At 42.7% G+C, this 144,179-nt stretch overlaps 2 protein-coding genes across 2 annotated transcripts in view; both read right to left on the reverse strand.

The window, feature by feature from the left end:
* Positions 1 to 1,639, reverse strand: part of tbxa2r (thromboxane A2 receptor) — a 6,561-nt gene extending 4,922 nt beyond the window's left edge. Inside the window, exon 1 of the mRNA XM_068743794.1 lies at positions 1,591 to 1,639. The gene's annotated coding sequence lies outside the window, so the exon portion shown is untranslated. The remainder of the gene's footprint in view (positions 1 to 1,590) is intronic.
* Positions 1,640 to 9,846: 8,207 nt separating this feature from the next.
* On the reverse strand, positions 9,847 to 100,148 carry ptprsa (protein tyrosine phosphatase receptor type Sa). The gene is made up of 37 exons (XM_068743110.1): positions 100,022 to 100,148; positions 89,994 to 90,139; positions 88,246 to 88,387; positions 77,846 to 78,034; positions 75,476 to 75,484; positions 71,667 to 71,684; positions 66,838 to 66,948; positions 64,473 to 64,484; positions 56,905 to 57,174; positions 56,153 to 56,734; positions 55,372 to 55,508; positions 55,105 to 55,249; positions 48,639 to 48,959; positions 47,670 to 47,863; positions 46,441 to 46,467; positions 45,206 to 45,323; positions 39,674 to 40,267; positions 38,578 to 38,672; positions 37,985 to 38,235; positions 36,996 to 37,083; positions 36,058 to 36,270; positions 35,805 to 35,968; positions 33,858 to 33,869; positions 33,528 to 33,643; positions 31,076 to 31,123; positions 27,962 to 28,059; positions 25,580 to 25,703; positions 22,809 to 22,984; positions 21,588 to 21,707; positions 20,009 to 20,163; positions 18,897 to 19,182; positions 16,884 to 17,062; positions 15,637 to 15,763; positions 15,384 to 15,509; positions 13,130 to 13,284; positions 10,406 to 10,541; positions 9,847 to 9,915 (listed from the first exon to the last, which is right to left on the reverse strand). The coding sequence occupies exons 1-37, from the start codon at positions 100,116 to 100,118 to the stop codon at positions 9,847 to 9,849; spliced, it is 5,850 nt and encodes a 1,949-aa protein (XP_068599211.1). The 5' UTR covers positions 100,119 to 100,148.
* Between the last annotated feature and the right edge of the window lie 44,031 nt (positions 100,149 to 144,179).

The following is a 144,179-nucleotide window of genomic DNA, read 5'->3' on the forward strand; positions in this document are numbered from 1 at the left end:
CTCTATCCCATATCTCAACAAAGTAATGCACCGCTGAGAGACGCGTCACATTGGTGGTTGACCCGACGACCCCCTTAGATAACATATGGGCACATCAACTCCAGACTGGCTTGTAGAAAGCTTAAGGACGCTGAAGCGGTCCGAGATGAAAGAGGCAGCAGTAATGCAGCGCCTCGTAAAAGGCTTTCAGACAGTTGAGCCTGTGCAGCTCTGTTTTCTGAAGAGAAGCAATGGAAAGGCTATCTCACACTAAAACTCACACAGACAACGCCTACAATGTTAGTGTAAGGTTGCAGTTTATTTCACACATATTTGCGAAAGTTAAAGAGTAACTGTAATACATTAAAATAATATCAAAGCAAACTGTCCTCATTTTTTTGGACACCTTCTTGTGCAAGACGCATGGTAACCACATGCAGCGTGATGCACGGGTAAGCGAGTGCCACAGAGACCAAAATAGATGCTGTAGGCATATCTTGGCAGGAAATGCAGCCAAGTGACAACAGGAAATGAGTGCACGTTGTCACGATCAGCCTGCGATCGTTTCTACAATGGTCCGACCCTACACGCCACCCGACATCGTCCGACGGTTTGAGGTCAACGCCAAACAAAGTGGAGGTGCACTTTATGACGGGTAGAAAGTTAAATCAAACAAAACGCATGAGACTCCATCTCTGCTAACAGAAGGGTACAATGTGTTACCGTATTTTCCAGGCATTTATTAAAACCCAAATGAGTACATTACATGGGATACTCAGATTAATGCTGAAATTAGGAGAGACTTTCTTTGACTTTTTATTTTTGTGTGTGTATAAATAACTGAACACCACCATGTGACAGCGGTAGCATGCGATCTCATTCTTCTAACTGGCTTTTTAAATCTATTTTCGGCATTTCTGGGAGAGCTCCACTGACGGTAGAACGGTAAACTTTATTGAAATACATTGAAATTATCACAGCGTTTTAAAAAGGTGGAAAACACACTACCCCACCATTAGTGCTTCCATGGCTGATAGGATGGACCAGAAGAACTTGTCCATGAAGACCTCTTTAGTGTACCATTAGCCAGTGACCTTTGGTACCAAAAATCAATAGTCATACGCATAATTGGTTCACTGAGGCAGTCCAGTGGTTTCCTATTCCGACTATGACCACGTAATCACGAGGTACATACACACAACATGGATAATGATGAATGTGGTGAAAATGTCCTATGTTGAACAGGCCAGTTCCAAAAGACTCCATTAAACTGGACTTTAGTGCTTGGAATGAAAAGCTTGTGAAACATCTGGAACAGTCCCGGTGTCCGTCCAACACTTAACCCATTCCAGCACAATCACACAACGGGCTTTCCATTTTCACGTTGCAAACTTATGCAAAATATTATTTATTTCCAGTGACAATATATGAATTAAAATACACTTCGGATGATTCATCTATGGTACATCCTGTTAACTAACATATGGAACATAATGTTCCTACAGTATAAACCCATTCCTCCTTCTATTCTCTTAGGTTCAGCTATGGTTAAGATTTATTTTATTGTAAATGTTGCATTAGATTTTTTTTAGTCATTCAAATTTGTCTTACCATCATAGACGTTCTTTCGAGGGCTGAGATGACTGTTGTTGTTACTCCATCCAAGGCATCGCAATGTACTTTTAAGATTTAATGATGCTAAAACAAACAAACACAGGAAGAGGCGGGATAAGGAAACGTCTCTCGGTCACCCTGGGCATTACGTTGCGCAGCAGGCTGTTAACGGTAAGCATCACTCATCGCTGCTCCTCGCTCAAAGACTTTCTCACAGCATCTCTCCCACTCCAGCTTCTTAAACTCAATTTGCCCCTCCCCAGAAGAGGAAGGGCTGGGGGGGACGGCACCGCATGGTGTTTTAGGACAGAAGAATGATTAACAGAGAGAAGCCATGAATCATCAAACGGACTTTAATAAGTGGGGCATAACGGAGGAAAAAACAAGTCTCAGGTTCAGCAAACTGAAAACTCAAATTACTATTAACTAGTTCAATGGCACCGACATTACATTAAAACGAGTTTTGGAGCACAAAAAAAAAAATTGGACATGCTGTCAACATGTGCTTGGATTTTCTTTTTTTTTTTTTTTTTAATGTCCAAGTTGACTTTTACCTATTTACATAACTCAACTTGCAGTGCCAGATGTCAGCGTCTGCTAAAGACAATGAAGATAAGCAACTCACAAAAATGTAAAAACCTCTGTAAACTAATTGGGAGGATTGGAATTTATATGTACCAATAGTTTCCTTAACTTAAAATGAAATAAAAATGAACTGCCAACCAGGCTCCCATGGCTCCCAAATAATCCCATGTTCTCACAGTTCAAAGAAACCACTTACATGTGGTCTTTGACCTTCAAAGGTCAAAGGGGGCATGGCAATGTTTTTTAAATCTGGCTCTGCACATTTAATGTGACTAAACTTCCTGTCTCACAGTACCTTAGAAGACAAAGTGCATTGCTTTGATTACATTGGCTTCAAAGGTTAGCTACTGGGTTTCTCCAATGATGAACACTCTTGTTTTCACATGCAGAGATGTTATTGGTGGCATCACAGCTGGCCTCATGTTAGTTTGCACTTCCCAAACAAAGCGATGGCTCCTCCTAGAAACAATTTTGAATGTAGACAATCTGCATGCCTATCTTGGGCTGCTTACACTTATTTTTAGCGACTTGAAACTGCACTCGCAGTTGTTGCATTCTTAGATCTCATTCTTAGCTTGCAGGACTGAGCCACTAGAGGGACAGAGATTTTCCCTCACTAAACTAAAGCCACCTCAGCATGAACATATATATATATACTGTATATACATATATATATGCGCGGATGCATGGTACAGAATGGTAATCATAGCTCACAGCATCATAACATCGTACATAAATTTGAAGAATTATGGTATGTATTTCTGATTGACGTTACACAAATCTCCGTGTGTAGATCCATTTGGGGTTAGCACCTCGTCAAAGGGCCAAATGCGTTAGCTGAACTACAATTATGATACATCATCATCAATTTCTCTTCATATAAATTCAATTTCTGATGTTTCCACTTTGCTGGAGTGTTCCCAAATGGGAATGTTTACAGGGAGGCTTTTATGGTCTCACTGCTGATGCTTTGACGGACCCTTAATTGTTGCTGCAACATTCATTCAGGAGCATTCCAGAGCAGATGTGTGTTGTAGGGTTTGGTTGTTTGCCACCCTTTACTGTACCATTATCCACAGTAATGAATGCATTTTGAGGAGCTAAATGTTTCAGCTGACATTTGAGGCAAAAATCAAAGCTACCTTTTGTAAAAGAAACTATAGAGCAGCTTTCTTAAAATCTAATGATTTTATGCTGTCGTGGACTGCTGCTTTTGCAGTTTGAAGGTCATGAAAGATGACAGTAATTTAAAGCCAGGTTGTTATCTCAAGTAAAGGTATAGGCATGCTTTGTCTTTGTATGGACATATGCATTGTAAACGTTGTTTTCAGTCACAGACCTAAAATAAATCACACTTAATCATCATAACCTCCTATGAGCTCCTCCCTCTCCACCTGGTGATTCATATTTTAGAAATACATGTCACTAATTCCTCTCTTCCCCGTAGTCTTGTGCTCTCCCTCCCTTTGTTTGTCCCTCTGTCTGTCTCTGTCTGCAGGTTCTTCTGTCCGTGGCGCTGCAGAACCTGGACCTGTGGCTGTCAACTCTGATGTCCCTCTAAATATGCAGATTCTGTGTATTAAAACTGAACGTGAGTCACAGAAACATTCAATAAAACCTGGGGAAGGCAGCGCATCTCAACATCATCATCTTCTACATTCATCTTAAATATTATTGAGGCTGATTCTCAACGTGCTGATCAAAATGATGTGATGCCATAAGATGTCCTCTAGAGGGTAGCAACGCTCTTTGAGAGAATTTGTATCAGTTTTGCACAGGTCAGGAAGCAGGATGCAGCAAAATGCCCTTTAACGTTCAGCTGTTACTTTACTTCCATCCATCCATCCATCCATCCCTCCATCCATCCCACTTCAGTCTATTCTCACTCTGTGTTCAAGCCATATTAGCAACATTCCACAATTAGTTGGAGGAGATCCATAGCTTTAAACTCAGAATACCCCGAGGTAAGAAAAGATCCTGCAGTCTGTGCAGTTTATGTGTTTATTATGGCTCCTTGGCTGCTAATTAACATCATGGAGCTCTCAGCGCAGAGCTGCATTTGTCCTCTGTGAATAAGTGTGTATGTGACACGCTACCCCTCTGACACCTTTACTGTTCTGGCTGAAGTTCAGCTGTCAGTGAATCTCTTATTATAAAGGGTGGCCATAAATAGCTAATGGTCTGTCGTTAAAATTTCAGCGCTCTGGGAATAATCCAGAAATGACCTCTCGAACAGCACACCTTAACCAAGGAGCATGTCAGACAGCTGACCTCCACAGCCAGTGCAACAAAAAGCCTTTCACCCTGGTTCTTTTGACTCTTTTGGTGGCATGATTGGATGGATTTGCCATTTGCAAGAAAAAGAGCTCGGCCACGGGGCTGTGGATAATCCAATTTATTGCTTTGCCATTTATTGCAAATTTCTGTGGCTTTTGAGTCCACTGTCACATCAATTCGTTGATTGCTTGCTTAGCTGGGTCCTAATGAGCTGCTGCCTGAATCACTGAATAATCACCGCCCTAATTCCCTTCTTTGCCTGCCCTCACTCTCAGTCTGTTGGCTTGATGCTGCTAAAGAATGGACTAAAAGGACAAGTCATCACACAAAAATGAACTGTTATTCCATGTTTATTACCTTTAATGACGAACAATCCTCTTGAGACTTGACAAAAGGTTGACATCGGTTGCAGTTTCAGGAAAGTTCTGACCATACTTTCACTGTTTCACTGTTTACCGTCTTATAATTCCTTTTTTTGGACTGATTTCAGGAAATATTGTAATATTATATCGTAATATAATATTTTGACATATAAGCTTTAGCTTTTCATGAATAGAAATTCATAATTATTGAAAATAAAGCAAATTACAAAGAAATTATGGAAGTTCTCAGGTTCAAATCTGACTTGGAGCCTTTATGTGAGTAGTTTTAATTTAAATAGTTCAATAAAATTCAATGAAATCGCCTCCATGCAAAGGCACACATGTGAATTGTTGATCCCCTAAAAACAGGACGGCAATATTTTTCTTTGGTTTCCAGATGTTTTTACAAGTAATTTGAGCTCATCAGATATCTGAAGAACCTCAATCGAGGAGAGATGGGAGTGCATATTTATTTATTTATTTGAAAGGATAATATGCCACCGGGTGAAGGTTTACCTCGGCACCAATATCAGCCTGTCTGGAAAGTTTGAGAAGGGGCTTAAGGATTCTTCAAAATATATTTGTGAAGCAGCTGGTGGACAAATATAAGAGTGAGTTAATCAATCCCTCTGTCAACAAAGGACATACGCATTGTCCCACTAGCTCTGTTAGCACAGATCTAGTTGATGCATATTTTAAGTGCAATTCATGCCCTGGAAAGAGCATGTGGGCGTTATTGAAGTATTTATGTTAAATATTTTTTCTTTTTACCAGTTTATCATTTGCATACCAATCACAGACAGAGATATTATGTGGGAAGGCAGCTAATTGGACATAAGGAGCTATATGTACATACAGTACACATGGCATGATAATAGAATATGCACATTCTGCACATATTATACCATGCTGGCAAAAAGAATCACAGAAAATAGTTTTCAGACAACATTTCTTTAATACAAAGTCAACATATCTACATACACAGTGGCTTTAAACCAATTCTTGTTTCAGTTAGAAGTAACAGTTTGAAAGTAATAACTCTTGGCCCTCATATAAATGAACACTATCTTGCAGCTTGTGGTGTCCCCCCCCCCCCCCCCCCCCCTTCTCATCTGTATGTCCTGTACATGTTCTATTTAATTGACATATTTTGTTAGCATGTGTTTTTCTGTTTCCCTTCGCACAAATATTGTAGTGAATTTGGTGACTGTTCTCAAAACTGTAGTATCTTTACATGAAGCAAAATAGGAGCATGTTGCACTTGTAAGCTTCCGCTGTGTTCTGGACAAAGGACTTTATTTCACTGAGACGTCTCAGGTTTCCCACTGTTTAGAAAGTTTGTGTCAGAAATATTAATTAGCAGCTTTTGGTAATCTCTGTTCTCCCTTGGTTGCATCACACTGCTCTGCTTCTTTTAGTCCTGATTTATTTCTTCGTTCCACAATGAAACATGGGTGAAAGATGGCAACAAAAGTTATGGATGGTTGGTTCTGTACAATGTTTAAAAGGAGGAGAAAATAATAAAACATGTTGATGAGATGTTGCACTGGAACTATTTATGACCTTTCGCATAGTTAATAGCCAATTCCTTGCCATGTTAGGTGGTTGGACAGCTGGGGGGGGGGGGGCGTTTAGGAATTTGTGGGAAACCTTTAAGGAATGAATAAAACCTTTTTGTAATTCCTCCACCCTTTTAATTGGAGACTTTGCTAGTTAACGAAATATAATAATGTTAAGCTCCTTTAGGTGTTTCAGTTTGATAGTGTTTGAAGAGGAACTTTATCTTCAGTAGATCTGTGCTTATGCCAATGCAGAAACGTGTCTTGTCTACATGGACACTGAGAAGGTAACAGGACGTGGACTCAGAAGTTGATTTCCAAATTGCTAGTTGTTAGTTAGTGGACTGACTTGTTGTTCCCACCTACATTTTGCCAGCAGATCACTGGTGCTTATTCGGTTCCCTCATTGAGGCTATTGGTGTGAGAACAGAGGGTGGCTTGCTTCCCAGTTTCGCTGCTAGCAGATGAGTATAAAGGCAGAAAAAGAAGACGTTTTTTTTAATCAAAGACCAGGGAGCAGAGCTGGAAAAAGAATATTTCAGGAGAAGAGAAAACAGGCTTTAAGAACACCATAAAGTCAGATAGATGAGTGCAGAGTGTCCATCTTTGTAATTATATCCCCATTTAAAGTATTTTAGAGTCCTTGAGGGTCAAATGATACAAATACATATAATCTATATATCTGTTTATTTACAGGTTTATTAGTGGATATCTAACTAAATGAATGACCACAATATGTCAGAAAATAATAAAAGCAAAAAAAAAGAGAAAGAACTTAACTTTCTTAAACGCTGCGAGGGTCGGTCTGTACACAATCTCACAAGGGTACAGAATGTCAAGCTGGGCTTGAACATCTGACGATTCAAATGTTGATTGATTTGATATTTTGCAGACCAGTTCATCATTCAAGAAAAATACCAAATGTCTACATGTTATAGATAAAAAAAGAATGCCTGCAAGGTTTAAAAATGAGCACAGGTTAAAATGGTTGAGGTCTAGCAGAGGGGTCGGACGCAGACCGATGGCGCCTCGGCTAGTTCTCAAACGCACACAATGTCTCTATGATTACAAAAAAAATAAAAACAGACACAAGCAAAAGGAAGGCAATAAAAAGTCATCACGTTTTCAAACGTGGGCATTGGCTGGAATAAAAAAAGATGACGAGGAGAAAAGATTTATTAAAACTACGTGTTTGGATATATCTTTATATTCTGCATTTAAATATATATGCATGTGTGAGTGCGCAGTATATATATATATATATATATATATATATTGCGCACATACATACATACAGAGTACTTAATGTTTCTACAGTGAAAAAATAGAATGTCTTTAAACGTAATATGAACAAATAAGCATTTATCTTTTTCTCCTAATTTAAAAAAAAGGTGATACATCTGTTAAAAAAACTAAACCAAAAAAAGAAATCAAATGTAATAAGTAAACTATGTAATGTAAAATAAGTAATCGTAATACAACATTAATCATTTCATCATGTTACAGTAACAATAAGGCTTTTTTGGAAATAAGAAAAGATCACACACAGTTCTGTCCATCGCTCTGGTTTTGTGCACACTCATGCTCACAAAAATCCAAGTACTGATCGATACCAAAAAGACTGATCTCCAATGACAACTTGTTGATTTCAGAAGCTGTTTTCTTTTTTCTTTTTTTTTATTGGGCACTGACATTAGAGTCTTAAATCCAACCTATAGTTGTTTTTGGAGCACTGCATTTGATTCAAGTTCCTTTTCACTTTTACTTAAAAATGTGCAAGTAACTTGAATCAAGAATTTCATGACCCCATCATGACATTTCGATCGGACTCAGCTGTCTGGCCTGCCTCGAGCATCCACATAGACACGATCTGTACCAAAAAAGGAGGACGAAAGCCAAAGCGACGACTTTGTGCATCCATCTAGTGAAACACACATACAGTGGAGTTAAAGGCCAAATTTTCAACCACATGGACCTGAAGCTTCATAAATGCACCAGGCCTCTGCCACTCTTGAGTGTCTTGAGTGAGTAAAATGAAACTGTTGATTTTTATAAAGGAGGCTGGGGGGGGGAGCTGCCTTGTGGATGCTTTTTTGGCCACACATACCTGAGTGTGAGCAGTTAGCAGAGCAGGCATCTTTCGTTTGTCGGTTTTCTCGCCTCCGAGTGTCACATGTACAGCATAAACGAGATAAGCAGCATGTTTGGTTTTGACAGACAAAATGAATAGAAAGGAAAAGAAAGATAATTCCTCGTAAGACAAAGAAAGTCCAAACCGCCGTTGATGAGTGTTGGTCACTGTACATAAAAGCCCCACCTGCAGCAATCCTAGTTTGGTTGTTCCTTTAGATCCAAATCTTCTCACTCGTCTTGTTCAAACTGGTAGATGTTGACAGCAAAGCCTCGTAAATGTGACGTTTCCAAAGCGAAGAGTGATTGCAAGAAGATCGTGGGACGCGGTTGACATTTCTCCCAACTTGACCATCCACAAAATGTCCCAGCTGCAGCAGCCAAAGATTTCACCAATTCCTCTGGGGAGTGAGACCACAGGCCTTCTTGGGCACTTTTGAAATACACCATGGTACTTTTTCACATCACTGTAGTTACCTGACTGGGGATTACTGATTTTACACAAGTTCGCAACTCATGAAAGCAACTGATCTGAAGAAATGTCCTTCTGCCTTCTTCTTGGAGACGACTGACGATTTCTTCTGCAAGGTATTAGCACTCGGGAACATGTATATTTTGATAGCTGAGCTTTTCCACACCAAACTATGCATATGGTTAGAGGGACAGTGTGGAAAAAAACTCAAGGTTCATTTGATGCCAGATGTTTTCATCTCATTTTCGATATTCAAATCTTTCTTCTTAGTTTGAGGAAAACCGTGTATTTTTCTGGAGATCGCTCACAAAAAAAAAACGTGTTGATAAAAAAACTACACTTTGATACACCCTGGCGTATCAAAAGACGGGAAAGCCACCCAATCTCGGCTGCATCCATCTGCGTGTCATGGATTTAGCTGTTGCCTTTTCCTTTGCCATCTGTTGCTTCTTGCTGTCGTACCATGGAGATATTGTTGAGAAATGTCCACAAATGTTTACAGTGTCCCCCACATTGAAACACTTGAGGTAAAGCAAGCAGTCCGACAGTCCTTTGATCGATTCCCACCCCCACAGCTTGAGCCACAGGTTCCCCCCTCCTGGTGAGGATTTTCTCTTCTGGATGAAGGGCAATTTTTCAGATGAAGAAATCTCCACTCAAACTGGAATTAATTTGCACTGGTGGGTTGGGCGTCGTCTTCCGAAATCTACAAAGGGATTCCCATTTGGTGTGTCTGCATTAGCGAGGGTATTATCGTCATCTGCTGTCGTCTTTTCAAATTCAAAGTTTCTATGGCTCAGGAGACTGTTGGGGTTGGGGCTCGGGGAGGGGGAGGCTTTTTTGGAGGGGGGGAGAGAGAGATGGCTTTTTACGTTGCATAGTGATCAAAGCTTCCTAAATACTCCAGAGCTGCGTGATAGCAGAACTGGTACTCATCCTGTGGAGCAGAAACACAGAAAAAACACATCAGAAAATGAGCATACCAGGGGCTCCATTTCTGCTTGGTGCAAGGCAGTAATTGTCATCGCTAATCTCTGACTGATGCAGTCGTCGTGTTCATGCTGTTTTCCCATGCTGTGTAAGTAGCAATTGTGTTTGTGCCCATCTGTGGGGTGTGTTGAGATGCACTGTTGGTGCTTTGTCACCAGAAAACGACGGTACCATTGACCTGGTCAAAGGATAAAGGTGGCAGTGTTTTTACTGATATTTAAATGGCCCATCAGACATGCCTCCACACTGTAGGTTGGTTCACAATGTGCAAAGGTGATGGACGGCTTGTCTGAAAACCCACACGCCCGCCCACGTTCATCCAGACACCGCCCACTTGAATAACTTTCAGCACGGACATTTCTCTACACCTCTAATGCATGGTGCCTTGGGATTTATGTAAATGGTGTGCTTTTGTGTGTGTGTGCTTAACCTCTGACCTCAGTCTGGACCATTGCTGGCCTCTGTGTCCGGAGCATCTTCACTGTCTGGAAGATGTCAACCACGCCTTCGTAGCGCATTCGCTCCAGGACTATGCTGAGGGTGATGAAGACTCCAGTCCTGCCCACACCAGCACTAGAAACAGTGAATTCATAAGGATCATACAATGACTGAATGGTGAATCCATATTTGTCTGTAGTACTGAGGTCCTCTACATCTTTCCATCTATTATACTTTGTGGTTTTTCTTTAGTCTTAGCTAGCATCAAAATAAAAATTTGGATTTCCATAAAAAAATAAAATGCTGTATCCACACCAAAAAAAAATGCTGACCGACCACAGAAATCAGGTGTGATGATGGCAAGAACGCAACCTGTATGTGGGAACACTGAATGTGCATTTGCAACGTTCGTCCTCAAGGAAGAACACAAATCATGCACACAAAGAACCACACAGTTTGTCTCATTGAGCTCCTCCCTTGTGCTGAAAACATCCGCCCGCTGCTGCTGCTCTCCAGAAATACAGTCAGAGTCTTAACTCGGAGCCGGAAATACTTGAGAGCTCTGTCTCTAAGCTGCTTTGCTGTGAAATGACTTCCACTTCACCAATGGAACAATCATTGATATGACAACAGATTTATTTTGGCTACTTCAAGCCGAGTAGACGCAATGGGAGCTAAAAGACACCTCTGGTATATATGCGTGTGTGTGTGTGTGTGTGCGCCTGATGGGGGACAGAACCAGAATATGGACAAAAGAAGACTTGCGTCTTTTGAGAGTAGATTAAATTGTATCGAACACAGTCGTTATGGCCTATATTCATGCAGAACGTAGAGCCACCCACTACCAACCCACACGCCGTAGGATCGTTCAGCCGACCCAAAGCCTCTTCCTGGGAGTCAGTCAAAGCGTGTCACGTGGACTCTTAAACTCACTGAAGGGCTCATCTCTCTCTCTCTCTCTCTCTCTCTCTCTCTCTCAGGAAGATCAACTCTCAAATCTGAAAGCTCACCGAGCCACCGCAGACTGGGAGGATTTCCCATTCACAGGAAGTAATCAGGCAATTAATGACCAAACGCATGTGGGTCTATTAGAGAGCGGCTGAGGAGAAGAGGGTTTGCATGGAGGAAAAGAAGGATGGGAGAGAGGGAGGATTAAGCAATAGACAGAGGGATGGCAGATGAGGAAGACCAGGGACAGAAGACAACTCAGAAAATAAATACAAACGGAGGCATAAGCTCTCTGCCCGGTGTTTAAAAGCCAGAGAAAGGTGGAACGAGAAGGAGGTGGAGCGTCAGGGAGAGGCAAAGAAACCAATCAACTAAAAGCAGAATGATTTTTGCATTTCTACTCATGAGAAACTCATTTCCTGTATTTTGACAGAATAATTAAAACCAACATAAAAATTATACGATAAATAAAAAAGAAACATTGAAGAAGACTGCCGGTAATTTATGTACCCAGTTAACAGAATCACATTAGTATTATTTATTTATTTACTTATGTACTGTGCTAATCCTCTTATGACGCTGTAAAAAATCTAATCAAATTGTCAAGGATGCCCTCACTATATTTGGCAGCTGCACGCAACGTAGTCATAAGAGTTCCAGCCTGGCTTAACGGCCTGTGTGGCTCTTTGTTCATTACTCCAGCCTTGCGATTCCTGCCTGAACTGATCCTTTTGTGCTTTAAGGCATCTCTTTCTCCCGCTTCTATAATGGCCTCATAGGAGGGAGGAATAACTCAGTCTTATTGGCGCTTTCCTGACACCTTACAACTCCCCGGGGCCCATTTGCTGGCTGGTGACATCATTGCTTTTTAATAGAGGGGAGAGGATGTTATGTTTGATGATGTCATTGCGCCCGCGTGATAGAAATGTGGATACATGAGTGTCACCTACTCTTATCCGGAAATAAAAAAAAAAAAAATACAATTATGAGACAGGAAGTAAATGATTCAGTGTGTTAGCGCCTTTTTTAACACCCAGTTTCACATTCAGTTAGTGTGACATTTTTGTCCATTTTGGCCAATCAAACCGAAAACCAAAATGTACAATGAACAACAATGTCCACGTGTATCTGTTGAAAAAGATTCATACAGCTTCCTTTCTTTCTTCCTTTGGTGGACCTTGTAGTCAATTATCTTTCAACTAAAGGAAACAACCGGACTTCCCACCACAAAGGGGTTCATGAATAAATCTCTTAGCCGCGACCACTAAGAAATATCTGTTCCCAGCATGCCCGGCGTGTCACATGAACAATAAAGCTTACCTTGGAAGCTACATCCAATTTAATGAAAAATGCATAACTGAGCTATCATAAAAACCAAAAGAAGGGCTGTGTCATTTAATGTGTCTCCTCTTTGCAAATGCCAAGCCACATCTGGGTCTTATTAATTATGGAGGCGATGAGCCCGTGGAGGTGCAGAGGTAATGGAGTGCCTTGACAAAAAGAAGAGGGGGGATCGGATCTGATGATCCCGGCAAAGCTGCGCAGCAGGAGACGCTGTGCTGCAAAAACAATAACTGCCTTAGGAAGTGATTTAAACTTGTTCTGATGCTCAAAGCCTGATATCTCTTTCAAGGAGGAAAGCAAGGCAGCGAATGGAAATAATGCACTTCCCGCTCTTTCCAAGAAAACAGTTATTTTTGAAGAAAAGTGCCATGTACGCAAGTTCTGGGAAATGTAATGCTGCGTGGTATAACACAACCATCGCTTTACTTTACCTGCAGTGGACAGAGATAGGTCCGTCCTGTCCAAACTGCTCCTTGGTTTTATGCACCTGGCCAATAAAATCAATGAATCCCTCCCCAGATTTTGGCACGCCTTGCTCTGGCCAATCAGTAAACTGGAACTGCCTCACTGTCCTGGACTGACCATCCTGCAAATACAGAGACAAGAAAGTGAGATCAGAAGATTGAAGATTGTTCATTATATAAGCAAACAAAATAGGCAATCACACACACACGCCAGCAGAGAGAGAGATAGTGCCCTCTCATCTCGATTTCCCGCTGCAGAATTTTGCCTGTCAAGATAAGCAGTCCCTTGTTAAAGTTAATCAATAGTGTATGTGCTATGACAAGAGGGTTCTCCCAGACAGCATGCTGAATCAGATAATCCCACATTCTGATCATTGGAGCCACTTGACGGAGCGATGGAGACGGGGAGCACGAACAAGGGACTAATGGAGCAGGGGTTAAGACTCATTAGCAAGCCTCCCAAATGGAATTTCAATCTTGTATTACCTCCACATTTTTGTCCCATTTCTTCAGGCAAGCTAAACACCGCTGTTTACAGATAGCATGCATAAACTAATACAAATAGTGCCTGAATGCACAACGTACTTACTATAAGTCAGTAAGCGCTGTGTTATTGAAGATGCATTCAGGCACTATTGTACTTGACAAATACACTGATTTAGATGTGAATAAGTTAAGCTTCATGTCCCATCTCTCTTTGTGCAACATTACATGTCTCCTGCTGTTTTATGATACATTGCATGTTTTGCTTCCTTTGCTGCTTTTGATTTTTGATCTCAAAGATGGGTTTTTTCCTCAGGAGGGGGATTAAAAGCGAAAGAGGGGCAAAGACAACACAATAAACTGAGCCTGCATAAGAAAGAGAAGAAAGAGGGCAAAGAGGGAAATTTAACACACAACCCGAGGGCCCACGCACCGTGTCAAATTGTGTGATTAAATATGTGACTGGTTCCCTAGATGTGAGTGTTGAGGCGTGGAGTCTCTGCTATTACTGTGCAGAGGCGTGCAACAGATACACGCGCACACGTGCATGCACACACGCACACACACACACACACACATCTATGTAATCCATGGTATTTGGGTAAAAAGCCAGTTTGCATACATTCACATGCACGTACTTGAATCAGTTAATGGGGGGATAAAAATCCACACACAGCCACAGCCAGACCGAACCTCATCTTTCACACCTCCACACACCGTATCCATTCCATCATCCTGTCTCTCTCTGCTTCCTGAACTCTGATGAGGACCTGCGATGCTTTGCTCCCATTTAATAATTCTCTGAAACACTGACTGGTGAAAATGCAGGTCTGTGTGCTCACGGGGGTACAAACCAACAACAGCAACAACAAACCAAACAAACAAAATAAAATACATCAAAACAAAAAAATATATCAAAGGCGATGAATGCAAGGGCTCCGACCTAAAACACATTAAGGTGATGCAAACGTGATGTGCAAGTACGGATAGCATGTAAAAACCTCAAACGTGGGTCATTTCCTCATGATTCTATTCTACTGTGAATATCTTTAATGCATTTACTGATTATGGACATGCTGCTGCCTTGTCAGAGCTCAGATAATAGTCCACACACCCACTTTCTTGTTGGTACCTTTGCCAATTAGATCTAATCTGACTGCCAAGCTGCGGGATGCTCAAAGGCTTTTTGGTATCAAGGCAGTGTGGTATGATTATGGTTATGATTTACCGATCGAAAAAGCAAAGTCTAGCAAACCTTGCCAGGATTGATCTCTTGATTATTCCTTGATTCCAAAGAATAGCTGCTTTTCAACAGCGCTTCTTAGCCCATTTTTGGTCTGTCAAATACTCGCTCCATTTGACAGACTTTTTAGGAGAGAAAATAGGATCTGCTTTTGATCTTTCTGTAATTTTGTGACCTACATTTCCTGACCCTGCAATGTCCACCACATTTTTCACATTCCAGAGTGCAATATCAGTGCAATTGTGAATATTACGCAATCATTTGGTTTTGCACTTCCTGAGTCCAGATTGAACATTTAATATTTACTCCATTTGCGATTTGCTATGATTTCCTAGAAAAGGACTTCCAGCTGTGATGGGGAATAAGTAAATGTGAAGAAGTCAGCTGTTTGTAAAGTGTAATAACAATGTTCATGACAACATGGATTCTGGGTTGCATCTTAGTCTAGCTCACAGTGTACTCAACTCACACCCCATCTCTGCAGGTATGTCTTACCCTGGCGTCTGTGACCTTGAACTCTCGGAGGATGTACTGAGGCATGTTGTACTCCGCCATGGGATCCACCACAAAGTACTGGTACCTGGCAGAGCGCTCCGCCGGCCAGTACTGGTGACACTTTTCCTGTTAGATAAACGTATTTATAAAATGACATGTTTTTCCTTGTATTTTTATTTCTCTCTTTGAAACAGATTCAATTAAAAAAACAACACAGCTCAAATCTCTTTGTCCAAGTGCTTGCATGTCCTACCCGTCCCATCTCTCTCAGCTTGGTCAACATGACTACGATGGTAGAGTTGTTCTCCCAGAGCATTCTCCAGAAATCTTCCGTAGTCTCTGCCAGAGGCCCCTGTGTTGCGATGTAGGCCTTCTGTTGCCTGTATACGGATAGAACATTCAAAAAGCTCATCAACTTGTCACTACTCTAAGGACAGCAAGTGAAGGGTTTGTGTTAGGGTTAGGCTTGCCAGCGTACAAGTAAAATAAAATAAAAAATATCATATGAATCACATACAATCTAACCGAAATCTGAAAACATTGCACATTTGCACAAACATTGACTTGCATGCGTTTCCTGTGTTTGTGCATTAACCTTTCCAACTACCGGTACTCTGTTTCTTCCTACAACCCTGCGGTGCAAGTCAGACAAGTTTTTTTTCCTTTCCCTAATGCAACAGTAATCCGATTTTTTGTAGTGTTGCACAAACACAAAACTCTTGCTTCAGATTTAAGTCTCTTTCATATGTGCTCCATGATGGGATACTTAGATAGCTAGATCACTTTTAGTTATGAATATGAACCGAGAAGATAACCAAACCTGATCTTTAAATAAAAAGAATATGAACATAGCCGGGCGGCCCAGTGGCGCAGTGGTAAGCACTGTTGCCTCACAGCAAGATGGTCGCAGGTTCGTCTCGGACTTGTGGCCATTCTGTGAGGAGTATGCATGTTCTCCCCGTGCCTGCGTGGGTTCTCTCCGGGTTCTCCGGCTTCCTCCCCCCGACAAAAAGAATATGCAGCTTAGGCTGATTGGTGACACTAAATTGCCCATAGGTGTGAGTGTGTGTGGCTGGTTGTCTGTCTCTGTGTTGCCCTGCGACGAACTGGCGGCTTGTCCAGGGTGTAACCCGGCTCTCGCCCATTGACTGCTGGGATTGGCTCCAGCTTGGCCCGTGACCCGATGACGGAATAAGCGGTTGGATAATGGATGGATGGACGGATGAACATAGCCTTCGTTGTTTGAACACTTTCATCAGGCCTGTTGCAGCTCAAAGGACTAATCCAGATGTTGCTATTTATTTCTTATGTTGCCCTCTGTTGCTGCTTTCAGAATGTTGGTTACATGCCTGATCCCTCATTCATTTTGTCTCTGATTTGACATTACGCTCGATGTCCTTAGTCCGAGCTGAGTTAAGGGATTGTAACAATCATGTTTAATAAAGTTGTTTGTTCATCCAACGTTCTTGTCTTTTACTTAAAGTGATTGTTACATCCTACCTGTATCCATCAATGAAGCTGGAATTGATGTAGTCAGATCCTTCCAGGCCTCTGATTGGCTGCAGACAGACGCGTGTCGTCTCATAGGGCATGATGTTGACCAACCTATTCTTGAACTTGTTGCATGGGAGGTTGGCACTGATGAAGCGTGATGTGTGAGCTTTGGAGTTGGCCAAACGCTGAAAGAATTGGAGGAAAGAGAGAATGAAGTTAAAAAAATGTACAAATATATTTTCTTGCTCGGCGTTGGATGAATGGGGAGGGGAAGAGAGAACAAATTAGTGAAGCCAATGGTAGTTCAGAAGAGGACAGAAGAAGCAGGAACAGGAGAAGTGGGGAGATAAGGATGGAGGGGAGGACAGGTGGGAGAACAGATCAAAAGAAGAGTATATAACTGAGAGCAAAGCAATCTACCCTGCTTCACCAGAGAGGGGGAGATTCAAGGGGCATTGTTTATCAAGATAAACTCACTGGAGAGAGTGTGTGCATCCCCTTTTGCAACGTATGGTGTCAAGCAGGCCCATTTGCAACAATGGAAAACATGCAACACAACCAGAATAACAAGCCTCTGGATTTAGTCTGAGAGAAACAGAAAACTTGTCTAGAAGTGGGTCAGCAGCGCTTTGATAGCGTGGCACCAATGTGGTATATGTGTGCGTAACACATAGATCAGCATCATGAAAGGATGTTACGACACACACACACACACACACACACACACACACACAGCAGTGATCAAAACGAAACGCTGCACTGCTACATCATCATCATTGCCACTGGGACCTCAGAAGGAGTTTGTGGGTCACCAAATCTTATTATCGCTTCCTCTTGGCTTCAGTGTCTCAAAGCATTTGTGTGTGTTTGCTTGTTAGCATTTGTCTGCAACTTGTAGACACCCTAATCAGTCTGTTTACGGCCCCTTCCAGATAGAAAAAGTATTCTATCCATCTACACATACACAGTCTCTCTCTCCACCCACCTCCTGTGACCTCAGTCACAGCTTGCCTCTGCACGACACAGCTGCCTGCTTGTGAACGAGAGCTTCCTCCCGCCTGTCCCTGTAGGGCAGCGTTTTGTACAATCACTTCCTTAGTGCCAAGTTAGCATACAGCCATCCCTTTGTTCATTAGCCAAACGCTCTTCCATCCCCTTGCCCTGCCATCTACCTCCATTTGTCATCATCAAGTATTAATTGCTAAGCCCCCACCCTTATCCACAAGCACACCTCTCCTTTCTATCCTGACTATAGCGTGGATATTATTAATCCCTCTTTGACTCCTGACGCCAGCTCAGCATTATCCCTGTTAGCGATGGCGATTCCATCACTGTTGTGAGTCAGTGAGCGAATGAAAAGGTCGAAACGCGCCGGCACCGGTGATGGCGATGGGAAGATGATCGATGATTTAAGAGCGAGCAGTTGTGAAATTCAAGGTCAGCCGATGCTGACAAGAGCAGACAAAGCTCATGCGACTTTCCAAATTGATGATTGTTGAGATTTTTAACAGAGATCTATGTAAACACTTTGAATGGCTGTTTATCCTCATCTACTGCTTTGTCCTGATATTCTCCAAAAAAAAAAGAGCACACAGTCGTCCTTTGAACCCGAACCTAAATGCACAAGGCATTCGGCCAAAAGCTTCTGTCTGGTGCCTTGCTAGAATAAACCCAATTTCTTTGCTTAAGCCTATTTTTCTAAATCCTTCAAAATGAACAAAGCAGCTAAACAGCAAAGGATTTCAATACTTCAGTTTTCTAGCTTTGCATGAATCACAATAATAATGAAGACAGCAAGCTTTAATTAAAGGACTTGCAGCTGCTTAAGACAAGGTAGGAGAACCCACTAAGAATAGCACTTATGTTGCCATTATTCAAATATGATTAAGTGCAAAGAGTGTCACCTGGGAAAAATCGGTCATCTGACCATCTAGTTAATCTGAGGCAGTAGTATGTGTGTACAATAAATGGTTATGTTTAATTCATAAACAAATGAGAAAGTGTTTTCATATCCTGCACCTTGAACTCCAGCTCCATGCCAGTGACGTGCTCGCCGCTCTCCACCTGGGCCAGCTTCTGAATGTAGGAATAGAGGCTCCGGGCAGCCACTTCAGTGTTGCCACAGGCCACCGCCTCCAGCAGCGCATCATGAATGAAGCTGTATTGGTCCTCTGTCTGCACCATGTAGTTCCGTTGTGAGCGCATCAGCGTCACGTGGCCGTAAATGTCGACCGTCTTCTCGTGCTTGATACGCTCGAGCATGGCGTCGATGACGATGAAGCATCCTGTTCGGCCGACACCCGCGCTGAGGAAGAAGAAAGGAGAAAAAGAGAAGCCATCAACACAAATCCAGTCCTCCCTTTGCCTTATCTCCAGGGTCTCATCCTTGCAGGATGCTGTGCCTCTGAATCTTTGCTGTTGTGTCTTTATTGCGATGCTTATGGTTCTGTTGTTGTTCCATTTTAAATAATTGAGTAGGAGAGGAAAACAAAGAGATATGATGATAGCCAGAGAGGGAATACAGAAACAAGTAAATATGATAGAACAACGAGAAGAGGGCATTGATGGAGAATGAGTGCAGCGCTTTGGACTCACTGAAGTCTTTATATCTTGACAAAAAGCAAGGTTTCAATTTGAATAAGCCATCAGAGAAATATCAACCGTAAAAGGAGGACGGCTAAGGAGCAGAAAGGGAGAAGCAAGAAAGATGGGAAGGGATTACTGCGAGGGGAAAAAAGGAGACAGAGGTGCAGGGAATAGATGCACAGAACAAGCTTTGAAAATAAAGATGATGTGGCCAATGAAGCAAAGGAAGATGGAGGCCCTGAAAGAGAGCGACAGCATGCATTTGTGTAATGTGTGTTATGTAATATATAATAGTGGTCACAAAGGAACTACTTATTTTGCTCACGGACATACACGCACACACAAATTAAAAAAGAATACTTCTTTGAAGCGTAGGCTTGGGGTTCATTTCTCCTCCACAGTCACACTGGGGCGGTATTTGGCTGACCAAAGTAACAGAAACTGTCCCACTTTGGCGCAGATGCTCCAGTTTCATAAAGTTTTACAAACACTTTAGATCTCAGCGCTGTAAAACGAATACACGAGCAACACATTTCTCTGCTGACCTGCAGTGGGCGATGATGGGTCCGGCATCAGGCGGATTGCAGGTCTTCACCCTACGGAGAAAGGCCAGGAAGGGGGTCGGGTACTCAGGCACGCCATGGTCGGGCCAAGCCGTGAACTGGAACTGACGAACCTCCCGCTTCTCACTGGAGCCATTCTGGATGGAACAGAGGGATACACGTCAATGTGGGGGTGGTTTGTTGTGTTCTGAGTGGCCGGCCAACTGGTTTAACTCATGTCCAATAACAGATTAAAGCAAAGTTGGGTTTCTGTGGCAACCCCCCACGTGGCTGGCAGGTCATGACAAAGACTACATTTCAGTAGCTTGATGTGTCCCCACTATGATGCACAGCTGAGCAGTCCTATCATCTAATGAAAAGCGTCCTCCGGAAATGCACCTCGCACCAAAATCTGAGATAAGTCGAGTAGAGCTGGTGCCACGTAGCACAAAGGTGGGCTCATTTATATTTGCAAACATTTTCAGACAAGGACTCATCATCATAGATTATCTCAAAGGATTTTGTCTTCATGATCTCACTGACTGACATGAATTTGCAGGCATGTGCAACAAACACCCAAACCGCAGATCCATCTAACTCACTTCTAGACACTAGCTGGAATCCTTGGGAAGTTTTAAAGAAGGATAAAACAGAGCAAAATACAGTGTTTCTACTTCCCTGCTGAATAAATGAATAAATGCGTGTGGTAATTAAAAGCAAACTGACCTAAATCTTACTTTCCCTTTTTGGACATATCTTTATTCTGCAGATGAAGAAGGCTGCGTGGATGTGATTAGTGTTCGGATGCTGATTTTCTTTCTTGTTTTTAGTTTTTATTTTTGCTAAGGATTTATCAGCAGGCATGCAGAAATAATTCCAATACCTTCTCACAGGTGTTCTTGGATTTATGCAAACATATGGTATTTAAAAACACATCAGTGTGTTATTAATTCTGCAGGGTAATAACTGGCATCATATGTCTGAATGTTCCCAGGTATGAAAATACATGTATTTGGATTTTTTACATGCGATTCCATATGACCTTCAGTCCAGTATAGTGCGAGCTTGAATATCAGAATGCCTCATTTTAAGAATATTTTCATTTGCGAGGAGACTCTGTATCTTCTTGCATGTTTCAGTCTTGCACAAACAGAATGGAGCATGAGAGCAGTTTGCTTTTTATGTATACTGAGGTTCTGTGTTGCTCACTTTAGTTAAGTGCCTCAATTTGACAGAGATGTTACACTGAGAACAGAAAAAGAGAGTCAAACAAGGTGAAATGGTGGGGGGGATATCCTTACTGTATGTACTTATTGATCCCTTGTGGGTTCTATGTGTAACCACCTTTACAGCCAATAAATAAACAAACAGCACAAAGCTGAAGCCATCATTTATGCATTTTGTGCCTGCATTCTTATATTTGCCCCACAACTGATCACTTGTTTACTGAAGGACATTGAATAAGAATATTGTTATCTGTTGTAATCCATCTTGAAAATAAATGCATTTTATTTGCAGAAAAGATGTTGAGAGTGGCAGCATGCATACTTTAATTGTGTAATTATATGATGCATCCTCCTACCTTGTGCAAGGAAAAAGTGCGGACGCAGAAAGTGGCCAATTCTACGGTGTCCAACAGGGTAACCTGGGTCATACCATACGTTTCTGTAGCACGACTGGGCCAGTACTGGTCACACTTAATCTGGAAGAGAGGCAGAGATGCAAATTATCAGATAAAAAAAAAAAAAAAAATCAAAATGCAGGCAGAAAAATTATCGCAGTTAAAAACAACAGCAAACATAAACAAACAAAAAAAACCTGGGTCGATATCTCTACGTTGATCATTGGTTTTGCAGGAGACCCTAAATCACAACCACTGCGCACAGCCCACTTAGCAAAGAGTCATTCAATATGGGCTGTGATGCACCGGTGGGCAGCAGATGAGACGTGACAGCTAGTGAGGGAGATGCCACGCTCTCCAGCGCTCACTCCCGCTTTGTGCTCAAGCTGCCACTCAAATTCCACTGCCTGCTAATCACGATCACGTCTGACAGGAGTGGAACGTGGCACACGTCGGTAAGGAGGATCGATAAACCGCAGGAAGGGGAGAAAGAGAGGGACAATGAGTGGCGACACCTGGGCCAAGTGAGCCGATTGGAAGAAACATCACAGTTGACTTTTTTGACTTCAAGACAACTTCAGTCCTTGATAAAAAAAAAACAAACAAGCTTGATATCCACTCTAAAAAGACTCACCATTTTTATTTATATAGTTCACACATAATATAATATGTATCCAATCGTCAAATACTTTCGACAGTTCTTTAATATGATATTTGAGGATTTTATTGCTGCTGCAAAAGCTGAAATCGCTGCTGCTTCAAATGTAATTTTAGCTCCCTTGCACCGTGCCCTCTGCTGAAATTTGCAGAGCTCTCGGTGCTGCTGGAAGCATGCAAAAGCAGATGCAACCAAGCCGGGTGGGTGATACTCCCAGCGGACGACGCAGCCCGACAGGTACCACTGTCTTTGAGTCGACTGTTTTATCATCCTCTGCTGCTGCCTTTATCGACCCATCCGAAATTCTACACTTCTTAGAAGCAATCTATCTCATGAGGTGAAATCCGATTACCTACCAGTGGCGTTCAGGTGCAGCTGCTGTGCCGCTTTCAACAGCTCCGTCTAATACGTACGTCTTGTGAACCAGCGATTTCGTTTTGACATTGATTTCGAAAAACAACATTTGGAAGCGGTATAAAAACAGTACCTCGCATCAATCGTAAAAGCGGCTGGAGCGGACTCACCCGTGACTTTTCCTCCAGTCTGGTCATCATGACCACAGTGGCTGCTCTCTGCTCCCACACCATCCTCCAGAAGTCCCCAAACGTTTCTGGCAAAGGGCCCTGAGTAGCGATGTAGGCATTCTGCTTCCTGTAGCCATCGATGTAGTTGGCGTTTATATAGTCACTGCCTGTAATACCTGCACAAACACCACAGCAAAACAAACAGATTAGCATTTCAGCAAATCCAAAGATTTTCATGGCTTTGGCAACTTTTTGTTATCATACCTTTATCCTAAATTGCTGCTTTGTGCAATCTGCCTGGATGACTGTCAGTTTTCACAACACACTAAAACCTACTTCCCAATTAATGAAGGTATAAAGATTCTAGAGTGGAAACGAAGTAAATAACTTATGTAACGAGTTCTCACTGTTACTGCTGAAAAAGAAGCACAAACTGGTCAACATGATCGAATTCTTCAAAGGGAAGTGGAAGCGTCTTAATATACGACTGATCATGTCTGCTTTTGGAGCTTAACATATTCTAGGTATTATTCCTGCACAATAAATCTTGGCGCTTGTTTTTAGAACAATTCTTTGGCACAAATGCAAGATTATATAAGCTATATATATATATATATATATTCCTCTCCCTCAGCTGCAGCAGAGCTGGAGAAATCCTCAGTTGTTGTTCCATTTGAACGGATTAAAATGCACCAACTGCCTCACTGTCACAACTTCCCGCGCTGGTCTTTTATCATTTCCTTTGTCGACGTCTGGGGTTCTTCCTTGGCTTCTGAATATATGTGGCAGGAGTCTACATCAGATTTACCACCGCCGAGGATGGAGTGTGGTTGAAAATGGAAAATAGGAGGAGTAAATCTGCCATTCAGACAACACAGCCAGAGGGTAGATGCAGCTGCCATCCCGCTCAGACTGCTACCATGCTCTGCTGCACACCAGGCACACTATATCTTGCCACAAGGCACCCGTCCACACTGTTGGGCAGGCAAATGTGTACTGGCAATATTTAATGCAAGGATGGCATATTTAACTCTTGTAAGCTATATCGGATAATCCTGCTTCCACTCACTGAATGCGGCTATCAAAGCATGGCACCCTTTGAAGTGTCTGCAGTAGCGAGGCGTCACTGCATGGCTGAAATACGGGGATCTCCTAAAGAGGTCAAGATTGCAAGTATACAATCTATAACACAATCCTCCTGTAGGTAGGCTGATGCAAACCCGGCATCAAGCTCGGATCTGAGGCCTGATAGGGTTGGCTGCGATGTATTATATCTAGTTATTACAGGCTGAACAACTCTGTGGTTCTAGAAAAAAATAAAGTCTTAAAAAGAGTTAAATTGAAATGAGATAATCTGAAATCAGTGTATGTCTCACAGTGATCATCTGATGGTAATAAGAAAGAACTTCACCCATCTTCATTCAATCAACTTCTACAGTCCCGTCAGTCGGAACGAGACCCCGGCGTGGCAGAGAGCGTGTTTGGAAGGTGAAGCCTCTTTGACTGACGCCCCCTCGCTCAAGCAAGGCATACAAAGGAACACTTGACTGCGCTCATTTTGCAGGGGAGCGAATGTGATGACAACAAATAGGGCGGAGACAAGCAATAATTTTTATATTTGAAAAGCAAGAAGCCAGCGAATGGGCTTGCGGGGAGAACAAAAACGAAATGAAAGACAAAACGAACAGAAGAAAAAGAAAGAAAGAGAAAAACGTCATTAAAACGGTCACCGTGTCGCGCAATCTGATGGCGGTGCCGTGGATTTAGTCATAGCTAAATGAACACAGAATGGCAATGTGCCTGAATTGTTCTACTGCTCCGACTAATGGCAAAATCACTGCAGTGTAAAATAGAAATTTCAGACTTGATTAATTTATGCATTTATGGACCAGGCGTTTTATTTTCCCTGGGATAATTTGTTATGCATGTTGTCGCACCGTCAAATGGGCCTGATTACAGCAAAATGTTGAAATCTGTGGAGTTGGGAGTTTGGCACAACTGTGGGGCGCTGTAGAGCCCGTCTGATGATGCAACGCCAGAACAATGCCAGCGGGGAACGGTGACCACCGCTGACAATGTCGCTTGAGATTTCGGAGTCAGAGGGAGAGGCTTACTGGCTCAGAGATCCTCAGTACCGAGTTTCTGGGAAGTTAAAGAGAAGTCACGAGTTCGAGGCAGATCGGATGAGACAAATGGAACGAGGCAAACACTGGTTGAATTCATGGGTCTCTCTGACCGAGCGCTGAGTCCGAAGATGAGTTGAAGCAAGTCTTTGTCCTTCCCCCTCAAAAAAATGATTTCATTAAGCTTTGGGACCGAGCTGAAACAAGTCCTCCTTTCACTCTCCAACAAGATGTAGTGTGGTTCACTGGCTGTTGCTGCACCAAATCAGAACTTCATATAATTATTTCACTTCATGTTTTATTACTTTGTCTCTTACTCCTGTACTATCTCATACGTAATAGTGCAATCCTACCCAGTCAGGTGTATTTTTATTTATTATTTTCTTTCTGTAGGCACAGATTCGGCTAAAATCCCGTCATGTCGAAACAATATGTTACGGCACGATACAGAAGGTCGTGGCCTTTGTTGTATTTCATTCTACATTCTGATTCTACCTGCACCGTTCTAGTTCAGTCTTCACTATCTAGTCCCATTTGGGACTAGATACGTCTAGCCAGTACAAATTCCTAATTACTTCAATTGACTCTGTAATTATGTGAATTTCCTCCTCAGAGCTCCTCTTTGAGTGTGTTTGTGTTACGCCTTACCCTCGATGGGAGCCAGGATGACGCGAGAGTGGTCGTAGGCGATGACGTTGGCGTAGCGATTCTTGGGCTTGTTCACCTCCAGGTTGGAGTGTTCCCAGGTGAACTGCTGGCCCGGATCGACAGACTGATGGGAGAGCCGAGACACGCACGCAGAAAAAAGACGTGAGAAGAGTAGAGCGATAACGATACAACGCCAGTGTTATCATAGGACGATGAGGGATGACAGAAAGCACGGTGCTCGTCTTTATCTGCTCACAGCCCATGTTAAACGCTCTAAACAATTACTCACAGTATATCATCAAGATCATTTAGACATGATTTTTTTTTATGGATTGTCGCTTCAGCTTGCTCATTTGAAAGCAGGATCAGTCCAGATAAATATCCGGATGGCATGGGGAGGAGTGCTTGAGGGACATTCCAGCTTCCAGGGTGTAAAGCCTGAGAGCGAACTAAGTCCAACTGGAAATATTATCACTGCAGCAATCACGACTTCCTCCGTTTCCTCTCATGTCTCCTCCTTTGTTGCCGTTTTCCTTATCTGCAGTCCTCCATCTCAGAAGTCTCTCTCTTCCTTTTTTTGGGGCTGCATTTCTTTCTCTCATTATCTCCTGCCTCTGCTCTGATGTTTACTCTCTCTCTCTCTCTCTCTCTCTGGCAGTCACGCTTCTACTATTTTCTTTTTCTTTCAAGATTAGCTTAAAGCTGGCCATATTTGTGTGCGTGTGTCTGTGTGTGTGTGTTAAGTATTAGGGTCTTCTCTGAAATAGGTCGACTCACAAAGTGAAATCCACCACTGTGTTGTCCAAACTTAATTTAATTTGAAGGGATACTGCCACAAATTCATTAAAAAGGGGCTTCTTGATTTTTTAAACTTCTGCAGCAACTCATTCATCGGCGGTTCCATGTCAGATCATATCCTCTTCATCTCTGCTCTCCAGCTGAGGTGGCCCCACCTCTTTCTCTGCCCCGCCTCACTGAATCTCAATCATTAACCAAGCCTCCACACCTCATCTTTCTCCCCTCTCCCCTTCATCCCGCCTGGCAAAAAAACAATCAGTCAAAGCCCCGTAGAGCTTCGCTTGACAAGTCACTGCACCCAGACAAGCAGTCATTCATCAAGAAAATAACAAAATTAAAATTACACTTCTCTATTTAATTTGGTCATTTATTTTTCCTGAGGGGAGGGGTGGCAGAGAGAAAGAGAGAGAGAGAGAAAGAGAGGTAGGTAAAAGATGGGGAAGGAGAAGAGACGAGTGAGTGTTTAAATGCTCTCTGCAAGCCAAGTAATTAGAAGTCGTCGTTGCAGCGTCAACTTAGGCGTCCCGTCTCCCGTCTCTCTCTTCCCTTCGATTGGGACAGACGTCCAATTGGTCCACAGCCTGTGCGTGTGGATTTATGAATAATAGATACCAAAGAAATAGTGGATCACTATGAGAAGTCATTATCCGCCAACATTCACCGGCAGGCATGATGACAGCCATCTCTGCTGGCGGACCGACTTCCTGCGTCCTACTGGCGTTCTACGGGGGGACAGGCACAGTGATTTAAGGATGGCGAGTGGGGGGATATTGCTTGTATGCAAACGAGAGCTGATTCAGCATTCTTGATTTCTAATCAACTCTGGTGTCATTTATAACCGCCATGGTCTCAGAGCTCAGACAGCTCAGTTATAGCCCGACACGCACGCACACACACACACACACACACACACACACACACTATGATAAAGCTGGTGTGCTTTTTCACGAAACCGCTTTAATGGACTTCTGCTTGCACACGACTATATAAACATTTTGGAAGACAGAGCATCTTTACTCCAGGTTAATTGGAGTGTGTGATACCGAGTTTTAAAACACCTATTTATCCCTTTAATGAGCTGCTACATTCAATGAGCTATGTATTCTTAGTGTTGTAGAACGCTTTGGTCCGTCATGTCTGGTCCTTGATAAATTCCAAATAAGGACATGAAGCCTATTTTCCATGAGAAATAGCCTTGTTTTGACTCCTGTTTCCTGATTACTGGACCCATAACACGAGAATGATTCATTTACTTACACAAGAATCTGAAGAAATTGTATTTGAAGTCAAGGTGTTAGAGCCACCATTCAAGGGAAATTCTATATAATTGAAAGTGAGAACTGTCTTGCATTGCCAGGTTGAGACTGATAATATATCCGGGGAAGTGGCTGTGCACAGCTGATATTTCATAATTGCTCAGGCACTAGCAGATAGCAGCATTTTCAACAAGCTGAAGAAAAGACTCGGATGAAGAGGAAGAACCCCTTCCCTGGGATGATGTAGGGACTCGTGCGTCCTTCCAATGAAAACACAATCAGACAGAAATCAATAGTAAGAAGACACTCTGACCTTTGGCCCACTCACCTCATATTCCTGGGAGAGTTTAAGATTATCGTTGGCCTTGAGGAGCTCGGTGTGTTCAGCCAACTCCGAGATAGGGATGGGAGGATGATTCATCATGCCTGCTCGCCAGATAAATTGAGAAAGAAATTTGACACGGGAAGAGGGGAAAGAGAGTTCGTTAGTGCCGTACACGGGACACAAGTTCAATACTTCAAATGCACCTTTTATGGGTGACGGATTGTCGCTTACATAACAATGGAGTTTGGGGTTGTAGCAGTGAGGAAGCTTGTGCAAAACATGGTGAATAATCACAAAAAACAAAAATGCATTGTGATGTTATCGAGCCTTGATTGGACCAGGCCAGAGCTCAAACTGATTTGTTGCCAAAGGGACTGGTAGAAAACACCCACAGACTAAACTGTATCGATTCTCACAGTGGTCACGGCGCTGACAGATGGAGCGACCAGTAAGAGAAACGTGGCTGGATATAAGCAGGGAAAAAAGGCATTCAGAGGCGAAGATAACTTTAATAGCTTGGCTCAAGGTGAAGAACACAACATTCTAATGGCGAAATCACAGACAAGAAACATATTAGCTGAATCAATTGCTCGTGTTCTTTGAAATCTCTCATTTCTCTTCTAAGAGGAAAATCTTGTTTGATGCCAAACAAAATAATTTACAAATACTGTACATTAAGACTTTAATCGCTATTTTTAAGAAAACAACTTCATCAATTTCAGCACCATCCTTGATCAGAAAGAAAGATGAGGAAAAAGCCACTTTAATCAGTGGCGACTTATTCGCCTCTACCGTAGCCTCTATCGATAAAGCGCTTATTATGCTATGTTTTTGTTGTTGTTTTTAAAAAAAGGTACTAATTCAAGAATGGAGCCCTGACCTGGGGCTCAGGGGGAAGGGAGGCTGGGAGGGGAATAAAGGGTGTGAGTGATGCCGAGTGACACAGTGAGCTGCTCCATTCCAGTCAGTTCAAAGCAAGCGTGGCGCTGTTTCTACTCATTCCTTCAGCCGCCGTTTCCCTAACTCACTGAACACTGGCTGTTAGAGGAAAACTACACACACACACACACAAAGCATTATCTGTTGTATGTCCAATATATTTTTTTCCCAACTCTCTCAAATTGATCATTCCCAGAAAGAATGATCAATTTGGGAAAACTGTGGGCCGGCACCGATATCCACTAAATATTATGTTGCTGCTTCCACAACATTATCAGCACTGCTATGCACTTCAGTCACTAATCCATTTACGGACATAATGTGGAGGCCATGTAATGGAATATGAGTGCAGCCCTGTCCCTGCATGCAGACTGGAGACGCTTAACCCTTCAGCATCTGTAGAAAAAGGAGGAGATGCCACTGGGTGCCGTGACATCCACTGGAAAATGAATGGACACGCTGCAGGAACAGCCTACGTGACACCCATGCCCGTGTTATGCTGAATGTTTGTCTTTCAAATATCATAATATAAAATCAAAATTTAGCAGAAGGAGAACTCCAATTCTCATCATGTATTTGTGTCCTGTGTGTTCATATTTTGCTTTCGTTTAGAAGGTTATTTGTGATGACTATCACAAGAAAAAATAAATGCTGCAAATTGAATTTTTGCTTCCCTCATATTGAAAATGAAAAGGCATCAATAGCAAAGAGCACAATAAGTAAATCTGTATGTAAACGAGAGAACCTCACTTCATTGTTTATGTGCAACTGATTTATGTGCAATTGTGAAGTTGTGTATTTTAGTGCACCCACATTAGTGTCTGCATCTGCAACAGTTACAGAGAAATATATCAGGACAAAGTATTAATTTAAATGCAAATAAATTATGACCTATTGCTTTCAGATTATGCTTAAGGTTACATGTGTGTGTTTTTTGAACTCATATTTGGAAAAGTATGAAAATATTTAGACTATTTAATACAGGAAATCCATCATTGCAGATTAGTCAAACTTTCGATGTTGCCAGTATAACTAAAAGCTGTAAGACGCCATGTTTACACAGATGAAGCTCACGGCCAAACCGATCTGTTTTCTGTCTACTTTTCCACCTTCACCCATTTGTTTTGTTCCTCAGACAAGTGACATTGCGGCGATGCTGTTGTCATTTACACAATGCATATGAATATGTACTTAAAAACAGGACACGACCCATTGCTCGCATAGTTACCCAAGGATAAATCCTTATTATCGCCTATCCCCCATTGCAAAGCTCTACTTTTTCTTTTCAACACATCAGGACTTTTTCCACACATATACATATTCTCTTTTTTTCCACGGCAGTCAACAACATGATCAATGAACACAGAAAATCTAACAAGCATCTAATTACACGCCTCCGTTCTCCCATCCGCATGCAGTAGATGAGCCTGAAAGATACGACTCCTTTTGATCAACCAAAGCAGCCCCTCCAAAAGCGTATTTATGAGGCTGCATATTTTCATATAAAAAGGGAAGAAATCTGTTGTGGATACGAAAAGAAAACCATACCCCCACCCTAATTTCACTCATGGCGGGAAATAAAAAAAATAGAAAATAGGGAGACTGGACGAGAAACTCTGCTCTCAGATGATCTTTTCATAGTGAGAAGAGAGAGGGATTGATTAAATGTTGAGCCATTGTTTGCCACCGTTTTATAATTAAAACTGCTCGTTATCTCTGAGCACAGAAAAAAAGCAACTGTTATTTCAGAATGGAAATGGAGCAGTGGTGATGAAGGAGGAGGGAGGAAGGAGAAGGGAAAACAACAACAAGGAGGTGAGGAAGAGAACGAGGGATTGCAGAGACTGCACTCCTGTAAAAGATACACCTCTCCGCCATCTTGACGTCATAAGAAAGGATTGTGACAGGTTATTTATGCATGGTGGATTAATGCACAGCCAGCAGCCCAAGTGAATGCAGTGACAGACATCAAATTTAGAAAAACAAAACAAAACAAAACAGTCTGTTATGCCAAAAGGAACCAATATAAAATGAATTAGTGGTGGACTTTTCTGCATTGTGTGAAAAACAAAAAGGAACAAATGCAAATTATGTATTTATAGAAGAAGGCAAGCGGTGCTGGAAAAAAAAAAGATACAGGAAAGCTTGTATGCTAATGCTAAAAGCACAGAGACTAACTTTCATAGTCAAAATCTGCTTCACTCTGAGGACTGCTTAGACCAGAATCTGTAAAGAACAGCAAACAAAAGGGAAATAGTTTTGACAAGGCTGTAATGCAACAGAAAATGCAAAAAAGAAGGATAAAAATGTATAAAATGATAAAAGGCCACGGAACCCCCGCCCCAACATACACACACACACAAAGTCAGTTGTACATTTTTTCAACGTTCTCTTTGTGGCTGGAAGAACAGATGTGAAGCAGCCAGCCTTCTTATGTGAAATAAGGAGACACACAATCAAATCAAAGCAGCTGTAGTCATCCTCAGGAGTCACAAACATCAGCCTCCGATAACCCTGCTGAGAAAACCCATCTGCCAAGTGTTGTATGACGAGTCATAGATCAAGGATAACAAAATTGATTTGCTATCTAAGCTTTTATAGGCTCCAGTTAAAAAAGGCCCATTAAATGGAACGATAATGGAAAAAATCTGCTCATGTTTTCGGGTGTAAAAACCAACTCTGAAAGTTTCCCTTTGTCTGCAGCTTGATGCTGAGACATTGGGACTGAGAAGCGTCCACATTCTCTGCTGACAGCTGTAGAGCCGGAGACGATGGCAGTCAGAGCTCAGAGGAGTGTGCTGATGGTTCAAAGCATTTTCGGCCCCAGAAGAGACGTCTGGCCGAGGCTTCAGCCGGCAACGTTACGTCTGAGCAGAATCAGCTCTCCTTGACTTTTTGAAGCAGAAAGGAGCCATGTGGGACAACACTAACTGGACATGTGGCTAAAGAGATGCACTCTGATGGGATGCTGTAAGCCTGCCAATCAACTCAAGGGAAACAAATTTGGCTGGGGCTGAAAGCTGAAATCAAATCACGAGAGTCTCTCGGGGATAACAATGGATCATATCACCCGAAGATGGCAACTTTGAAAACAGATTATTTGTTCCAGACCATGTATGGGAAACCAGAAATGGAAGGCAATGAGATCTAACTTGTAGACAAAATGCATTGGCCAAGCTTGGCTTATGGGAAAGCAAATCATAAATCCCCCCCCCCCGAGCACACATTGTGACATATGGTCTGCTGGATCGGAGGGGGCTTGGATCAGTGCGCTGCAAGTATGCTTGCTTGAACAATGGCTGCTATTAGGTGATGTGGACGTTCACAAATGCTCACCGACCCACTTAATTGGGGTAAAATGTCCATTCAAATAAATTTCCCCGGGTGTGGATATAACAACGTCACCCAGAACAACAGCATCGTTATAGATAAAGAGGGTCTCAGCATTGGACGCCAGAGGCAAATAGCGGGAATGCCCATTATAACCTTGTCATTACGTAACGACTGATACGGCTTTGAATGCCAAGCAAGATAAGGACAGATGAGCACAGTAAATTGAACGACCACATTTCTGTGTATAAGTGAGTTTGTGCCTCTCCTTTCATCCTTCTATCTCTCCTCTCTGGTATGAAGAGCACACACACACACTCCTCCTTTTTTTTTTCAAAGTTCCAAAATCGTGAGGTATATCTGGGCTCCCAGAGAAACTGGAGAGAAGCGCCTCCATTTAGAAATCCAAGCCTTTTGATGGCGCAGAGACTGGCTGTCGATGACAGATGGATGGCTCACAGACAACTGGGTTAGGAGATGGAAACTCAGAAAGCCAAAAAAGAGTGAAGAGAATGCATAGAAAAAAGGTGGATGTGTTCTTTCTGCCTCTGGAGGATTTCCTACTTTTCTGTCATTTTCTTCAGCGGGTGAAAACAATGGGTTTAAAAGAGTGAAAGTTCCTGAAAATACATTTCCCAGTGCTCTGTCAAATAAACTGCTGGAAGAGAAAACATAATAAAAACATAGAGAGTCAAATTAAAGAAAATCTATGATGCTTAGCTACATATAACTACTATGGTGGCATCATTTCATATAATCTTTTTACATCTAATACAGCTTAATGAAAGGTCTCCCCCCCAAAAAAACCCAAATTATACCTGTACAGTGTGTGCCTTTTGATAAATTGTGACTCCCTTCTTGGACCTTAACTGAACCAAATACAACAACAGAAAGAAAATAACCAATAACAACAATTGCAAATTCCACTTTTGACTACATTACACCCAGAAGACAGGCCGCTAGATTGTGTGTCTGAAACAGAGGCCAGGGGGGGGGGCTAGAGAATAAGTAGGGGATCACATGAGCTCATTTGTTAACAACAGGCTTTGGCTCGGATGAAGTAGTAGTTTTTACCCCAACGTAAAAATATCGCGTTCCACCATGTTACATCATTTTTAAAATGTCTTGTTCATCTTGCACAGATTGGGACGTGGCAAATATACACATATATAGCTAACATGGCTTGCAGGTGATTATGAAAGCAACGAAATAATGAGGGAGAACTTCATGGAAACCATTTATGACGCATCAATAGTCAGTGTGTGTGTGTGGGAATTAAATCCTTCCAGCCTTCCCGTACCTGGAGTTTGGAAGTTGATGCGCCTCATCTCCACGGGGTCTGTCGGGTGGTGGGGTGTAATGTCGGCATTGTTCAGCAGGCATTTTGTGCGCGGCTCTGACTCTTTTCTTTTGCGACTGGGTAGTGAGACAAGCGGCATGTAGAGGGAGGGGTAGACACAAAAAAACAACGAAGAAACAGAAAATATTTTAGTGAGCAAGAACCTGGGAGTTCGGAATGCAGAACAAGAGTGCAACATTTTACTTGACTGTTAAAAGCATCTCTTATTTTTGCTGAAACAAACAACTTTCTCTTCCCCAGCACATGCAATTAGGTGTAGCTATCCCTTACCTGTCTGGTTTGCTGTTTCCAGAGAAAGCAAAAAGAGTCAAATAAATATATAAAGATGGCAAAAGCATAACACAAGGAGAAAGGGAGAAGGGGGGGAGGCAAGAAGAGAGATAAATCAATAGAGCGCAGTTTAAAATTCAAGGGGGGTCCCACTGCTGCCCTCACAAAATGTGAGATGAAGCTCGCCAGCATTTTGGGGACGCGTGCGCATGGATTTGCATGTGTGTGTATGCATATAGTTCTGCAATGAAATGCACAAATAAGCGCATACACTCGCATGTGTGTTAACTGACATGTGTGCTCATGTGTGTGCGTAAGGAAGTCGAGGGAAAGGCAATGTCAGGGCCAAGGGCAGAGCCGGGAAACACTGTTCACCAGGGAGAGATGGACGGGGGGAGAGCGAGGGGGTGAGAAAGAGAAGAGAGAAAAAAGAGAGAGATCCAAGGAGAGATGTTACTCTCCCTAACCACCAAGATGGAGATAAATCAAGGTCAGACAGTCAGGGATCATCTGACAGCAGCAAGCTGGATCAGTGCTTTTCACACCAGCCTTGCCCCCCGCCCCCGTGAAATGATTCAACACTGTTCGGTTGGGACGCGCAATCACCAACACTAAAAGTACAAGGGGGATTACTGAGTGCATCGTTATGATCAAAAGCTTCGGCACCCTGAGGACGAGTAAACGCGTTTAGACTTTTTAGAGGAAGAGAGCAATTTTTGTTGTTGTCAAAAGTTTCACATCCACCACCAAAAAAATGAATGGCTAATTATGGAAAACGTATTAGCAAAACTAGAAAACTATAATGGTACAGTATGAAGCATTAGGCTGCAGGAGGTTTTCACTATGCCCTCACAGTAATACAGGGAATCTGTTCTGAAATGCGACACCTGGAGCCCCATCTATAACTTGTAAGGACATTGGCAAAGAATCCACCATGTCTGAATTTGAACCACCAATCAGAGCAAGGAGGAGTGGTTTAGCAGAGGTTCAATCACTCTCATGGCCCGCCTCTTTCTGCTCGCGCTTCTCTTTCGGTTTTGCACTGCAGCTTCCTTTGAGGGGAGGGTTCTTGACTGCATTTGAACTCCTGCACACACTCCTCCTGGCTCTGATTGGTGGGTCAAATTTGGTCATAGAGGATTCTTGAAAATGGGATGAGGAGGGTTATATGTGACTGATTCTCTCCCCCCCCCCACAGATGATCTGCCTCACATACTACCATGAGAACACAGTGACAGTTTTAGATAAGACAGGAATATGTTTTTTTTTTATGAAAGTCACGCCACAGCTTTAAAAAAATAGTGACTAATGTTAGCAATAATGAAAAAAACACTTTCAGATGTCCAGTCTTATTAGAGTAGATGTCTGTTTAAACGCCTCTGTGAAGTCTCTTGGTTGGCAGATTATTGTATAATTTCTACTCTATTGAGTACCATCTCAAAGAATCTCCTCTTCTCTCCTTTCTTCAAACCCTCAATTCCCACAACCATCTTTTTCCCACACACACAAAAAAAAATCACTTTCTTCCATGCAGCAATAATCTTTCAGTCTTTCAATAGCATGCTGCAGGCCTTTTGTCTCCACATGCTCCCTAACATGCAATCATTTCCCTATAGCCCATATCCCCCAAAACACTGCAAATAATTGGTCCAACATCAAAGGACAAAAAATATTCATTGTGTGTTGCTGGTGGGAAAACTCCAGGAAATTTACAGCATCGGCGTCTGTCTCGTGTAGACCGTACAGTGGGTGGAACGAGGCACCATGCAAAGATAAATTACACTTTCATTGCCTGTTCTAATGACAGGATGACAGTTATATGGAAGGCAAGATGCTATTATTTAGGCCAGAATAAAACATTTTTCTATCATTTGAAGTTGAACAATTTTATCTTAAAGTCCAACTTGAGATATGACTGCATACATAAAACCACCCAAAACAACTCACTTTTTATACAGGAGAATGGCAATGACGATGCAGATGATGAAGACCACAGCCAGGACTGGCCCCACCACCCATATTAGCCCATCCCCAGTCTCCACTGGCAAGGGGTCCACCACCAGTTCGGGGTTCATGACTGTGTCAGTGTAAGGGCTGGTGGCAAACATTTTCTAAAAAGACCAAACGAGTTATCATCGCTCACGATACACAATCCAGGCTTCAGCCTTGGTGAAAGTAAGAGACTGATCTCGTAACTCACCCCGGCTGTTGCATTGAGTTCAGCCAGCAGGAAGAAGACATACTCATGGCCGGGTTCAAGAGGCTTGTTCTCACAGAAGCTGTGTCGATGGTCAGATCCCACCGTGAAGCTGGACGGCAGCTGCTTGAAGCATGCTGTGATGTAGGGCTTCCGTTGGTCCAGCTGAGCCAGCTGGCGGCGTGAACGGCGCTTTAGGGTCACATCCCGCAACAGCTGATTGATGTAAAATGGCATCAGGTTACTTCTTTTATTGCATGCTCCCTTTTTTTTATCCTCTTGTTCAAATGAGGTCTGAGCTAACAGTTGCTTTTGATGGTTTATTCTTAACCTGCACATTGAAAAAGGCCAAGAAAAGCAATATATATATATATATATACACAGTTTTTCAATATATTAGTTGTGGATATAAGTGATTGTTCTGTATGACAACGGGTCCTTTTCAGTGCGCTGTTGGAGACCAAGCTTTAACTGCAGGTTCAAAAAGGTGCCACATTCCGTGTTACCAGGCTTCAGCCACTCTGTCATTTATTTCAAACTGCAGACAGAGGCATGCAGTAACCAGAGGAAATGTGTGTAATCCCAAATCTAATAGGGATGGTTGCTCTTGATCTGGCTCTGAAGGTGACCCTGGGCTATTGGAGAAGAGGGAGGAAACTGCAATTTCCTTTTCTGCTCGCTGGGGGTTATAAATTAGCATTTCTGAGACGTACTTATGTGTGTGGTCATGGCTGGCACACGGTGAGCTCAATACAGATCGACTGTTGGTGTCCCTCCCTTAATATTTTTGCAAGAGAAAAAAAAAGCCCAGTTTTGTTAAAAGGAATGTTACTGTTTTAGAGTTGCTTCATACCACATGCAGTAATGCTTCATTCTCACCCGAGAGCACCGAATTAATTTGACTGATTTCTGGTGTACAACCCCACATCCTCATATCCTACCTCTTCCATGTCCATGTCATCAGGGTTCTTCAGGTTTTTGACATGTCCTGATGTCCTCTTAAGTGGCACCACAACTACATAGAAGTTCCTGGAAATACAGTGACAAAGTATATTACAGAACTAGAAAAAAAACATGTTAAAGTTGTATGCCTTTATATTGTTTTTGTTTTAAACCCATGGGGGTTACAAAGGATACATGGAGAACTAGAACTAGAAATATGATCAGATTATATCCTTATGTTTATAAATTATGGCTGGAAACGTGTTTTTTCATAACATTGTGATGTCACAGTGAAGTTGATTCTATCGTTTTTTGGCTCTGAAGTATACATTTTCCTATTAAACTCTGTGAAATATTGTCATGATCAGCACATGAATCACTGGACAATGGCGAACCACATTTTGTGAGGTCACAGTGACCTCTACTTCTGATCATAAATTTGTCATCCGTCCACAGTTAAATATCAAGTAATTTCTTCAAGCCATTCCTGAGATATTACATTCACAAGACTGGGGCAGACAGCCTGAATACGTAATGCATGAGGTCATGCTTATCGCCTGCATGGAGGCATAAAAATCTGATTCTTTACTGCCGGTGCAGGACAGTAATGGGCAACTAGTGGACCATAGACTGCAACAGGCCGATCAAAGCTCACCACGCAGCCCTAAAAATATGGATGAATTCAGAAAAATGTGCACATATAACCAGCCAGCTCCTTTGCTGGCCATCACCTGGGGTTTCCACCCAGAGGTAATTATTTTTCATGTTTTTAGGAGTCTGTTTAAACTGAAAATGCCTCGTAAAAATTACACCAATTTTGGAATTTGACGTGACAAAACTTGCAAAGGGTCCAGGAATCGCAAGCGTGGCAGAATGCCCAAGAGATGAGCCCTAATTTCAACACATCTCACGACTTCTTAATCCTTACCAAACCTCAAGCCTTCAAAGTCTTAAACCTGAATACCCCAGTACTTGAAGACATACTCACTTGACCTCCTTGTTATCGACCGGTGGAAAAGACATAGTGAGCATGTTGTCAGGCTCAGCGTAGATGTCCAGTTTGGGCTTCTTGACCAGTATGAGTGGTGCGGTCTTGGCCATCACACGATGTCTCGGCCCACCATCCATACTTTCTTGGCAAGTCACTCTGAACTCGTAAGAAGTGTTGTGTTTTAGCCCAGTGACGAGTGCTCGCATCTGTTTTGCATCCACATCCATCCTCTGACGGTTGTACTCAATCTAGAGTTCAACAGATAGTTCAACCTTTATTTGCTGCATGTCAGAAGATTTAGACATATCAACAATTGGGAAATTAAAGTGCAGTTAATGAGGTAGACAAGAAGAGATTATTATTATTTATTTATTGCATAAATAAGAGAATAGTTTAATTCGTATGAGGTGAAATATTGCACTGACAACCAAATTCAAACCAAATAGCAATGGTGTACAATAAAGAGATATTCAAGTTCAACAAATACAAGTTCTAAAAATCTAAAGCATGTTTATATGAAGATAAAATGTTATATTAAAAGATAATTCAGCTGACAATTTAAAGTGTTTTTTGGTCTTCATTAGACTCACTGTGCATTTGTATGGAGACCTGCTTTCAGAAAACTTCCAAGCGAGGAAAACTGTGGTCTTTGTGGCCCACCTGACAGTAAAGTTCTTTGGAACGTCTGTTGAGTGGACAAATGAAAGGAAAGAAAGAAAACCAACAACAACAAATTAGTGAATCGAACATGGTGAGAGGCCACGGAATGGGAATCACGAAGAAAAAGAAAAAGAAAAGTGTTCCCCTGCAACGTTCCTCTGGGTTGGAGAGTGAGTGGAACAGTGAGCTGTGATTGGGCTGTGAGAAGGTTAACGCGATTGGTTAAGACAGACAGCACGTAAGACTCATGGACAACAAACCCATGGAGCACGAGGGTGCATCCACTGGCTAGCCCTTGCGGAAAGTGCCAACCAGTCTCATCGTGGCCTTGAAACTCATTAAGACTTGAGGCATAATGACCGGCGCACCACGGCGCAACTGAGTCTGGGTTGGCACTGCCGATGGGCTGCCAGGTGGGCATAAAGACAGACCCAAAACATAGCATGCCAACAGTCCGCAGCAGTGCATCTGGGGGATGCTATGCCACAAGCTGTCCTCTTAAGGGACGGGGGGTGGGGTGGGGATAGGGAAAGAGAGGGGGGGGGGTTAAGAAAGGAGGCATATCTCAAAAGAAATCCAAAACCAAAGAATCAAAATCAGCTTTCCTGGCATCTTATTCTCAACATACTTTCGGAGTGACTCTGTTTGACTGATCCTCCCTTGTTTGAAAACTGGGGGTGTGTGAGAATGCATTGGCTGCGTGCGTGAGTGTGCTGGGCAAAGGGTCGTAAGGACGTCAGACACAAGTGACCAAACAGCACTTACCTTGAAAGTCTAGCCGCTCCCCTCCTTCTCAAAATGACTGACTAGAACTTATTGACTTAATAGTTTACCTTGTTTTCTTTAGTGAAGTAAGAATCCCATGGAAAAAAACATTAACATCAATCTTTTCTCTTTCTTGAGGAGTGAAGAAAGTTGAAGAAGGGGGTGGAGTAGATTCCATTTCTGATGTTTTTTTTTTTTTTTTTTTTGCCAATTTCCAACCCCCCTGCCAACCTGTGTGGGAAAGAAACAGGAAAGCCCTACCTGTTGGATCAAAGGCCACTGTCCGATACTGGATAGGTGGACTGTAGGGCCCTGGACCTACACTGGTATGTGCACGGATTTTCACGTCATATGCCGAGTTCGGTTTAAGGCTGTTGAGCACATAGCTGGACAGACCGGGGGGCAAGAGGAGCTCGTGTGGTGCTCCTCCTGTTCCAGCCTCCTTGTAGGCCAAAGTGTACTCCGTGATAACCCCATTCCTCTCAGCCAGCACTGGTGGAGCCCAGGACAGCTGCACCGAGCAGCATGTCACGTTGGAGCCCTCATTGATTTGAGGATAGCCCCCTGGAGTTTTCTCTGGGACACCAAGTTCTACCACAGCCTCTTCCCCAAAGCCTCCCTTGCTCTTGGCTGAGATTCTGAAGAGATACGTGGCCCCTCGGTGAATGTTGACCACAGAGTACTGTCGTTCTTGTGGGGCAAATTCCAAGATGGCCAACGGAGAGACATCTTTCCGGCCAAACTGGAGCCGGTAACCCTGCAGGTCCATGCCCTTTTTCAGTTCTGGAGGGTCCCAGCGAACCACAGCTGACGAGTCTGAGTCCTGTGTGACTGACAGATAGGGAGGACCAGGCACTGGAAAGACAAGTAGAACACATTACATCAAGTATATTCTCTACTTGGCAGCAAAATCTTTGTATAGGTGACACATTTACATATTTATTGAGCAAACTATATCTTCGCTGTAATTCCACATGATAGCAGAAGTTCACATTTAAACTATTCAGCAATGCTTGCATGCTGTCCTTTGTCAGAGAAATGGGCATGGCCTACCAAAAATGAGAATCAAGCCGTTTTAGTGGCTACGGTTTACATAAGCAGACTGCAGAAACCACACATGCTGTAATGATTTGAATTCCAGCCATCCATCAGATTGCACCCTCACAAATGAAGTCAGGTTGCATTGAATAGGAAAGCGGAAGCCTTGAAATTCTTGGGCAATGTAGCCATTACCCTTTCAGGATGGATGTAAGATCCCTTCAAAAATAATTTCTGTACTCCAAGCCATCTCTGAAATGTTAAGCAGAACATTGAACCACTCGCATGCAAGAGTCATCTCTCATTGTAAAGTGTATTGTCCATACTTGGGGTCTAGATTCTTCAGAATGGCCCAGTTTCCGTACTCTTAAGGATGATACACGACTCGCACAAACTCTACTTTTAAGGCTCCATCTGTTTGATTGAGCAACAGCAGTCACAGGAAGCCTTCAGGTCTCAAGATGCCATCAAGGCGCTTTGCGAGATGAGTGTGGATGATTTTCCGTTGAGACCCATCTCTCTGTAAATAGATCCATCCTTCCCCAACACAACCTGCCATGTCTGATCTATGTGCTTCCTTTCTTACAAATACTAGATAGTGGCACGTACAAGTGAGGTTTAAATTGCAGACAGACATTGTCAGTGATTTACATTATTGCAAATACGTGCTAATAATAGCATAAATCATTTAATAGTTATTATACATTGTATGGAAAACCTGATTATAATGTAAAATAGGTAAAGGATTACTGTCAGGTCATTTATTTACTTCTTAGGTGAAATTTTGAGACGATTTACAAAACAATTCCCAAGTTCTCTAGATTTCTGATTCAAAAAGCTTACCAATTCGGTCGGTGGTAAAATTGCTTGGTGATGGAAGCAATAGCTTTCTCAGCAAAAGAAAAAATGCTGATTATGCTGAATAAAAGATGAATTCTAGTTTGATGTGTGACATATATTTCATCATTATCTTAAGCAGCCAGAATTACAGTCTGTAAGCTGGCCTCTTTTTCTACATTGTTCCCAATATGAATGAGAGTGTTGCTCTTTGTGTGCCTAAAGAAAAACTGCTGCACCAGCACTTTTTTCCATCCAGACTGCTCTGCCTTTTTTTTTAACATTGCCTTATAAAGCACTTTGATATAAAAAATAACTTTTCAGAATGACACCTTGGTCATCACCATCGCTCAGTCGCTCAGGCAGCCATTATAGAGTCGGCGACGTGGAACTCATCACCATCAAAATAGGGGAGAAGCTTGTGTTGGCACGAACCTGCCATTATAACGAGAACAGGAAAATACATTTTGTGGGAGAAAATCAGCAAGACACTGGATTTTATTATGCCACAAATTTGTTATCAATACATTTTCAAGGCCGAACCTCAGAGATCAAAGCCTGTGTAGGTGAAAGATTCATATAACAAGAGAAAACTTCATTTTAGGGAAAAACAAAATGATAGATTTGTGGTTTCAGTCTGTTAGTTTCATTTTCTACTGCTGTTTTATATCACGATCTATGAAAAATGTTATTTGTTTTCCTCAAAGGGGTTTTGAAGCCTCTTTTAGCTGAATTTGTGTCTTGTGTGTGTGTCCATCTGCTTCTATGCGCATTTCTGCAAAGCGGACAGTGCATGCGTCTGTGCGTTTTTTTGTAAGACGTTAAATGCTGTGATTTGAAACCAGCTTCAGATCTTCTTCCATCATCGTTCCACCTGCACACAAAGCTGAATTTGGCTTGTTGCCCATTATGGACTTAAAGTAATTTGGAGAAACTACCATTAGTCTGAGGCAAAAGTACTCCCTCTCAGCGGAATAGGATTATCCTGTCTGTGTGTGTATGTGGATACATACAGTATATATATTTCTGATCAGTCCTAAAGTGCACATACAGAAAACACACACACACGCACACAAAGCAATCTACTCTGTGCAGTCTCCCTCCGCTCGTATTAGTCCTTCGCTGTTTGCTAATGGTCTCCATTCTGAGGGCTGTTGCTACAGGAAGGCGGCGATTGGTGGGTGGATGGCGGCTAGTCAGCTGAGCCTTTGCCGGTAATGGAAAAGCGGGGGCACGGAGTGCTGGATGAGACAAATGCTCCTAATACTCACTCCTCGGGTACACACCATATCTCAGCTTAGCGCCATTTAAAAGTACACAACGACTCAATGTTCACCGCAAATCAAGGTAGTAGATGTGAGATTTCTGTGATTCATTTCTTACCACCAAATGTTTCCACTGAAACCTTTGTGGTCTCTGTGCTATTTCATCGCTTGTACGTTTAAACAGCGGCCTATTGCACACAGGGGAGAAGGATCACGGGCAGAGCAGATTGGTGCTTGCTATGTGGAGTATTGTGCTTGTGTGTGTGCATGCCTGTGAGTGTTTGTGTGTAGCGCTATGAGTGAATGAGGGATGATGAAGGTGACTTGGGACATGGAGCAATCTGCTGCAGAGATGGTCCAGCAGGGATATAAAGAGGCAACAAATCTGTGTGTACATGAGATATTCTGGGGGTTCTTAGACAACATGATTGTTTCTCTCCTCCTCTCCACCCCCTCAAAGATCTTCCTCATCACCCCCCCCCCCTCCCTCCCCCCCTTTCCCCCATATCTCTTCTTCTACCTGTAAACACTGCTCAAGTCCTTTCATTTCAAAACCTCCTTCACATCGTCCAGCCCCCCCCCGCTCCATCCCACCGTTGCCTCTACGTCCAGTTCAGGGTGAACCCTGGTACAATCCCTCGTCATCGGTCTCCCGGCACGTTTCCCATCAGGCCATAGTATTAACATCCAGATGTTGACACTCACTCAGCCTGTTTGAGAAATGACTGATCGGGTTCCCTTCTCATTTCCTCTTCTCTTGTGCTTGCAAGACATGCACACACACACACACACGCACACCGGCACGCATGCACACGCTCACGTATGTATGTTTGTATGAACAAATATACTACCTCTGTAATACTCTGCAAATTAAATGAACACATGTGCGCATGTGTGCACACACACACACGCAATGCAAATTCCTCTGCCTTGGGCTGGGTTGCTTCATAATAGAAAAAGAATTCCCACTGATTAACCTTTGGCTACTGCCTGAATATGGAGACTTCACATATCTAAGGACATGTGGGGGGTAAGAGATTTGTATTTTTCTTTTACAACCTTAAAGGTTATGAAACATCCATCACTGTCTCATCGTTGGTTCGCTCTGCTTTCGTCAGCTTAATGAAGAAATAAAATAATGTAGGTTGCATACAAAGCGGGGGTGGTAACTGGTTGGAGTAAATGCCAATGAACTTCCCAAATACCTTTTAGAGAAGAAAGAAACAGAACAAGAAAAGAATGTGCCTTGGCCATTGAATTAATATTTCAAGCAAAAATGTGACAGAATTCCAATCACAAATCTTCAACAATTTGTATCCTCTTCCAAAATGCATACTTGAATGTCATTATAACAAAGGGGGATGTAACACTATCTCAACCTTTCTGAAACATGTTGCAGAATCCGTGTTGTGTCTTTGTGCTGTATGCAACTGTGTTTTTTGTGAAAAAGGATAGAGATGTATTTGCATTTAGTTTGTAGTAACATTTTGCCAAATGTTGAAACTTTTCAGGAATTGAGGTTGGAAGAGAGGACAATAAATATTTTAGATCAGCTCGAAGAAGCATGAATCGTGGAAATGGAATTTTTCATCCAGCACACAAAGAAAGTCACAAAATGAATGCTGTTTATCTACAACTGACAAAAAGGTGTGCAGCTTTACATGGTTTCCTGTCCTACAAAATGTTGAAATAGATTCTGTTGGACATTTTCTAGCAGACTGGACAACCAGAGGGGCTTCTCAGCATATGAAGCAATCAAAAACATCCTATTGTCATAATCTGTGCTGTTGTTATCGGGCATGTTTCCTAAAATAAAAACATGGCACCACAATTTCTGAATTTCATGACACAAGATATGAATATTTGATTATGTTTAAAAGTGTATACATGGAGTGGTGACTGTGGTAGAACATCCCTCTGGACTGCAATGACAACTACTCCACCTCAGGAAAGGCTTCTGAGGTTCGAAGCCTTTCGAAGATGGATCAATAGATGGATGGAGAAAGAGAGAGAGAGACCCTGTATATCTATCATCCAGAAGGATTGTCAATCTCTCACGCTGACTGGCACAAATGTTTGCACAAAAAGACATTCTTATTTTGGCTCATTGATTTCCATTCTCTAAAATAAGTCTTTCACACTCACATTCAATGTAATAGGTTTAGATGCTCATGGTGACTAAGCAAGCTCAAACAGCCCAGTTAAACCTATGTGCCTACTGGTGTTAACAAGGTACTAAATTGAAGAAGACAAGACTTTGTAGTGTGCAGGCATTAGCCTGTGGTATTTTATCCTCAAAGCTCAAACCAAAGAGCCAACAGGGGTTTTCAAGCTATCAAAATAACTGTCAAAAATCTTCAAAAGCCTCACATGACCTCCAAAAATCTGTGGATAATCTTCTGAACATGATCCAAATAATAAATGCTGCCCTGAGAGAAGCAACCATCAGCTCAAATAGCTTCCAGATCCATCAGATAAATACTCTGTGGTTAAAAGCAAAATAAAAACGTGCATTCATGAAGCAAACATTCAACCCTTGAGCAAGGCATCGTTCAGCCTGAAGCTTAGAGAGAACAGGCTTTTCAGGCATTGTTACACAAACAAAGACGCTGTAAATAAAAGGTACGGATAAATGATTCATCCATGTGCCCACCTGCCCCTTTAGTCACCACCAGCTTGGGTTTGCTTCGGGCTCCATCCCCCTTAGTGGTGTATGCAGCCACCGTGATGGAGTAAGTGGTGTCGGGCTTGAGTCCTCCAATGACCATTTCCTAAAGGAGACAGAGAAGAAACATGAAAACAACATTTTTTATCTTGAATATTTGATGATTTGACCCCCCCCCCCCACACACACATACACCCACACACACGCAGCTCAAACCGCCTGAATGTTAATCTTAGTGAACTGTCTCCCGGTCATCTTTATGACGTTTCATAGGGCATGCATTCAATGCAACATTTTCCTCCCCCTGTGTAATGGAAGACCATTCCATTAAGTATATCCTTAGAGTTGCCAAGATTGAGTGGGGGCATTACGCATGTAAATGGCAAATAGCCTCTCTTACTCCTTTAGCAGTATTACAATCAACAACTTAACTTGATGATAAATGCATGCTGAATACATCCTGCCCACTCACGGGCATTTTATGTATATAATTTTTACCAGGGCTATTTAGTTTCCTTGAGTCCTCTTCAAAGAGAGGCTTCCGATCAATTCTAATGAATCTTTCAGGGGAGCAGGTTTGAACAAATTCAGAATGAGGTTTTTAACAGGCTGGTTGGCAGAGGGATGGGATAGGTCAATAAAGGTAAATGAGCTATAAGCACTATCTTGCACTTGAGATGGCGTTCACGTAATGCAGATGGACTGGGGCTTCAGCTGCGGCTTCAAAATAAGGGAAGAATAAGTTTTATTTCTTGGGGGGGGGGGGGGGGGGGAATCTGCAGTTGAATGGTCGTCAAAGATGTGATGAAGATTTTATATTAAAAAAGAAAGTGCAAATACTGTAGTTCTAAATGCCCAAAGAGAAAATCAACATGATTTAAAAATCATGCACATAATAAAGAAAAAAATACACACACAGCAAAAGAACACAAGACAAGCACGGCATGACACAAGCAACTTTAGCATTCCAGGCACAGACGACAGCGGATATTGCATCAGTCACTTTTTAGTGGAAGCTACCAGGCATAGACCATTTTTTTCCCTTGGTGGCGAACAGATGTGGTCCAGATGCTGCCTGGTAGGCCGCTGAGGTCACACCTCTGAGCCATTTTGCTATTCAAACTGACAAAAGTTGCTGGAGCTGCATAAAACCTTCAGTCCACGCAGGTTGTTGCAATACCCGCTGTGTACACACAAGCACTCAGGCAAAACTTCGTACTCACATATTCAGCTGTATCGTCCGTTTCCCACTAAACCCCCCCCCGCCAAAGACGAGCAGGAGAGAAAGCAACATTTGACAAAAGAAGAGAAAGAAACAGGAAGGGAAGAAATAGGGTTGCGAGAGATAAAAGCATTAGAGGTGCAGGAGCAGAGAGTCCGAAATAGGCCACTGGCTTCGTGAGGTCAGTGGAGACAGAAGCTGTTTGAAGTCTGGCCTCGGAGTAACTGAAGCACGGCTGGCCTGGAGCTCTTTAAACAATGCAACTGCACTCGAACAGCAACATATGTCGCTGCAAAATCGTTCCGATGCATGGACGACGACATGCAGCTCTAAAAGGTTAACGTTTGAATACAAATAGATATTTTAGCCTGGTATTCCTTGATTACTCGTGAGTGCACACTTTTCTTGGATGGATTGGATAACTGGATTTATGGGTCAGTTTAATAAAAAAAAATGCTAATGTGCTGCTGATTACATTTAACCTGAGATGACCCTTCATTTACATGGGGGAAAAATATGTATTTGATTGTCATCCCAAAATATGTAGAATTGAAAACAGCTATTCTTTTCTGTGTTGTTTACACTATTGCTTCAAGGGTATAATCTCCATTTGGATGATTGCTACTGTGTACAAAAGTCTTGTTTTGGCAGGATTCCTCAAATATTGTGCTGACAACAGTTTTGTAAAAGCAAAAAACAGAAAAAAAGGCTTTTATACAAGACTCCTTTTACAATTCAAGCTGTCAGTAGGGGCTGATTTTTGGGAAAATGCTTTCACGCCAATCTTACTCTTTTTTCTCTCCTCCAGGCACAGAATAGTATAATCAGCATTTTCTTTCAGTCTTCACATTTGATAGAAGCACACATTTACACATTTCATGGCAGATGTTGCCACAAAGAAGGGGTCTAGACATTCCTAATAAAAGCCATGAAGGCAGAGGAGGGAAGACAAGTTGATTGAAGCTTTGATTACAGTTCCTCTTTCGGGGAAAAGAAAATTGCAGCAATATGAAACGAAACCCAAAGATGAAAAAGCAACCCACATCGCTTCCCATATGCAGCGAATGCAAAGTAAACAAGCTGTAAGAAAGAAAAGGTGTCCACTGAGATTTTCATCATTGCACAACGAGATTTCAGTTGTCGTAACACAACAAAACTAAGTAAACAAACGGACTTGGGGCGCATTTTCTGGGAAAAACAACAACTATTATTTGCATTAAGTAAACATACCTGGGCATCAGCCAACATGACATCCTTGATGAGGGGCAAGCCCCTTGACTCGCCGTTTTCCACGCGTACATAATGAACCTGGTAGCCACGGATCTGACCGTTCTGCCTGCCTGGGATCAGTGAGCGCCACATCACCCTTAGCGCTGTGGAGTTAAGCACTTCCACCTCCACCCGCCTCGGAGGAGCCCCGGGAACTGTGGACAATGATATGAAAGCCAAAATCATAAAATGTTTCTGTATGTGCATTGCTGAAATCCTGTGGTTGAGATCGGCCGTTTGAAAGATATCAGTGGGAACGTGAAAGCGTTTCTCACTCTAACAGCACAAGAAGCATTTACTCACACAAATTGCACAGCATCCTTCACGCCATTTACATCAACAACGCCGGATAATAGACATAAACCGTGTCATGAGTGATGATAATCACGACTCAGGAAGAAAACATTTAAAAACTACAAATATTGGCAGTGCCCTATTCTCTAAAATGCACAAAGGCATGATTATTTGTCACGAGTGGGTCTAGCTGCCATCAGTGGGGTGCTTACACTCATCGTGACAGGACTTTATGCTGTGGGGGGCCTTGCTTCCAGGCCTCTAGGCGTGCTGCTGGCCCTTCATGAAATTGATGTGCCATTGACAGAACTCTTGCACATTAACTGTTTCCACTTGCTCTTCCACAAACACTTCAAGTACCCCTTTTACACCCTATATCACAACCCCATTCTCCCTCATTTTCTCCAGGATCTTCCTCTAAAGGTATGCTAAAATATTTAAGCTTGCCATTGTTGTACATCAGTAACGGGATTTTTTTTGTAAAAATGTGGTGTGCTTTTCCAATATTTTAAAACTGAGATTTGGAGATTTAAGATAAAATAAAATAAACCACATGCATAAAGATTTCCACTTCCATGGTCACGCTTCAAACCCCAAAACAATGAAATTCTTTCTTCATTCTAGAAAGTCACTTACCGTCTTCATCGGTGCGACAGATAAGGGGCTCGCTCTCGGGGCCCGGCCCTATTTCAGTGAAGGCAGACACGGTGATGCGGTACTGGGTCCACTTCTCCAATTGCTGGAGCAGCGTCAGCACCTCAGGGGCAGGAATTGTGGGCTCCTCCATGAGATCCTCATCATCATTGCCCCCTTCTGACTGGCCTACCAGATGGTAGTGCACCCTATACCCCACCAGGACACCGTTCTGACTCTCCAAAGGTGGGGGGCGCCAACTTACCAGCAGGGTAGTGGAGCTGGTGCTTCTGCACTTAATGTCTTGAGGGGGGGCTGAGGGCTCTGGTAAGTTGGAAAGGGCAGGAAGGAAGGAAGGAAGGAAGGAGGTCGAAGATGAGGAGGATGGGGAAGGGGGAAAGGTAGGGGCGAAAAACAAAAAAATAAAAAGATGGGAGAGACAAAGAAAATGATAAAAGGATAAAAAAACAAAAAAACAAACTAGAACAATAATTCAAATGAAAAATTGCAAAAACAAAGATGGAGACAAAATATGCTTGAAACAGAAATAAAACCATCAAGCAAATGTCAACAAAAGAGGTATAAATGGATATTGGCAAATGCTTATGTAATAATGAATCAAGATGGCACGAGAGCTGGACGCGCAGATTGGGGGTAGAGTTTCATCATTTAGAGGAAGCGACTGCTCTCAGGTGCTGAATCTTTACATCTGCTGTGGTAACAATCAACTTGGATGAAACTCAGAGGCAGGTATCCCCAACATAATTCTCTCTTCTGCAATGTTATGATCTCCAGCCCAACTCACAGCAGACACTTGTCCTGTAATATATTAAAATACATGAGGTGGGGCACTTATTCTTTAATCCTCACCTCTATTATACTACACTAAACTACACTTAGACTCTGGTAAACAGTGCAGTTTCAAAGCAAGCAACACCGCAACAGTACACATTGAAGTACATGAGCAGTGAGCACTAAACTGCAACTTGTTTCTTCAGTCTACGCCATTACTGCCGTGACAAGCCACTAGACAATCCACGAGGATTTACAACATACACCCATGAGCCTAATGCCTGCATAAAAATCAGATGCACGTTTAAAAACAGGTTTATAGATAATGTGCATTGTTTAATAAAGTAAAGAATCAATAATACATCTGGTAACTAACATCTTGTCCTAACGGCTTGTACTCGTCCAGAGAGCGTACCGTTCAAGGAGTGATCAAACGCTTCACTTCCCATCTAGAGTTTGGTATTATGTGGACTAAAGTACATGCATGGAAATATTTATATCCCCCACAAGGGTTTCGTAATATAATGTATTCCTTCCATCTTGAGGTGAAGAAATCTAGTTCATTATTATATTATTGCCTGATATGTAATTAAAGTAATCGAAAACAACATAAAATACTGCCAAAAAGGGCTTTCTGTGTACAGCAACTTAGGAAAGGACAATTAAAAAAACAGTCAAATAAGAAAGCATGATAATCTCATTCCAAAACCATAAAGAATAAATCATGAACTGAACGAGGGTGATGGCTAAATAATTTCCAGGTGAACCACAATCACAGTTAACGTTCAAAATGACATGAAAAAACATGGGAAAAAATTTACAGAAAATAATGTTTATTTTTGAAAGAAACAAAAGCATGTCAACTAAAAGAAATCACAACCACTGTTTGCATCATACGTACCTGGCTCCCATAATTACTCAATCTTAAGGACTTTCTTACCACCAGCACGTGACTATAAAGAGGGCTTACTCTATAGTCAGTGAACTGCAACTCTTCCCCTCCCAGAGAAACATCCATCCCTGCAATATAGCTAGCCGATGAAACCTTTTGGAGCATTTGGACTCAGTAAGATTTGGTTTGGGACACATTTTGGATTTAATGGGAGGGGGGAGAGTTGGTTCTGTGCTGTAATCGTGTCTGTTTTAGTACTCATGTATCTTTAGGCCAGAGGGTCCACAAGACTGTGAGAGGGGGGGAGCCATAGGGTGGGTAACATTCAATCTCAAGATATTTTGATCTTTCGCACGTCTAGATAAAAATAAGTTCTTGTTACCAATTAACTAAAATAAATCCCATTTCATAGCCAAGTGGTGAAATACCTTTGTGAAACAGACACATTGAGAAATTCCAATAAAAGCTGAAAAGCTTGCATTGCTGAGTGTATAGAAGTTTAATCATAGTATTCTGACTGCAGTGTCATTTTGGGTGGAGAAAAAAAAAAAGGGTTAAGGGTTAAAAAAGGGTTTTAACTGTCAGAAAGACCTTCTCCCAGTAAAGTCTGAACGTTCCAGCACACACACACACACGTAGGACAGGACCTCGGCCCAAACCCTTCTCCTTGTCCAATGGGCTTATTTACTTACGGTCTTACGGGATTTTGAGCCTTTCAGCTTCTTTCCTCCGTTCATATTGTGTTTGCAAACTCTCCACGTCAGGAATGATTTTCAATCTTTGTGGTGTGGAAAAGGCTGTGAATCTGACAGGGCCAGGCTATCACGGCGCACAGGCATCCCCGAGCCTGATAAAGGATTAAGAGTGGCTGGGGCACAGCTTTAATAAAGTGCATATCCCATGAAGGCCACTGGTAGCATTAACGATAGTAGAATTATACCCCCACAAAAGAAGAAACTCAGCGAATGCTTCACTTGAGGTTCTTTTGAAGTTTCCTTGAAAGAGTTTCCTCAATGCTATTTGACAAATAATTAGTCATGTCTGCATTCACATGCTTCTTGTTGACTCATAAGTCTGTTGTGATGTGATGAAAAGCTGTATGCATTAAGTCTGCAATGGCAATGGTGTCGGTTGGCTTAATCACGATGACAACCTTCACATTGAATTTGTTTTAAGTGCGACGTTTTCAGGATATAAATTCCACACAATGAGGTGAACAGTTTAGCCACACGGTCCGTTGCTACATGTCTGATGTCAACTTTTCACATGACACAGATTCCCAAATGCCTTTGCTGTCAGAGTAAAAGCACATGCCTGCTCTTGAACTGCATTTTCACCACAAGCCTCAGATGACAGGATTTTCATATTTGCAGATCATTATGAAATTAATCTCCCAATGCCAAATGGCCCTGCTCACACAAATATTCCAATATATCTAAAAAGCTCCTGCAATTACACTAAGTGTGTGTGTGTGTGTGGGGGGGGGGGGGGGGGGGCGGTAAACTGCTTGTTTGGCTAAATACCGAGGATTTAGAATCTGCCACTTTAATTTGAGAGATAGCACTTGAGTGGCTACTGGCAGGTCCGAGGTATAATCTAAATGTGTAACAAAGCCTGACAATCCAGGGGCCTGGCTTATAGCTCATCGCAAAGCATGAAATTAATTCTGACGCTATGAAATGGGATTCTTATCTGCTACTCTGGGACCCTGTAGTCCCCTCACACCCACTCCCAGGGTCCGTCTTGGGCATTGTCAGGATGACTGCAAATGGAAAAACAGCTAGAGGAATGCTGGGAGACCCGTACCCTCTCAGGTTGTGAACCCACGTTGGCTATATCTGAAGAGTCTCATAAAAATGGACTTTCAAGCTGGTCTGACTCTGGCAACATACCCCAAGAGGCCTTGCTTCTGAATGGGGGCTACTGTTTTCAGTAACATATCATATATTCATTTCAATTACATGAACAGAGGATTCAGACTGTTGCAAATGAGGACTGTGATCCAAGATGCTTTTTTTCCCCTTCAATCAAAGGTTTTTTGCACAGTAGTCGCCATGACAAAAGCCTCTGGGTACTGCTGCTTGAACTGACCCCAAAGTTCTACAATTCTAATATTTTTTTTTTTACCACAGGTAATGGACAACAAAGAAAGCAGGAGAATCTTGCCGTCTGTCTTGTGTTTAGTGGAAAAGGGTTTCAGCTTGCCAGACAATGCTCTGTGTTCAATTTCAAAATAGAAAAATCTGACTAAGAAGCCTGACAACAACAACAAAATGTTTTGTCTGTCATGTCCAGATGAAAGTGCACCAAATACTGCAATCGGCATTCTTCCCAAAAATTGTGCCATTTTATTGTCAGTTTAAATTTTGTGTAACTATCGATGTTAAAGGTAAAAAAAAAAATAAAAAAAAAAGGTACTCCTAATCTCTTTGCATAGCCACTATGCAAAGACAATAAAGGCTTTCTATTCTATTCTATTCTACTTATTACAAGCAATTCATGTCAGATCATTCAAACTGCAGACACGTGTCATGAATACAGAATATTTATTCTGTATTTTCAAAAATATATTATTTGAGGTTATGGCAAACTGAATCCCGAAACCACTCATTCACTTACCTTGAACAATCCATATGTCAAGCTATTGATTATGACGTGTTGTAGTCTGACTTTGTCTGTAATTTTTCATCTTTGCGCAATGAGAGACCAATGAGAGTACTTCACACTCGCTTGAGAAAGTACTAATGATAAATGTATGGGAGAAAAAAATACACTTGCTCGCTACAGTTGGTATCAATGAGGTCTAACCATGGAGAAAGCGTAGAGGGGTTAAAGGCTATTAACTGGAACAATAGTATGTTGATTGCGGCTTCAAATACAACGTGGCACTTATTCCAGCACAGGGAGAGCTTGGTGGTGGGCGGGGATATGACTTTAACACTTATACCCAATATAATGTTATGGATGAGGCACTTGAAAGGAAGAATCCCTTGTCTCAAGCCGCAACTTGAGAAAATCCATCAGCTCGACTTACCCTGTGTTTAGACAGCATCCATCAGCATCACGCTCGTGTGATGACAGTGCTCGCGCGGCACTGAAGCATCTGTCAATACTGGTGTTGCAATTGTCCACAAATTTCAAAGAATCAGCAGCAAAGGAGAAGCTAAGCAGTCTGTGAATATGTCCAAGTGTTTGTGGACTACCTTCCATCAATACCGATGCCTATGATGGTTTTACTGCATTAACGTGGCTTGTAGTGTCTGTCTGTACTGGGCTGCTTGTGACTGTGGTAGAACTCAAACAGAAAAAAAAAATAATTGCAGCAAGCTGCTGTTTGAAGTCATGTCGAACTAATGTTCTTTTAGCTAACTAGAAAGCAACAGAAATGATTAAAAAAATAAACCTATAACCTATTTGGAAAAAAACAAATAAAATAAAAAATACTTCACAGAAAAGAAAGAGCACACAACGTGAACAAGGAGATGTTATGCCATTCCAAGGAGAGCTTTTTGTTCCACCACACAGGGGAACAAGTGGCAAAGAGAGAAACACAGCTGGAATAGGGTAACAAAAGAGGAGGAGTCTATTCAATCCCTTTAGCAGTGCATTGGACAAGAATAAATGTAAACGCAGAGTTAAGGAAATAACAAAGACACATACAGGTGAAAATGTGCACAGAAACATGACAGACGCCAAGACAGGAATGGGGCTGAGTGATCATTAAGCATTTCCATGCTTGGACTGAATAAACATCAACAATACAGTGAAATTCTCAACAGCACCCCCAATGGACAGGAATGAAAGTTGCATGCAACTGGTGCTTTCCTCAGTGACTGCAGTGTCTGTGCAGCTCTGTAAGCAGTGACAAAAACAACTGTGAAGTAGTTGTTCCAAAGCCCCCACAGTCCAGATGTGAGGGGTACAGCCAAAAAGTTGCACTGGTAGAAACAGAAAATGTGTTAAAAGTCTACTCCCACCACCATGGCTCTCGTATGTCCCAGTAAAAGTCATCTGGATTCATTCTGACAGAATTCTAGAAAGCAGAAGCAGTTTATTACAGTCATTGTGATATCTATAAGTTTCATTACTGTGAGCTATCATATCCCTCCTGCTATTTTTAGCTGGTTTGCTTGAAACATTTTTTCGTCTGTAGGTAACTGATATACTGGAATAAATTCAGGAGGGAGCACTTTTCGTGACCACAAATAAGGATTTTCTTTGATGACTTTACTCATATGAGAGCCTTGGAGGTCAGAGAGGGGAACTGACATTTTTTGTGTCTGTCACATGGAAGAAAGTGCACTTGCTGTCAAAAAAATGAAAAGCAAATAATAAAAAACAGAAAATAGAAAACTATATAAATATTTTACAGTGTTGGCACACTGATGTACATTTGGCACCAGAGTCACATTATAAAAAATGAAGTTAATCTAAAATGAATCATTTGTAAAGCCCCTGGTTTAACAAAATAACCAAATCCTCTACAAAACAAACTGTTCATAGCACATTTCCCTTTGCATAAGGTAGAAAATACAACACAACTTATGCTAAGGTTGATTGAATCAAGATAAAAAAAATAATCTCGTCAAAATTTTGAAAGAACTCAGCGACACACCAGACATGTTAGTTAGTATTTTTTATATGTAATGTATCATTCTTAATCAGTTTTTATGATTACGGAAACCGGTCACAGCATTTTAGGAAAAAGTAAGTTGATTACCGGTGAAAATGCATTTCTTAGCCACATCATAAACATAACAGGAGACTAAATAATGTGCTACTTACTGGCTTGCAAGGTCTTCTGTGATATGTCATTGGTGAAGGCTCCGATGCCTTTGCTGGAGACGGCTGCGAGTGAGAAGTGGTACTCTGTGTTCGGTCGGAGACCTTCCACAACATAGGAAGATGCTGGCCCAAATGACTTCTTCATCTGTCAATAAAGAGATGAGTTGTGGACCAATCCGATAAAACATGGGGTCGGAGGCTAATAATACGATTAATCATATTTTCTTCATTTTTGCAACATTTTAAATTAAATGCCAAAATTCTTGCCTGGGTGCCCAAACTGCGGTCCATGAAACGGAGCTCATAATTTATGATTCCTTCCTTCTCATAGGCAGATTCCCAGATCAGTTCAATGCTGGTGTCAGACACAGTACCAACCTGGAATTTGGATGGCTGACCTGGAACTGAAGAAAGTACAGGACATTGTTATAGTAGAATGCCAAAATAACAGTAAAGATGCTTATTGCATATATTGGAGGGGTTCCATTCAATTAACGTAATGAACCAGTGGAGCTCTTTTTCTTGTTCATCAAATTCTAAATAAAACAGCATATTTGTTATAAACCCACAAATGTGATGATGCTAATAATAGGATATGATGAGCAAGGATAGAAGGGAATTAAACTGAGAAATAAATTAAATGTAGAGATCAAGTTTGTGCTCCACTTATTGTGGAGTCTCAGAAGTTGGATGTTCCTCCTCGCCCTGGCATGGACTGAATCACATGTTGGTTCTTTCTAAAACAAAACGTTTTTTTCAGATTGCCATGATCAAACGCACTTTTGCCCTTTTCACTTTTCAGACACTGCAGATGTCTGAAAGAACCTTGAACAGCATGAAAGAGAATGCACATCAGATATTTGTGCTGCTGGATGCATTAAATGTGCTTCACTGGTTGTCAAAGTCTTCTTCTTATGGATGAAGAATAAATGTAGTGTCAGTGTGGCTCATTTAAACTTGAAGTTTCAATCACATTTGCATTACATGTAACTCAATAAAAGAATTGGAGAAAAATAACATCTTAATTTTTAACCACTCTTATCCTTACCTCCTTGCAGGACTTTGACATGGACTGGTTCTGAGAAGGGTCCGTCTCCTACTGAAGTGAATGCTAGGACTTTAATAGTATAAGTCTCTTGGGGAACGAGACTCTGGATGGTTGTTATTATACTGTCTTGGACATTATGAATCTGCCAGAGGCTCATGAGCTGGGAGTCATCCATGGTGTAATAAACACGGTATCCCTTGATCTGCCCATTAGGCTCCTCAGGCTCTTCCCAACGTACCATCATGGTGTTTTGAGATATAATCTGGGCCTGGATATTTCGTGGCGGACTGGCAGGGGCCTGCTCACCAGTCCGGGTTTCTACTGGCTCACTGGGAGGACCCTGGCCAATGGTGTTAACAGCTGAGACTCGGATTTCATACTCTGTGTTGGGGTAGAGGCCGCCAATGCTGTAACGTGTAGTGGTGATGTCATCCACAGTCTCGTATTTGCTGTCTGGTGACTTTGCTCTATACTGGATGATATAGTAAGTCACTGGGTCTGGGTTGCCTGAGTCCCAGGTGATGGTCACACTGGTGGCAGTGGTTTCAGTAACGACAGGGGTACCTGGAGGCTTGGGAAGAGCTGTTATGGTGAGAAGAACAGGAAGGAAAGAGATGGGAGTCATAAAAAAAAAAGTGAGGAATGAACTTTGTAGGACCAAAGGAGAACTTGCAAATTCCTTCACAGTGCTTTCAACGCTGAAGTTAATCGCTTTCATAATGACCCTCTTTCACAAGCAAGTTATCTCTTACATTTGACAGTGATCTGTGCAACAGCTTCAATGATTCCAAGGCTGCTCATGGCCACACAGGTGTAGTTGGCTGACTCGCGAACGCTGCTTAGTTCGAGAACATTCCTGCCCACTGGCATTTCATCTTCCGGTGTCAAGTCTTCTGAGTTCAGCATCCACTTGACATAAGGCATGGGTGACCCCACTGCCACACAGGTTATGTTCACGCTGCCACCGGGCATAATTTCTTGGCTCGTTGGTGGAATGGAGAAACGAGGAGGCACCCGCCGGACTGGTAGAAGGCATGAGGGAGGGGAGAAGATGACAAAAGAGGGCAAGGGAGTCAAACAAAAGAGAAAAAAGAGGCAACAAGAGAGGCCGATGTAAATTGATCCTTCTCAAGGAAAGAATTAACATAAAGGGTCTAACACGATTATGTAAACTCAAAGACAGTATAAAAGAAGTCAACTTTTCAAACATAAAAAAGATACAAATAATGAGAAGGAACTAAACTAACAGAACGGCTTCAACAACAACAATGTAGATTAACAATAAAGCAACGATTCATAGCAACAAGGTTCCATTGACCAATATTTGACCCATCACAGCACAGTTAAAGACACAAAAATCTATTACGAGTTTCTCATCTTTGGAACTGAACTGCTCATGTATGCGGGAACTACAATAACCAGATCACCAAGTATGTAGTACAGCCCATGTGATTATGCTATCACATAAGGCCAACATGGCAACCTGGAACTTCCTGCCCTCTCAGACACTCATGCCAAACAGGAAGGAGGCCATTACAGACTTCTCCCACAGCACAGGAAGTGTAGGGTCACTGGGCTATTGACAAGCTATGCTCGGTCTCTAAACACATTCTTGCGAATGTTTTCAACTGTCTCTTCCACCTAGATATCTTAAAGATGAGAAACTTTAATCAGATTTTTGTGGTTTTGGGTAGATCCACTGGACAAAGCCTTATTAAGATCTGACACGGTTCCATTGATAGATGCAGCTATCAGTTTCACAGACAGCATGCATAAATAGACCGAGATAAACTAAGGAGTAAATGATAACAAAATCAGATATAAAAATTGAGATAAAATGCATAGAGGAATATAACTGAAGGGTCGCTAGCATGCCCAGACAAAAGACGATTGGAGAGGAAAGAAGAAATACAAGATAGAAGATAAAGCATCTGAGGAGAGGACAGAGATAAAGGCAACAGAGGAACAAAGAGAGGTGAAGGTCTGGAGGAGGGTGAAGGTAACCCACTTCAATGCAGTGTAAACCTGTTTTTTCTTTTTTTTAAAGCAAATGTGACCAAATGTGATGGTGGCACATTGTCACATCGCAGTTACCCAGGTAACACAAATGAGTAGAGAGGAACAAAGTGTGTGCCTAGAAATACATAGAATAAGAGCTATAGTGGTTTTGGCTGGAGAGTTTAATATCATAGTGTGTTGGAATCAGGAAACAGAACTGGATCAACAGGGAAAAGAAATCCAGAGAAAAAGAAGGAAGGATAGAGAGGAAGTTACAGAGCAGCGTAGATGAATGAGGTCAAAGTCACAAAGGAAGGAAGACAGGAAGGAGCTCAAAGCTGATGAAGAGGTGAGGAGATCTAAGCTGATAATGAGATGCAGATGAAAGGCATGGATGGTACTGACCACTTGCATCGTTTGTGAATGTGTGTATTTATATACAAATATATATATATATATATATATATATACATAAAAATAAGTGTGTACAGTATGTACATCATGTATGTCAGTTGGCATGAAAATATGAGTAAGCAAAGTGTGAAGTAGAGGCATCCCACCAAGCACTTGACGGATAATCATGCAAGATGTGGCCAAGGTCAAAAATATACAAAATGGTATATTGATGACCGATCCAGGTGGATGTACTGTACAACTACAGCAACGTTCACATAAGCTTTGACCACACAAGCATTACATTTGCTGATTGGTAACTAGTTTAATGCCAGACTTTCAGAATATATAATCAGAGCCAGGAAACACCGTCTTCAGGTCCAGTGCAGAATAAATGTTAAGGTGGCTTTGATTTATTTTGGAAAAATAACAAAACAAAATTAAGCATAAAGGAAGGAACGGGGTACTGGAACTTTCATGTGCCACTGTGTTTTAATCTTGAAAGTAAATCAAAGTATCAAATTAAATGTCAATATATTTGTTGGGATGCAAAGAAGGTCAAAGAGAAATAAGCAAGTAGTGTAGATACAGAAGTAAAAAATGATGAATAATACAGCAGACTGAAAGACAGACAGATAGACAAGACTGGAAAGAAAGGGACAAGAGACAAGACAAGGCAGAACTAAACAGACTCAAGCAGCAAGACAGCAGACAAAAAGGCAGGAAGACGGAGACGAGCAGACAGTCCTTGATGGATGGGCAGACATATTGTACAGTACAAAAAGAGGAAAGGGGGATTGAGTTGTTGGAGGAAGGGAAGGAGGGGATAGAATAAGGAGACCGTGAATCTAAATAAAAGTAATAAAAAATAAACAAAGGCCATGGCTCAGAGTGGGTTTGGAGGTCTCACACACTGGGGCTTAAAATCAAGAATTAACTACACCTCCCCTCCTTTAACATTGCAACTTAATGAGGACACAACTTGGGGCATCTCGTATGTGGGTGGATATGAGGTGTTTTTGGGCGTGGGTGGGGACTACGCAGAAAATGGGGAGACAGACGTCAGGGATAGGTAGCATTCCAAAGTTCAGCGTGTTGATCCAAGTGGGATTCATATGATCGTCGCATGGGACAGTTCAACTTTTCCCAACAAACTAAGGGTACAAATACCACCTACACACACCAAGGGGATATTCACCAGAGAACTGACATTCTCTGACCTGAGCACAGAAATAACACAGAGGAAATCATTAAAATGCACATCCAGTGTGTTCAAATGAAGCTGGCTGGGAGCCTTTAATTTGTCCTCCATTTACCGAATGAATTCTCATTGTCCTATCAGTCAATGTCAATGCTACTCCCTGACCAAGACACAACCTCTCAAAAAAAAGGTTTATTAACTTTAATATTACTGTTACCTTGGAGGAAACACAAATTTTGTATAAAATATAGGCAATGTTTTTCTTCTAAACAATAGATAGCGAATTTTGGCTGAAAATATTGCTAATTTCTGATCAAATGGAATCATTAAAGACAAAAACATGGCTTTGTTAGAAAACAAATGCAGCAAAAATATATTTAAGAATTATCAAGTGCTCCGCCCTGAACATTCTATTAAAAAAAAACAATAAAGGAAGGATGCAAGACCATCTGGTTGAGATATCACACTATGTGTCATTATGTCTATTGTTGGATGGTTAGAAATTGTAAATGGGAGATAATCTATCCAATTAAAAAAAATAAAAAAATAAATGTTGCATGAAAAAAAAGCTTTAAAAAATGCAACCTTCATTTTAGGGAAGGAAAAATATGTCTGCATTCTGATTTTTCCAAAAATGCCCCATGAAACAGCAAAGGTGAAAGGGCAGCCCATTCCTCACACGGACATGCATGGGTGTGGCTATGGCATGAGTGACATATACAGGTGCACCCACATCCACTTGGGTAGACACCAAGGAGCTAATACAATCCAAAAAATGTCACCCAAGCCCATCCAAGCATGCCGTTCATTCCCAAATATAGCATTGTTCCAGACACACACACGCACAAAATCATATAAAAAAACAAAACAGCTCAACAATTCCACAAAAAATAACTAAGTCCGAACAGCATAGACAGTACAAGAGTACGGCTGTGTTAAACAAAGGTATGCATCAATACTATTAGATGTTTTTTCAGCTGAATTTGTCTCCGCTTAAATTTTGGATGGTGGTGGTGAAAACAAAATAATGAGAACAGGGTCACTTTTTTAGAGGAAAAGTCCAATTAAAGTTTCTCTCCCTGGTGAAGGGCTCAGGTCAGCCAATGGACCGGGAGCTGCAGCAGCCGAGCGAATGAGGCTTCCCCACAGGAAGAGATCTCTGTTACGCTTCGAGCACCGACACTCTCCGGGCAACTAAGTCACAACATATGCTTATAACTTTTGACTGTGGCTGCTCTGTGATTTCTGAAAACATGAATCCAGTCCGCAAGAACGCTGGGACGCTCTTTGATGAATGATAGGCGATCACACTTAACATGGCTGATGGAAAGCCAGGGGAGAGTCCACCTGTCAACAGCATGCTGATACATGAATCAAATTGGTTTCCAATTACAACAAAATGTCTGATCAGGTAATACTCAAAGTTCTTAACCTGACACGTTGAGGAACAACAGTCTGCCCAGCTGTGAGTAGCACATGCATGGGAGTCACGACACTACCATAAGTAAGACTGTGCTAAAACTGACGATGCCACTTGACTGGTCCCGATGCTACGCTACCTTTACATCGTAGGCCTAGGGAAGAAAAGAAAGCAAAGAATCCCAATTGCATGGACAGGCTCCTCCTTCACAGAGACCAGGAGCCCAGCCGGCCCATTTGAAATTGAGATAAAGTAAAACGACTATGTATACCTTTTATTCGCAGAGACTACTGTTTCAAGCCCCAATGTGGAGAGAAAGACAAAGAAGCCATAGAGTGGACGAGGTGAAAAGCAGTCGAGAGAGAACGCCAGAGTACTTCATAGCTCTAATAGTGGGCGGTGTTGTGGAGGAATTTGTGGCAAAAAACAGAGGTCAGAAGGTGGACATTATCGGCCATTTTGGTGAGGCAGTTTTTGCTGCCCCAAAATGAACGGGGAAGCCAAAATAATGTGCAGCCTTTAGTGTCACCTTGAAGCTGAGATTACACCCTCTTGCTGCCTGAGGACACAGGCGCAGCATGGACATCCTTTAGTCACACTATCTGGGCGAGGCCCACGGCATTTACATATAAGCCATGGGGGGTCGGACAGCATTAGCATACCTTGGCTGCACCAATGCTAATCAGTGGCTCATCCAAATGGAAATTATTACCTAAAGGAAACTGGGATACATCATGGCAGGGGTATCTAATAATAGAATGCATTGGATTTAGGGGATTTCATAGACCACGTTTGTTTTTTCCTCTATTGACTTACAGGTAGATGACGCTGCAAGAATCCCCTCACTGTGGTGTCGCTTCAGTCAATATTCTCAGTCAGATTGAGCGAGGAGACGTATTCATATGTTTATATTAGAATGAGGGCAAAGAGGATTGGTTCTGAATGGAAAATAAATGCACCTTTAACAGCAGCAGGATGTGTTTAATGGGCGGCTGTTAACTTGAGACAAACATCTAATAGAGATGGCAGGATTTTGCATTGGCCAGTGAGAACATAAGGTGTAATCTAGCTTTCTTCCCCAACGTTACACACAAATGTATAGCAGGACATGCAAGCACATTCCAGAATCAGGCAGGCATCAATGTAGGAGGGCAAACGTGCACATGCATGCGTCACAGCACAGTCTTTCTGCATCACTGTTATTCTTCGGCCCTATTATCGGAAGCTTTATTGGTGACGTTGTCAGGTGCCATTTCCTTGCAGTGGAATACCTTTTTCTCGACACTCGTATGTGAAGGGCAGCAATAACGGGTAGCATTCATACACTATCAGGCTTAAAATATTTTAAACCAAATGACCCATAGATGTCTGGATTTGAATTCCTACTTTGTGTCAGGATTTAACTGCTCGATAAAAAGGAATAATTAAATGTATGTCTACTGACTAAGATGATCTATTTAGGGCGAGGACCGTGACAATCTATACTTTGTGTCAATAGATGCTCACAGATAATGAGAAACAGTTGGTGGAGATAAAATCTGAATCTAATTCTCCCTCGTAACGGAGTAAATTTAAATGTCAAAGGATAGATATGATGCTTCTGCTAACAAATTCCAGGGATAAATTTGGTGCAACTGAACAAACATACTGGATGTACTCTTGTGAAGAAACTAACATTACTAAAGCATGTAAACAGCCACATTTTCCCTTTCAGTACAACATATTTAGGGTTTCAGTCACTTGACAGAAATCAGTCAAGTGACTGAATGGGATGTAAAATTAATTCTCCCACAATGAATGATATGCATGATCTGCTCAGGTAAAAGTCCTAGCCAAAAACTTCACCTCGTATTTCCAAAAAATATGTAAGTTGTGGATTCATCAGACTCGCGAAGCCGTAAAAATGACAGCAAAGCTCCCTACAGCAGGTGACATAAGATTAAAAATAGATCCAATTCACTTGGATACGTCTTTGAACACCTGGTGCGCATGCTGATGCTTCTCATTCAGGTGAAACTTCATAAGGGATGATGCACAGTTGGTACAAATCCAATTGCAATATAAACCCGCCTTCATTGATCTACAATTCATTTAGCACTTTAATCTCATAATTGTCAGACTACTGTATGAATGCTTCAATTTCTGCGCGCATCGCTGCAGTACAGCTTGAGAAACTTCATTACCGGTACTTTAGTCACATCAACCTGAAAATCAATTATTTTCTATGAACGTGTGTGTGTGTTTGTGTTTTTGAGTGTGCAAGGGATAGAAATCCTCTGAATAATAAATTATAATCTGATTGAGTGTCACGACTCTGAGGGAACGCAAACAGCAGTCACTCAACAAAACCAATCACATCTAGCTGCCGCCATTTGAAAGTAAAACTATCTTTGAGCACCCACTAAGCAACAGCAAATGCGATGTCCAAGTCATTATATTGTTATTGATCCACATGACACTGTAAATGGCATCCCATAATGGCTGCCTGGAATCACCGTAGAACCCAATCAGGGCTGATCTTTTCCACTAATGGGTTGCTACAAACAAGATGACAGAAACACTGGCTGTATACACACTGATTATTTCATTCGGCATTTGCACTCCGAGACTCAAGAAGCAGACAAGCATCACAGAAAAAGAAACACATGAACAAATGAATCACAAAGAGACAGGGTTTTTTTTTTAAGGAAAAATAAGTTTAGGAACAGAACAGAAACAAAAGGAAAACACAAACAAAACGCCATAATCACAACATAAAAACAAACAAAATGAAGGAAAACCAAAAAGGGATTGTAGAAACATTTGTAGAAAAACGAAAGAAAGAGAAGAAAACAATTGACCGAAACACAGAGAATGCAAAAAGAAAGAGACCAAAGAAACGGCCAAAAGGGATTTTGTACAGGCATGCAAGCGCAGTTACATTCTCTCCTCATGCAACAGGTCCTGTTATTCACACATGCTGGTTTTCCATAACAACACGTGCAAGAAAGCCTTTAGGTGCAGAAGCAATACCAAAGGATGCAAAACGCGAAAAAGGCCCCACAATGCAAACATAAAAGTAAATTAACAAGACCCGAGCTAATCGGGTTTGCTTTCATCATTTCTCCCTTGGAAATAAAGAAACATTTCTTTCATAATAATTTAGCATCTTGGATTAACTGATTAGTATTAATACAAATTAGTAATGAATAGAGCTCTGTAATAGGCAAATACAGCTAAAATTTTTCAACATGTAGAATTGTTTTTCTTTTCTTTTCTTTTTTCTCAAATGTGGGTTAAAAAAAGTAAAAAAGAAAAAACACACCAACCTTCTCGAAGCTCTGAGGGATGTAAAGGGGTTGATGCAGAACACAATGACATGAGGAGAAGAGAAAAATAGGGGAAACACAGAGAGAGTAAAAAAAGCCACCTCAAGGTGTTTAGCTGCAGCTACATTTCCCTTTATTTAATCTCTTTTTCTCCCTTTCCCTTTGTCACTGCTATCAGTGACACCCGTCTTGAATATACACTTCCCTGCCCCCCCCCCCCCTCCCCTTCAATAAACTTTAACCCAAAACAATCAGATTCACCCCAGTGGCCACACTGTCACTTGATAAGCAAAGAAATAGCGAGTCTCCACTGGAGCAAAATCAAACGTACCATTCTCATAATTCAAATTTTTGACAATCTCCTTAGCCACAAAGAGAGGCTCCTGTGGTGGCCATATTTTGCTTTTGTTAGAGAAGGAAACCAAATATAGAGGAAAATAAAGAAAAACTAATGAGATAGAAAATAAAAAAGACAGTTTGAGCTGAAATTAGCAGCTGCAGTTCAAGACGGTCACAGAAAATGCTGTTTGAAGCCAATCGGCAGCAATGCCATTGAGGTTTCTGCTCGGGCAGTAGTCAGAATTTGCATGTCAGGGATTGCTGTTTTGTGTTTTGCTGAAGATTTATCCACACCACAGCTGCTAATCTCAAGTGCATTTTGCTTTGTGAACAAAACATAGTCAACAACAGGTATCAGAATTGATTGACAAAAGTTAAATAAAAACAGACAGAGGTTGACACCATCAAGGCATAACAAGTGTGTTTACATAGTGTGGACGTTCCTGAGCAATTATGACCCTTGTGTAATCTAAAGCATGCTGATGGAGCCAGCGGTTCATGGAGATTGCATGAATTGTTGGAAATGATCAGGGTATCGCTGTGTGTGGTTTTGACCAATGCCACTACTTAACAGTCTAGTGCTGTGTCAGCAAAGCGTTCCCATTATTATTCTTATTCTATTAATTCATCCGGTAGAGCTCTTCAATGCAATTTGTCACGAGCCTTTTAATTCATCATCCTGGACATGAATGCAGTGTGAAGCTACTGCATCACAGCGGAGACAGCAAGAGCCTCCAGGATGAATGCAGGCGAGGACAGACTCTAATCTTGATGAACCATTTTTTTTCTACTTCTACTGTTTTCTACCTTCTACTGGATTTCTCCTCCCTACATTGCTACTTCACGGTATAACGATTGCAATAATAATGAAAAAGCAGCTCCCTGACCCATTTTATAATGTCAGAGTAGTGAATTATTTATTGGGAACAAAGTTATTTGGTACACAGCAGAGGGGAGAATAAAAAAAACAACCGAGTAGATACCAAAGCATCTTTATTTAATATGCGCATTATAAATAATGCATGTAGAAAATGCATCTGCTTCAGTTTATCAAAGCTCCCTCAACAGGGATTCGTTGTCGTTTAGCATTAGCGGCAAAGGGCCGGCTTTTGTCTTCATCGCCTCTTCCTATATGAAACTCAACATTCCCTGCGACTATTTGTTATTCATATCTTCACTTTGCTGGAACATGCCAGCCAAAATTACTACCGACTGTAAAAGGCTTTTTAAAGGATAATACCCCCAAAGCAGAAACTGGGGAATTCTATGGATTTATGCTGTGGAATACCGTGAAGAGAAAGTAGAAGAGATATAACCTACACCATAGAGTCAGTTTTATGTAATACAGCGCAGCTGACTGCGCTCAGTCCATTTCTATTTATTCACCAAAGGGACACTTTTTTTTTTTACCCCCAAATCTGGAGAAGGCAAAGGGATAGAGATTTTGATTGGTGGGTATTAACACCTCGCCACTCAATCAAAATCGAGACTTACCGTCGTGCTCCTGTACCTGAAAGGAAAACCTAATCAAAAAGAAGTCGTCCCCGACTCTTTGGGTCTCGTAGCTTATGACGGAGGGGAAACAGTTTATCGGGCACACCATTACAGATAGCAGGCTTCTGAGAACTGATAGAGTGAAGACATACGGCTTGTTGTGCTACACATTTCCTTCCAAGTGAGTAGGGGAGGGCATTCAAAGACAAAATGGAGCATAACATCATAACAGAGAACAGCATTAGTTGGTAAATTATCATTTTGCATTTGGAAGTTTCAGTGCATATGCAATGACATTCGCAGGCAGGCAAAATTATCAATGCTAAAATATTTATATTACTGGAGTGATGTTATTTTGCTAAATACATTTTGTGCAAATACAGCTGGGCTACAATGAAAGCACTATCATTTGTTAAGCTCAACATTAACGCCACTTTCTGCTGAGCTGCAGTGTGCAGGCATTTTAGTTAGAATGAGTGGATTTCTTTTTGTGTTTTTTTTGGCCTGGCTCTTTTGCCAGTTTGCTCCCTACCTCGCACATAAAGGTTAGCAGGGGACGAGTAGCGCACGCCTTCCACATTAGACGCCACGCACTCGTACTTCCCCTGGTCGGTTTCCTCGCTGTTCTCGATCTGCAAGGCACCTGGGAAGGGACGACATCAAACAAAGACAAGAAGGGAGGGGGGGGGGAAGACAGAGAAGAAGAAAAAGACAGCATGGAGGAAATAATTAATCGATTTTTCAGCGACAGCACATGAAGGAATCAAGACAATCTTCTTAATGGCAGGTGACTTGAGCTTCTCAGGACAATTTTGGGAAAAACTGCTCCTTGTTAAGCTGCAATGACAAACCGAGGCTCTCTCTAAAAGAAAGGGACTAAATCAGTCAAACTAATATGTTGGTGTAGCAAAGATGGTGCAAAATTGTACAAGAGAATAATATGGACCAAGTAATACTGTAGGTGTGATGAAAGGCCATGGAGAACTGCACTAAGGCTACTCTAGACTAAGCAAGAATAACAGATCATATTTTACATAGCACTGGAGGGAATGTCTTCTCTGCTTTCCACTGAATACGCAAAGATATCGACTCTTTATCGTCATTTGTTTCTACTTATTTTCTGGCATGAGCCATTGTAATAATCCCTTAAGGCTTATAGATTTCAAACAGACACAGTATTTCTTCATTTTCTTGCGTTATGAAATGAACTCATTCTTAAAGCTTGGCAGCAACAGTAGATACGGGGTGTTCGGGGGGGGTGAAACAGGGAGCGTCAGATCATTCCTCGTTAGAGCGCCGCTGATGGCACTTCCTGATGATATCATTACGGCTTCTGGCTGGCTCAGCAGACAGATTGGAGCCCAGGCTCCCCCCGACAAACACACTACCATCACTCATTAGCATCTAGCCAGGGAGCATCGCCACGGCAGCCGCTGCCCAGGATGCTTTGTACTATACCATAATCTACTCCATCACAACAGCAAGCCGAGGGAACACAATGTTGTACACAACTACCATTCTGGAACATTGCTCTAATAACACTTTTCAGCTGAGCCACAAATGAGACCATCGATCGTGCTTAATTACGAAAGATTAGTCACGCTTCCACCTTGGCCGCAGCTTTTACACCTTGCAGTCGCTATAACGATATCTACGCACATAAAAAAAAACAGCGAACCTGCGGCTTGAACAATCTATACTCTGTGTTTTGCTTCTCTCGGCCTCAGATCATCCCCATCCCCACGCGTTCCTTGCACATACCCAGTGAACCGAATGGAAGCGTCCACCTCAGGAGCGCAGGTGGCGGGGCCGCCACGTTTACGCCGGATTAATTCAGATGCATTTGATGTGAGTTTGGAACAGCAAATGCCAACCTGGTGGCAGGTGGGTTGGAATGTGCTCAGAGGCCTCTGGTGGCTCCAAACCGGGCGGACCGCAAAGCAAGGACTGTATGAAGTTCAATTTCAAGGGGACCATTCCAAAACATTCTGTCAGGAGCTCCTCAGCCTTGGTGCCCATGTGGAATTATAGCATTTTTGAAAGAGTGAAGTTGTGGATTCTCCGTAATAACTCACATATATGACTCTTAAAGTGCTCATTTTTGTTTAAAAAATAAGTTAAATCAGAGTAAATATTGTCTCGCACACTGTTTTCTTACGTATGGCAATTTGTGAAGGTCTAAAAGCTCACAACAAATCCCAAAATAATAATAATAATTAAAAAAACATCATCTGAAGGTCAACAAATGTAAATAAATATGCAAGAGTGTGACCGATGACAATCACCTTTCAATTAAAAAAAAAGTTAAGACCAACACTGGCTGATCTGAATTGTGCCTCCTGGCGCTGCTGAAGGGGAATGAGCCTAGGATTTGAGAAGTGAAGTATCTTAATCCATTTGCAGACCACACTGAGTATCTATAAACCACAGGAAGTGCTGCCCCTGCTAAGTAATATTTCATGTTGGTCTGGGTCAACGGGGAAAAAAAAGGCGCCTTTTGTTCCGTCGTAAATCATGACGTACGCGCCGCTATCCAAAAAGTCCAAAGGAAAACGAAGCAAAGCTACTATCCAGAAAAATACGGCTCCTGATAATCATGACATCACCTCCATGTGGACCAATCAGTCTCCATCGCGGTCAAAGTGACCCTTCCTTCCCACCAACACTCACGACCTCCATTCTCTATGACTAAGCACTCCTGTCTGGATGTTTACTGGCTCCATCCTTTCGATAAAGAAGACTGTAATGGCCAGTGGGTGTGGAACATTTGTCCCCAGCCATGACAGCTGCCCTGGTTAACAGCGCTGCATGCTACAGGCTGATCTGATGAGGAGCGATGAGGTGCCATGAAGGTGTGATAACAAAGAAGACTGGCCTGGCCAGTCTGAGCAGAGTTCAGCAAATACATGTTTTGAAGGACAAGTCAGAACTGTGCAATAAACATTCCTGCAAGCAAAAGCTGTTTATAGCTTAACATTGCACAGACTTTGAGAGTTAAAGAGGCAGACAAGCATAGGAGCAGACAGAAGGACAAATAACAGGATGGAAGAAAAAGTGAGGAGGAGCCAGCGTGGATGATTCATTTCAGAAAGTGCCTGAAGCAGTGGTCGGCCCGCCCCGTTGCTGCTTTGTAGCAGCTTTGCCCCCCCCCCCCCCCCCCTAGTCCCATTTGTGTAATTCAATTAATGTGCTCCAGCGGGCCTTGATTGATTTGTTTAGGCGATCAGCAAAATGGCTAGCCAAGTCCCACTTTTTCTTTCCATCCCTCTTGCTCCTTCGGCAGCCCACTCACGCCAGCCGAGGCACGCCGGTGGCACGCGCTTCTTTTCATCTCACTTTCTGTTGGCGTCTCGCATTAATCCTTCCATTCTCATCCCCCCCCTGTCGCTCCCTCACCATACTCTCATCCCAACATGGCTCACAAAACTTCCGCTACCGTCTAATTAAAACCCCAGTTTAGCACCATACTGTACGAGTAAACACACAATCAAACCAAAAACCCTTTTCAGCGCATGAATTTAACTAAATGAAGGGCAGGAAAGAGTGCAAGGTACGGTAACTAAAGTGTGCTTAATTATTCAGGAAGAATAATTACATTTATTAAAATATTTCCACCTACTCGTACCGGTAATATCAAAATAACTTTTCTAAAAGCTCCAAACGCACATCACATTTAAATATTTGCTACTCTCTATAACAGTATGTTTAGCTGGAAACTTCCTGTATCCCCATCTGTCAAAAGGCTCGAGCTGCCACCACCCCATGGTCTTTCTGCCGTGGTCGTCCTAGCACGGGGTTCCGTGTGCAATCCCATTGTTGTGAGCGCTCTCCTGCTGGCTTCTAACACACGCACGGAATCGCTGATGATGCAGGATGACAGTCGAGCTACCTGTCTACTCGCTGTTTACCTCTAGGCCATCATCTGGGTGTCAGAAACCAAATGAGTGAAGATTTGGCATTGCGGGACTTGTCTTTCACGTGCAGCAATCCTGCCTCATTTAATTTCTGCGACATTCATTTCCTCTCTGCAAAAGACCACACGCTCCTGACAGTGAGTCGGCGTCAGCATGTGCTAACATGGCTGGAAGAAATTGCCGATTATCTCATTATGTAAATGCAGAATGTATAAGTCAAAGTTGCTTTTGTTTACCACAATGTGATTTATGGATCCTTATTTAAACAAATCTGTGCAAGAAGAGCTGGGACTGGCAATGTTGCTCATGAGTGATGGCTTTAAAATAGCAAGGAGGCTGAAATTAGTCTCTGAAATCTCAGTTTGGTTCATGAATACAGCGACACCTCGACATACGAGTGTTTCCGAGACACGAGCAAACCAGCAAGCAACATTTTGCTTTGAGATACGAGCAACGTCCAGATACTGGCGCTAAGTCATCCACTTTGTAAACACAAAACTTAAAGCGTTTATCTTGTTGCCATGAATACGAGGGCAAACATGACAAACCGAGACATTCACTCACCTGCTAGACCTGTGAAATAAAAGCATTCGATGGAAACCATGTTGGGAGTGAATCCCTTAGCCCCAAAGCTTGGTTCATGTTTACAGGCGAATATTTACCATGGAAATTAAAAACCCAGAATCAACTGACACATCCCTCTGCAGTCCAACTGCGGTATATCAAACGTGCTGTGCCAAATTCTGTCAAATCTCATTTCCATCAGGAATTCAATAAGCCTATAAAGAGTATTTTCAGCTACTGATCATGAAAGCAATGGACCCCTCCTTGATTTAAGCTATTTACCTGTTGCTGAAGGACAATATCAAAGCAGAGAAGAGGTAGCGTCTATTGTGTCAAACAGTTTATTCAACTCCTTACTTCAACAAATAAGGTGGCCACACCCCCCCCCAGCCAGCCATCACCGGCTGCCCCATTCAAAATAGGCAACAATTTAGATTTCAGATGCATAAAGCAAGAAACCCCTTTGTAAGCATCTCCCCTTATTTTCAACCAACACAACCTGCATTAAAAAAATAATAACAATGATAATCCAACAACACAATTTAAATTGGTCAGGAGTTTCTTGATATTTGATGACACTGAGGATGAAATGGGACAACGGACACTGAGCAGTGACGGAGGTGGATGAGCTGTAAATCAATAATGATATGGGGAATGGAAGTGATACACATGTCGGCACAAACGGGGCGCGCAGAGCGCACAGAACCCAAACACAGATGGCATGTTGATGTTGGTGGACATAACAGGTTATCATCTTAAAGAGGAGGAGTCGACTCGATACAATTAGTGAAGTTAGGAGCAGTTATGTTTGGTTTAGTGTTCGTTAAAGCCTTGTTCTGCTTCAGCCCCCCCCCCCCCCCGTCATATTGGTTAAACATCTTACCTCGAATCGGGGTACCCTCTGGAGGAGACACAAAAACGAAGACACAACACATCAGTTTAGTTCAATGTTAATGTTAGTCAAATTTAGAAGAGTTATTTGTGTTGAAAGGTTGGTCACTGGAACTAGAGTATCAAACCATTGGGTGTTCTCTTCAGGAACGTTTAGAGATTCTTTATGCGTTGCTGGTATCACAAAGGAATACTACTGTATAATGTTACGTAAAAGGCCTTCCTGTAGGCAGATATTTTGGTTTTCTTACAAAAGCTTTTTTTTTTATATATATAGTTTTTTCTGTTTCTTCATTCCTTTCTGTCTTAGCTTTGGCAGCTACTTGAGAATCCCAGCAGGGCTGCAGAGAAGGTGCCCAGATTAGCAAGGATGGCCTGCGAGCACTTCCCATTAAAATAACAGTAAAGGCCAGGCCTGTGTGTGTCTGCACAAATGTTTGCAAATTGAAAACATCAATTGGTAGCAGACTCAGCAACATACTCCAGACGTCCCTAACCCCAGCAACATTTGATCACCTCCGGGTGGAGTCAGAAGGCATTCCAAAATAGACTACAGCTGAACCTGGCTTTACCCTGGGGTCTCTTCAGAGGTCAGTTCAACCTCTGAAAGAATGCACCCAGGAAGCATCCTCGGCTGCTTTCTGTTCTGTCCACTTTCCAGCTAAGCTTCCGCTTTGCTTATGTTGGTTCAGTACAAGAACTGAAATACGTGCTAACCTCCCCCTGCCTTCTCCAGCTAAAATCAGCATAAACCAGTCCTTTGTGCCATGTGCAGCATTTTAATTTAGATTAGTTTCAAAACCTTCTGCTCAGATTGTTATTGCAGCTCGTCGTACAGAGGCATCCTTTGTAATACCAGCAGGTGGGGATTTATGAAGTTTTAAGTTCTGCCTGGTTTGCAATGCACCGAGAATATTAACTTCATTTCCTTAGAGTTTCTATTTTTAAATATTCTAGATTTGAAACAAAGTTTATGTAGGAATGCTCTTTCACTGACAGTTTGCATCTGTTACCTTCAACAAAACTGTGCCGTATTTCAAAAACACTGTTGTTAATTATTGTCCCTATTGTGCACAGTGCTTGTAATTATAAATCCAGACTTAAATACCTCTTCACAGAACTGCTACAGTGATAGTCTTGTGCCATCGACAAACCAGGCAAAACAACAAGGACACTTTAATATTGCTCTGATGATTTTAGAAACCACATAATCATAGTTAATCACAAGACAAAGGGAAACGGGGATCTGGGAAGGTTACAGAGTTAGAGTTTGATTGGAGGCTGCAGAAGCTGTTGGTTTATTTATGCTTTGGCTGAGATGAAATTTTAGTCAAGGGGTTAAGGGATTACTAGTTAAAGGTTAGTTGAGGTTAAGGCTAGGATAGGGTTAACAAAGCAGGTTTGTTAAAGGGATGGTCATTACACGTAGACCTCTTAAACAACACGGTGAGAAAGCATGAAGAGAAACGGGAGTAGAAAATAATAACAAAGGAGGGTAAATAGAGCATTGAAAAACAAACAGGGTGGAGGAGGTCATTCTGCAATAATAACGCATGAAGAAAATAAAACAGTCGAGAATCTGACCATAGCGGCTGGGTCAAGAGGCTTCTGTTCAATTCCAATGCCAGATCCAACTGTAATATTGCCATATGACTTAATGGCCATAATCTGCCTCTTTAAGCTTTGGTTGGCCTGGAGTGGATGAGCTTATGATGACAATAAGCTAAATATACCTCAACAGACTGCTGACCTCGCATTATCAAATGCGTAATTATTTGTTCCGCATCTGTTTTGTGAAACAACCCTGTGAATATATTAAATATATTATTGAAGGATTGCGTTTGGGAAGAGGCAATCTGGCCTGGAATGCTGTCCATCTGCATGACTCGGATGGGGTTATGTCAGAGTCAAAGTCTAGCCGCCCTCCACCGGGCATCTGTCTGACCTTCTTATCAGACGCTCATCCGGGATCCGGGTAGCTTTATAGCAGGTCTCCGAGAGAACCTGGCTGCTCGTACCACATGTGCACACTGTTTCATCGTTGATCATCCCCCCCACTCCTCTCCTCAGCCTTCCAATATATCTTAAAATTAATTTTCTTCCTCTTTGAGTTAGCTGCCTTTAAAGCCATTCAGTTGTGGACTGCAGGCATAACACAAACTGTTACACCGTTATCCTGCCTTTCTGGCTCACATTTCCACCAATGTCTGATTTGGTGCTCTGCATATCTCTGCTGTAGTCTCAGAGGCGGAGCAACAAAGTCCCCCATTATGATTTAAATGCTTTTGTACATAACTTTGGGGTTAAGGTTCTTGAGTAATCTATTCTGGCTGACAAGGCAGCAAGGGCCTGGGGTCTGCAGCCGCAGGGACTTAGGGAGAAATGTCAAGCTCCCTCCACACCTCTAGAGGAGCTCCGCAGGGGACTGATGGAAATATCACTGCCCCGCCAGCACAGCAGGGTCTGGCACATGGGGAACCAGCCAACTAGTCAGCTATCTTCCAAATAAGAGCTGAAAGCTCTACCTCCCAGTGAAATGATTATTATCGTTTTTCTTTTTACGGATTTAGGAGGGGACAACCCAAATCAGTCTGCGTTTATTGGTATTACGTGACGCCAGGGCCATATGATTAAAGTAGGGAATTCATTTGCAGGAGCTTGAGGGTGATTCTGTTGCTGAACTCTCAACGCCATTGTAAGCCCCTTTTCACTGCCTGGTCAAGGCATTGGTGTTCGGTCTTTAACCTCACAGCGGAGAGAGTAACAAGAGGCCAATCGATGCCTCTGCGTAAGGGAAGAGACATGGGGTCAGGAGACAGCTGTTTGCTGTGTTGGACATCATGACTTTTTTGTTGCTACAGCATTTTCATTACAAAAAAGAGATTAAATGCTAAAATCTGGGGGGCAAAGATGGTTACTTGTGGTGCTGAGGACAGATGAAGATGGGAGCCTCCGGGAGCTTGATCATGTAGGCCTTTTTCTCATCAGCATAAATCATGCCTGGCTGGGAAATACGCTTTCCAGAAAAATGCTTCAAACAAAAAAGCCGGACCCCAAAGCTAACATTACCTTATAAGAGCCTCGGCATCGCAATAAAGGAAAGCAATTTCCTTTTCTACCCGCTACATACATATAGTTTAGAGCATAGGTAGTAGAATACACCCCAGCTTTCGGTGGGCGGGCATGTTTTTACAAGTAGTTCAAAAAGTCACGAGGAGTACAGAATGTGGCCAGATGGAAGTAGCACTTGAGCCTCTCCCTTTAGCGTAAACGCTGGAGCCTTAGTTGGATCCATGTAAGCCACTCGGGGCGTTAGCCAGTTTGAAAATGCAGGAAAATTATTTCAAGACAAAATAATGATCAAGACCAGAGGGATGACGCAATCCAAATTTGGAATTGCAAGGTTCAGCCATATGGCTGCTGGCAGTGACCTTCACCTGGATAGACCTCAGGAGCCTTTCAGGGCCTTTGTAATCTATTATTTTTTGACAGCAAATTTATTTTTTGTCAAAACTGAGATCAACACATTAACATCTAAATATGAAAATCCAGCTGGTTATGCTCTGTATATATTGCTGGAGTAAAATTCCTAATCCCGCCAAGAAGACAAGCAACACTGTTGGCTGTACATATTTTCTTGGAATCTAATAATTTCATCATAAAACAATCCCCCAAAAAACAGCTAAGGAAGAGAGGATGAGGGTGAGGGGAGAGCAGGGAGACATGCAGGTTGGAAAGGTGTCTTTGCGATCTGCTTCAAAAAAGAGTGGGAGGGCTTGTTGGGCTTTGAAAGACACTTACCAAAGTTTTCTGAAAATGACAAAGCAGGGAAAGTAAATAGAAAAAGGGGAAGAACAATGTAATTCTATTTAATATGAGGCCGTCTGCCACGCAATAATTAAAGGAACTAGTTGGCTCTTGTGTCAATTTGAATCATCATGAATGTATAAGTCTTACATGTCAGTTCTCGTTTAACATAAGTTCTATTTACAAATTATTATTCTAATTAGAGATTTTAAATATTTATATTAAAAAAATATATATTTTATTGTCGACTATAAAATAAAATAAAATCTTATTTTCCAGTTGAATTTTATTGATTTGTTTATATTAATTTATTTTAGTTAATTTTTAACTCGTGTTATGGGTAACAGCCAAATGAAAGGAGTTGAAGTGACGACTCCACAATGTGCACTAAGTCACATTTGAGTTCCTCATACAAACATAGACAAAACACATAAAGAGAGACATACAGCAATAAAGAAAGAAATCTGTTTCAGTTAGGCAGGACACATGATAACATTTGAAACATGAAACAGATTAAGACAGATGATAAAGAGGTGAGACAGAAACAAAGGTTAAAAGACAGGCCATAATGAACAGACAGGCTTATCAATTCGACCCCCAAAACACATGTACCTAAGAAACAAACAAAAGGTCATCGCATTCCTCTCATTTTCTATAAATCTTCAATTTCTTTAAAGTAAAGAAAAGCTAAAATAAGTAAAGCTTAAATGCAAAACAAGCAACTTGGAAATACACTACTGGATTTGCATAATCCTATAATACCAGCAAAACAACACTATTTATTGCTCATGTGTGTTATAATTCATACAATTAAACATATATACTCAGAACAAGATAAATTGGTGTCGAAAATGCTAAAATAAGCTTAATAAAACCTGCATCTCACTTTGCACTCAGTTGGCAACTGCTTTTGGCAGAGTCATGTCCATATTTTGGCGTACAAGTTAAACACGAAACCAGGAAAATCAAAGGCTGATGGGGCAACTGTTGCATGGCATAGCTAATGAGAGGATAAATTATTTAGATTAGTTTAAAACAGACAGCAATAACTGGGGCAGAACTTATTGGCAAAAGTAGTGTCTATGCTGATTTACTTTTGCGGCAGCAAATCAGGTAAGAGTCATTGGATTTTTTTGCACGGTGACAAATCACAGACTCAAAATATCTACCCCTTATTGCCCGAGGCCACTCCAGGCCCTCCACTTAATTAGCTATATAATTAGACTTTGCTTTACTTGGCCCCTCATTGGAGTTTAATCAATGGGAACAAGAAAACATATCCACCACTGACTTGTGCCATTATAAAGTGGGACTTCCATGACACACTTCTGGGATGCTTTGAATCATTTGACCTTATTAAGTAATATTACATGATTTGAATGACGATTTACTGTGAGTACAATATTCTAACAGCACTGTGGCTGCAATGTTAAAATTCAAAATAGTTAGACAAGTTTCGTTGAATCCACACACAAGTGTTCTCTGTTCCACATCATTAATATACTGCCAAAGATTATTTATCAGCGTTGAATTAAATCCTTATTCTCGTGCAAATATATCCAAGGATGGTTTCACATGTAAATGCAACTATTTCATAAGTAGAAGTATTCTCAATTTTTTTAAATATTTGAACAGGACAAATTTAGCAGGCCAAAATACCTGAGGATGGACTTTGCATGAATTAAATTGACAACTTAAAGAGTTAGTGCTCATAAGATGTGTCTGAGGGCTCCACAACCACAACCACTGAGTGCTTAATATATGTCTTGCTTTTTTTTTTTTTGTACTTGCATTTTAATAATAATACCGATGTTTATTATAATAAGTTACTGTTCGTGAGTTCTTGGTGATGCCAAAGAACACGTACACCTTTGTCAGACACAAGAGTTTGATCAGATGATCAGTCCAGATCATCGATAGGAGCCAGTCCAGGACCCTAATGATGCTCTGGACTCAAAGGGTTACCTGTCAGTCGGTATAACTTCGTCTTTACTAATCTTGGTTCATTTGCAAAGTCAATGTGAAAAGGAGAAAACACCGGCTGATCATTTGGATCAATCCTTGCTGCGCTATCAGAACCCTAAAAACAAAGCATGTGTTTTTGTTCATGAGCTTCATATGTTCAGGATCTGAGTGCTGCCGTAAGTTCCTTTTAAAATGATTCTATGCGTTCTCAGGCTGATCAGATCCATCTGCTAATCAGCTAACAGTATTCGCAATGACATTTCTTAAATTAAAGGAAAACACTGCAGTCACATTGGCTGGAAAGCACAAGAACAACTTTGTTAATCAGTGCTGTAAAATGTCCTGGAAAATCAAGTTAGAGAGAAAGTCAGAAACTAGTTGACCTGGGACTCGTCTTACCTGAGCGTAGCTGCTTGATCCTGCCATTACTTGCGCTGGGGTCAATCGGCAGGAAGTCTTTGTACCAGGTGATTTCTGGGTCAGGGTTGCCACTGGCTGCACAGAGCATGGTGGCTGTTCGAGTGCGCTCCACCACTTTGAGCTGAGGGCCCATGTCTATGTTGGGGAATCCTGGTGGAAGTAGGTCCTCTGTGTAAAGAACACGGGGAAGGAAGGCATGAGTTCTGCATCCTAAAACATATTATAATGTGTATTCAAGTGCACTTACAATTATTTTCACATTTGGCTCGGCTGTCGACAATAACTCACAACATTCGATTAGTTAGCAAAAGCATCTTGTCACCATAGGTAGCCACAGACTCCATCACACTAGTGAATAGCATCATACCTTTATCCACGATTCCCTCCATCTAACCTGGGCAAAAATGCTGCGTTAAATGCAAACGGAAGACCAGAAACAGTGGAGTAAAACGTAATGTCGAAACAATTTCTGTTAATATTCATGGGTGATTGAGCAATTACTTCACTGTTCTGTACTTCACCACAGAACAGCATCGTCTGAACCACGGTCATTGTTCTTCTAATGCGGACTCACTGTTCACTTTGTCAATTAGTCCCAGAGATCAAATTGTTTGACCTCTACCCAGCCTGGAGCCAGAACAGTGACTCATTCTCTGATAATAAGCGCGGAGGAGGAAGTAGTAAAGTACTGAGCTGTAATATGCATCAGAATCCCAAGGCCACATCACACGTCTGAGACGATTGACTGCTGGCGAGTGGCTTAGCAGAGGCCACTGTCCATCTCATGTTCACGCTGCAGACGCTAAATTAACGGAAATTAGAGCAGTAACTTGAGTTTTCGAGCTACAGATTCCAAAAGCGAGGATGTTTTTTCTGCCTTCAAAGGGCAGGCAGACCTTTTCTGTATATTGTACTCCTGTTCAGATGTTTGAGTCATGTCTGTTAGTTCATATTAAAAGCATGAATTTCAATGTGGGAATGGGAAAATGAAGCTTTTTCTACTTTTATGAATCAGCAAGAGAAACGTTGTTTTATGCACCTATATTACGTGTGATTTTTTGAGTTCACATTTATTCACTATGATAAATGTTGACATATCAGAGCATTGGATTTCCTGTTTGGGAGAAGCCATTTGTTGGGCCTGTGGTATTGTTGGTTGCAAGTAAGAAATGAGTACTGCAATCAGAAACATGAAGCTATGAGTTCAAAAAGTGAACATTGCTTAGAGTGCACTGTGGTCTTCCTGCCATCTTGACAAAGCACGCCGGTGGTTTCCCTTCATGTACTTAAGCAGATGAGTGGTTGTGCCTTGATGAGACACACTCATTTTGCAGCTTATTGAATACCACATCGCTCAGTCCCTGTTGGAAACATTCGCACATTTTAGATGATGGAAGATGAGGTTTTTCAATTGTTGTTGCATGTTTGAAACCATGGATGTGCTGCGCCCATCTTGGCACTGTGTACATATCATTATTAAAGACATCAGATACATCAATGCATCTTAACAGCCCAGTGCTGTTTTGCCTGTTCATTTTAAATGTATTAATGCTCGTTATGTTGCATATACAAATTGCATTAAATTCAAGACTTATTGAAGCCCACTTCCTTGGGCTTCATGCAACAGATACTGCATTTGACGTAGAGCAGATAGACTTCTGATTATATGACATCATAGAAACATATGTGCTTCACAGACAGAGATTCTTGCATTACAGCCATGTAGTAGAATGGAAAAAATCACTGTCGGGACAAAAGTCTGGACAGGTTACCTCTAAAAGACATCAGCAGAGCACAATGAATATTTCAATGTTATCTTCAAAGAAGAGCAGGTATTTACACAGTTTGGGCTCCGTACTGTTCCCTCTCAATCAATTATTAATTACCAGATGCTCGTATAATCTCTTTATAGCAAGTTTCCCCCCGGAAGCTCAGAAAACCAAAGACAAAACCTACACTTCACTGTATAAACATCAAAACAAGACATTAGCAAGACAAGAACAATATATTCTCACATACCCCCCTGTGTGACATCAGTGAATTCTGCATAAGATGCCATAAAAGGCGCTGCACGGTTAACCTTCTAGCTCTGGCAACATGTTTGCAAGCGGTGGGTCTTGGCTTTCTCTCCGGGTGTTGTATCTGATGTATTTGATGTGTTGTCGAGGCCATACCCAGGCTGCAGGAACTAAGCTCGGTTCATGCACAGAGTAAGTGGACTGGAGATCAACTAAGTTAAGGAAGTGATTTATAGCGGATCCATGGAAATATTACGCTGTCGCAAACGGACCTGACACTGCACAGGCAGCGTTTCCCCGAACAAATGGGCCCGCGTGTTGGCGACTCCTATCCCCAGAAATAATCTGATACCATCTTCCACCCCTGAAGCTTAAATGCTCTGTCGATGAAGGCAGCCATGCAAAAATAAATAGATCATTTATTGGGGGAGTGTTACTTCAGGGTTAGCCAGCCTGACTGTGTGTGGGGGAAGCCAACCGATAACATGAGCTGATAGTAAGACAGAATTCCCAAGGGGCTCGTTCTCCATAATGGTGTAGCAATGACATTTCTCTGATATGTGCTGGGGGTTCTCTGTGATGACAAATCTTCCCAGGACAGATACAATTGTGCGCACTATTGGTCAATGACGACGCATGCATGCAGCGATTTTGCCAGCAGCAGGCTTAATGGCTCAGGCCTACAATCCTCATGCTACACAATATGAGACACATGCTGCTGTTGCAACCTGCACCGTGGCGACAGCGTTCAGACTACCACTGATCTGGTGTCATCCCACAGACAAATGCAACCATTCACACATTTAGGCTCATTCATCACGGCGCAAATGCTGAAACTGACATTAAATAACTAAAAACTACAAAACTGAGTCTGACGATAACGGTTACCTACTCTAAAGGTTTCACACGCTCATCCATTAGCTAACAGCAGAGAAAGATGTTTGATTACACCAGAGATATATAGATGTGGTGAAAGACGAGATGGGGAACGCCATGCAGCCCATCGTCTTTGTCGGGGGGCCATCTTGTTTTTAAATGTGCCACAGAAGCCTCTTTGATGCATCCCATTGATTCATAAACGAGTCAGTGGTCGTGGGCTTGATTGGCATCTGGGCCGCTCGGCTTGGTCTTCTCCACCGTTGTGATGTAGAGCACTTAGAAGCATCGACCAGGGATGTGCAAACCGACCGCTAAGACCAGCCCGGCAGAAAACGAGAACAAAAACACTTCCTGCAAGGAACATTGTTGACAATAAAAAAAAAAGAAAAAGAAAAGAAAGACAAGCATAATCTTTAAACGATATGACATGATTTGGGCACCTTTCAAAAAATCTGGTGATTGGAGGAAGACTTTTCAACTCGATGAAACGGGAGGAAAGGTGGCTGTGATGCAAACTGCACCACTGCATGCGACATCTGGCGTGAGGAGCATGGCTCCCAAACTAAGCCTTCTACAGGCTCCGGTTGACCTCATCTATATCCAGATTTTTGTCGCTCCCTTCAGCTTTTGTGGGGTTAGCTTGGGCGCCACCCATTATCCCTAATTATCCATAATGTCTTTAATTTTGCTTTTCATTTAATATCATTGCAGGAGAGACAGGTGCAAAGCCTTTTATCAGCCTCTGGTTAGCTTAGCCGCTGCCCGGTCGTTAATCTACTGACTCCTGCCTGCTGCTGCGCTCTGCTTTCCATCATGCTAAGTGTAGCTCTCTGAAAAGATCTCTTCTTCACAGTGACTCTCTCCCGACTAATCTCATTTCCAGCGTAACAAAACCATCTGTTTTCTGTAAGTCATGACTGTACCAGATTCCTACAGTCAGACAAAAGAGGGATTTAAATACGCCCTTAGGTTGACACATTCACTTTTTTTGCAGGGCAGCAAGATAGAGTGTTCTTATGCAAAAGTAGCCCGATTAAATCCTAAGGAAATCTGAGATATACTGCCATGCTGTAATCAGAAGTGGCTTCATATAAATTTATAATATATGCCATCTGTTGCATATACTGCACCATATATTTATTGTTTTATCTAACTACTTGGGAGATCCTGTCTTTCCCTAATCCAGTGAGCGACATTAGAAATAAACTTAGGACTTTCATGGGTTTATTTGGCATGGCATCATTGGATCATCAACTATAGGAGAGAGAGAGAGAGAGAGAGAGAGAGACTGTCTGGGGCTACAGAAAATACCGTGGGGTGCTCCGCCAACCCCCGCACCTATTACTCATATTATTATTTTCACTTACTGAAATGATTTAATTTCATCAGTGGCATAATCAGGTTAACTGATTACCCAGCACCACAGCATAAAGACACAGGCTTTAAGCAGGTCTGTGCATTAATATGACAGAAGGAGCGCTGGGAGACCGAGCTAAAGCAAAGGAAATGAGGAGTGTGACAGACAGAGAGGAAGGAAAGGTGTCAGATTAGAAGCTATGGAGCATGAGGATGAGGTGAAAGAGAATTAACTATGAGTGGCATGCTTTCCTTTAGAGATTAGGGATAAATAGATGTTAACGATTCGATACAGCTGCTTAAAGTTGAGACAATTGAGTTATTTTCTCTGCATACGGTATTGCAAAAAGTATCTTTATGCTTTGGCATTAAAATGGCTACTAGTTTTTGCTCTACATTAAAGGCTTCACAAATGTGTAAAACTTACATGGGTCTAAAATGGATCAATCCAAAAACTGCACAACCATAACCAAGAGCCAAGTAATCTTTTCCTTAGACTACTTCCAACATCCTCTAACGACCTTTGGAATGACATCTTAGTGCGCCCGATTATGTGCAACTTTGGGCCACAAACACAAATTGCATGTGAGACACATTGTGTCTTTCATACTAAAACAACAAATCGAACCCAGACAAGCCTCCATACAAAGACAGACAGTAATTAGGCTTTTTTTTTTGGGGGGGGGGGGGGGGGGCACAGGTCATTGCCTTGCGTAGACCATTAGCTGAGAGTAATTAAAACTCTAATGACAGGTTTGAAGAAACCTTTGTTGAGCAGCGTAACAATTATGAATATGCAGTGGTTTGAAATAAAATGAAGGCCAGTCAGCCGGCTGCCGGGTAATTGCTTCTGTCATTTGGAGACGTAGAAACAGTAAACAGACGTGGCAACGGGGGGTCACACAGAATACGGGCATTCGCTCGGTTGGGAACAGCTGGAGTGTTGAATAAATGTGTCACTTAAAAAGAGATCGAGGATGAAACAGGGAGCACGGGTGGAGACAGAATGCAGATAATGTAGTGAACAGGTTAGGATAGAAAAGCATCTGCTAATAAATAGAAGAAAAATACAGATACAGTACAGAACTTAGTAAATAAAATTAAAAAAAGCTAAATCTCTATCATGGTTAAAGGTTTTGTACTTTTACAGTTTAAATCAGTAAGACCTGCAACGCTCTCGCAACATTCCTAAAACCTTTTCTTCTTCATTGTGTATCAGAACCACATTCATAATACAAATAAATGTATTTTACTAACTAACTAACTTTATTTGAGCGTTATTCTCCCATGTTCTAAGAAATGGCAGCAAGTGTGAGTTTAATCTGATCATCCAGCCTAGAAGAGACACAGGAATGACGCTCGTGGAGCAGGGAAGACTTTCATTTATATCTCCCGTGCCAACCCCGCAGGGCCCACAGCGCGACCTCTGTGTTGCTCGACTTCAGTCGCCCGGGCTGGGGGCTCATCTATATGCATAAAGCTGGTGGTCCGGGCCGCATCCCCTTGCTGTTCTTTATGCATGAGTCGGGCCCCTCCAAAGGTCGTCACTCATGACATTTAGACTGGAACCAGCTCTTTCTCCTGCCTCCCAGTCACTGATCACCAGGGAAGCAAAATACGCTTTCCTACTTCAGCGGAATTCCTGCACATTTGTATTCATATTGAAGTTGATTTTTTATTGAGTACTATTTTTTTTTTTTTTACTTTTATGCGTGTGCTGTTCCAACATCATTAACATTAGTATTGGAATTTTTACGTTTTGCTTTGTTGCCTTGACAACATATTTTGAGATCATTCTGGTTAGGTAAGTCCCATGTCCTGTCATTCTGAAAATGAAATTTCACAATCATTTACTAAATAAATAAAACAATTCCAACAACAACTTGGAGTTACAACAGTCTTTCCGGAATTTAAACATATGTGCTTAGCAACAAGGTATCGCTATTACAACGAGCAGAATGAACTGACAGCAGTGTTATGAATGAGTGCATATGTACAGTATAAATCTCCTATATGTATGCAAATGAGCCCCGCATTGTGGATGGTTGGAGGATTCAAAAATGTAAAATGAAGTGTTTACTTGTAATGTCTTTGACAAATATTTAAATTTGTTTGATCTGAGGGAAACACCCCACTTTTCACCCCACTTATTTGAGACAAGTGGACTGAGGCAAAGGTCATCTCAGAAGAAGTCAGACAGGAAGAGGAAGAACAGCCGGATCGCTTGTTGATACTGCCAAGCTTATTCGTCTGTCTCATTGCAGAGCAGCTGCTGCCGGACTGCTGGTTCTCTCTCTCTTTCTCTACGTCTTTACATCTTTCTCTCTATCTTGCTCACTCACAGGTCCACAATGTTGGTAATGTTTCACTACATGTAATGTCTGATGCCGCGGACTCACCTCTTCGTCAAAGACAAAGACAATACAATATGCATTCAATCCCACAGCATTAACACAAAAAAAAAAAAATAAAGACTGGAAAAGATTATCTAGAACACAAGAATGCAAAAACAAAACAACAACAACTTCTAAATGTGTTTTTCTTTATTTTTAATAACCAGATACTTTAGAGAAAATTTAAAATGTGCTTTTATGAGGCTACATAAACCCCAAGGGCTCATGAATGAACCCAAGGGGAGTATATCACAAATCTTAAAGTGTATTTGTGCTGGAATACTGATGAAATGAGTATCATGATACTTTTCTTTCACCCCCTCTCCGCCAAAGCCTGGGCCCAAGCTCAACAAACCCGAACCAACTTTGAAACGTGATTGCATCACACCCACAAGGAGAATAACTCTGAAATTATCTTAGCACCACAAACAAACATGTTTGTGGGGGGGGGGGGGGACTGATGTCACTGCTCCTAAAAGCGTTGGCACTGTTTGACCACATGACTTCTTGACCGTGAAAACAATTTGGAATCAGTAGGTTAAGATTATTAGCAATTCGTTTTGTGATCATCCACTGCTAAATGTGATTTCATCCATGGCACATGGTCAACATTCCCATCAAGTCGATCAATATCCTTCTCACAGGCTGACAGACAAGCCAACAGAAACACGATCTTCCCAGTGCATGGAACCAATCATGTTTACCATAGTTCACAGTCGCCTTTCATTTGAAATATTTGCATGGACTTCCTGTACAGAGCATATCAAAATGCATCTTAATCTTGAATGATGCCAACTCTAAAACACATGACGGGCTCCTAAAAAGAATATCAGGCCAACTCCTGTCAATCATGATATATATTCCCTGGAACGTCTCGAGGGAGTATGCATTTGTAACAGTTCTTCCAGTGGTAAGCGTTTGCATCAGTCTAAAATACGCCCCATGATCCCCTGACAACAGCATGAGCTGCCAGAATCCCAGTGGCAACATTGCCTTCATTTTCACACTCTAAAAAAACTTGTCTGAAAACCCACACAAAATCTTAAAGCACTAAACAGCTGAAAGTTGTGTCAGAGTACACTTCTCATGCTTGTCAGGCCCACTCCAAGGACTCCCAGAGGGGTTTTGCGAAAGATGCCCCCCCCCCCATCTTATGTATTCAGCTAAGGCACTGTGTCATTTCCACAAATGTACACACACACTTTCATGTATACACAAAGACAAGAGCAGAAGATGAGGTTACGTTGTGTTATTCTGTGTAGGTGTGTGTGTCCGTATGCCTCTCCTTATGCATTGACATCACATACTTACAGGTAATAATAATAATAATAATACATTTATTTATACAGCACTTTTCTGAGAACTCAAAGACGCTTTACAGTGTACATAATAAAAACAGTAAAGTAATACAGAAAATACAAACAATAAAAATGTGAACATGGATATAAAATCAATATAATTCAAACAGTAAAATAATATATTAAAAGTGAACACGGTTAAACAATCAATAGAAATTCCAACAGTAAAATTATACATTAAAAGCAATGTCAAACAGATGAGTTTTGAGATCTGTTTTGAATGTATTAAGATCCGGGCAGGCTCGTAGCAGGTGTGTGCGAGATCTTTCTACTTGAGAGTGTACACATGCAAGCATTACATGTGATGTGTAAGTCAACCGTGTAATATATGGTGTAATAATGGGAGTGTGTGCATGCCACATGGCTTGTGGCCAAGTCAACCATCCTGGTGGCCCATTTTCACCCTCTCCAGATCCCAGACAACAACCCCTGTGTTTACTGGACATGTCCCCTGTGCCTTGTCCCATATCCCATAATCCTTTGCCCCTGTTACAAGAGCGTATTCTTGCCTATCCTTACCTGTTTCACATTGCCAATCATATGCAACACCTCCTCCATCAACTTCCTTCATCTTCAGCCAACTGTATTCCATTTTTCCTTGTATTCGGTTTGCTCAGCTCCATTTTGACCTCCGGCTCTCCATAAACTGACCTGGATTCTTGTTCTCCATCCATTTTTACTTCACCCTGGACACCTTTCTCTATCTTCACAGCTTTGTTTTTTTTTTAATCTAATCTTTCTCCAGTTTTCCACAGGTATCTTTTGTCCTTACACCGATGGGTTAATATAGAGTGACCTGACCTCAATTAAGATGGAAAAGAGAGAGAACGTACTGCTCTACTCCTCTGCCACTTATACTGCAAATTCAACTTCAGCATCACACTCTCATCCTTCATCACGTTCTGGGTCTTCCCTCAGCAGGAGAACTGCCGCCTTCATTCGTCCTCCAGAGGAAACCTTACAGGACTGAATTGCAACAACCTTTCATTTCCGTTCTACTCCTGTGAACCAGGTGTGCCCAGTCGCACAACTGCACACACACTTATGTGCACAAGCCTGGGCTTGTAGTGTATAATTTATTTTACTTTATTTTTTACTGAGTCAACTCTTTTTGTCTCTGCCAAGGACTTCCTTGGCTTGATTTTAACAGCCCTCAATAAGAAATATGGGGCCCTGGCACGAATAACACAAGTAGCCTCTGAAAAAAGGCAGCATTTTTTGAGAGCGGGTAGGAAGTTTGATTTGCTGTCAGCTAATCCTACCGGGAGAAAGAACTCCACAGAAGATCTTTCCAGAAATGTTCTATTAAATTGTCCAGGAAACGGTAGATACCACCTTGAAGAGACTTTGACCATCAGCGTCACAGCACCAAACTACCCGGTGCATATTATTATCCAAGGGCATGAGTAAAAATGTCACAAATGTGAAGAGAAATCCGAGTTCGGTCCCTACGTATCAGATTTCATCATTTATGTCAAGTCTCGAAGGTAACCTGAGGCACTCACACCAAACTATAGCACCCAACTGTATGCTTCTAGGGTGGGGGGGTTGTTGCTAACAATAACTCACCCAGTATGATGGGCCTGGCTTTCAATCCCTTGTCCAACCACCCCCCCCGTCCCCCCCCCCGTCCCGCCCCGCACACGTACACCCCCCCTACTGACTGCCTGCAAATCTGACAGCCAGGAAGGCCTTGTTCGCATGCTGCCAGCAAGCAACAGCTCAGCTTCATCCAGGCTTGGAAACATGGCAGATGGTGGCAGGAGAGAACAGAAGAGAAGACAGCATGTGTGTGTGTGTGTGTGTGTGTGTGTGTGGGCGGGCGTGTGTGTGTGTTTCTGACAAACAGGTAGAATGAGAATAAGAAAGTAGGAGTTTGTGACCACATGCTTGCTAGTCGATATGAGCCAAACAAACGGTGTAATATCTCTGCTGAAACGAAACTGGCCCCTCTATGAGGATGTTGTATAGAGGTTCAGCTATTACAGGGCCGGTTCAATCAAACTGATGGATTCTGGGTACCCTTTATCAGCTGGCAGTGAGCATGAGTCTATTTTAGACTACGATCCATCTATGCATGAACGTTTAAGATATAATCCTCCACATTTTCACATATATTAATTTGGCTGCTCTGCTGATGAATCATGTAAATAATTTATAGTGAGAGTCCAAATTGTTTAAATTAATACAGCAGCTCCGAAAGACATTCCATGTAAAAGGACTTAGTGTGTAAGGAATAACTCACTTTCAAGATCAGTACAAAAACTCCAAAGCAAGACGTCATCACCAAAAAAGCCCAAGAGCTCACAGATGTCTTCTCTAACGATTTATCTGTCGTTATCCCGTTGAACACGGTTTCACAATGCGGGGCTCACCTCGGATGATGGACAGCTTGGCGTTGACTGTGATCTCGCCCTCTGTGTTCTCAGCTACGCATTCATAGATATTCTCATCACGCGGCGCTCGGAGGGGCTGGATCCTGAGCACGGCGCCCGCACCCTCGTCAAACTCAATGGTCTGCAGGAGTAGAGGGCAGATAAGGAGACGTTAGATGGATGTGAGGTTCCAGTGGCAACGGTATCAGTTGTACACCTAAACGCAAGTGCATATTAACATGGGGACCCACAGTGAACAGTTTCTTTGGAGATGCCAGGATGGATTTGAACAAGTTTCTCAAACTGTTCCCAAAACAAAAGACAATGGGAAGAGGATAAAATGGTAGTTTCAGTGTGAAAGGCTTCACATCTCTATTGTCAAAAAGCCACTGGTGGTCACAAGTACAGAACTGGTATAAATACACACGCAAAGCTACACTCTTCAGCTTTATGTGTGATGTGCTTGTTTTTTCCTGTTCTCATCGGACTGTTTTTATCTGTAATTATGCCCTTTGTTCTTGGTAGAGCCCTTTGTTTGGAACCTTGTTGACAGCACACACACACGACACTCTCAGGCAAGTGCTGGGAATACTGAGCGGAAAAAAAGCAGCAGCTCGCTTACAAAAAGAAGAGCTACCGTATATATACACACATGAACAGCATCGATGTCTGGATTGTTGGGATATTTGCATAATTTTAACAATATTGTTTGTGTTCGAGTTGGACGTCAGGTTGTTATCCTGAGGCATGCACAGGAATCTGTAGAATATTCAGCATAGCTCTTGGTTATATTTGAAAATGGTTCGGCCAATAGTTTCGTGAAGCTTTGAGTATTGCCAGCTGAACAAAGGCTTCTGTGCTGAGATCTCAGAGCAAAGCATGGCTTTGAGACAAGAAGGAGTGTTCGGCAGCTTTGCTGCGCCGCCGCTGCTGCATGTCTCGGGGATGAACGCTAATTAGGGTAAAAAAGTCTGCGGCATTATAATCAATATGAAGGCAGCTTTCTAGAAGGTAAAACAAAAACATATCAAACTACTTCAAAACGAATTTAAAATGTCGTTATGCCACAGAGGGAAAGCGTCCATTCCTGCGTTTCCCGCTCAGCATGCAGAGGAGAGCATACAAGCAACTTGTCTATTTTATTTTGTCCAGTTTTTTTTTTTTGGGTGGGGGGGGGGTTGCTTCTTATGGTTTTCTTCAAGCTGTGCCTGTGTATGTGTGCAGCCAGTGCTGTTGTTAATGAAAGCAACTTTCTAACTCACGCTGACACTGAGCATCAATCAAGCCTTTTAGAGATGCCATCTGGGATGACTGCCATCGACCGAGAACAAAAAACCCATGAATACCGTGCATTCACACAGACGGGGAGGTATGTGGATGCATTCCCGCTCGCACTGCGAGCAAGAACGTGACGACAGCAAAGTCAGTCAAGTACAAAGAGTACGGAGTGGGAGGACTGGGAGGGCTCTGCATTGCTTTACTGGGCAATGAAAGCAAATGGTGCACACACACACACACACACACCCCGTTAGGAGGTTAGAGGAGTCAGTCCAAGAAAAGATTTGTACTTGGTATTTGTAAAAGCAGTGGGTGAAGAAAGCAAATGAAAATGCCTCTTTGAAGACAAGCTTCATGAGTATTCAGGAAACATCAGCGACATGTTAGAATTAGATGAGATGATTCTAACTTAATATGCCATGTCGTACTAAATGTTAGCAGGGAAGGTTTACTTTAAGACGTTACCTCACCTCTATACGTTGGGAGTTGACCTTCTTTCCTTTCTTGTTCCAGCTCACCCTTGGCTTGGGGTCGCCCGTCGCCTGGCACACAAACGAAACCACGCCCCCTGAGACGCCAATCTGGTCAATGGGAACTTTAGTGAACCGTGGTGGCGCTGCGAAAAAGGGAGGAAAAGGGAAGACAGACAGAAAAAAGAAGAACTCATTATCTCGAGCTACAAGATGCACGCTACGCTAGTGCGGCAAAGCCTCTCCTCTTCCTCGTTATATGCGCCTCATCATCACATGAATTTACATGTGGATTCTGTGCAAAGGTGCTGCTGATTGAAAAACTTGACTCAACAGGGAATGTTCCGTAGGAAGACCCCAGGAAGGGGCATTGAGAGGATGAAGCAGCAAGATTTTATTTTAATGGGCATCTTCAAAAGTAGGATTCTATCGCCTAGCAACGCTTTCCTATCCAAAGACGCAACCAGCAGTTAAATTCTCACTTGGACCACACATACTAAGTTTTAATGGTTTCAAAGAGCAGAGACCCTTTGATTTAACTGTCCATCAAAAGTTTGCATTTTAGTGCTTTTGTGGTTCAGGTTATTTATTGTACTTTTTTTTTTGATTATGCCTTGCATGCAGTAGGATAGAGAAAACAAGCCCGACAGAAAGAAAGCGAGAAAGACAGAGAAAACAGAGTCCTGGGGAACTCGTTAAATCTGAATCACACAGTTATGTGGGGATGATCAAACGGCCAGTGCATAAAGTCGAATTAATAATTAAGGGACCATGGGCCAACACCAGTCTCCCGGCACTGCTAAACACATATAAAAAGGAGTTCCTGCGCTCATTATCTGGTAAAGAGAGCTAGAAGGCGAGTGTTTTAAAGAGAACGAGACAAACAAGTCTGCATGCAAAGTTAGTCTCACCACCTCGAACTAACGACCCGAATATTTCAGATGTAAATATTACACCAACATACACGTTTTTACCTGCTATTTGGTGGCAAGGATGTCTCAAAAGTAGTTTTCACAGTTTTTCCAACCAGTTGACATTCTCTAAAAATGTTGCCACATATTAGACTTAAAAAAACCCTCCCCTTCCTCGTTTGTTAACTACGTTATTGTGAGAAGTGCTTAGTCCTGATATTACAAGCTGCGGTATTTATGACTGTCATTTGTCATTTATGGTCAAATGCATGAACAAAACAATACAAAGTTTTCTATTAAAACAAATCGCAGTATAATATCACGTTTCCTTTTATATGTTTTGGTGCCACAATTGTAAATCAGGAGTTATAAACTAAATCCCAGTGTGCACACGGTATAGTGAGACTTTCACATTGCTAATTTAGGTGAACAAAATTGTCACATATATGATAAATGGCCATTCGGAGTGTTTGGCTTCGACAGACACCATGGCGTGCTTTAATGAATTAGCCAAAGGGCAGGGATGAAACACTTCCAAGTTTATTAGAGTTATTAAAGACCTGCGTAGATGGTAGTCTTTGTGAAGAAGGAAGTATTGATTCCAGGCCTTCTGACGGTGAAATGAAAGCACATCGATTGTTGCATCCTTCATAAAGAGAAAAAAAAAATCTGAGCAATCTATTTCAAGTCTGTTGATATAACCTCAGGTGATTTTAATATCACATACACGGTCTTTGGGAAGAGGTGTTACCCAATGTTTTTAAATGCACATGTGCAAAACGAGCCACTAAACAAAGCATCTAAACTGGCTTTATTTTACTGTCTGGTGCATACAATGATTCCTTGAGGCTTTTTATACTCCAAGTTTCCATTCTGAACCGATACAACAGCTTTGCAGAACACAGCTCCTCTGCATTTGACCTCCCTTTACAAAGCGCCCTCTGTTGAGAGAGAAGAGGGATTTACACAGAGCAGGCCTGTGGCAGTGGTTCCGCTGAAGGCCAGCACTCTTTGATTAGTCCCCCCCCCCCCCCCCCCCAGAACCATTCGACATTTCAACCGTCTCCATCTCACTTTCCTTCTCTCCTGCTTCAAAGGACGAGAGACATGCACGAATGCGGTCGCCGGCATCTCGTCCTGAATTTAACTCCTGACAGATGCCGGATTTTTTCTCATAATGTTCATGGTTTTGAAAATTACCTCTGGAAAGTTCAAAGAAAGCCAAGCAGCTGGGATGAAAACGGTGTTGAAATGAAAGGGAATGACAGGGATTGACAGGATGGGGAATGCAGCGAGGAGGAGCTGGTGAGGGCAAAAAAAAAAAGGAGTTGGGGGCAGGAACTAGATGACGGAATGAATGTTTCATCAAAAGAGTCATTTTCTGGCTTTACCTTTCTTCTATTATTTGTATTTTATTGAAGAAATTAATGAAAACAGACTGACTTTTTATTTTTGTGAGATGTTTTGCAGGTTTTACAGCATGAAAAGATTTTCTCCTTGCACGGGATTGTCCTCTGGACCTTTCATCTATGCTCCATCCTGCCTACATGCATCACGAGGACTGCAGCTGTGAACCGACACCCTCCACCGTAGGCTGTGGTGCAACGCACTGTCCCTTAGAGCTATAGCTTAAAGCTCATAGCATCATACGTGATGTCCACTCCACTGTGCTGCGATCGCAGACAACATAAGACTGCAATATGAGTCTGATACTGTGTTTGACACTGTGGTACAAAGCAACATTCAATAACCGCACGGGGAAGCTTCTCACAATTCCAAAACATGGGTTCTTTATAAAGAGAAGAAACCCTCCTTGTAGGATGGAGGTGGTCAAGAAAGATGTGCGCATCTAACCTGGTCGCCATCCAAGTTGTGAGTCAGAACTTCCGGCTGCAGAGGCAATGCCGGAGACAGGCAAGCTGCCTCATGGAGGAGAGGGCAGGAGGTGTGCCAGACGGCGGCCTACAGGATGAGCATCCCGCCCACGTTTGACACGTTCATATTTCACTGCTGTCTTTGAGTAATCTCTGGCCTTTAAGCCGAGCAGAGACGTGGGTCTCAAATGAAGTTCCATGCAGACATCACTGTAGGCCACATAATTAAACATACTACATACGAAATGAGCTCAAAATAAATAAGGTTTTAAATATCACAAACTTCCCCTCTGTTACGCACTTCCTCTAGCAAATGATGGCTTTATACTTTGTAAGTACCATCAGCAGAAATTAACAGGGCTGATGGTGGTTTGATTTTCCTCTTTACTTTCATCTTATTGACTTTTACGCTAATCCCATATTTCTAGTCAGTTCTCTCAGCTCTGCGAACTTCATGATTGCGAAGGCGTCGCTCCTTTACAGTGTGTCAAATGATGAGTTATTCAGCAACCCGCCCCCTGCATTGGAAATGCGTCCCGGATGCAGGAAGGCTGAGTGGTTATCCTAGATTTCGGCGCCTGCCCATTCTGACCAGCGATATGTTTCGCCATATCTCACCATATAACTGTGTTGATATCCTGCAAATAACCGACCGCTGGAGAAGACCTGCTGCAATTACAAGAGACAACATCTGACCCACTTTGGATAGAGCATCTCTTGCGTCTAGAAATTTGACAGTTCACGGGTGAATGAAAACCACAGTGTGAAGTGGAGACGAGGGAGCCGGGTTGCAGCCCCGCTCGTCTCTGAACCTCAGCGGAGCAGTTATCCATGCACAACCCCACAGAGAATGGGCACGGACGTTAAATGAAGCGTTGTACATGAAAGTCTATTAAAAATTAACACCACCACCACTGCAACAGTTCAAAATAAAAGGAGAACTAAATGTGGACTCATTAGATCTTTGTAATCCAAAGCTGTGAAAAAATTATAAATGTTTAGCACCGTTAACCATCCAGCAAGTATCTTGTATAAAAGTCTCGATCAAAATGCGTCAGAGAGGACATTGAGAGGACGTTCCACCTGCAGCGACCACCGAAGTCTGTCTCTATTCCCTGAGCGTCACTCGGACAGGCTGCGGTACATCCCTGCCAAGATAAGCACACAACATCCCATCTTTATCTGCCTGGCAGGGGAACATGGGCAGAGCCAAAATAACCAGCGATGGGGGCCTGTCTTCCTTCACAAGGTCCCGAGAATAGAACAGATCCACGCAAACACAACCGGCTACAAGGCGGAAAAGAAACTCACACTGTGCACACAGATGCTTGTTCCACTAACACAGCAACCACCTGCTACTGGCCGCTACCTCTGTTGGACATGATAAGTCACAATGCACCAACAATGTGATTATAGAACAGCAGAGAATGGTGCGGAGGAAGAGGCGATGGCACCATCACAGCTCTTTACTTATTGTTGGGTGAGTGTCTGTTTCAGAGAAAGGAGGGGACTAACTTCATGACTAATACAGTCATTGATGGAGAAAAGCTTTCTGGGTCATAAATAGGCTTCATAATTAGTGGAATTAGCAAAGTGGGGGACAAAATGACAGATGGCCACTCAGTGATTTGCAGAGAAGAGTAGAAAATTGGTAAAAGACCACTTTTTATTATCCATTTTTCCCACAAATAGATCCAGAACACGGTGAGACTTTTTAGATTGCAGATACCAGAGAAACCAGAACAAGCAAAGTAAATCCATTTGCTGCTGCTGCCACAATCAGGAAGGGAGTCTGACGACGGCGAGAATGCAGACGAGTAGGACGTCAACGTGAAATTTATTTTGCTGTTGTATTTCTGGCAGATACAAGCAACAAGTTAAAAACATATAACTAAGGCCATGCACACATGTAGCTGTTTTTTTTTTTTACCGAATATCCTTCCTCCTCCACTTCGAAAAGAATTGCATCCACATGACCTCGTTTAAGAAAAAAACTCCATCCACGTGGTTCAGTTTTTATTTTCCAAAACCCGACTAACAGCGGGATGGCAAACAGCTTCCTGTCCGTTAAATCTAGACATGGTTTATAATCTACAGAGGTTAGAATGGCAAGCAGCAACACATACACACTCACACACACACACACACACACACACACACACACACACACACTAATGCATATATGGATGGAGGGATGGATGACAGATGGCCGGATGCATACACTGATTCATCCAAATGGAAATCAGAGTGGATGCATTGAACAGCAAACACACAATCAATCCTGCAAACTCCCCCCCCCCCCCCCCTCCCAGGCCCGAATCAAGGACCCATCACTCAGGACCAATTCTCATAGGCTGACCGGCCAAGTTACGTCACCATGGAAACCAAGCATTTGTCTTGAGGTTTTCACAAGCAACCATTGCCAACAAGAAACAGAAAACTGCCACACACAAAAAATTCAACTGGGCAAAAAGCTGGAATAGAAAGAACATAAATTCCTGTTTCTATATTTTTTGAAGGGGAAAACATTTGAAAGTAAAGATGGAAAACTTGTCTGACTTGGAAAACTGCTTGAACGTCAAGTCAGTGTAGCTAAATAGCACCAAATCACAAGGTCAGTTACATGAAGGCACTTCATGTACCTTTGCTGTGTAAGCGCAAGAGTCAATGAAAAAGTCCGGCTACGATATGATGAAGAAAGGCTTATTGGGATTTGCTCTTGGAGCAGCTGGGATGTAAATTAGTGGGAGTGAAGTGATGATTCAGAAAGCTATTTTATGTTGCCTGGATTGTACCGACTGTTCGACAAGTAGAAAATTGTATTGCGACCTGAAAATTAACATTTTCCTTTCAACAATTTCAACAAAAGCTAAGATAATTTTGCCTTCCGTGGAATACAGCTTTCTGAGGAACTTTTTTGTAACAAGTAAAATCCCTGCTAAAATTGTGAAGGCAGGTTCATTTAAAAAAGGATGAGCACATCTTCCAAGACATTTCTCATAGAAAATAAATGAAATCACACCGCTACGTTAGAAAATGTGTTTACTCATTTTAAGAAAAACAGAGACCTCAATGCTCCATGAAGCAGATGTTGATGGGGAAGTGATGTTTTTGGGCAAACCCTTCCCAATTGCATCACAAAGACCAGGTCTATGTCAGCTACACTCCAAATAAACTTGCAAAACTCAGGCTTTGCCATTCATGAGGGATTTGTGGCAGGATGTGAGAACCCAGAATAAAATAAGTTGAGGAGTGTTCGCACCCAGAGGTGAAAAACTCTTCCAAGCCGCACTGCTGTCACAGCAAAGCTGCATTTATAAAAAGAGTGGAACGCTCGTAATATGTGCAAATTGGTCCCATTGAAACCATTGTTGAAAGCTAAAGGAAAATAGTATCCCTTTGCCCAATGGAAATAAATATGCTTTGTTCCCCAGAGAGGAAAAAGGGTAAAAATACGCCTAAGTGTGTGTCACAGAGGAAACACATAGGAGGTGAAAAGAGAATGAATTTGTGCTGTTCAGAAACTCTATGGATGGCAATGACAGCTGTTAGCTCACCAGATGAAGAGGACAAGTCCAACTGCCAAAGGTGCAAGAACAGACGAGAGAAGAAGAAAACGGAGACACGCATTTCCCAACGGAAATGAAAACACTCGGAAAAACTCTCACTGCATATTTTTCTATATTCAAACCCAAGCAAAGCTATAGAAGATAAAAGTAGCCGCCTCTGCAGTCAGAGAGGTCTGCAAAATAATCAGGCCACAGACATTGAGGAAAATCTTTGTTTGGGGGAGATTTAAAAACCTTTGAAGATCTACATGTGCTCATAAAGGCATGCAGTTTTAAACGCCATTTTGTTAAACTTCTGAAGTTAAAAAAACACATTGTGGGATGGCACCATTCACATAAGAATTAAAAAAAGGAAGGAACTTCCTCTACATTTGACAGCGTGCACATCCTCAAACAGCTTTCAGAAAGTAGACAGCCAACAAGCTACTCAAGGCAGCATCTGCAACTCATTTAAAAATTTACTTGTTTTCCTCTCATTTGAGAGAAAACACTGTATAGAGTGAAGCACTGGGGGGGGGGGGGGTACAACGGCAGGATGCCCATAAAATTCTATTTGACAGAATTAACCTGACAGTGTTGACTCAAATTTGACTGGGAACGCTAAAGAATGAGGCCAGGAGAAAGAAAGACAGGGAGCTGTGGTTGGAAAGGAGGAGATTGATATACTTATAGACAGGTATAGTGCAGAAAAACAAGAAAACAACAGCTCACCTAAAGGGCTGCATTCTCTTCTAATTGGCAGCTTCAAAGGAATATCAATAATTGAAGACCCTCATCTCATCGGTCTGACTTCAGGACTATTACCTTTTGGGGAACTTGCTGCAGTGGAGAATATAAAAATCCAAGAAATGAGGAGGAATATATACACAGTATATATATGGACAGTGTGGTGGGAATGCAAGAGAGTCAACGCTGAGATTGTTTGGCCATATTTGTAGGAGCGATGATGGCTCCTGGAGGGAAAAAGAAACTGAGGATGGGTATCGGACAAAGATGATCCACGAAGACGACCCCTAATGCAAACATGGAAATAGAGAAAAACGAAAATAAGATATAATCTAGATTTTTTTTCTGATTTGCTGTCAAAGTTAAATACCAAAATAAAAAGGAAATCATTTATGCAAGAAAAGCACCGTTGCAGACGTTGAATTTGTGGGTGACATTGCTGAAGCAGAAGTGATTCTCTGGATGCTCTGAGGACAGCAACATGTAGTAAACATTATTCAGGCGAAGAACTGTCTAATATTACAAAATGGTAAAATAAAATCTGATTAAATGTGGTCGGGCAGATATTACTGTTGGAAGGCTGCTAGTTTCCAACCACACCTGGAGCAACTCCATCACTCCATGGCTCATAAATCAAACAACTCATATTATCGAAGGCGGTATTCATACATCAAATAACTTCAGTAACTGCCTATGCTTTCATTATTATTATGAAAAATGTTATCAACCTGCCTGACGATGTGAGAAACACAACCTTTTGATGGCAGAAGAAAAATAATCACACTTTCTGACTGATAGGTGTGATTCAGTTATTTTAACCACTGCAGTGTAACATCGTCAATGATGCTACATTTCATACACACAACCTTCAGCAGTGCTCCACTTTGAGGTGGCGTCTTGTCCAGGGTGTGCCCCACCTTTTGCGAGATGGGATAAGGCTCCAGCTGACCCCTGACCTGCGAATATGAGACGTGGCTGTAGACGAGACGATTGCAATCGTCTCTTTTTCCTATTTGCATTAATTAGGTTATTGTTGCTGTGCTACAAAAAATAAACACCAACTTTCCCAATATTCTGAAGGACACACACACACACACAAGCACGCTGTATGCATACAAATGTCACGGCAACAGGATGCACACATGCTCAAACTTGACTTGAGTGACATGATTTATTTAGCAGTCATTCTTTTTCATTTTTGATTACCGTAAAAATGTCTCCTTCTCACTGTAATTTCTGAGTGCAAATGGACAAGGATGGAGAGCAGAGGCAGACAAAGGGAAGGAGGGATGGCATGAAAAAAAGTGGGAATGTGAGCAAGAGACAACAATGAAGAGAGCTTGGTTACAACAGCTATTATGTCCACAGGCAGAGCAAATAGACTTGCAGATACTGACAGACACAAACCGGTCCAATCAGTCGAAAACAAAAAAGCTGCACCGAGCCAATTAACTAATGAATCAGTTAAAACAAGGGATGAAACATGGATGAGAACTGAAGCTGGCAGTGACTTGTGGACGAGTGAAGAAGCGCGTGGGTGTAATGTTGTTTGGTGCAACAGCACGAGGGACAACCCAAACCATAAGTGCCTCAGAAAGGAGGTCTGTACTCTGAAGACGCACATCGACAACATTCATTTTTGTCTTTCTTTGAGTGTGTTTTCAGAAACAGAAAAAAACTGAATTGAATTTGCATCATCATAACTTCCTCTGTTTGTTGTTAAAACTTTTGCCATATTTGTTGTTCTGGAACTTTTGCCTTTGTTTCCTTGTGAAAATGAGAATCAAATGAACCAAACAAAAAAAAAAGGTTGATGGGAAGAAAACAAAGACATCTGTTCCACATTTAATGTCAGATGTTTTCAGACAAGGCAAAAATATATATAAAATAAAATGCAACAATAATGACACTAGACACTCAAACCACAAGGCAATCAAGAGGAGACAGCGCTGTTTACGACATGACAAAAACCAAGGCCTCATGTTACGTTGGATCCGGACTCCCGGAATGTCAGAAACTGGAACAAGGCATTCTGATGGAATACACTGAAAAGCCTATTTATCAGTCACATTTATTATCATTTATAGTCATTCTGTTTTTTTTTAGATTTAAAACACGGCATTTATTTATTTCCTTGCTCTCCTTCTTGAAGGATTGTCTCTTTGTTTAGAATAATTGTTTATTATTATGAATTTTATTATTGTCATCATAATTGTTGTTATATTCATCTCATTTTATCTCAATCTGCAGGCGTCATCTCGGCGGTCTGGATACGTGTTACACACATTAGGTGCATGGTTGTCTCCTTGCCATCCCTCTTGCAATATTTATCTTCTGCGCTGCTCTAAACCCTTCTTAACCGGGAAATGGTGCAGAACAAATCCTGAGCAGGAGCTGATAGGGTGGGATGACTTTGCCCTGCTATTGACATGAGACGTTAACGAGAAAAATCTACGAAGACAGGCATTATGTGTAAATAATGAATATTGTAGATAACTACTATCTAGTATTGTCTGGGTTTCAGACAAAGAAAAATCTTACATCTAAAAACAAAATACATGTTTTTTCCATGTCCTTTCAACGCAGAACATTTCTGTTAACAGAGCAAAATCGCAGAGACGATTGAACCGCACTTATCAAACCATAAATAGACCAACACAGATGAAAGAGTAAGAACTATTCTGAAGCCAAACTTGTAAGGGAACCGTCTTCAGAAGGGTGCAGTCTATAAACAACACAACTTTAGAAGATAAGCAGAACATGACAACCGGAGACATACGTGCCTTTACATGCTCACCAGAAGCAAGTTGCATGAGATAGTAGTGAATAGTGAATAGAGTAGTCGATAGAGTGACTACTTTTCGGTAATATCCTCTGATTCTGATCTATAATGAACCATCAAGGGAGCTTTACGAGATAGCTTGGCTCATCAAAGTCTCGATACTTACAGGAGGCGAGGGAGTCGCTGACCAGCAGTGACAGCAGCAGAGTGGTGACAGACAGCACTAGTGGCACGGAGAGGCGAGGGGCGCCACCGGTGGCCATCTTGGCACCAGGAGGGAAAGGGGGCAGGGAGGTGTTGGGGCGGGGCGGGGCTGGTCTTCGACCTGGCTGGAGAGAGCAGCGACGATTGGGGATCTTTACGCAGGATGCCTTGAAACTCTGTGAAAAAGGGGAAAGAAAATAATTATTGGCATGAACTTTATGTATTAATTAGTTGTTTATCGTAGAGCCATTGCTAATTGCAGCGTAACCAAGCAACCAGACTGGAGGCACACATACAAGCGCCCCACCCTAGCGCCTGGGCTCGCCAACCGGCCGTATGAAAGACCAACGCCAGCAGGAGTGGGTACGCTTCAAATAAAACCACAAATACATAAAACAAAACAAGATGCCCCACAAGCAAACGTGCGCCGTACCCAGCATTCATAGTTCAAGCAGGGAAATTCAAGAACATCTGACGAGTTGTGCACACGAAACACAAAGGGAGAGGCCAACAGAGCTTTTGTGGTGGCACTAAGCCAGACAGGAGTGGGGCTTTTTCAGAAGTTGAATTTGTCTTTCAACACAATACAACACACACGATCAGTGTGAGCATTTCTGTTATTCTCGAGGACAGGTCATGCTGTTGGTGAGTAAGAGCCAAAACAAATGTCAGGGAACTCCTGAATGATGCCTCGAATGTCAGCGCTGGTGTAGACAGAGGATCTGGCCATGTGCAGGGAACTCTACGCTCATCCTATGATTTATGGCCCTCGCCTTAGGGCACGGTTTCCTATCTCCGCCTTTGGTTGCTGTACAAACTTCACCGCACAATTTCAACAGCCATTGTTGTTAATGGCTCCACCAAACAGAACTCGAGGCCATGCACGGTCTCAATGGCAGCATCCGCGATGCTCCATTCGGTTTCTGTACTGTGAAAATGGAGACAGGAAAGAGATGTTTAGAAAGATTTTCGCAAATGCAGGCGTACAATTTTCTAAATAATTCACGAGGCCTTGGGGTAGCTAAAAGGAAAACCTTCAGTGTGAACAGTAAATGTGGGGTTTTCAACAGGTTGCTCAAAGGGAAGATATTCTCATGATGTTAGCACTTTTGTGGGGGGGGGGGGGCAAGTTTCCACATTCAACTCATTTCTTCTGCAATATTGATACGAATGCATTTGATTGCTGAGATTGAGAAAGGTGGGGCGATGGGAATTTGCACCCTATAGCTGTAAAGTGTGAACTATGGATAAAACTGTGTGCACGTGCACGACTACACACAGGCCACAAAGGACCAGGGAATATTTCAAGCACGCTAATGAATCTGGCTAAATGAATGAAGGTAAAGGTAAAGTATGTGCATGGATTTCTCAAGGCAAGATCAATGACTCAAGGACACCAAAATGTCTATTTCGTGCAAACTGTATTATTATCCTCAAATAGTTCTGTAAAGACAGTATACTGTATAGTATACACCTGAAGAAACAGAGTGTTTGATGTCTACAAATTAATAAAGAACAATATTGTTCTGTGTTTGCTGGTCTCACTTAGAGAATGTTCCTCATGTATTGGGTTAAATAATGTTGCTTTGTATGTCGACATTATGATTTTCCGCTCCAGGACCAAACTAAAAACAAAAAAGCCTTACTGAGGTCGTTTGAGTATTAGAATTTAGGACACATCCTCAATTTATAACGCTACAAAAATAAATAACTTGCACATGTGTTGAAGAGAAAGACAACGTGTTGCTAATACCAATGAGTTACTGTTCTAGTCAGAATACTAATGGCATGGCAGATGAAGATATCAAGTGCACATTTTTCCATGATAGGTGGCAAAGGTTACCAATAAGCATCTCACGCTTCACTACCACACTGCATAAAATCCATATTATTGTATTCCTGACAACAGTAAAAAAAAAAAAAAAGCAAAACCAATGTCGCCATTCCACTTTCTATGACTTTATGAATTGAAAGTAAGACAGAGCAGAGGTTTTCCGTTTTCGGTTCGATGACAGAAAATTCCGTTTATTGAGTGAACTCTGCCTTTTATAAGGGCCCGCTCTAAACTCTGTCCTCCGCCGTTGACATTTAGCCTGTAGCTACTGTCATTCCCTCCGTGATGTATCAGCCAAGAGTTATAGCTTTTCCACTTCAATCATTTTTCATCCTGCGTCTACCAGTCCTGCCCTACAGAAACAAACATCGTGTCTGCTGTTGTCCAAGATTCAGAATCTTCAAGAAATGTTGCGATACACACTTTTCCAGAGACTCTTGTACTGCCAGTTGTTGGAATTCCAGCATCCTAATCTTGTTGTATATTCACTATGCAATGACAATAAAGGATTTCTATTATATTCTATTCTATTCTATATCTGGTGCATGTGATTCTTGATTAGGAAGATATGTATAAAAAAAAAAAAAAACTTGGGAAAGAAAATCAGAGGTTTCCCTCTTCAGCAGAATCTTGACTGATATTTGAATATTTGAAAAACAAAAAAATAATGAACTCCTTATCATATTGCGTTTGAATCTTTTTCCTTTTATAGCAACGCGTGGGCGTCTAAGACCCTTAAGAGAAGGCTGTGTGCACCAGCAGAGAGAACTACACGACTGTGACCTCATTAAGAGATTGCAGAATTCCTCGCCCTGCCTGGCAACAGCTCCTTTGAGAAGCTTTTAGGTGGGTCTTTGCCCTCAACCCCCAGATGTAGAAATGGTGCTCGACACCTCTGAGACGCCTTTTGTCGGCCATCTGCCGCCCCCCAGGGATTGCAGTAACCTCTGGGATCATGCGCTTCTCCTGAGCACCAGATTGCCTTCTAAAAAAGCAAATGCGCTGCAAAGAACTGCTGAAAACCACCTGAAGCTCGCCTCTTTAATTGTGGACATTTCTAACATTTCTTTTCAAATTAATTTGGACATGAAAATGTTGCTTTTTAAGGGCTATTATTAAGCTTAAGGGTCACATTATACATAAGCATATACCATATGCAAGTACAAAATAATTTATGTCTTGTTATTTTGGGTGTCAATGTGAAAATAATGACAATGTTTCGGATTTTCATAACCTTCGTGTTAAAGGGCCGCTATATATAACGTCTCTCAAAATGAGTTTCCAGTAAGATTCAAACCCAAAATGTCAAACGCCCATCGAATGACCGCCCTTTTGTTTTCCTCTGGATATTGCCCTGGGTTTGAAAGGCAAGAACGCATTTACTCTGAACAATATGAGGCTGAGCTGTCCTTCCAAGAAACACCCAGACACTTGAGGCTTTTCCAGAAACCAGCCGCGCCGAGTGCACCGCAGGAAGCATCGCGGCCGTACAGCGGGGACAGAAGGATCGGCGGCCAGGAGGCTGGCCCCACCTAATGCAGACTTTATTGCTCGGCCATTTTGTTTACCACTGAGGGGTGACACGCCTCTCTCCTGTGTAACCTTACTGTGAAGCCACAACTTGACAAACGAACTCCACACACGCCAGAGGAGCGCTTGTTTTTATTCTCCGTCTCTCCCGGTCTGTGACTCCGGCTGATTCATAAAGGATCACAAAAGCCAAAGGTTAGAGGCAGCACTGCCCGCGATGCTCAGACGGAGTATGAGAAGCACTGGTACACGTTAGGTGGGGGGGGTTATTTATACGAGTCACAGTTTGGTGTACGGTAGTGTGATGGAGTGTGAGACAGTCCCTAACAAGAAAGGGACAATTGGTTGGGATACATGTTCGTATGTAGGTGTGTGTGCGTGAGTGTGTGAGTGAGTGTGTGTGCGCGTGTCAGGAATACTGGTGATTAAGAGAACGGGGAAAAAAAGGGTGATGCAAGTTTTTGGCCTTCTGCCAAAAGAATCAGCCAAGCATTATGACAACTGACCGAAGGCGTAAACGCCCTTTAAAATTTGCCATGGGGAGGGGGAATTGCATATTCATTCTGGAAATGGGATGTAATAGGAGAGGCATAAGATTATTCTGTAATTGAGGAGGAGGAGGAGGAGGAAAGACTGGCACACCAGGGTGTTTAGAAAATGTCTCCAAAATGTCTCCTCGGTATAATTGGCAGGACTCAACATGCAACATTCACTGTGTGATTTAAGAAGTTTCATTTCCAAAATGAGGGACATACTATTTGGAAAAACTGTACACAACTGTACAGAAAGCAACTGCTTGCATGACATGATAGCAACAAACATGATTACCACTTTCCTGAGGAAAATCTTTCCAGGTTGTTTTCGAAAAAGAGTTCTTATTCATTCTAAATATCTTGGCGAGAGCCAAATTCAATCTTGTGTATTTACTAAATACAAAGACTTATTGATATAAAAACACATTTGAAGACACAAGAGCAAACCCTGTTGCTGGGTTGAGCACCCCCCCCCCCATCCAGGGCGGTTAAAATGTCCTGATGCTTTTTTTTTCTCCCTTTGAAACTGGACCAAAGAACAAGAACTGGCTAAGTGGTCTAATTACACCGCTGTGGCAGCCTGATTTCTGAAATCATTTTTCATATCTGTAATAAGGGAAGGTGTGTTTGACTACTCATCAGTGCTATGATGTGAAAGAGTGAACATCAAGCCAGCCGGCGCTGCAGCACACGAGACGCCAAATGCACCCAAAGCACTGCAGAAATTCCCAGTGTGCCCCTTTGCTATTTGATGTGCTTAAACACAATAATCTAGTTGGCATGTTTCTGCCCTTATTTTTTGAAATTACATTAATTTGCTTTATTTCATTATGTTCAATTATAGTAACTGGATCTGATTATATATACAAGAAAGAAGATAAAAATGCTACCATAGCAATTAGAGTTGCGCAACTGTGTGTGCAGAAGGCTGTGGTTAGGTCCTGTTTTGGCAGGAGGTTTGGGAGTGTCTGCACCCCCGCATTGCGAGGAGAGGAGACAGATGGTGGGGTTGACCCACACTTTGTCTTAGTGCCTGTCAGTCCACCCATCACCAGCTATACAGGCCGAAGAGTCTGCGAATGCCAACTGCTTTTTTATGGCCTTTCAAAATGACCCCCAGGAACTGACAGCAGCAAATGTGAACTTTGAGTCAGGCCTTTCTAAGAAAAACTATGAGTCTGCTTTGGTAAGTCGTGCGGTACGGCGAACCATAATGTAAAAGGAGGAGAAGTGAAAAGAGAAAAACAACAACGAAAACAAACACTGGCTTTGCACAAGAAGACAAACAAGTAAAATAGGTCAATATACACATTGTTACAAGCATAGTTTTATCTGCAAGACATTATAGAGGAGAATTTAAATTTATGTATGCACACACTTTGCTTTATTTTTGTTTGTTTTTAAACACAAAGAAGCTTTGGTCCTGATCCTGATGTGCAGCTGTAAAACACGGAAAAAAAAGAAAGCATGCGAGTCAAATCAGGACACGGTAAATTGCTGTGTGATTTCCACGTGGTGTTGAGACTTCAAATATTTTAATTGGACATTAGCTGTGGCAGAATAGCACGCAAGAAAGAGCCATGGAATTCAAGTACTGATATTTTTGGAAGCCACTGACCCAAAAATCCAAGAAAATCCCCTCCGTGTTTCTAGAGTATCATTAAAGAAGAAGGTAAGTCACAGTACTTCTGGCCAAACGTTGAGTCTTAGTGCTTGATGCTTCACGAGTGGAGGAGGGAGTCAAAGTCTTAATGCGACATAAAAGAAACACAGACCCAGTGTCCTGAACAGATTTACTTTACAGGGAACCTAAATTGAAACAAACTCTGTGCTACAGAAAGAAGCTTATTGTGGGTCATCATCAGGAGAAAGGCAAATATGATAAAATAATGGACCCTGACCCATCATATGTAAGAAGAGGGTGCACACAACGACCACACATTCATCATCTCTCGCACATGTGTCCAGCGCTTCTCCAACACACACACACAAATCAGCGTGTTCGTGTGTCAAAATTCAGCTGAAACACCCTCCCACCTTCTTAAACTCTCATTACACAGCGTCATCTTGTGTGCTCTCCATAAATAATACATTGATTTCAGAGGGACTGCCAGGAGGGGAGTACGGTTTGGGGGGGTGTTAGGGTCAAGGGTAAGAGGTCAGACAGCTGGTGAACCTCTTTAAATCTCCTCTTTTATGCACCACAGATTCCTTCGCAGCAGTGCACCGCTAACTATAACCATCAGTCCCCGTCTGTGAGGTCTGTGTGAGCTGTGCATGTGCATGAACAAGTCACGCTCATGCTATGCAATGCACATCACATTTATGTTGTGCTTTTATCGTGTAGAACACAAAATCAAATCTATCCTGCAGTATTGGAAACATCACCCCACAGGTTATGGGGTCGTTTGCTTGTCCGCCTACAATACCCACACTGATCTTAAGTGCTGCTTAAGTGTTTGTGTGCGTTTGCAACACACAGACACTTTTGTCTCCATCTCACCATAATTTTTGTCTTTGACTTTCGCATGCGTTGCACCCATGCAGTGGTTATTGTCGTGCACCGTGCCATGCTGCACTCTTTTTTTTACATTGATATCTCGCAATAGCTGTGCAACCCTTTCCCCACAATGTATTTGCTTGCATACATTAAACAGGACAACCGAGGCTCACACATATACCCCACGCGTCAACTTTGAATTGCCACACTGTAAGAAAGCGAGAAAGCATGTAAGCACAGTATAAGAACAAAATCTTCCTTGAAACACAATCACACTCAGAGAGACTCCGGGTTAACCAGAGAGGATGGACCTGATCAGCCAATGAGTCTGACAGGTGCGAGGCCGCGGCCGTGGCCAGCGAGGGGTTGCTGTGTCCTGACACGGGGTGATATGGACTTAATTGAGACAGATGAATGAGATATATTGGTGCCAGAGAGGTCTGTGGAGCCGCAGCGAACGGAGGAAGAATGAAGCTTCAAAAGACAATTGCATCTCAAGAATCCTGTAGTCAGTCCTTTATGCAACACTTTAGCACTTGGAATTTCTCAAAAGAGCACATTGGCAGTGCTGGGGGGTACAATAAGTCTTGTTGTCTCCAAACCTGACATTAAACCAGAAAACATTCAGCTTAGTTTGCAATGAACAGACAAAATCTTGGTATACGATGCTGCATGGAATGCAAGAAGCCTCTAAGATTCATTGGAGATGCTTTGCTTTTGTAAACCACAATGCCTTACTATGTAATCCATAACCAAGATCAAACCTGGCAAGTTCATGGCAAGTCTGAAACTGTACTGACTTTGATTTGGACTCATCCTCTTCCTTTTGGCCACTGCTGTGAACCATGAAACTCTTGGTTAATTTTTGGGACAATATTTCCCCAGCCTGCGTCCTCATCTTGACAATCTCCCTTGAGGGGCTATCAGGAGATAAACACTGTAAAACCACAGCCACACAACATTTCATCCATTGTTTTGGACACACCCAATGGCCATTTTCCATTGTGTGTCTTTGCCAAGCAATCATCACAATCACTGTCCAAGTCATTTTTTTTTTTATCAAGAAAGGGCACAATCCTATTTCCTCCTTCTTGTACCTCCTGCAGACTCCTGTCTCTCTCTTAATTTTCCTGCCAATTCCTCCAGACATGGAAAGAGGATGGATTTGGTTTTGGCGCATGTTCTGACAAATTTGATTGCAATTTGAGCAAGACTGAGCTACACGAGTCCAATTTGAATTTAATGCATGCCTCCTGCTTCTGATGATACCTCTGGCAAGGAGGTTATGAATGGATTTCGAAGACATCTTCAGAGAGATATGGTTTCCAGGGGAGCAATCCATTACACTTTGCAGTGACATGGATCATAATGGGCCTACAATGCATTGCTCATGGCTTGGTGCCTGCTTTAGCGTTCATCAGGGTGAGAGCTGCACCTGCTGGTTTCCTATCAGGAGAGGGTGCTAGCCTCTTCTGGAATCGAGCTCCATTACAGATTTGTTTTTAGAAAGGGGTAAATAAAAGGCAAAGTTCTGCAATAGGAAGATGGAAGTGCAGATACAATGTGCTTAAATTGGTGAACGAATGATTCACAGAACAACATCTATTCTACATCTGTTCGGTCTTTCAGAACATGTTTTGCATGGAAATGCTACGTATGCAGACAGAAGAGCTTGAACTAGTATGAGATTCTTAAGTCTGAGTTCATGCAGCAGCGTATGGGAGGTGGATTAAATCATTCATTTCAGGCTTCTGGAGAATACGATGAATGACTTGAAACAAAGTGTCAACTTCCCTTTAGAAGGCTTATCGACAGAAATAAAGAAAAAAATCAGTGAGGCAGATGTGAAACACAGCGGGGAATTATTAAGGAGCACTAATGACACAAACAACATCACAATTAATTGAGGGCGAAGAGGGACACGACAAAAATTGAAAATAACCGCTAAGAAATGTCAACCATGCCAGGATGCTGTACAATTAAGCAGTTCATATTCTTGGCACCAGAAAAGGAGGCTGGCTTTCATTCAACCCTGAGGCCCTTTTTGCTTCTTCTTCTTCTTGCTCTTTATGTTTCTTTTTTTTTTCATTATTCAACATAAAAAGTTGCGTACAACTCACTCGCTTGCACGCTTTGGATCACCCCAACTAGCTGTTCCTTATTGGAGCAGAAAAGATGTGTGGCTTTTCCAAAGCCTTCTGGCCTTGAAATCCATGCAGGCTGGAATCCAAAAACCCTCACAGCTAAGGAAATCGGCTGACTGGAGAGTCAAGACATTTAGCAGGGGAATGGAATGAGACAGGAGTGAAGAGGAGGTTGACACAGAGGAGAGGGAAAAGTGGTAAAGGAGAGGACAATGCTCTTAAGCCGATAAGCCATTCCTTTCTCGATTACAGATAGAGAGCGAAGGATCTAAGGCCTTATCTGATGGAATGCGCTGTGAAGCATGCATGCGTGTGTGCACGCTTCAGTTTCAGTGTATTTATCTTCTGTTCGTGTCTAACTGAGTGTGTTCCTGTCTACAGAAACAGGCAGTCAGGCCAACATGTACATGCATGTACAGTGTAGATAAGTGTGTATGATAGGTTGAGTGTGTGTCTGTGGCCCGCCACTCTGGTTCACCTCGAACAGTTAGATTGTCAACAGGCTCACTCCGCAAGACGAAGGCTGCTCCATCTGGTCAGCCCAACCCCCCCCCCCCCCGACCCCTCCGGAGAGTCGGTGAGTATCCACAAGTGCGTCGTCTGCATCCCTGTGTGCACGAGCCAGGTTTTTACTAGCACATCTACTCATGAGAACACCCACACATGCCCTCAGAAGTGCACGCATTCTCTGGGTTATGCAAGCTCCCTGGACTGCCTATCCACTTGTCCCTTGTACACAAACACATGCAAGCGCACAGCAAACAGTTGAACAGGTACTACCGAATTAATCAGGATCCCATTAGCCTTTCATCCCTCGTTTCAGAACTGTTCGCCATCATGATCACATAAAAGTCCCCGAGGTAAATTAGAAACAACGACATGGAATCAGCAGCTGGAGAGCCGGCGAGACAAAGCCCAAAACTACAGCATGTGGGGCAGTAAAAGACAGCATGCATTCTGCCCCTGCATAACAACCTAGATATTCAACATGGGCATGGCAAGTTTGTGTGTCACTAACAATGTCTCATGAGGCCGCGGTCACCTGGGCATTGACAACACAACTCATGAATGAACCCAGAGCAACAACGGCAATACAGCCTTTTACACAGGAGTAAGTGTGTGTGTGCCCGCCCGTGTGCGTGCGGGAGGGGACTAGGGGAGGTAGATACTTTAGAGCTGTAATGCAGCTGGCTGCCATATCCCTGCACCATGGTAATGTGAACCAGCTGCCCCCTCTTCCCTCATCATTCTCAGCAGATAACACAGAGCCTATTGTGCCCCCCTAACTCTCTCTCTCTCTCACACACACACACACTTTCTTTCTCCCCCATTTGATCACCTTGTTATCTTCTATTCTTGTCAACACTCCCTCCTATCCATGTTTGGATTGCTGCCAATCACGGCCATTTAATATTAATCCCTGGTCATTTGCCTCAAAGTAATAATGAGACATGTTTGCAAATGAATCAATCTGGTTATTGTTCCTCCCACAAACTGACAGAGATGGCGATGAATCGCCTACATGGAAAAGTCTGACATTTCACACTGATAAATTCCCTATTGTTGCACAGGAAATCATGAATTTTGTGTCTCTAGTTTGTTTCCAAAGTTACAAAGCTGATGAAAGATCTTCATCAAATCAAAGGATGGTAACTGTAGCAACCACATAAAATACACCCCACCTGAATAACACCTGGGAGTAAAACAGAACGCAATCATCAGGTGTGTTGCTGCGCTGCTCTTGTCCCATGAGGTTGCCTTTAGCAGATATTGATATTCTCCAAATCGAAGCAAACAAATGAGGCCATGCAAGCGTGTGAATATTTGCTGCAGCTCTAAGAAACAAGAAACTAGAATGGAATTCACTGATTTCCACATTTTTTCCGAATATCTGCTGGACTTGTAGCTATAACTTTCCTGTTTCCCCTCCTTCCAGGAACATTCAACTCAAACAACAACAACAAAAAACAATTGTGTGAATGCTAGTGTTGGGATAATATTGGGACATTCTAAATAAGTAATATTTTATTCATAGTTTAATCAGGCACTGGCGGTAATGTGCATGATTTTCTACAGAAAAAAAAGCATGTTGTGTTTGCAGTCAATCAGTCGGTACACCTCAGGCGTTTCCATTTCATATTGACAGGGTTTTTTTTCCCTATAAATGTTGTTATTTAATCTATGCATGCTCCTTCCCTTAAAGTATCCAATACTCCCTTGTTTTCATTATTTCCTCTTTTTACTCTCCCCAAACCTCCTCTCCTTCGCTCCCATTGGAACATCACTCGTCTTATGGGCCATTTCTTCTTGTTTGTTCCTCTTCTCTCCCTCCTTCCACCCCACTGTCTGCCGGGCTTCCTCCTCTCTCCGGGAGCCAGGGGAGGGGACGAGAACAAAAAAATAACAACATGTTTTGACTGGTCTTCACACGGCCCTGCAAAGAGTTCTGTGGCTGGAACCAATGCGTCCAGCAACAGGCGTATTTTTTTTCCAGGCGTGCCACATGAACAAACCCCCTCTAATAAATGTGTTCTCGGGCAGGGATGCGCCACTTCATTGTCCCTAAAAGGTTGGAAGCCCTGTCATTTGGCTCCGTGGAGTAATGAGGAGGTGGGAAATGCGGGTACGGCGGCAGGTGAAGGGGAGGGGAGTGATCGGACGACACCCTGACATTTGAGCTCGAAACAAACCAATCGATCGTGATTAAATTATTCATCTGTCTGTTTGCCATGGAAATGGAATGGCTCGGGGGGAACCGGTGGGGGAGGCGGGGAGGTTATAGCAAGGCAGACAGGAGAAAATGGGAGACAGACATCAGCTCTGATGTGAAAATCCTATCCTAATCTTATAATAATGATCAGTAAATGTATTCAGCAGAGTTTGCTGCAGCCGTATTACCTGTGAGGTATTCCTGATCGGCAGCCTATAATAACACTATAATAAGTGTGCTTCGGTGGCATACAATGAATCTGTAAAAGCCTGTTGTGAATTTAGTGCTTGTATCTCTGAGAGTCTCCCCTTCCAGGTTCCTACGTGGATGGAAATGTCTTCATTGTTCATTCATTTTCCTTCACAGTTCAGCTTTGTACTAAATGCACAGGGTTAACTGCTGAAGCGCTGTACATATGACACATGTCGATGTCGCAGCATAGCAACACAATCCATTTCATGACGATCTTGAGCCTCTATCTATATTGAGATGGGATGTATTTTAAAATGGGCTGTGGATTATCCATCTAAATTTGAAATAACTCTAGTTGCACAACGTTTCATTGACAAAACACTTTGACTGGAAGGTGTACTTATATTCATAAACTCGCCGTTGATTCCTTTCCTTTTTTTTGTGTGTGTTTTTGAGGAATTCAATATGGCCGCCACCTCTCTCCCTCCAAGCCTACTGCATTCCACCGATAGAATACATGGCCCTGATTATTTATGACATTTTAATGAGTGTGGGTGGGAGAGAGCCTCTGAGAGGGTGGTGGCAGAAGCGTACACACAAACACTGCTGCACGCAAAGACTAACGCGTACTGACACAAAGACAAACACACAATGGATACAAAGTGCCATTATGTGCATACACATGCACGCATTAGCAGAGACGCACAAGCATACGGTCCTCCAAGCATCCTATCAGGTTAAAACCAATCCTCGACACGGAGGAGAGGCCTGATCCTCGGTGACATTGGCCCACGCCACATCCCACAATTTAAATGTCACCGGGAACAACGGGCAGCACTCACAGGCCAGCCCCGGCGCCTCCACAGCGACGCTTTATCCCGACACTAATCATGTTACTGTATGCATACTTTTTAAAAACACATCTCGAGCAACAACTTCATGCACAAACAGAAAAATACACAATGCAAGGAGATGTGTTGACACACCATTTCTTCCTGTATATCCATCGATGGTTAAACTTCAGCAGCAGCGGATTATATTAACCTTTTAGAGGAAGTCTTTGCATATTTGAGAAGGAGAGGGTGAGAGAGAGAGAGAGCTAGCACTGCAGTGTTGCCGCTGGGTTGAATTAATGAGACTGTAGGTATCTGCATGGCTGCACATTTTAACTGGGCTTTGGATGAGGACAGAGAGAGAAAGGAGATGAAATGAGGAGTGGGGAGGTCAGGGCAAGCAAAGGGGTGAAACTCTCTCTCACACACACACACACAGAGCACGTTGAAAGCCTCTCGTCAGTTCTAACCTTCAATTAACCTTCCTCCTGAATACAGAAGAGTCTGTGAACAGCCTGGGCGAGTGTGTGCGTGATTGTGCATATATGCTGACATATTCTTGCCAACATTTGTGCGTATGCGTGTGTGCACGCACTTACGCATTGGCTCCCATGCATCTGCTTTTACTCAGACCCAAATCAATTTGAACTACCCCCCATACTCCCTCTGATCAGCACGCATCTGAGTCTCATTGAAATTCAAAACACTGAAAACACACATTTCTTTATTCGGTTAGGGCTGCTGAGCTCTTGACATGCGGCTGAACGACTGGACACACACGGGGGGGACACTGTGCAGCATGTCCATTCAAACGCTTGTCTCAGTTCGCTTTCGAGGTGAGATTTGTCAAAGGCTGTTCAACACAAGATGAATTCCCTTTAAATTACACGGTTAAATATTGCACCCTATTTTTCCCCAGACGCTGTTATGATAATTTAACCCAACCTTGAGCGTAATGTCTGCGGACATGGAGCACATATGACAGATCTTCAGTCACGTGTCCGCTAATTATTCCACAGCACAGTATGATGATCAAGCGGCGACAGCCTACGCGCTTTATTGACGTCCTTAATGATCATTCTCTATGGGGGATGGATTAATCTAATTTATCAATGAATGAGTATCATACTTTGCTGCTTACAGTCCATCATTTATACACAGTATCGTGCAAAGATGCATGAACATCATAATATTACTTGATGCAACATAATAAGTGTATAATCAAATGCGTTCGGATCTGCTGTACGTATTTTTTGGATGCTTAATGTGAGGGGGGGAAAACGTTGTGCTGACATGGAGCTCCGTCTTGTAAAGAAACTAACCCTTCTAACTAGTTTCAACTAAAGATTATTGAAGACGAGTGAAAAGGAACGCTACCCCCCCCCTTTCAACCTGTGGGTTGGAAATAAAATCCAGTCCAGCCGGATGAATTGAAGATGGAGCGTCGTTAGACGAGCACAGAAGAATCCAAATGTATTTACATTATTTTCAAGGAAAGATTTATTCCTGCCTGTTGCCGCACTCTTCCTGCCCTCCTCACCATCCTGTATGTGAGTGTGTGTGTATGTGTGTGTGTTTGCAGGGAGGCTTGAATCTGAGCTGATGGGGGCTATATAAACAGCGACCATCTGTGAGAGACTATTCATACTATTGTACAGTCTGTGGACGTGCTTCCTCAAATTCCCACTCTCCAGGTCGGCCTCGCCGTCTTCTCCATTTCATGTGTTGCGTGGCGCTCACGCAACAGCAAGGCAGCAAAGAGCCTCCTCTCTGCTGCTTCTGGTTCTGTACACAGAAAGAAATGATGCTGCGCCAGGGCGTGATTTTAGAGCGCATGTTCGCGTTCTGCAGCGTGGCGTGCAATGCAGCAGCGTCGGCGTCTTGCATGACGATTGTCACACGTGTGGAGAGATGTTTCGGAGACAGGTCGCACGGTGAAAATATCAAATGCAGTTCCTTTGCTCAGATAGTGACAAGACGCTCCTGGATCTAGTGCTGCTCTCCCAGCTGGCTCGACTTAGCTGCTCACTACTAGCGGCGCGACTGCTCGTCGCCATCAGAAGGTCCCGCCCCATGTTCCATCCTGCTGCCTCACCAGCTCATTCCAGTTATGCTCGTGCTGATTGGTTGCTCAACGATAATCACCCTCTTTTCGCTTAACTGTGGGGCAATGACGGAGCAACAGTTCAGCCAGAGGCGTCTGTCGGACCTAACTTTGCTCACCCATCCCCGCCCCCCTACATTCCACCAGACTTGAGGGCCCCCTCGATGACTTCCTGACTGCCTCCCTCTTTCACTCTCATACACACACATACACACACACACACACACCAGGTTGCAGCAGTTTACGCTGAGCATGCTCACGGACTCTTGTGCAGCGTGAATCCAGGCATGTTCTTGTAAGCATGTCTTACAGTGTGCGTTGGTGACATCACGTTCCACGTGTGGATATGATTTGTTCTGATAGGCTGAGGATAATTGGCCATATGCATGCGTGTCTGGATGGGAATAGGAAGTGGGGGGGGGGGAGCCTCCTCTGTTACATTGTTATGTGGTTAATCTAGGCAGGAGGTCTAGAATAGCAGCAGGATGGGAAGCCAAGGAGGCAGCACAGATGATGCTCACACATGGATGCACAACAACAACCGATTCATTTCGTAGGTCTGCTGCTGGCGCAGCGGCCGAACCGATCAATACCCTTGTATGCTGATGTTTAGGAAATACACTTGTAACAGGGCTAAACAAGAGGTATAGTGAAAGATGCTACAGATATCCTTTTAGACATTTCTGCCCACAGAATGCAGATCGGATTCACTGGAAAAATAGAAAACAAAAATTGAGGGCGAAACACAAAAGATTAGCGGACTCATCAACATTCCCTCGTTTGCCTGACTGTCTCTCTGAAAAAAAAAATGCATGAGCCAAAAAGAATAGAACAAATACTCAAAGACTCCACAGAAAAAACATTTTGCATCAAATACACAAGGCAACGACACAATAGTGTATTACAAGATAACTTTTTCCCTGTGGCTCTGAGCAATGGATTGGAAGAAGAAAATAAAATCTATCAACAAGTGTTTCCATTTTGGCCCAGGGTAGACGGAAAGAGTTTGAAAGCTATCAAAGTCGAGCTGGGAAAAGATTTGGAGATGAGGGAGAGACGGTAATGGCCACCAACCCTCTGCTCTTTGATCAGTGTAAAAGCATCAAAGATGTTCCGGACTCTGTGGCTGCATGTTAATTAAAGTGTGTGTGTGTGTGTGGGGGGGGGGGGGGGGGGGTTATCAGATCATGGAGGAATGGTGAAATGGTGAGATAGCAGCTGGTGAGCCGTGGGAGGGAATGAGACTCACAACAAGCCCTTAACATGCTGATGAAGATGGAGCACTTTATATACTTTAACAAATGCAAGTATTTACATAATTTCCTTTCTGCCCAGCTGATTCTCACCATGTTTGTCCTCACAGAAGTGGATTTAAAACAGATCATGATTGGATAGTATGAAAATGTACATTTATGTGCGTGGATGTGTCACGATTTCACATTCGGGGTCATCAGTAGGGCTCCTCCCATGTTATTGCATCCTTTAACAAATCAGCACATTAAAATCCCAGCTACAAGTTAGCTTTCCCTGGTGTGATCTCTTTGCTTCTCAATCTTGTAGACAGCGCTGCATGCAGCAGCTGCAACTTCAACGCGAGACGGATCGACCGGTCAGCAGCCGGGCTTCTACAGTGTCATTAAGGCGTACATTATTTTGGCTAATCAAGATTCATCCTATTTAGCATTTTTCTATATTCGAGTACCATCCGTAAAAAAAAGATAGAACACGTGACTGAGCGAGCAACAGATATGGAGAAAGTGAGAGGAGTGAGTGAGCAAGCGCCAGCCCAGGAATGTGAAAGGGAAAAAAAAAGCTGAGGAGGAGAAGAAAAACAAAAAGTAGCGCAGAGACTAAAATCAATACCAAGCCTCGAAGAGAAGCCTACACCAAAGGTGCAATTAAGCTAAATGTGTTTTGTTTATGTGGCAGCAGGCCACATCAATTTCACAACAAAGGATATAAAAAGTCAAAAAGAAGTTCATTCGGAATCACCATCCAGCCCCACATTTTCAGGAATCTTTATAGGAACACAAGATGACATTTAAGGCAGTCGAGGCCTTCGCTGTCTGACCCTTAAACCTATTATTGGTCCAAAAATACAACTTTATTTCTCTCACTTTATCGACTGACCCTCCCACCACTGCAGCATTTTGAGGATGAAAGTCAAACCCCAAACCGCTCCACGGAGAATATAGATTTGCTTTTTGCGTTTTCTGTGTCTCCAACAGCCAGCTCCTGTGAGACGATGTTTGACACGGGATAAATGATTCAGTGCTTAAAAAACAGTCTGCAACCTCTGAAAGTATTCCGAGCAGAATAAAAGACGTGGAGACGAAAGTCTTTCACAATATCTGAATAATAAGACGGCCCATGGGGATCGAGTGTTGCAATAGCTGTCAAACCGCTGTATATGCAGCTGTGAAGCAACTACAGTATATACAGACCGCTTTTACAATGTGTGGAATTTGAAGTCGCCCAAGTTTAGATTCCAACAGCTCTGAATAGAACATAAAAATGCTCCAGTATCTGGCTCGAGTCCGACCACTGCATTTACTCAGTCTCGACTCAAATGGGTTTACAGGTCTACATGTGAAGACCATGTGACAACAGAGCCTCAGCTCGACACGACAGCTGAGGCACCGAGGCCAATGTACAACATGGCCACATGAAGGGCTGCAGTGGCGAATAGTTTCTTTTTGGATGCCATTCCACAGAGGATTGCAAACCTTTTTAAGTCAAACGGGTTAAGGGTGTGAGTGTAGCAACGGTAGCCTTAAAGGTGCCGCCACGCTGCGACGCTAAACAACATTCATGGCGCACACTTCCCTGGAATGATCGCCAGCTGAGTGCACTGTGTGTCCTCTAGGGAAGTGCTCCCCAACCAGCGGGCCACGGCCCGGTACCGGTCCGTGAGGCATTTGTTGCCGGGCCACACGGAAAAAATAACTAATTCATGCAATTTTCGTTGTATCAATTATTAGCGTCTAAAAGGCGTTTTATTTTTAAAAACGACCGGATTTTCTCCAACCTAACATTCGCCTGTGAATTGATTGATACGTTACTCAAAAAAAAAAACAGCCACAAACTAGAAAAAAATTAATTTAAATAAACAAACGTCTTTGGAGAGCTTATTTTCTAAAGGGAAAAGTCCAACTAGGAGGAAGAAGAGGAGCTGACAACCTCCAAGAAAATAAAACTTATTTTAACAGACAAACCAGGAGTCAGACTTAAAACACGTGCTTATCTACAGCTGACTGGCTTCATATGAAAGTTTGGCTGACAAGAACGAGGAAAACAAAGCTAACAAGCGATGCCATCTGATTTCTTGTGGCTTTTCCAGGTCAAGTGTTGCCAAAAGATGAAAGCAGAGAGTGTCAAGAACATACATCTGAGAATATTATCACCTCAGAGTAAAAAAAAACCTAAAACTAAAAATGTCCCGACAAGGCATGACACTGTGACATGTTGCCATGTTTATTTGACAGAAGAGTTCAAACAGAATCAAACAAGGCTGTAATATTCCAACGGCAACATCCGAGTCGGTTGCGAGCAAAACGAGATCAAGCGCTGCCTCAACTGGGTATAGCAACGCCGCTCGCCTGTCGCCTTTACCAGCTGATGCTATTTCCACCCACCACAGAGGTCACTCAAAGGCAGCAACTGCAATCCAGGCAAGGTAAGCAGCAAGGGTGGGGAGGGGGAGATAGTGAGACAAAAATGGGTGGATGTGAGACATTAGGCCTGAAATGAAGGGGAAATACTTCCACACTGAAGAGGCTATGAGGGAAGGTTACACCTGCAGAGCTTTTCATTCACACCGCTTCATCCCTAGAAGGGTAGGAGGGGAAATAAAATAGAATAAAAGGGGAGGAAAATGGAAAAAGGAGGGTATAGTTTGTCTGGTAGGGTAAGTGGCCGTGTCCTTTCGGTGCTCTACCCTGCATACAATGACATGCTACTCTAAGAGCGGTATACAAATGCCCTCTGGCTAAGTGGAACATCATTAATATCTGATGAGGTACACATTTTTTTTTTACTAAATGCCCACTCTTTGTTCCATTCCTCCTTTTTTTTTTACATACTTTCTAATATGTCTCGTCTTTCCTTTCTCATAAACACTTCACCCACATATTTTTTCATGCACTCTCTTCCTCCGCCTCTCCTGTCTTCTCCCTGGCAGTGCTTGCAGACTTGGGCTCATAGGAATCATAGCATCCACTGCTCCTCCTACTCCACCTCTTCCTCCTACTCCCTGCCTCCATCCTTCTCTCCATCGCTCAGACACACACATTCAATATCTCTGCATTCCCCCTCCTCCCTCCCACCTCAGCAGCATCCAGGGTTGCACGCCCACGCCGCCTGCACCAACAAGTCAAGTGCAAGCAATCGCCTTTGCTTAAAATCAGCAACAACGCAGATCAAGCGAGATCATGGGCTCCGGGTAAAAATATCACAAGCATTTGGCTGCTATTCAAAGCCAAAGTGCAGCTTCCAATACTGGAGGGTAAGGGTGGGCCTTAAAACATCTTAAACCAAACAGATCTAATCTGCATCGTCAAAATCGAACAAAATACATTTGACAATTGTGTAGCAACTTGCATGTTTGTTGAAGGGCAACTCGTCATCCTTTTTGTTATTCAAGTCAATTACAGTTTTGTTTGCCCAGCAGATAAATTGAAGGGGGCCGAAGTCACCTTCAGAATAAGACTTGTGTGTGTGGGGACGGGGGGAGGGGGTGCTGCTTGCTGCTCTTGTTGGAGCTAGTGAATATGGGGGGGAAGGTGATTGAGTTGATGGATAGCTTGCCCTAAAACTGCTTCTCCACTCTCTGACCCCAACAGATGAGGAGGACACAGTTCTCAATAGTGAATCGCTCAGGGAGTGAAGAGGGAAAGCAACCGTGGACCCTGAACATGTGCAGATGGCTGCTGTTCCAGCTGATGATCATTGACTGAGACAGACACATGCAGGCAGTTGAGCGTGTCGCCTGTGGAAACGCTCACACATTCACCCTCGTCTCTTTACAAGCGTGTGTTTTGGTGATGGCTTCGGTTAAAGCTTCAAGTAGAGGTTTAAATTACAGTCATAGAAAAAAACAGCAAATAAAATAAAACTATCAAAGTTCCAGAACAGGCTAATAACCAATAAACCCTCTCTGCACAAGCACAACTGAACTCACGAGCAGAAACTCATTTCCTATGATGTGGCAGCAATTTTTCCACCGTAAATGACTTTAATCTCACTTTCCACACAGGAACTAGTGTAATTGGTGCACATTTGGCTGAGGCTTGGAATGTGAATTTGAAGCAGATATGGTGGCTTTGTTAACTTTTTTTAATCAGGGCTGCCAAGTTCAACTAGTAAAGAGCTCCACGAACAAACCACATTAAAACCTCTCTCTTTAACTGTGAACCCCACTGGTCAAACCTATCCAGCCACGTCTCCACATGTGGCCACTGCTCCCTGGTTTCCTTTGAGTTAACAGAAGCGAATCCTCGGACCACCATCAAGCATCGTCTTTGGGATTCTTCATGTGGGGATGAGAGATCTCAAACACAGTTTTGTGGGCCCCACAAGCTGGCAGAGGCAACAGAACACACACGCAGTGACAAAGTCAACTTAGGTTATAGACAGCCTCTGACAAAGTCTCTAAAGACCTGTTTTATGTGCTGTAAATTCTACACAAAGAAGAGGAGGGGGGGGGGGGGGGGGGAAATCACTACATTTTGTGCAAAATTCCTACTTTGAAGTGAGTGACACAGTCAGACTGAAGCAAAATGGTCAGGTTCCTCTGGGTTTTTTTTTGCTGTTGCTGTCTAGAAAGAGAAAGCACCCTATGGTAAACTTGAAAAAACATTGAACATTGAAAAAAAAATTATATTTGAAACTTCACTATATATTGAAGATACTATTCACTGAATACAGAAAAGAAAACCACTCTCAAACATCTCTGAATACCTGAACTCTAAAAAGTTAAAACAACCGCCACCTTATTTGAGAAATATAGCTTTAGTTGAACACGTTCAAAAGCAAAGTTTCAAGCAGACAAACTGTTCACTGCAATTTAGATGAAACCGAACGAAGAATAAAACCCAAACTGTCGTTGCCTGAATATGACACCCAAGTTCGTGTCTCATTTCCTCCACTCCCTTTCAATATTAAGATTCCATTTGACACTGTGGTTAGGAACACCATCCATCACGTATATCGCTGCCTTCCTTCATTCTTTTTGAGTGTCTGCCTGCACTGAACCCCGGCTGCCCTTTGTTACACATGCCATTCCCATGCGATGCTCCGAAAGGGGTCAGCCAAGCAAGACCTTTCAATGATTTACAATGGAGGGACCTACTTATTATTAACTGGCTAGGCTTACAACACATGTTAAAAATGATAGATAAGGTAATGCACGTGGGCACAGGCTTCGCGCAAGCTTGCAACCGTGCATGTCAAAAAAAACACTGCTGGGCTTGGTTTTGTGGCTGACCAAGGCCTCAACCCTTGTATGACGCAAAACTGAGCATTTGATGTGGTCATTTGCAAAAATGAACACACATGCAATGCAGAATCTGTAATTTGTTTATCGGAAGATGTTATACTACCGTGAATACATCAATTTTTAGAATTTAGAAGACAACCATTGTTGGTGAAATGATTCTTCACCAGCCAGGGTTTTTCTTTTTAACTGGCCAGCTGTCAGATATATGGAGTTTTGGACATGCACATTTTTCTTGCTAAATAGTATGATGCACCCTGTGGTGTGGAACATGAATACCTTTACAGCTCCCTCGGTTCAAGCATTGCTCAAACGTTTTCCAGTTGGTGTGAGGCATCGGTCAAAAATATTGCGTTTTCTACTGTTCCCAATGTCAAGTTTCTCAGAAAAATAAAACACATCTAGAAAACCATCCTCCAATATATATGGGTTTTGGAAATTAATATATTTTAAATAAAGCAGTCGGTGATTTTCTCACATGACGAGCTCTGAAGCGGCTTTAGAATGTCAGATAAATGATCTTGTTGGCTGAAAGAGTGCCTTCAGCCTGGCCAGTTAGGCCTATCTCCGCAATCAAATCTACTCTGAGCTCTGGCACAGATTCACCCACGGCAGTTGGCAAGCGAGGCAATGACCATCTTAGTGATTGCAGAGTAGGGAGTACCCCTGTGTGCCTAAAGACAGTTTGGCGGTAGTTTAAAAAACCCCACTAAACCCCAATCTGCTCCTTCCTTGCCTTGCCCTTATGGTATATCCCTGGAAGGCACTGGTTCAGATTCATTAGTGCTCCAGTATCTCCATGAAAAAGGGAGACCCTCTGCTTCCTGTCTACCTCCTGCTCCTAACCTTGTGTCTCTACACACCCACCCCTCACACAGACACACACACACACACCCCTGCTCCATCTCCTCTCTCTCTCTTGCCTGTGGTAGAAAGTCTGTTCAAGGCAGGACCGTTACACTTTTAATATGTCTCACTATTCCGAATTAAAGGTACCAGTGAGTCAAAATCTGTATAGAAAAAGACTCTGCAGTGCAAGGAAGGGAATTTGATGTGTTACATGTGCAATCCATGACCAGGAGGTTTAAAAAGAAGCGGCTGGCGTGTCTGAGAAGGTTCTCAGTCATCCAGGTCATGGTAAATCATGAAAAGCAAGAAATAAGAATCAACTGGGCTTGTTCTTATGGATGTAATGACTCCAGGGGATTCGTTAGTCAGGTTTCATGACTGCCGGGGAGCATTAGCATTCATAACGGAAATGCCAATACTCCTGGGGAGTCTGATTGCCTTAGTTGTTTTCTGCTCCAACAACATTATAAGTACCTAACTTCTCTACCAGTCTCCCAGAACTGAAGAAGCCTCTTGGATGAGATGTTCAAGTTCGATTGAAGACGCTTCACAAGTCAAGTTGATTCTTCCTTTTTTGCCCTTTAAGCTTCTGGTAGTTAGCAGCCGGCCCAATGAGGAAGAAATGTCGGCACATTCATACATTTACATGCCAGACCTGCCTTCTTCTTCCCGTCTGTCCCTTACGTTTTAGTCCGACCTCTCCCCACATGATAAGATGACTGACATTCGGGCTGTAAAATGGCAAATATCATAGGGGCTGTCCTGGGTTAGAAGGGGATTAATTAATCTCCCGCCCATCGCCTGAAAATCCTTTTGTAAGGACTTGCACTTTTCAGAGACACCGGACTTCGTGACGATGGATTACAATTGAGTTGTCTATCACATATCATATGGCAAATGTGTTTTGTCACAGAAGATTCAGCTTCTGCTACCTGACACTGTTCGCGCCGTCTTCATCTAGCTACAGCATATATGATGGCTCCGTATCGCTGGAGTGGATTTCTCCTCTGGTTCCCTTCCTGGTGGCATCAGGCTGCAAGCATAATCAGAGCGGTGCTAGCTCGCCGCTTCCCTCTGTGTCGACTCCATCTCCTCGTATCAACTGCAAGTAGACTCTGATAACAGCCTGATTTACGTTCATCCACTTTAGTCCTACTCTGCTTTTCCAATTCCCTCATACGCCAGATAAACTAACAGGTGCATTGGAGGGATTTGAGCAACTGTCTTAGGATCTACAGGCAATGGTTTGGTGTCCAGGGCATTCCTACGAGAGCTGCAGCTAAACTGCTCTATTTCAAAGATAACTGACACTCCATGCGTTGCTTAATTGGATTTATATCTCTCCATGTTTGCCAAAATGACAAATCAGCTTGTATCACCACTTCTTTCAAGTCATCAGAATATCAAGCATGCATTACAAAATCTAGGACATCCTCCGTGTGTAAGCGAGCGGTGATTGAACTGTGTAACAATGACCCTGTCGCAGCAGGGGGTTGATGAGGCGCCATAATGACAATGTTGTCACACAAATCCTTTAAAATTTGTCTGAGATGTCAAATCAGCTGTCCTACTGTCTATTGGCCACCTGGCCTGGACATAACCCCAAATCAAAATGTCCATATTTAAATATGTTAGGCTTCCAGCTGTGAAAAGCAAACACAGCAACATAAGCTGAATCACCAAAACTGTCACAAACTCAGACAAACATATTTTTTATTCACATTCAGGGACAAACAAAATATTGCAGGGGGGGGGGGGGGGGGGCTCCAGACCTCCCAGAAATGATAATCTCAACCACCATGGAAGGCAACTCAGATTACTATGTTGCCTTTCTTTCTCCAGCCTCCATCACTTTTTTAAGGCAGGATTATTTTTGTCTGATCCTGTGATTCAACCCTTATTTAGGTTCAGTTACGGCAGGTGCCGGAGCCCTACTGGAAGTGCAGCGACGTATTTTTATTCTGATTCTGCCGTATATTGTCTTGGTGTTGCATATTTATATGTGTTTTACATACATTGAACCATTTCCTTACACACACAAACATATTGCAAAACAGCCTGTTGACATTGATCTTCCTCTCACAAAGAAAAAAAATCTTCACCTGCTGAAATAGGAAAAGGAAACGGCAGGTTGCTGGTTTTGTTTCTCCGTCAGTCGGAATACAGCGGTGATTGCCTGTCTCCATTTACATACTAATGTCACCTTCCATCTTCCCAAGGGCTGGGGAAGGCTTTACTCGCTCCACAGCGATGCTCTTGACAAACCTTTCTTCCCTGTCTGGGAGACAGGCTTGTGATACAGAGTGAGAAAGTGAACAGAAACTCAATGCATTTAGCCTCTGGTGCCTTCTCTCCATCTTCCATCTCATCTATGCGCCACTGGTACGCTGTAATTTGTGTATGCAGACTCGAGCTCGTAGGCTTTGTGTTCATTGCACTGGAAGATGAGGCGACATGCTCTTTGAATAGGGGTTGCTATTACTGAGAGCACGTAAGGATCGGGCTCCTTTTGAAGGGCGGATTTTATTTAGTAGTGGTGAGATTACGTTATTAAAAACTATTAATTAACATCATAATAAGTCACTTCAATGAGCCAAACTACAAACCAAGAACTGTAAAAAAAAAACCTAAAAGCTAAACTAAATATCAAGCGGCTGATATTCCCAGAGATGGACAGGCAGCCATTCCCTCTGGTGAAGCGGCCCGCATAGTGAATCTGCACCACCCCTCATAAACCAGGACGCATATCCCCTGATGCATAGGGATGAACAATCAGCCCGACAGGCAGGCAGTTTACTCCTTCTTAACCCCAGCATGCATTGAGTGATGCAACAGAACAGCAGGCCCCCTCCCATTTCCTCCCACTCCTCCCCTAATTCTCCCTCATACCTCTACCCTTCCTCGCTCATCCTTTTCCTCACCTTTCTACTGCTCACACACATTCTCATTATTTGCTTTTCTCCGTTTATCCCCCCCCTCCTCGCTCGACTCCTATTCACTGGCTCCCCTCTCTGCTCCACTTTTCCCCTCTCCATTTCTCTCCTTTCCATGCTTGCATTACACACAATTACCGGTACTCACATCCAACAATTGTCTGCCTACTTCTTTTTCGCTACACCACTTCCCTTCTGCTCTTCTATGGCAACAGCCCCGACTTTTCTACATACATGTTGGAACCTCTTTCACGCAGCTCCCACCCTCGGGGTAGCTGAGTGCAACGCCCCAAACACGTCCTTCCCCTTTTCCCATTTTCTATTCTCCTAAATCTCACCCCTCCTGTAGCCCCCCTCACACCAGATGCTCCTTAAGTTTTGGTGAGGGTGTGGAGGGAGGACAAACAAAAGGAGACGTTGGGGGCCAAATGGATGCTTAGGATATCATCGAAACCACCTGGCCCATTTTAATCGTAGCTTTCTGTGTGCTTGCGATAAGCACCATCAGATTAAAACTTGGGAGTTATGGTAGGAACAAGCTATCAAATATGAAATAGACAATGTCCTGGCATTGCCGATCACTAATGGTGTGGTAGTGTAAAGAGTGTCAAAAGGTTCACAAGGGTCCAACAGACTGATCATGGTTCATGCATGAACAGCCATGTGTTTTGGGAGCTTCCCTGTCTCTACCGCGTCATTTAGATGGCTCAACAGGCTGGTATGGAACATTAGCAGGCGTGCATGAGCCGTATTTAAATGAGCCAACTTGCAACCTGTCAGACTGTTCAGGCGTAAGAACGGAGGGTTCTTCTTCTTCCCCTCCAAATTACCACGTGGTTTAAACATCAGAGGGGTCAAACTGTGAGGGCACAACACAGTGCTTTCTGCCAGACCTACTTTGCAAAGGGAGGAAGGAGGCAGATACCCCAAAGGGGCACCTGCATGCATTAATGTGGGGAGGGTAGGCTGGCTATCATGCTTAACATATGAATAACCCAAAAACAGACAGCAGACGACCAGAGAGAGAGAGAAAGAGAGAGAGACCGGGTGTTAATTGCTTCTCACCATGAAACACGCATTACTGCAAAGAGGGTGGGATCGGGGCCACAGGGCAGGTGAGTGAATGCGTGTTTGTGTGGCGAAAATAGTGTTTGGTCCTCGTAGCCTCCTCTCAGGCTCTACCAAACCGTGTACTATGTTCAAGTGTGTTATATCTTAGGGGGGCAGAGTAGAGTGACTGAGGGAGTAACAGGCATCAACAGAAGGTCTGCGCCAGCTCGTCGTCACAAGCAGATTAACGTCACATCATCAGGAGCTGGAGCGAATCATTTTAGTAAAGCCTGGGGGCACCGATGGAACAGGCAGGAGGCTGGGGAGGTGACAGTATGTTGATGCACCCCCCGAGGCTTTACCAGATAGTCTGGCAGGGATTAGTGTGCTTATGTGCATGAGGGGCTACCTTCCCAATGACTTGACAATTGCAAATACTGTGGTTGATACCCTCCTTTTCACCCGGCACATCTGTGGTGACAAAATGCAACATGAGATTTCACGTACAATTCACGTAAATATTTGTCTCAGACTAGATGGAATGCATCTGGAATCGTACATCAGATTATGTATATGGAAATATATAATATGGGCTAAATGTAAGGAGGACACAGATGTCATTGAATTTTGGTCCATCAGCTTTTGAGATCAAGACCATAACCTCTATCAAACCTGTTCTATATGAATTAAGGGACAGGATTGACCCTGTGTCACCTTTTGTGGGGTCATCTTTCTGGATCTGGATTCATAATCCAGAGTCATACAAACACATTTTTTTGCCCACACCTCCCACTTTACAAGTCGAGTGTTTAACGTCAGATATGCAACACAATGAGAAAATAGGAATAGCAATGTGGAAAGCAAACAGGAAAGTAGACAAATGATGGTGCAGGAGGACAAAACGACAAAAGGTGGTTGGAGAGAGGAAAAACCAACAGCGGGCCTGGCCAGATCAATCATGGTTTGTTCACAAACCTTATCACAGCCGCATCTTATCTGGCCACTGCCTCTTGAACTGCTGCACCACCGCACAAAACCACTGCAGGGAAGCTTTGGATGCAAGGACGTTTTGAGCTCAGGTGAGACGGTGTGCAAATATGAAGTTCTGATACTGCTGGGGGGCACGGCCATTCCTAGCTTCGAGCAAGGTCGACAAAAACGAATTTAGACCCAAGGCAACCAGAAAGGGTGCCTGACTGACTGGTGAATAATTCCTAACTCAGTCACTCAACTCAAGTTTCTCCACCTATGGTCAGGGTCAACATGTGGGTCTATGGTGTGAAAATGAAATAACGATCTCAGAAAAATTCAGCCTTGACAATGTTTTAAATTGTTGCAACTAGAAAATGAGTTTTCCAATCTGCTTGTCTGAACGTTTCTGTCTTGACATTTTATACTGCCCCAAATTTCACTGTTGTGTTAGGAAGGTTCAAGGTGCCATGCAGTGCCAGGAGGACACCTGAAATGAGAAATCTCTAATGCACGTGATGATGGCAAAGATGCATTTCCCGCTGTACCCAACCCAAAAATGACAGCTCGCAATAGAGCCATGTAAATCCGGATCTTATCGCCAGAAAGCTCATCCTGGAGATGCGGAAACCCAACGTCAGTTCACCACTAAATGAAAGCACTTACACATAGGATAGCATGGATATCTTTTCAATGCCGAGCACATTAGCTGCCTCATGTATGAAATAAAGGCAATTGAAAATCTTTGAAGATATAGATAATCAAAAAAACCCATATATTTTCTATACATTATAGTTATGGTATGGTTAATCCACAAATGGGAGACAAGAGGAGGATAGTCCTTGCAAGACACGCTGCCTCATGTTTTCACAGCCAGACTAATAGCACCTCATGTCGCTGAATGAGCACTGATTTAGCACTTGGAGCACATTAAAATGAATAAACATAATTAGCTACGAGTGCAGCAGCGCCTCTGCACAGCACACATTCCTCTCCAAGATGACAGTCACTTCAGCGCAGCTCTTATTAACCGTGTTGTTGCATCAAGTGCAATGTGACTAATTGCAAGGGACTTGATGCCACCAACAGGCTCCTAATTTGTATTTGAATAAGGCACCGGGTGGTGAAGAAAAAGAAGAGGGTAAACTGTGCAACTGCACGCCTCAAAGCCTTGGAAAGTTGTGTATATGCATACAAGTATACAATTTTCTTATTCATATTTGTAGTTTAGAATGGCTGTAATTGTGACCTGGAATGTACTTCGGCAGCAGAACAACCAGTATCCAAGATTTGTTCAAGTCCTTCAATCATTCAAGGACTTTTATTAAGTGTAGAAAATGTGCTTATCGCTTTGGTTTTCAGAACAGCGTCACACATTCTGCCTCGCGATGAGCTGGCGTCTTGTCTGGCGTACCCCGCCTTTCGCCCTTAGGCAGCTGGGACAGGCTTCAGCAGACCCGTGGCCCAGCAAGGCGGATAAGCGGCTGTAGACTAGACGATTGCGATCGCCTCATCTACAAGAAAAAGGATGGATGATTGGATCACAGATTCTAATCACACGCCTCTTCTTTCTGCATTTTATTATCAACCAGCAGTCTGAATTGGTTCCATGCCAACGTGTCAGAAATGATCAAGATGTCACACAAAATCAGATAAAACTAAACCAGATGAAGCAGCCAGAAGGATGCCGCCTTCGGGTGTGTCAAGCACCCGAGGTAAAACACATGACTTTGATGCCCATAGCCATCTAGAATTTCTCTGTGTACTCCTCCGTGATGCTCCTAAAATCAGAGAATACACCCTTCCTGTTGCGGGAGGGGAAATAAAGGAAAACAGCTCAGAAGGTAATAATTGCAACGGAAATGAATTTCAAAGCCCCGAGGAGGACACTTTTTCAAGAAAGAAAGCATCATATCCGGGGCACAATTCAATTAGCGTTCCCTCCAACTGTAGGGAAAGGAGCTCTGGGGAGACATCCAAAGTTTTGTCCAATAAAAGAAGTTTTCAAGGATGTAATGGTTTCACTGCCCCCCCCCCCCCCCCCCCCCCACTCTGCTTTTCATTATCGCTTCTTGCAAACTTGCCACTCAGAAATGCATCGATCTGCAATTTCTACAAGACGGCAAATAAAGAAATAATTTACGTGCAATAAAACGGCACCTTGCTGATGTCGTCGTCATGGTGCGCCAGTCAGGCCGAGCTGACTGCGCCCGGCTGACATCTTAGCATTCCCATTGCCTTTTTGTCTCGGTTGCTCAGTTATTTGACAGTGATCATGGGTGATAAATTGTTCAATTAAAGCCACATTAAGCTTCCAGGACACACATGATGCACAAGCCTCTTGGTGTACGTGTTTGTCCAATTACTCTGAAGGACAAGGCTCCTCCTCGCTCCTGACAATCAACATGTGCTTCTCATCATAAGACAAATGGATTTATTTATTCAGCCAAGCAGGCTGATTGAATCCGTGAGTGTAAGACCTGCAAGACCTGCAGCTGGGTAACATCTGAATTCCCATTATGCATGGAAAAGATTGCCATTCGCTAGAACTTTGTTGGCATTTTGAAGACAAGAGAACATGATGGAATAAAAAAAATGTACCCTCCACCAGACTGGAGATGTATTTAATTTGCATGAATATGTGAAACAGATGCAAAATATGCAGTAAATTACATTAGCTGTTAAGGATAATTTAATTACTTGTCTGTATTCTGCTTTTTTGTAGCTCATTTCCATGACCTCAGAGCTCTAAAATCAAATGTTTACATACTTTAAACATCATCAAATGAAACAAATATCTATATCACCAGCAGCCACCAGTAAATGCAAGGCTTTGCACCTCATTTTTGTCCAGTGTGGGGGGCTGTGAGGAAGAGGGAATGAGGCTGTGCTGCCTGGGGACAGTTTATCCTAAAATGCTCTGATAAATACGAATTCCATTGGAATTCAAATTGGACTCACTTGACTTATTGTAGCCTGCCATTCAAACAAAAAAAAAAGGGGGGGGGGGGGTGCAAAAAGCAAAGCAGGGCCGCCATGGCCTGAAGCTGCATCTGATTCTGAACTTCACAATCAGAGCCAAAAGGGAAAAAAAGCGGCTGAAGCTGAGATGCTGAAAATTAAACTGTATAGTGCAAACAACGGAGAAGTAATGAACAGGCGCTCTTTGTTAAACATTATACAACAATTTAATATAATTATATCCCCCATAAAACACAGTCAGAAGAGCAACAGGCTCCGTTTCCACCACCTGAAGACTGGAGCCTTAAAGACACCGGTAGAAACAGCGGCTCGCAGCGTGGAAAACGGCGCTGCCCGCTGGTACACTTTGATTTCCTCGCTGTGACTTCAACAAACTCCACAGTTGAGAAGTAGAAAATGCGCAAGCACTTACTTCAAAGGAATAAGAAAAGTATTTGTGAGACTCCCCCTCGCTGATCTGCGGGGGGGGGGGGGGGGGGCAGCTATCAAAATCCGCGTTCTTTGTGGGTGAGCGGTCGAATCCCCTCAGAAAAGGTAAAAAAAAAAAAAAAAACAGTTACTTGACGTTCCTGACGGGGGGGAAATCGCTACATCCCGCTCTCTAAAGGAAGCGGGATGTATAAAAAGTATCCTTTCATTCCCGGTGCGGTTCTATTCCCTTTCCCTCGGATCACACGCTCCGAGCCAGAATCTCCTCAATGAAAGGAAAAATAAAATGCCCTAGAATAATCCGTGCGCGACACCGCCGCGCACGGATCTCCAAATGTTGGTGACTCTCGTTATCTCCGCGTCGCAGGTTTTTTGGGTCCTTTCTTCAGAATCCACTTCGTACCGACTGAGGGGGGACAAGAGTCAAACGCCCCCCTTTCCCTTCCCTCTGCTGCGGGGGGGGGGGGGATAAGGAGAGCCCTGTGCTGCGTTCAATGCCGCCTCATAAAACTTCATCTCTCATTTGTTTGATATTAAAGTTATTCGACTGTTTTTGTAAATTTTCATGATGTTATATAAAAACAAAAACAAAGGATAACACATTGCACAAATACAAAAACACCGGTCTAAAATAGAGGAAGAGCCATCCCTTTGATTGAAGCAGGAAGTAAAGGAAGAATGAGAGGAAACAATGTAGCAGGAGAATCACGGAGCCCTTTGAACCGTTTGATCTTCACCACGGTGGAAACTAAATGAACGGAGCTACTGCAGAACTTTAGAGATACATTCATAGTGTCTACATCTGTTCACTTTATACTGGACTCCATCCTAGAGGCTGCTTTTAACTAAGACACTAGAGAATAACTAAAATAAAATAATAACAATCTGCACCAGTAAACAACAGAGGTGCTCATGTTAAAGTAAAACATCACAATTAGTCTGTTGACACCAAAGGTTGATCATATGAACTTTGAATTTAGCACTTTTATAACAGAATATTCGAATTTGCCATTTATTAAACTTGGGGTCCAATTGAGCCTAAGGATTAGAAGAGGGAAAACTAATCACATTAATATAAATTGTTTTAACTTTAGTGATGATTACAGAAAATGAATCACAAATGTAACATTTTTCACAAAGCATCAACCATAATAAATCCCACTAATTATTCAAATGCTTCAATTCTGACAAAAGCAAACATGGACCTGAGTGAGCAAGGATTCTAATGGTGTTGTCCAATGACAATCGCTTTGATGGAAAACAGCCATCATGATTGGCTCGTGGTATTTGTATAGTGGCAGCTGGTGGCTACTTGGTCCAGCTGGGATTCAAGGCACAGACCGAGTATATCAATCAAATGACCCAGTTATTTACCTCAAGGCAGCTAAATTCTACAAGTGACAGAGGTCAGTTCAGTTTTCTTTACTTTTGTTTGGTGTCTGGACAAATCCAAAAAAATCCATTCTGGCACACAATGTGAAAGTTGTTGATTATATTATTTATAAAGCCTTGTGGTCTCTCCGCTGCTCCACTGAAAAAAATCTAGTAGACGGTTCTATTAAATGTCAAAGCCAAGGAAATGAGATTGAATAAGGAAATATTTGCAAGAGTGCACCAAGGAACAGTACATCAAAAGAAAAGCCCCCCTGCCCTATTAAAGAGATAGCAGCAATACATTGTGTGCAAACTTTTCAATGTATGCATGTGGTAATGGATGAGAACCGGCCATTTGGAGGAAACCCATCTTTGCTGTTAGTTGGCAAAAAGCCATCGTGAGCCACAAGCAATCCTCCACTGCCCTCTTTCTGCGCTTTGTTTAAAACCCAGTGTGACATGTAACACACCATAAAGAGGTGTGAGGAGGAGGAGGAGGAAGGGGGGAGGAAGTTAATCAATTTAACTAGAGAGTAAAAAAAAAATGTGTTTATGTTCTGCAGATTTCTCCCTTGGCCTCTTATTCGCACTACAGCCCCTTATTTAATCTGGCTGGTAAATCTTAGCAGCAACCCGGAGCTCTCGCCATCATTCCCCTGTGGCGTGAGCCTTAACATGGTAAATTTCACTTGGGTAGGGAAATGCGCTCAGTGGCCGACGCCAGTGCTTCGGAAGGATAAAAAGAGCACTTACTGCGTGACATGAGCAATCCATAACAGAATAATGAGACTCCTCCACACAAGGAGCGCTCCATCCTCTCTGCGCTCCCTCTGCACTTTTGTTTTCCATGTGAGTCTTCCTAAACGCCATGTAAATTCAGAGAGCGGAAGATGTGGCGAGTGCTCCGGAGAGAGCATTTAATCGTTTGCGTCTTGTTGCTGAAAGGAGTAACAGGATGTACCAGCGCGAAGATGCTCCCAACGACCAGTCAACCCTGCTGGCCTCCTTCTGTCGGCGAAGGTGATCTCCTCCACAGTGTCTGCTCCTCAACAGACGACAGCCACGGAAAGAAAGAGGGCATTTCAGGGGAGAAGAATGCCTCACATATTCTAGCAAATAGTTTTAAATAGTCTTAAGAATGTCGTGTTCTGATCCTCTGCTCTGTTTTCCTTATGAAAGTGTTTTTTTTAAAAAAGAAAAGAGAACGTGGCTTCTTCCCTTTGTGTTTCTTTGCACCCCTCCGTTCATTTGTCACCCCGAGGGGTTAAGACACAATCACCTCTTATAGCAGCGCGCCCATCCTTCACGATGTCCCCGGGGGCGACAGTCCACTTACTGCCAGCTTGTGCTCAAATGGACGACATTTCATCACCGGACCGAAAACACAATTAAAAACACGCAATGCTGCAGTCTGTGGTGTTCGGGCGCCAACCTCCATCACAAGTGGAGCTACCTCGAGTGTGCCTCGCCCTCCTAGGTATTTACTTTCCTTGTGGTTAAGTGACTGTCAGTGGAGTTAAAAAGTACCATATGACATTTCGTGCAAATAAGATACTGGAAGAAAGTGAGTAAGCAGACCAACATTCAGTGTCTGGCGCGCTTCTCATTGAGGCACTTCCTGCCTTTCGACGTCTTGTTCCAACAGTTCGCTGATTCGTGAGGATGCTCCACACTCAAATAGTCTTTCTCCCTTGAAGCCAAAATGGAGGCCGGTGTGCTAGTGTTCCAGGGTTATTGTAACGATTTGCTTAACATACACACACACACACACACACACACACATCTAATGTGCACGTAAAAAAGCACACCCATGAGTAGGAGCCAAGGCAGACTGACAGCTGTTAGAGTGCAACAATGCTTCCTCTTATCTCGCTCCGTGATACAGATCTACAAAGAGCCTGAGAGAGATTATGAATTCATTACCTTGATACACAAGTGAGCACTGCTATAGATACGAGTTGGAGAATAGCGATGGGTGCACAGTGGGTGTACTGGGAGGGGCAGGAATGGAAATGCATTACACTTTGCTGGGTACAGATAAATCCATCAGTGCTCTCTGCAGGTTTAGGAACATACAAGTTGAGATCTTTCTGAGTAGAAAGATATTTTTACTGTGAAAGTTGTAAACCAGGGAAAGTTTCACCCCCCCCCCCCCCCCCCCCCACTGGTGTGTATCGCGTGTAAGATTAGACCCCAATGTATGCCTCATGCGGGTCTTTGTATGTTTGTGTGTACATTCACAAACATGAGCCAGTGCCATTTTTAACAGTATATTATAGCTGTGGGTGCCTTTCAGCATTCTCAACACTTTCAGGTCAGTGTGCGCCTGATGCTGTGTGCAGAAATAACCGTGCTTTTCACTGCGTGTTTGTGCACGTGGTATGCATGTGCATTCCTAAACTGTGGAGGGGTCTGCGAGGCCAGAAAGGCCAGGTGTGATGAGTGATGCCAGAGGTGGTTTTCTACCAACCTCTCTGCTGGCTTGCTGGCTCACTAATGGCCTCCTCAGTGGGCTGGCTGACCGACTCGCTGGCTCTCAGTTGCTCCTCTTCCCTTATTTGGTAGCGGAGGGTGGAGGATGGTAGCTGCAAGGTCATGGATGGGGAGGAGCGGTGCTCTGTTTACATGTGAGGTCAGGAGGTTGCAGCACCAGAGTTCCATGGAGCAAAAACAGATCACTTGGAGACAGTTAAAGACCAGACGAGTCATTGCTTCACGGACGTCAGCTGGATGGATCGGGGCAGACTCGCTGTGGAAACGTGTGATGAGGCGAATGAGTGGGTGAGTGAGTGAGATATCAGGTGATAGCAGATACTATGGTGAAGCCCCAGAATAAAATGCTAGCTCCTGCAGGTAATTTCCCCACACACACATACTCCCTCTATTCTCTTTAGCCCTTCTTGCTCTCAGGGTCCGGACCGTTGAGGGGAGTCAGTCGAACGGAAATCAAAGGCAACCATCCTTATAGTTTTGCTCTTGTCCACTTGACTGCCTGAATGCCTGCCTGCCTGCCTGCCTGCCTGCTTGCCTTCCTGCCTGCATTCCTGCCTGCATTCCTGCCTGCATTCCCAGGGCAATGTTTATGCCTTGTCCTGCCCAGGACAGAATAGATTTGCCCACACAGCACTGTGCTCTCAACCAGAAACTAAGTAGGTCTGGCAAGCCCGAGCCACAGTCCCATTCATTCTCACTACTCTGGATCAGGCCCTCAAGCCTGGGGCTACACAGTGATGACTGGTTTAATAGACCCAACACAGCATCCACCCCCCACGCCCACTAATAATTTAAATCAAAATAATATAATTAATTAATATTAGTAAACATCAGCAGGTTGTTTATTTTCCCCAACAGCTTTCACGCATTGAGCAGGAAACGACTTTGCTGAAATTCTGTGCCTGTCGCGTCGGCTAACGGCATCCAGGTGGTATGAAACGTTGCGTAGAAGTTCAATTTCAACGTAACAGCTTGTCAGATGTGACGGCTGAAGAGGTCTGAACAGGTAATGATAGCGATTAGAAATTAGATTTGGATGTGCTCCAAGTTCCCAAGAAGCAAAACAGAATACTACCGGTATATTATTCTGATACAAAACAAGGAACAAAAAGAAGGACCTTAAAAAAACATCCCACCTCATTGCTTTTCACAGTCGCCGTGATAAATGTCTTTCCTACCAAGAAACAATGCAGTTTCACCTGCTTGCACAATCAAATCCATTACCTCCAAACTTGAGGTCAATTTATATCTCTTTAAATGCCGCTGCAAATAACCTGGAGCATTAAGAATGAAATAATGCAAATGCATTATTATTTTTGTCATACTTCTTTCTGTATGATACATATTAGGGTTGTTGCAACAAAAACAGTTTACTGAAGGCACTGCTGATGAGGGTGGTGCCAGCTCACAGGGGACATGATCCAGCCTTTCAGGCTCCCTGTGCCAAGCACAAACACAGTATTGCTTGACGCCAGCTGTAAAGATTAGCAGAGCTTTGTTTAATTGTACAGCTAACATCCTCAGAAACACTTAAGAGGCGCAGCTTTCCTTTCCTGAGAATCTGTCTTCAAAGCTCAGCCAAGCAGTCGCTGCTCCCTGTTCATTCAGGTGCAGACGTTTTGGAGACGGACCAATGCAGGCCCACTCATTAGCACCTCATTATGTGTCATCATTTGACTTCTTCATTATTATTCTTAATCAACATTTTATTTGCATTCATTTTTACAAAGAGGACAAGAAAGGCAATCTATTTAGCAGAGGGATGGTGGTTCGATCTGTGACCCGCAAAGTGGAAAAGTTGGATGGATGATTATCATTATATTTACCTCATGCCTTACAACAAACACACACACACCTGCACCTTTGACCTAGTCTCTGATAACTGCTTATTACAAACATCATGTCATAAATTATTGTAATGGTTTAGTTTGGTTATTGTTTGTAAGTCTATTTTTCCGTTTGTTTATTTCAACAACAACAACAACGCCTCAAGCTTGCCGAGCCCATGGTAGGAGGTTCAGATGCGCTACCTGTCTTTTGCAGCCAATTGAAGCAGGTCTCTTAGGCATCACTATCATCGTGGCCCAATATGCCAAATACAGCTGTTTGTATGAGCCTGGTGGCCCCCGGCAGAGGCGACAGGAGTCAGGCGGCTCCCTGCACACAGGGAGGAAACGTCTGGGCATGCATCTGCTCTGACACTCATTAGCTTACATTCATCCGGTTTCCGCTTGTCTGCCATGCCGCCTGCAGCACTCATAGTCAAGAGATGATATGGAAGTGAAGATGAGGTGTGCAGTGTCTCGACAAGCAGTGGAGGCAACTACAGCAGCTTGACATGTGACCGTCCTCTGGAGCTGTAGTGTGGAGGGCGCTTCCCACACAGTGCGATGTCTGGCTGCTGACTGACTGCTCAGCCACACACATTTACAAATGCAATCGGATCAGCTGCACAAATCCAAATGGTGTCAATGAATATGTTTCTAATTATTAATAATAATTAACAAATGAATGTTTTTTGGCTGTATTTCTCCTGAATGGATTTTAAGTAATGAGCGAAATGATTGGCAATTAAATAATACAAAGAAGAATGATGATCAAATTAGCCTTGCTTTAATGTAGTTTTAAATGCTTTATTATTATTTTTTTGTTCAAACTGATCCATAATCCAGGATCTTTACTGGAACATCACCAGAATTTAATCATCTTTTTCCATTCCCAACATTTCATCAAAATCCGTCCAGAACATTTTGATTTATCTTGCTAAAAGGACAAACACGGCGATTATATATCCTCCCTCTCTGCGGAGGTAAATATTCAATTACACTGAAAAGCAGGATCGTTTTTTTTAATGAAGGGAGGTTCAGGAGGTTGTATGAAGATCCTTTGATTTTCTTTACATGAGAGAACTGATAATATAACTTGGAATAGTGCATTACACCACTAAAATGATGTGTGACAGCTTCCAGTTCTGAAAACCACCAATGCAGGTGGTTGAATGAAAGAATAGCAGAAGTACAGAAGGTGCTCCTCAGTGCCAGCTTGCTGTGACAGGTAGATGGCAGATCTCTCTCAGTCTCAGCTCCGCTGCCAATATGAATGGACGGGTTTGGCTGCAGGATTGTGGAGATGTGAATGTTTGTGGCTGTGTGTGTGTTTTGACTGTTTGGCTTGCGTTATTCTGTGTTTTATGCAGGCTCAATGGATTGTATACATTTACGTTCTAACATATTCCCTGTAATGCAGTTTTATGTTTAAATAAAGGTTTTCATTTATGATTTGTCGCATTGTTTACAACGTTAGGAATGACAGTGGACCCTCTTTGCCACCATTTAATAATTGGAATAAAAATATCTATTTTCAACAGCCTGCTGCATATTTGATTGGAAATTTTCATTGCAAAATGTAAGGTAAAAAAAAGAAAAAAAAAAGAAAAATGTACTTAATGAAGAATAGGCAAATGCAGTGGCGTGAGTCATGTACATGAATAGAAAATATATCATTCGCATATGCATAGAACACAATGTGGTTATCAAAATCTGGATGGGAGGAGAAGCAAGAAAGCAAGGAAAGAATAACTGAAAATATATAGAGGGACTGAAGACGGTACATATTTGTGCCCAGCAATACAAATGAGAACTTAGAATGTCTGGAGAACAAAATAATTCTTGCAATATGGTGGTAACTCTGAAAAAAATAAAATAAAATAGGGGTCCACTTACCACTGGGTTGCTTTCAAAACTTCTTTAGCTTCATCTCTTCAGCGACTTCTACTTCTCCTTCTTGTTAGTTGCTCACTTTTACCTTTAAATTAGATAGAGAGGGCGGGAGCGGGAGAGGAGGGAAAATGAAAGAGAAACATTAATGAAAGGGACTATTAAATGAACTGCCTCCTCAAGTGGTAGGTGGGGGGAATTCGACAAGTGCTGAAATTAGTTTCTTTCTCTCGCTCTCTCTCCCAACTCCTTTTTCTCTTTGCCCTTTGTGACCACAGGACGACAGTTCTCGGGCGGAGAGTAGGCTTGCCGCTGATTGCCTGTGAGCAGTGAAGAGCGAATCTGCTTGAAATCCCTCATGGCCTTCCTTTTTTTTTTGATGATTTCCTCCACATCTCTAATGAGCTTGGTTCAAAACTGTGTGTGTGGATATGCATGTGTAGGCTTTTGTGCGAACATGGTGAATGCATGTTTGCATAGTCACCCTGAAACGTTAGATTTCATTGTGGGATGTATCCACATTTAGACACCGTTTGAGTTTGCCTTGTTTTGCTGTTTGAGTACGTCCTAATTACATACTTTACTGCATTTCAACTGCATTTATTTTGTATGACTGCACACATAATTATAAATACTCTCAGCCGGGTCTGGAGACGACTGCCTAAGTTCAGCATTAGCTTCCACTGAGCAGCGGAGGAAGGTCTTCTCCAGTAAAAGGTCAAAGGATCATTACCCTTCACCACATGCATAACGTTACAGAAATGCATGACTGGGATAAGATGGATCAATATCCTCCTGGGACCCAGCCCGCCAGTTAGCATGTCATCTGTAATGGACAAATGTCCACTACAGAGGACATGCCAACTTGCTGGGTCTCAGGAGGATATAGCCACCGATGACTTCTATCAGAGAAGCTCCTCATAAGCACCAACGGACTTGGTTGAGGTGTAAAATAACAGACCGGCATTGAAATGCCATACACAGAGAGCATGTCATGAGAAGACATAATTCATATCGAGTGTAAACATGCTGCTTTCGTTGTTGTTTTTCTGTCTCCTGCAACTCCTGCCACTGCTTATGCATCTGAATCACATTTGAAATTAAACACCCAACTTTATGCTGTGGTGTAGGAGGAAAAAGGGAACAACATTTCTTTTCCCATCTGCCTGACGCAATCGGCTGCTCTCCTCCTCCCCTTTCTGCTTTGGCTCGAGAAATCGTCGGCACTATCCCAGCATCCTCTATGGGCATTATTACCTCAACTGCAGACGGTCAACACAATCCGTTATTCTGACAGTCCACTAGGGTCAGGTCGAACACTTGCTGGCCAATCAGTGTCAACTAACAGGCTGGCTGTGGAGGGAACCTGCGGTATACAAGCTGGCGCACAGGGGAGTATAGGAGGGGTGCACATGTCTGCATTTCAGAGGGTATGAATTAATGAGTATGCCAGAGGATGGGTAAACCATTTTGCATGGGGTGGATTTTGAAAACGTGCAGCACTGGTTAGTGGAAAGGATTTCATGAAGTAAATGCATGTGTGGCTGTTCTTACACAAGAGTATACTTGTGTGTGTCAGTGAAAGAGAGGGAGCAAAAAGGAGCCAATTCTGTGATTCTGTAATACTCCCTCTTCCCCCACGCCTGACTGCCAAGATGAGCACGTGGGAAATGTGTTTAATGTACAGCATTTATTCACTGCACACACGCTGTTGCACTACCGCTCCTTGCGTTGCATGAGAGACACTCCCTTGGCTGGGGCGACTCGCCACTAATCAGCCGGAACGAAGGGCTAGCTGAACAACGCGGAAGTTAAACATCATCCTGAATCAACATCTGAGCAAAACCATGCGGCTGAGCATGTATTGCTCATACTGTCTGTTTTTGTTGTTGTTGTTTATTGTTTGTTTGTCTTATTGGCGGTGTAGGGGTTAAGTTATGTCTTCATCCGCCAATGGAAAGTGGTGTATTTTTTTTGTGACCATGCGAAGTAGGTTTGGAATGAAAGAGGCGGGGACATGCCAAGAATATATGGGGAAAAGTGAAAACACCAACATGGGAAAACAGGCCTGACCCACCCTGTCTAGGCCATCTGGTTGGAGAAGACTCATTCTATGTCTCGATCTGGTGGACATAAAAAAATGTTCTGTCTTTAAATGAAAAATAAAAGTGGAAAATGAATTTAATTTTCCTGACAGAAAATAGAGGGGATGTCACGAGAAAAAGGATGCAGAGAAGGTTCAAGTGGAGAGAATGGGGGGGGGGGGGGTTGTGCAAATGAAGCAATTAAAATGAAGGGAGAGGAGAGCAGACAGAGACAGGGCAGGAGCAGATAAGTCGAGAGTGGAGAGGGTGGGGGGTGGTGGGTAAGTTTAAGGAGTGGGACGTTGTAGGGAAAGGCAGGTGAACACAAGCAAAGTGAAAAGACAGGAGACAAGTCAGATGAGGGACGAGGAGAGGTGAGGATGAGTGGAGAGGAACAGACAAGAGCGGGATAATGGGGACTGAGAAGGAGAAGGAGCACAGTGGTGTAAAGAGGAGATGACAAGTTGAAAATAAGATGAGCAGCAACGGGAGAAGATGGGAGGAAATGAGAGAGAGGTGAAATACAGGAGGACGCCTCCTGAGCAGAGCCGCTGCTGGCTTTCTACAATCCAAGCAATGTCTTTCAGCACTTTCACAACAAAATATTCTATTAGCACAAACAAAAAATCTGAGCTGATCACTCGCTCTTCGATGCTCGAGTTTAGGACACTGGTCAAATGCAAAAGTAAATAAATGTGAAAGCAAGGGACTCAACTGCATGGAAACCACTGCTTCAGTTCAGAGCCATGCAACAGAGCACTAGTCAAGAGTCCCAAGGGCCCTCACAGAGGAATAATGAGACATTCAACGGATAATAACCTCCTTTCATCATTCAAATGTATTTCGCTGGCATTTTGAGGCACAAAACACTTCAAATGACCAAATAGCTACATGTTATACATATATCCTGCCCCATCTGCAAGGAATTCAACCAGTTGCTGTGGTATGTACGACACCCTAACTTCACAGCAGAAGAAGACAACAATAGCAAGAGCATTTATTTTTATCATGGTGACACTCTTTGCTTTAGTGTGCAGGTCGCAGGTCGCAAAGCTTATGAGACACAACAGCATAGTAAAAACAACAACCAAAAGTTACATTCATATGTGTCCGCATTGTTGTCATTATCTTATTTTGAAAAGTGTAGCGGTGAAAGATTGGAAATAATATCCCACTTTTCATCAGTAAACATTGATTACATTGCAGATGCTTCAAAATGGGAAGCACATTAAAAACTTAACCAGACAATATCAAAGCAAAAGACTAAAACAGTGACATCGTCATCATCATCATCATCATCGCTATGTATGCACGGTATCGAGTTTGTCTTTTCAATCGGGGGATCAACTATGAAACATTGGAACGTTTTTAAAGTCGCTGAGATTTTCCTCCTTTTATGTCAAAAAAGAAAAAAAACCCACCAGTGTTTCCAATTTATTATACTCTAATTAATGAATAAATGAATTTATAAGAAAAAGCAGTCACATCTACAAGGGTTAGGAGAGTCCCAACTCAACGCTTAGTCATGCATTGCTTGCCATTTGAGAAACAGGCAGCATAATTAGCTATCAAGTAGCACTAAATGATGAAACTGGTATGAGATTGTAAGAGGCAGCAGTGAGCATCAAGGACAAAACACGTTTTAAAACCCATCAGTGTTGAAGGAAGAGGCATCTCACTTACCACTGAAAGCTTTTTCACTCCGAGCTGCTCTCTTTTTCTCATGTTCACAAATTTAGTTCAATCGCTCAAGCACACAAATAAAAGCAAATATCCTGACATGAATGAATTAACCGTACGACTTCAAATCAGAATGTATGAATACATCGCTTTAAGCCAAAAAATGTGAAGTATACTTGAATGAAGTTCTGTTACCTGCCAGCCCCCTTTCGCCTTGTGCCTCACATTCAGTGAAATTGGCCAAGATTACCCTCGAAACCGACTCCACATTCAACCGGAGTGCTTTCGTCCCACAACCTCATTATTCTCACCGGCTGCCAACTAATCCTGCGCCGCTACACTCACTCAGAGAACCACAACACACTCAAACGCCAACATACACTCAAGCAATGAGCCACTCCGACTGGAGTTTCATTCGTGGGCTCTGCTTTGTGTCGATAGTTGCACCAGCATCCCTCCCATTAGCACGGTCCCGGCAGAGTTCCTGTCACATGTCCTGCGCGCAGCGTCTCAGATGCCCCGTCTGACGCACACCTGCATGTGCAAGATTGAATCGAGGTGACGCATGCAGGTTTTGTCTTTTGTTGTCTGCATGTGCATGTGCATGCTCAACGGTGAGTAACGGTATTGGCATGCTGTATACGGTGACGGATATTCAATTATGCGATATTCCACTTGCCCCCCCCCCCCCCCCCCCCACACGCATTCCAACGCTTAGTAAATCAACTCATCTGACAGCACAAGGGTCGATATGAAAATGAATGCCTCCATAAATAACGTTATTGTAGGCCCTTCTGTTAATGGTTCATGATAGGATGGGCATGATGAAGTACAGCGTGTTCACCATTGTGAAGGTTCAGGGGTTTAACCCAGAGAATGACGGACAGACTAAATCCCCCTTCCGTGCCCTTCGATGGGGACGTTGCTGACATCGGGTTGGAGAGGTGCCGAGGTGGTCACAGCTGTATTCCCAAGCCTGACTGACTGGGGGGAGGTTGGGAGGATATGTGTGTGTGTGTGTGTGTGTGTGTGTGTGTGTCTGTGTGTGTGAGGAGGGTTGGTAAGAATAGGATGATGTTGGGATTGGACACAGCGGATTAATTATTATAAATCATCTCCCAGGCCACATGTTTATGGCTGCTATTCAAACTGTGGTCTTACTGTCAGATTCCAATCTGGTAGACTGGAGAACAGGCGCTGTGTGTGTGTGTGCGTGTGCACGTGAATGATTGTGTGCGTGACAGGGTTGAGTACAATAATATATCTCTGATTTGGGACAATGCCCCATATTTCATTCCAACAGCTGTAATGTCTTTATGTGGCTGCTATAAATTAACCACTAACCAGAAAGAGGCTGCAGTCATCAAACAGATGATGGGATGTTTGAAAAGTCATCTCGTCAAGCTGACCTTGTGGCCACACCTCTGGCGGTGGATTTCACCCAGAGATAGTGTTGCCATATGAAATCAGAGGATCCCGCCGCATTTCAAGGGTGACAAAGCCCACACAACCAAGCATAGGACCCTCTCTCAAGCCTCAAGGGACTGAATTGTACAACCAAACTAAGAGTGATCTTGATACTTTTGACCAAATGTTTGCCCACCTGTGCGCGTACTGTGATCACCACAGGTGTGATGAACTCGTGGACCCGACACAAGCAGGATGCGATGAAGAGAGGTGACAAACCGAATGCAGAGGAGGCCTTTGATGCAGGCTTTGGCACTGGCACTCATCAAACCACGGGCAGAACAGAGGCTGCTCGCCTCTTCAAATCAGTCGCGTCAACTGAAAATCCTGATCGGTGGCTCGACATCCCGACCCCTGGCACTCTCGCAGGTGAGACAGGACCGGTGGCAGCAGAAAGCAGCGGTTCCTTCGTGAGGTGTGGATTGGACAGGAAGACACGAAACAGGATCTCTTTATTTTAAGCAATTGTTTTTGTTCAAAAATTCCTAATTTCAGTAATTTTGAAGGATTGCTTTTTTTTTCATTTTGTGCGACATGGCACAAGTGAAAATAAAAGAACACTATTCTAATTTGTCATGTATTGTCATATTTTGATGTCAAGTACTTTATATTGGGTTCATTATATTGGGTAAGAATCAGATGGTGGTACTAATTCTAGCGATAGTGTTCTAGGTTTAAAGCGGTCAAAGCCTCCGGACCTGTGTGATCTGGAAACCTCCTGAAAGTCGCAGGAGCTTCAAATATAAAAGCTGTATTTTTAATTCCACTCCTGCTAGCAGCACCTCCCTGCTGCACATCCGTGGAGTTACACACATTTCTTCTGACTCCTTCACCTGTCAGACTTTGAGCCTGTTCAAATGTGAAGTTCAAGGGGGGAACTCTTCAGCCGTTGCTCGGGGAGCGAGCTGTTTTACTCATGCTCTTTCACACAGATGTGACTGAACTTCCAGAATGCAAATTCAAACTTCAAATTCCAGCTTCTCCAAACTCGTTCGTGGCTGCTGGATAATTTGTGCTCCGAGTAGCAGTGCGCTTAAAAATTCATGCCATAAGGGGTTAGCACTATCCACAAAGGTATCCAAAAGCACAGTATAGTCAACTTGTGAAAAATATTCTACTTCTTATTTCTCATGTCTGGAGGCCTCACATGTATATGATGTTGAAGAAATATAATAAAAAAGGTTTACAAATGTGCCTTGTTATCTCCTCACAGGCAACAGC

This window comes from Brachionichthys hirsutus, chromosome 9 (genome assembly GCF_040956055.1).
Source record: "Brachionichthys hirsutus isolate HB-005 chromosome 9, CSIRO-AGI_Bhir_v1, whole genome shotgun sequence".
NCBI lineage: Eukaryota > Metazoa > Chordata > Actinopteri > Lophiiformes > Brachionichthyidae > Brachionichthys > Brachionichthys hirsutus.

Bases quoted from the DNA above. Each gene is read 5' to 3' on its own strand.
- ptprsa (XM_068743110.1), bottom strand. From the start codon at position 100,118: ATGGCCACCGGTGGCGCCCCTCGCCTCTCCGTGCCACTAGTGCTGTCT. The intron at 46,468-47,669 runs GTATGTTTACTT...GGGGGGGTTTAG, and splicing joins TCATGTTGGCTGATGCCCAG to TGGGAAACGGACGATACAGC. The intron at 9,916-10,405 runs GTCAGAGGTTAA...TCTGCTCCACAG, and splicing joins CAGCAATGGTCCAGACTGAG to GATGAGTACCAGTTCTGCTA.